At 37.3% G+C, this 144,179-nt stretch overlaps 2 protein-coding genes across 5 annotated transcripts; one reads left to right on the top strand and one right to left on the bottom strand.

The window, feature by feature from the left end:
- Positions 1 to 24,690: 24,690 nt before the first annotated feature.
- Positions 24,691 to 25,809, bottom strand: LOC123836100 (proteasome subunit alpha type-1-like). The gene has a single exon (XM_045865201.3). The coding sequence runs from the start codon at positions 25,754 to 25,756 to the stop codon at positions 24,965 to 24,967; it is 792 nt and encodes a 263-aa protein (XP_045721157.2). The 5' UTR covers positions 25,757 to 25,809; the 3' UTR covers positions 24,691 to 24,964.
- Positions 25,810 to 42,154: 16,345 nt separating this feature from the next.
- Positions 42,155 to 139,588, top strand: TRIM24 (tripartite motif containing 24). 4 transcript variants are annotated; one of them, XM_064574914.1, is made up of 19 exons: positions 42,160 to 42,834; positions 79,313 to 79,431; positions 86,770 to 86,917; positions 93,861 to 93,993; positions 99,564 to 99,680; positions 102,542 to 102,656; positions 105,536 to 105,682; positions 114,047 to 114,164; positions 116,690 to 116,856; positions 121,729 to 121,902; positions 126,565 to 126,738; positions 128,869 to 129,004; positions 130,495 to 130,567; positions 131,662 to 131,830; positions 134,280 to 134,608; positions 135,478 to 135,610; positions 136,651 to 136,725; positions 137,502 to 137,651; positions 138,444 to 139,588. In XM_064574914.1, the coding sequence occupies exons 1-19, from the start codon at positions 42,471 to 42,473 to the stop codon at positions 138,651 to 138,653; spliced, it is 3,051 nt and encodes a 1,016-aa protein (XP_064430984.1). In that variant the 5' UTR covers positions 42,160 to 42,470; the 3' UTR covers positions 138,654 to 139,588. The 4 variants fall into 4 exon arrangements, with proteins under 4 accessions (XP_064430986.1, XP_064430984.1, XP_064430983.1 ...); XM_064574913.1 differs by having other exon boundaries at positions 116,690 to 116,958; XM_064574915.1 differs by lacking the exons at positions 114,047 to 114,164; positions 116,690 to 116,856 and having other exon boundaries at positions 42,161 to 42,834.
- Positions 139,589 to 144,179: the final 4,591 nt, after the last annotated feature.

Genomic DNA, 144,179 nt, shown 5'->3' with positions numbered 1-144,179 from the left:
GTGTCTTCTTCAATCCCTTTCATCAATGTCTTGCAGTTTTCAGAGTAGAGGTCTTTCACCTCCTTAATTAAGTTTATAACTAGGTATCTTACTCTTTTTGATGTAACTGCAAATTGGACCATTTTCTTAATTTCTCTTTCTGCCACTTTGTTACCAGTGTAAAGAAATGAAGAAAAAATTTCCCAAAGTTGATCCAGGCTCCAGGTCAGACTTTCTTTCTACTCCATAAATCTCCTTTTGGGAAGAAATTAGGTTTAAATAAGTCTAATAAACCCAATGGAATTAAAGACATCTTCTGAGAAACTATGTGTTCATCTAATCAGTTGACTATCAATTAATATTCTAATGATCTTTAAGCATTCTTTTTCTCTCTTATCTAATCTAAGGATCATTAGGCATTTATTTAACCATTCTCTTTTCTTGTAGAATATCATTACCAAGAGTAAAACTTTGGTATATTTAGGTTTTCTTTTATGACAAATATAAATAAAAGTTTCAGAGTTACACATAACTAAATTATCAGAAAAAATTAACAAAAGCAAACCTAAAGAAGGTCAAAAGAAGCAAATAAAAATAAACAGATTTAATTTGTCAAAAATTTTAAAAATTAAGGTAACAATAAGATTGACGAATCTGGAGGGGGGGCGGAGCAAGATGGCGGAGGAGTAGGAGACCTGGATTTCGTCTCCTCTCAGGAATTCAGCTGGATGGGGATCAAACCATTCTGAACACCTACAAACTCAACAGGAGATTGAAGAAAAGAAGAGCAACAACTCTCTCATCAGAAAAGCAACCACTTTCTGGAAGGTAGGACGTATGGAGAAGTGAATTCGAGGCGATATTCGGGAGGATAGACGGCGGGGGAGGGGCCTCCGTCGGCCGCTTCTGGCAAGTGATAGAACCACGGAGCACAAAATCGGAACTTTTAAAAGTCCGCTCCGCCGAGGGACGTCACTCTGGTGGCTAAGCGGGGGGTGGAACCCTCCGGGACAGTGTGGTCTCAGGACCCTCGGGGTCACAGAAAGACCGGGGGTGCCTGAGGGCGGCAGAGCTCCCAGGTATCGGAGCAGGGAAGCCAGCTGCAGAGGTGGAGCCCAGGCGCGGGCTCTCAGCTCGGGGTGGCCATTGACCGTGATCCGCGGCACAGTCGGGCCCCTGCTCCTCCAGCGGGGACCCGACAAGCGGCAGATCCGGGGAGACTCACCTTCCTCCCCCGGGAGGAGCCGCGCGGGAGGGCACCGCAGGGATCTGCTGGGTTTGGAGACTCCACCCGGGCTCGGGTGCCAGAGAAAGAAGCGCGGTCACAGGCCGGGGGAGCACGGAGGGCGGCTGGAGACCGGGGAGACGGGAGTGACTGGCGGCTTTTCTCTGGGGGCTCACTGAGGAGCGGGGCCCGAGTTCTCGGCTCCTCCGGGGCGGAGATTGGGAGGCCGCCATTTTCACTCTCCGCCTCCAAAGCTGTAGGGAAAGCTCGCAGGGAACAAAAGCCCCGGAGAGCAAACCCGAGCAGATGACTTAGCCGGGAGGGGGCAAGGGCGGGGCAGTTCCGCCTCCGGCAGAGACATTTGGAAACCACGGCAACAGGCCCCTCCCCAGAAGATCAGCGAGAACAGCCGGCCAAGACCAAGTTTACTGATCAATGAGAACGGCAGAACTCCAGCGCTAGGGGACTACTGCACATAGAATTCATGGCTTTTTTACCATGATCCTTTAGTCTTTCAAAGTTAATTTTTTTTTAACTGTCTTTTTTTCTTTTTTCTTTTTTTTTGAATTTTTCTTTTTCCCTTTTTCAACCAACATCTTATCAGTCCCTTTTTTTTAAAAAAAAAAACATTTTTATTTTTCATTTTTAGAGTCATATTCTATCCCTTCATAGTAGTTACCCGTATTTTTGGCTTATATATATAAGTTATTCTCTCTTTAAAATTTTGAGGTAGTTTCTTCTAACAGATTAAAATATACCCTAAATCTCTAGTATATGGTGTTTTCTATTCCCCTGCCCGATCACATCCTCTCCCCTTTTTTTTTCTTTTTCTTTTTTCTTTTTTTAAATCCTCTTCTTTCTTTTTTCAAACAACTTCTTATCAATTCCTTTTATAAAATTTTTTATAATTTCCATTTTTACAGTCATTCCATCCCTTCATCATATCAACCCTTATTTTTGTACATATATGTTTTTCTTTCTTTAAAATTTTGGGAGGCACTTTCTTCTAAAAGACCAAAATACACCCCAAATCTAGTGTGTGGCTCTGATCTATATACCACATAGATCATATTTGATCACATTCTGGTTTTTCTTTTGTTGTTGTTGTTTTGTTTTGTTTGTTTTTGTTTTTATCTTTATCTTTATCTTTTTCTTTTTCTTTTTCTTTTTTTTTCTTTTTCTTTTTTCTCTCTTTCCCTTTCTTATCCCACTGCTTCAGGTCTTTTCTGATTTGTTTAGAGTATATTTTCTGGGGACGTGGTTACTCTGCTAGCATTTTGTTCTCTCATTAATCTGTTCTCCTATGCACAAAATGATGAGACGGAAAAAATCACCTCAACAAAAAGAACAAGAGGTAGTACTGACTGCCAGGGACCTACTCAATACGGACATTAGTACGATGTCAGATCTAGAGTTCAGAATCATCACTTTAAAGATACTAGCTGGGCTTGAAAAAAATATGGAAGTTATTAGAGAAACCCTTTCTGGAGAAGTAAAAGAGCTAAAATCCAACCAAGTAGAAATCAAAAAGGCTATTAATGAGGTGCAATAAAAAATGGGGGCGCTACGTGCTAGAATAATTGAGGCAGAAGAGAGAATCAGTAATATAGAAGATGAAATGATGGAAAATAAAGAAGCTGAGAAAAAGAGAGATAAACAACTACTGGATCACGAGGGCAGAATTCGAGAGATAAGCGATACCATAAGACGAAACAACATTAGAATAATTGGGATCCCAGAAGAAGAAGAAAGAGAGAGAGGGCCAGAAGGTATAATGGAGCAAATTATAGCAGAGAACTTCCCTCATTTGGGGAAGGAAACAGGCATCAAAATGCAGGAGGCACAGAGAACCCCTCTCAAAATCAATAAAAATAGGTCAACTCCCCGACATCTAATAGTAAAACTTACGTGTCTCATGGACAAAGAGAAAATTCTGAAAGCAGCTCGGGAGAAGAGATATGTAACCTACAAGGGTAGAAACATTAGATTGGCAACAGACCTATCCACAGAGACCTGGCAGGCCAGAAAGGACTGGCAGGATATATTCAGAACACTAAATGAGAAAAATATGCAGCCAAGAATACTCTATCCAGCTAGGCTGTCATTGAAAATTGAAGGAGAGATAAAAAGCTTCCAGGACAAACAAAAACTAAAGGAATTTGCAAACACAAAACCAGCCCTACAGGAAATCTTGAAAGGGGTCCTCTAAGCAAAGAGAGAGCCTAAAAGCAACATAGACCAGAAAGGAACACAGACAATATACAGTAACAGTCACCTTACAGGCAATACAATGGCACTAAATTCCTATCTTTCAATAGTTACCCTGAATGTAAATGGGCTAAATGCCCCAATCAAAAGACACAGGCTAACAGACTGGATTAAAAAACAAGACCCATCGATATGCTGTCTGCAAGAGACTCATTTTAGAACCAAAGACACCCCCAGATTGAAAGTGAGGGGGTGGAAAACCATTTACCATGCTAATGGACACCAAAAGAAAGCTGGGGTGGCAATCCTTATGTCAGACAAGTTAGATTTTAAACCAAAGACTGTGATAAGAGATGAGGAAGGACACTATATCATACTTAAAGGATCTATCCAACAAGAAGATCTAACAATTGTAAATATCTATGCCCCTAACATGGGAGCAGCCAATTATATAAGGCAATTAATAACAAAAGCAAAGAAACACATTGACAACAATACAATAATAGTGGGGGACTTTAACATCCCCCTCACTGAAATGGACAGATCGTCTAAGCAAAAGATCAACAAGGAAATAAAGACTTTAAATGACACACTGGACCAAATGGACTTCACAGACATATTCAGAACATTCCACCCCAAAGCAAAGGAATACACATTCTTCTCTAGTGCCCATGGAACATTCTCCAGAATAGATCACATCCTAGGTCATAAATCAGGTTTCAACCGGTACCAAAAGATTGGGATCATTCCCTGCGTATTTTCAGACCACAATGCTTTGAAACTAGAACTCAATCACAAGAGGAAAGTCGGAAAGAACTCAAATACATGGAGGCTAAAGAGCATCCTACTGAAGAATGAATGGGTCAACCAGGAAATTAAAGAAGAATTAAAAAAATACATGGAAACCAATGAAAATGAAAACACAACTATTCAAAATCTTTGGGATGCAGCAAAGGCGGTCCTAAGAGGAAAGTATATAGCAATACAAGCCTTTCTCAAGAAACAAGAAAGGTCTCAAGTACACAACCTAACCCTACACCTAAAGGAGCTGGAGAAAGAACAGCAAATAAAGCCTAAACCCAGCAGGAGAAGAGAAATAATAAAGATCAGAGCAGAAATCAATGAAATAGAAACTAAAAGAACAGTAGAACAGATCAACGAAACTAGGAGCTGGTTCTTTGAAAGAATTAACAAGATTGATAAACCCCTGGCCAGACTTATCAAAAAGAGAAGAGAAATGACCCAAATCAACAAAATCATGAATGAAAGAGGAGAGATCACAAGCAACACCAAAGAAATACAAACAATTATAAGAACATATTATGAGCAACTCTATGCCAGCAAATTAGATAACCTGGAAGAGATGGATGCATTCCTAGAGATGTATCAACTACCAAAACTGAACCAGGATGAAATAGAAAACCTGAACAGACCTATAACCACTAAGGAAATTGAAGCAGTCATCAAAAATCTCCCAAAAAACAAAAGCCCAGGGCCAGATGCCTTCCCAGGGGAATTCTACCAAACATTTCAAGAAGAATTAATACTTATTCTTCTGAAACTGGTCCAAAAAATAGAAATGGAAGGAAAACTTCCAAACTCATTTTATGAGGCCAGCATTACCTTGATCCCAAAACCAGACAAAGACCCCATCAAAAAGGAGAATTACAGACCAATATCCCTGAGGAACATGGAGCAAAAATTCTCACCAAAATACTAGCCAATAGGATACAACAGTACATTAAAAGGATTATTCACCACGACCAAGTGGGATTTATCCCTGGGCTGCAAGGTTGGTTCAACATCCACAAATCAATCAATGTGATACAATACATTAACAAAAGAAAGAACAAGAATCATATGATCCTCTCAATAGATGCAGAAAAAGCTTTTGACAAAGTACAGCATCCTTTCTTGATCAAAACTCTTCAGAGTGTAGGGATAGAGAGTACATACCTCAATATCATAACAGCCATCTATGAAAAACCTACAGCAAATATTATTCTCAATGGGGAAAAACTGAGAGCTTTCCCCCTAAGGTCAGGAACGAGGCAGGGATGTCCACTATCACCACTGCTATTCAACATAGTATTGGAAGTCCTAGCCACAGCAATCAGACAACAAAAAGAAATCAAACGCATCCAAATTGGCAAAGAAGAAGTCAAACTCTCACTCTTTGCAGATGATATGATACTTTATGTGGAAAACCCCAAAGACTCCACCCCAAAACTGCTAGAACTCATACAGGAATTCAGTAAAGTGGCAGGATAGAAAATCAATGCACAGAAGTCAGTGGCATTCCTATACACCAACAACAAGACAGAAGAAAGAGAAATTAAGGACTCGATCCCATTTACAATTGCACCCAAAACCATAAGATACCTAGGAATAAATCTAACCAAAGTGACAAAGGATCTGTACTCAGAAAACTATAAAATACTCATGAAAGAAATTGAGGAAGACACAAAGAAATGGAAAAACGTTCCATGCTCATGGATTGGAAGAACAAATATTGTGAAGATGTCAATGCTACCTAGAGCAATCTACACATTCAATGCAATCCCCATCAAAATACCATCCACTTTTTTCAAAGAAATGGAACAAATAATCCTAAAATTTGTATGGAACCAGAAAAGACCCTGCATAGCCAGAGGAAAATTGAAAAAGAAAAGCAAAGCCGGCGGCATCACAATTCCGGACTTCAAGCTCTATTACAAAGCTGTTATCATCAAGACAGCATGGTACTGGCACAAAAACAGACACATAGATCAATGGAAGAGAATAGAGAGCCCAGAAATGGACCCTCAACTCTATGGTCAACTAATCTTCGACAAAGCAGGAAAGAATGTCCAATGGAACAAAGACAGTCTCTTCAACAAATGGTGTTGGGAAAATTGGATAGCCACATGCAGAAGAATGAAACTGGACCATTTCCTTACACCACACACAAAAATAGACTCCAAATGGTTGAAAGACCTCAATGTGAGACAGGAGTCCATCCAAATCCTAAAGGAGAACACAGGCAGCAACCTCTTTGACTTCAGCCGAAGCAACTTCTTCCTAGAAACATCGCCAAAGGCAAGGGAAGCAAGGGCAAAAATGAACTATTGGGACTTCATCAAGATAAAAAGCTTTTGCAAAGCAAAGGAAACAGTCAACAAAACCAAAAGACAACCGACAGAATGGGAGAAGATATTTGCAAATGACTTATCAGATAAAGGGCTAGTATCCAAAATCTATAAAGAACTCATCAAACTCAACACCCAAAGAACAAAGAATCCAATCAAGAAATGGGCAGAAGACATGAACAGACATTTTTCCAAAGAAGACATCCAAATGGCCAACAGACACATGAAAAAGTGCTCAATATCGCTCAGCATCAGGGAAATCCAAATCAAAACCTCAATGAGATACCACCTCACACTAGTCAGAATGGCTAAAATGAACAAGTCAGGAAACGACAGATGTTGGCGGGGATGCAGAGAAAGGGGAACCCTCCTCCACTGTTGGTGGGAATGCAAGCTGGTGCAGCCACTCTGGAAAACTGTATGGAGGTTCCTCAAAAAGTTGAAAATAGAGCTACCATATGATCCAGCAATTGCACTACTGGGTATTTACCCCAAAGATACAAAAGTAGGGATCCGAAGGGGTATGTGCACCCCGATGTTTATAGCAGCAATGTCCACAATAGCCAAACTGTGGAAAGAGCCGAGCTGTCCATCGACAGATGAATGGATAAAGAAGAAGTGGTATATATATACAATGGAATATTATGCAGCCATCAAAAGGAATGAGATCTTGCCATTTGCAACGACGTGGATGGAACTGGAGGGTATTATGTTGAGTGAAATAAGTCAAACAGAGAAAGACATGTATCATATGATCTCACTGATATGAGGAATTCTTAAACGCAGGAAACAAACTGAGTGCTGTTGGAGTGGGGGGTGGGGTGGGAGGGATGGGGTGACTGGGTGATAGACACTGGGAGGGCATGTGCTCTGGTAAGCGCTGTGAACTGTGCAAGACTGTTGAGTCTCAGATCTGTACCTCTGAAACAAATAATGCAATATATGTTAAGGAAAAAAAAAGAAAAAGAAGAAGAAGGTAGCGGGAGGGGAAGAATGAAGCGGGGGAAATCGGAGGGGTAGACAAACCATGAGAGACGATAGACTCTGAAAAACAAACTGAGGGTTCTAGAGGGGAGCGGGGTGGGAGGATGGGTTAGCCTGGTGGTGGGTATTGAGGAGGGCACATTCTGCATGGAGCACTGGGTGTTGTGCACAAACAATGAATCATGGAACACTTCATCTAAAACTAATGATGTAATGTATGGGGATTAACATAAGAATAAAAAAAAAAAGATTGACGAATCTGAAAGTTAATAATTCGAAGGAAAAAGGAAGAATACTAAACCTGATTTCTCCAAAATTCTTTAGTTAAAATAGAACTCACTCAGAAAGGAGTACACAGGAAGAGATTCATGTGCACTTTTATAAAAAACTCCAGTGCTAGGAATATATCCTTAAAAAAAATGAGAGATGTTGAAAAGATTATGAATAGAGAAGGCACATGCATTTCAATACTATTTATAAAAATAGTGAAAAAAATTGGAAGCAACTAAATTGTTCCACAGGAGTGCAATTCATTTTTTCATTAATAAATATTTCTTTAGTATTTATTGTATATTGGGAAATGCTAGGTATGGAAATTATCAAGAAAATGCATTATGGGGCACCTGGGTGGCTCAGTCGTTAAGCGTCTGCTTTCGGCTCAGGTCATGATCCCAGGGTCCTGGGTTCGAGTCCCACATCGGGCTCCCTGCTCGGCAGGAAGCCTGCTTCTCACTCTCCCACTCCCCCTGCTTGTGTTCCTGCTCTCGCTGTCTCTCTCTCTGTCAAATAAATAAATAAAATCTTTAAAAAAAAAGAAAAATAAAGAAAATGCATTATGGTAAATGATTGAGACTATTATGCAATAATTGAAATTGGTTTACCAATTGATCCATATATATTAAAAATGAATAAATTGCTTCAGCCAACAATCCTTTTTTTTTTTTAAGTTTTAATTATTTAAGTAATCTCTACACCCAATGTGGGGCTGGAACTCACTACCCTGAGATCAAGAGTTGCATGCTCTTCCAACTGAGCCAGCCAGGCAGCCCCCCGCCCAGCAATTCTATTTTGAGAAATATACCTCAAAGATGGGGCGCCTGGGTGGTTCAGTTGTTAAGCATCTGCCTTCGGCTCAGGTCATGATCCCAGGGTCCTGGGATCGAGCCCCGCATTGGGCTCCCTGCTCAGCGGGAAGCCTGCTTCTCCCTCTCCCTCTCTCCCTCCTTGTGTTCCCTCTCTTGCTGTGTCTCTCTCTGTCAAATAAATAAATAAAATCTTTAAAAAAAAAAAAAAAAGAAATATACCTCAAAGAAATAATCAGAAATGAATGCAAAGGTTTATATAAAAAGATCTTTATAGTAGTGAAAACTTGTACTTTTTACTCATTGTTGTAAGAATGTGTCTATGATAAGGGATTGTATGACACCTCCATATACAAAAATAGAAGATTTTTTAATGGTGCATAATTCATTTTGTGTTAATTTTTTATATGGTATAAGGAAAAAGTTCAAATTCATTCTATTGTATCTAAATGTCCAGTTGTCCCAGCACCATTTATTGAAAAATCTATGTTTTCTACAATGGATTATTTTGGTATCCTTTTGAAAATTAATTGATCATAACTGTTTATTTCTAGACTCTCAGTTCTAGTCCATTTATCTACATGTCCATCCTTAGGGCAGTACCAGTACCGTCTTGATCGTGAGCCTAAATATAAGAGCTAAAACTATAAAACTGTTGGGGTACCTGGGTGGCTCAGTCTGTTAAGCGTCTGCCCAGGGTCCTGGGAATGAGCTCCTCATCAGGCTCCCTGCTCAGCCGGAAGCCTGCTTTTCCCTCTCCTCCCTATTCATGCTCTCTCTTGCTCTCTCTGTTGCTATCTCTCTCTCTTAAATAAATAAATAAATAAATAAATAAATAAATAAATAAATAAATAAATAAATAAAATCTTTTTTAAAAAAAGAAGAAAACTATAAAACTGTTAGAATAAAACCTAGGGGTAAATTTTTGTGATCTTAGATTAGGCAAATCCTTTTCAGAATGACACCAAAATTATCAGCAACAAGAAAAAAGAGGTAAACTCATCAAAACTGAAAACATTTGTGCTACTATGGACACATCAAGAAAAGGAAAAGATAACTCACAGAATGGGAGAAAATCATACATCAGATAAAGCCTTGTATCCAGAATATATAAAAAACATTTATGGCCCAATAATAAAAAGACAAATAATCCAATTAAAAATGGGCAAAGTATCTGAGAGACATTTTTTCCAAAGGACATATACAAATGGCCAATAAGTACCTGAAAAGATGTTTGGCATTATCATTTATCAGGGAAATGCAAATCAAAACCATACACACCCACTAGGATGGCTATAACAAAAATGAAAGATAGTAAGAAGTTTTGGCCAGGATGTGGAGAAAGTGAATCCCTCACACATTATTGGTGTAAATGTAAAATGGCCTAATTCCTTTGGACAACAGTCTGGCAGTTCCTCAAAATGTTAAACCCAGAGTTACTATATGACCCAGCAATTTCACTCTTAGATATCTATCAAGATAAATGAAAATATATGTCCACACAAAAACTTATCCAAAGTATTCATGGCAGTCAAAAAATGGAAATCTCCCAAATGTGTGTCAGTCAATGAATGGATAAATAAAATATGGTATATACATACAATGGAATATTGTTCATCAATAAGAAGAAATGAAGTACAGCTACAATGTGGATAAACTTCAAAAACATCATCCTAGGTAAAAGAAGCCAGTCACAAGAGACCATGTAATGTATAATTTCATTTATATGAAAGGTCCAGAATAGGCAAACCCATAGAGACAGAAAGTAGATTAGTTCCTGCGTAGGTCTGGTGGGGCAAATGGCCAGTGGCTATTCAAAGGTAAGGGTTTCTTTTTTGCTTGGTAAAAGTGCTCTATACTTACAGTATGGTGATGGCTGCACAACTCTAGAAATACACTAAAAACCACTGAATTGATATATTTTAAGTGGGTTAATTGTATAGTATGTGAATTACATGTAAATAAAGCTGTTTAAAATGTAATCGAGAAGTTTCCAAAAAGGAGTAGAAGAAATTGCCATTCTCCTCTCAGCAATCATCCAAAACAGGGACTTGACAATAAATTTTATGCATTTTTTTGTCATGAAGGAGCAAAGACTGGACTGAGCTTTAGTACCTTCTCCATTCCGTACTCCAGTATCTACTAATTTGACTTGGCGTATAAAAGGAATTTTCTGCTGTCCCAGGTACATGTTGTTAAATATACCAAAAAAAAAAAGGTTAGAAAGCAACATGAAAAATGTTCACAGTGATGGTATCTCTGGTTGATAGAGTTGATAGAGTTTAGAAATCTTTCTAAATTTTCTTGAGTTTCCATTTTAAGCAGCATGTCTTATTTCATAATCGGTAAAAAAACATATAAAGGTATTTCAAAATTTCGTAATAGGAGATAGCAAAATTTGTCATCGCTTCCTGAGGAAGTTTTCTGCATCTGTGAAGCCCATAGAGCAACCTTCCCTCTCAATATTCCTATCACAAATATTAAACCTCGCCATCTGCGTTGGCTGTCTTGACCTGAAGGAGTCACCTCAAAATAAAAGCCACTTTGCCGTGAGGATTATTTTGAACTGAGGGCAAATGAGAATCAACAGGTCCAGGAAGAGTTCTCCTTATCTGCCTGAAAGCAATACATAAATTTCCCTTTGAGGAAGGTGGCCCCAACATTCACCAAGGAGACTCTTATTATTGAAGACAGGAAGTCAACACCACTATGAGTTTACATAAACAGACTTTACTAAAATAGCCCTTATATTCCTTTAGATCCACCATATATTTCCTAGTCATTTTCCCACCATTTCTTACTGCTTAAAGCCCAAAACCTCTTTCCTTTGTAAAAAGAGTATATGAGTTGATGAGTAACCACTTCTTTGAGTTTCATTTCTTTCCTAGGAACTCCTGTGCGTGTAAGTATTAGTAAAAATTGTGCACCTTTACACCTATTAATCTTTTGTTAGTTTAATTTGAAAGGTTCCAGAAATAAATTTAGAAGGGTAGAGGAAAAGTTTTTCCTTTCAGAAAGTCCCTTGTGTTTTTAAAATTTTGTTTATATTTAGTTTTATTTGCATAAAATGTTTTAAGAACTAAAATTTCATCAATACTGGTTTTTATGACTTATATGTCTGGTATTGCATAAGATTCATTACACTTTTATGTGTGCTTTTTCTCCCTCAACTATATTCCAAGCTTGAGGGAAAGACTATGTCATAACATAATATGGATGGTCTAATTCCTCTAAAATAGTCCTCGACACAGTGTAGGTAATCAATAAGCAATTTTTAGACCCTTCTATTAAAAACCATTTTTTTTAGTAACAAAAAAGCATGCACTGAAGGTTGCTTTACATAAATATCTTTACCAATCATTTTGTTCTAGATATTTATAGCTCATTTTATCCTATGGCATATCACTGTTAGTAAATCACCATTTGGATTCTATAGCTTATTTTTAAATTGCCTTTGAATATTTGATTTTTTATAAAAGTCATCCTATACTCTAAAAAAAAAACAAAAACAACAAACTTAAGTTGCAAATGTGTTTTCATTTATGGTACATCTTCCTTGTATCCTGTCTTTTCATATCTCATTTACCCAAGCTTGGATTTTAGTAGATTTTTCTGATTTCTTTAGCAGAATTTTACAGCTATTAAAATAAAAAGGAAACTTTCTTTTTTAACTTAAACAATGATTTTATGGAATGTATTTAATAGTAATCAAATATCTTTAAGCAAACATTCCTCATAATTAAAATGTGCTATTCTAGCTCTTAACTGTCCTTGGGCAAACCCACCACATATGAAAAAGATTCTTTCATTCTGTCTTCACACTCATCCTTTGATGAGATGAGGGTCTGTGAGAGGTAATCCTTATGCTCTAACACTTGGCTGAGTAGTAAGACTAGCTCTTAAGAGATTTCTTGTGAACTGCCAGACCCAGATATAATGGAATGTTTCTGATCATCCCTGTCCCACTTCCCCCTCCTTACTTTCCTTGCTCGCTCCACTCCACCAGTCTGTCTCCATTCATCCCTTCTTTCAAACTATCACCAGATTGAGAGTCAATCAGAACTTCCCTGTATTAGTGTTTTTAATGGATTAACAGTGCCTGGATAAAGTCCATTGTGAAAACCAAAAAAAGGTATGTGGTGAAGAGGAGGATATGGACCACTAGCTGGTTTGTCAAGATGCTATTTGCCTTGAGGCAGTCATCACTTTCATGATGGGTCTTCATATGAACTAATCTTGTCAATTTGCCCAAAGTCTAGGCTCACTAGAAAAGAAATGTAAACATTTTTTACCAATGTATCTAACTACAGTGAGAAATTAAACTGGGAGGAGGACTGGCTATTCTGACCAGCTCAATGCTGAATTCTTAGAGAGAAACATGTGAGAAACTATTATAATTGAAATTATGGCACTTAGAATCAGGGCAAGAAGTGGTATGTTTTTGATACCTGTTGGCAGTAAGTTCAAGCTGCAGTATGCAAATTCATACTGAACATTGAAATCTTATATTGCCTAATGGATCATTAAATAGCCATTCTTCAAATAGACCAATCCTTTCTTTATACATGTCAATATTATTGATAAGAGACATATTCTTACTTTACTTGCTTCTGCACTGAGAAACATCTTATCTCTGAGACACCTCTGGCACACATCTGATATCTTACATCTGACCTCATCTCATCATTTTACATTCCCAATCTCAGATTTATTTGTTTTGGTTCAGGCTACAGTGACCTGAGAGCAAAAAGATCGTGTATAACCGGTACCAGCTACATAGTCTTTGGGTTCACTGCGAAATGAAAATGTGGAGACCCTTGTTTAAAAATTATTAACAATTTTAAGACAGTGACAGCAGAACATCAAACCAAGTGCAGGGCCCTTCTGAGCTCAGGGTCCTGAGGCACTGCTGAAGTCACACACTAATGAAATCAGCCTATATATATAGCAGTCTTCCAGGGCAAGAGTCATTAAACTAGGGGTGCCTGGGTGGCTCAGTCGGTTGGGCGTCTGCCTTCAGCTCGGGTCATGATCTCAGGGTCCTGGGATGGAGCCCCATGTCGGAATCCCTGCTCAGCGGGGAGCCTGCTTCTCCCTCTGCCTACTTGTGCTCTCTATCTCTCTGTCAAATAAATAAAATCTTAAAAAAAAAAAAAAGTCATTAAACTACCACCCACAGCCCAAATCCAGCTGCTCCCTATTTCTGTAAGTGAAGTTGTGTTAGAATATAGCCACGCCCATTGGTATTGTCTATAGCTGCTTTTGCTCTATAATAGCAGAGTTGATTGATTGATTGATTGATTGATTGATTTGAATAGCAGAGTTCTATACTTGCTACAGAGATTGCATGGCCCACAAAGACTAAAATATAGTCTAATAGAAAAAGTTTGCCAATTCCCACTCTAGTGTCTGATGATAAGCCCCTGTTTCACATTTGCTATGCAAAATGAACACTCACCAATCTACGATTTGATCCACTCTCCTCCTAAGAAACCATGGAGGGCCCATGTAGATCCTTCTGGTGTAAATCAGAAGGATCCACAGACTGAAGTGCCAAGAATTTCTATGGTGCTGTAGGACAGCAACACCCCTAATTCTCTACGGGGAAGCCTACAAAGCTACCTGATCTCGTCTACCCAGATTTCTTGGGTACATAGGATTTTTAAACATAGTTGCCACAAGACCACATACAACTGCCAAATCCCAGTTAGAAAACTGGTACTTGCCTAGTCTTGTGGTTCCATTGCATGAGGGATTGGACTTAAAAACTGCTCTTCTTTGGCTTGAAATGAAAACTGTGAAATCCTCTGGCTCCATATCCAGCATTTCCATCCCACACCTCAATTCTCCAGGACCAGGTGCCCACATAATCTTAATACTTGAGTTTGGGTCCCTATCAAGAACTTTTGAGGATCTGAGATTTTACCATACATGGTATCTAGTTAGCCTGCCACGTTTTCATGGATGCCGGTAGAAGATATGAGACACCTGAGTAGGAAACGGAAGACAGTCTAGTACTCACAGCTAGTTCAGTAGCCAGAATAATAGCATTTTTGCACCATTTCCCCATGTCCCTATTCCGATAGGGTGACACAAAGTTCAGTTTACACCTACACGTGCAGGGGGTTGTTTTACAGGAAAGGTACCTTGAGTCTAGGAAATAAGATTTTTTTTTTTTTTTACAATGCGCTATAGGATTGTAAACACACATGTCCCTTGCTGTAGTAGCAAACATTATTTTTCCTACACTAAACAGTAAGCCAACTTGTCTTTTGCTCTGAAGGGACACTATCTCTATCTTCCAAGGTAATTTGATATACAAACATCCCTGAAAACACAGTTCAGAACATAAGGCAATCAGTGCCCTGGTTGCAAGTTGTGCCAAAATGCAGAAACTCTGGGAGAATGGTCTCTCAACTTCCCCTATTTGGACTTGATCTTTTATGGTGATTTCTCCCATCCATCCCCATAGCTGGAAATGAGTGCCCCTTTTCCGGTGAGTGAGTTGGATTTTTGCTAACGATTTCCCCTAGCTTTGATTCCTTCTCTTCTAGTTCACAGCTGTAGACCGGGCAGTTCAGAGAAATACATCCTACCCACCCTACTGCCCCCACACCAACACAGAACTACCTGCTCTCTCCTGTTTTGTTAACTTTTCAATTTTATCAGTTGTTGTCTGTACATAACTGCAACCTTGAGTACCTTACTATGTTTAAAGCACTTAGCCACTCCCCCAGTGTTCTTCTTAATTTCCTGAAGTTTGTGTGTGTAATAGTCCAAAAAAAAAAATAAAATGATGATATTAAAGTCAAGTGCCAGAGTATTTCAGCCATCATACCAAAATGTCGAGTTGGTTATTGGAATCATGCTTAGCATGTTCTGTGTAAGTAGTCTACAGCGCAACTGAGAGGCCAAACAAGAGCGGATAAGAGGGAACAGGAAGGAGGCACGTGGGTGGCTCAGATGGTTAGGCGTCTGCCTTCGGCTCATGTCATGATCCCAGAGTCCTGGGATCGAGTCCCGCATCAGGCTTTCTGCTCAGTGGAGAGCCTGCTTCTTCCTCTCCCTCTACTGCTTCCCCCTGCTTGTGCTCTCTCACTCTCTATGTCAAATAAATAAATAAAATCCTTTAAAAAAACATTTTTTTTAAAAAAGAGGGAACAGGAAGAAGAATCAGGAACTGACTCCAAACAAAAACACCATCCGGAGGAAACAGGATAAGCCTGCCCAGACACTGGAAACTACAATGAGGAAGGAAAAGCAATTACCAGAACAGATGGGCGGAAACAGAGCAACTAACAGAGGTGGAGCCATGTTTATTTGTGTCCTGAGATTCAGGGTGCTGAACAGAATTTGCGCTCATTCTCCGTAGCCCCTGGATCTATGATGATACTATACGTAGATACCTCACGGGCATGGATGAGCTCCTGTAAACAATCAAGGTGTTTCTTAAGCCTGTATTTCTCTATCTCTTGTGACTTCCTGCCTTTTCTTGGTGGTGGTGTATGTATGTTTTTATTTTAATGGATGCTAACTTGATTTATTCACTTCCCACTTGCCAAAATATTCAAAATATTTGAATTCCTAGAGAACTGTACAAATTTATGGAGATGATTGGAAAGGATATTAAAACCAGGTCTGTCCTAGAAAATAAGGGACAGATGGTTGTGGGGCATTAAAAAAGAGAACTGGTAAGCCGACAACGCGGTATCTTATTGTCTGCTGTATTTTTTAAAAGCTTGCAGAGGGAGGCATATGTTATTGTTTCATCTCTTTTGATATAACTAAATTCCTTCAAACACATACAATTAAAAAATAATCCACTCTTGAGTAAATTGCATGTACGGGAATAAAAATGCAATCCCTTTTAGAGGAGTTTTGTGTTTCCCAGCTGTCCATGAGATTATTATGTATAATAAATTATATACTCTGTACTCCACATTCCATCAGAACTACAAATGAAAAGATTTAGCCACTCTTTTTATTCCTTATTGAAGTAAAGCCCTCACTAATTATTCATTGGCTATAAAAACTTTATAACTGCTCAATATTTTGAGGTGTTTGGGCACATAAACTTACTCTAATTTTAATAGTTTATTCATCTAATTGCTTGGACAAAGAGCACCTCTTTCTTTGATATCCTAAATATCAAATGCAATATTTTAAAAACAACGAGAATCATTGAAATTTAGAGTGGGAAAATATTTAATTTTCTCAAGGTAAATAAGAAAACTGAGACTCTGTGACTGCCCAAGCATTATATTCCCAGAAGATCCACTCAGCTAGAAGTGCATTAAAACCACATTTTCAGGCACTTAAGGATGCATGCTCTTTCTATAACATGCAGACTTTTCTGTTTGTGGTTCTCATAGGGAGTTGATTCTAAATGTATTCAAGTAAGTCATACCTGGACCTATTTTTGTGTATCTCTTGTCATATGACCAGTGGACATTTCTTTTTTAGTCAATTCTTTTTTTTAATCAACTTTTTATTCAATATTTGTATGTATTGCAAAATGATCACCACAATAAGTCTAGTTAACAACCATCACCATAGAGTTTTGTTTTTTCTTGTTATGAGAACTTCTAAGATCTAAGCTATTAACATCTTTCATATATGTAATACATTATCAACTATAGTCACCATGCAGTACATTACAGCCCTATGACTTATTTTTTTAATAACTAGAAGTTTGTACCTTTTGACCCCCTTCACCCATTTCACCTACCCCTCACTCCCCAACCCCCCACCTCTGGCAGCCATGAATCTATTCTCTGTATCTATGACCTCGGTTTTGTTTTTTGGCCTGTTTGTTGTTTGTTTGTTTAAATACTAAATATAAGTGAGATCATATGGTAATTGTCTTTCTCTGACTTACTCACTTAGGATAATGCCCTCAAAGTCCATCCATTTTTGCCACAGATGGCAAGATTTCCTTCTTTTCTTATGGTTGAATAATATCCCATTGTATATATATACTACATTTAGTTATTCTAGGATTCTATTCTGTATTACTATTTCAGATGAATATTTTAAATTTTTCGATCATTCTTATAATAAGTGATAGGTTTTTTCCTTGGGGTTAAGTTTATTTTTCAAATCGAAATTTAGGAAGCTGAAGAGCCAAACTGAACATAAGTTAAAACTTAAATTTTACCATGTTATGTGGCCAACAACTCCTGATGGTTTTTCAAAGTCTTCATAAAGATTGGTGAAAGAAATTCCACAACAAATGAATTTTATTATTTATCATTATAATGTCTTCACTTAGGGTGTTTCTGGAATGTTCATGAGCCTGAAATACTTAGAAATGTCCATTAGGTTATGTTTTAACCTTTTCATTATTCTTGTTAAATTAAGTATGGTTTTGTTGCTGTTGTTTTTAGGATCCCAAATCCTTCTGTGGAATCTTTTGCAAATAAAATTTCCTCTTTACATAGAAGGAATTCTAATGGAGGAAAGTCTCTGCTCCTTTATACTGACAGCTTTCTTTGTTGCCAAACCAGGCTTTGCTGCCACTTTAGTGTGCGAGCTTTTCCCTAAGGAGTCTGCCATACGTATTTTCAAGCACTACCCTGTGTTCATATAGCCATTATAAAGTGTGATTTTGTCTGTCTTCCATTAGCGGTTTTTTGTTTTTGTTTTTGTTTTGAGGAACCTCCATACTCTTTTCCATAGGGGCTGCACCAGTTTACATTCCTACCAACAGTGTAAAGGGTTCCCTTTTCCCCACATTCTCAAAAGAATTTTATGATCTTTTTTCTTTCTTTCTTTTTTTTTTTTTTTGATAACAGCCATCCCAACATATAAGGTGATATTTCTTTGCAGTTTTGATTTGAGTTTCCCTGATAATTAGTGATGTGAGAACGTTTTCATATACCTGTTGGCCATCTGTATCTCTTCTTTGACGAAATATCTATTCAATTCCTTCGTCCATTTTTAAAATCATTTGTTTCGTTTTGGTTTTGCTGCATTTTGGATATTAATCCTTTACCAGATATATGATTTGCAAGTATTTTCTCCTGTTCTGTAGGTTTCCTTTTCTTTGTGTTGTTTCCTTTGCCATGCAGAATCTTTTTAGTTTGATGTCATCCCACTTAATCTGTTTTTGCTTTTGTTGTCTGTACTTTTCTTTTTTTTTCTTTTTTTTTTATTAATTTTATTTATTTATTCATGAGAGACAGAGAGAGAGAGAGAGAGAGAGGCAGAGGGAGAAGCAGGCTCCCAAGGAGCAGGGAGCCCGATGCGGGACTCGATCCCAGGACCCTGAGATCATGACCTGAGCCGAAGGCAGACGCTGAACCATCTGAGCCACCCAGGCGCCCCTGTCTGTACTTTTCATAGCATATCCAGAAAGCATGGCCACAAATGTTGTCAAGAAGCTTTTTCTCTGTGTATTCTCCTAGGAGTTTTATGTTTAAGTCTTTAATTCATTTTGAGTTGATTTTTTGTGTATGGTGTAAGATAAGGGCCCAGTTGTCTTCCATTAGCATTTTCTCTATGGTCCTTAGACTAAAAACTCTTGTTATAATGGCCCTAAAGTAAGCTATAGGATTTTATATTGATATTATTTATAAATGATCTTTTCCTCCAAAACCATTTACTATCCACAAGATTTTTTTTTTGTTTTAGTTAGTATCAGTCAGTTCATATTAAATATTTACACATTTTTCCCTCCCTTTCTCTTTCCAGATATTTCTTTATTATCATAGGCTAAGATCGGATGTTATTTTTTTCTTTATAAATCATGCAATTTTCTTTTTAAAAGTCAAACATTCACAAAGTCTTTGATAAAACTTTGAGTTAATTTTGGTCAATTACCAAAAAAAATCATAGTAAAACACAAGATTTACCACTTCATTCGTTTTTTTTTAAAGATTTATTTATTTATTTTAGAGAGGTGGGGGGGCAGAGGGAGAGGGAGAGAGAGTCTTAAGCAGACTCTGCGCTGAGCGCAGAGCCCGATGTGGGGCTCAATCTCGCCACCCTGAGACCACCACCTGAGCTGAAACCCAGAGTCAGAAGCCTATCCGACTGTGTCACCCAGACACCCCACCATTTCATTCATTTTTAAGACAATTCAGGGACAACAGGTACATTCACAATGTTGTACAACCATCACTGATTAACTTTTAAAAAGATAATAGTGATACCATTTATTGAACTCCTTCCATATGTATTTATTTCATTCATTTTTCAAAATCCCTATGAAGTTCCCAGGTCATGTGACTGGAAAGTGGCAGAATGGGTTCTAGCCCACGTCTTTCTGACTAGTTCAAAATCCGATTTTTTTTTTATTTGTAGGTGTATAAGTTTAAAATTTGTATTAATGTGGGTGATGGACATGAAGGAGGGCACTTCATGTAATGAGCACTGGCTGTTATATGCAACTGATGAATCACTAAATTCCACCCTGAAATTAATAATACACTGTATGTTAACTAATTTGAATTTAAGTAAAACCAATAAATAAATAAATAAATAAATAAATAAATAAATAAATAAATAAATAAAATTTGTATTAATGTAATGCAGGCACACAGTTGAAAAATCAAATAAAAAACAAAACGATAAAAGTAATGGAGGAGGGGCACCTGGGTGGCTCAGTCGTTAAGCATCTGCCTTCGGCTCAGGTCATGATCCCAGGGTCCTGGGATCGAGCCCCGCATCTGGCTCCCTGCTTGGCGGGAAGCCTGCTTCTCCCTCTCCCACTCCCGCTGCTTGTGTTCCTGTTCTCACTATCTCCCGGTCTGTCAAATAAATAAAATCTTAAAAAATAATAATAATAATAATGGAGGAAATATACAGAATAATTTGTTGATAGCCTTAAAGTAAGAAAGATGTTCCTCTTAAATAAGATAAAAAGCAGGGGCACCTGAGTGGCTCAGTCGTTAAGTGTCTGCCTTCGGCTCAGGTCATGGTCCCGGGGTCCTGGGATCGAGCCCCGCATCGGGCTCCCTGCTCCGTGGGAAGCCTGCTTCTCCTCTCCCGCTCCCCCTGCTTGTGTTCCTGCTCTCGCTATCTCTCTCTGTCAAATAAATAAAATCTTAAAAAAAAAAAAAAAAAAAAAAAAAGATAAAAAGCAAAGGACAATAAAAAGGTGATATATTGATTGGGCACCTGGGTGGCTCAGTTGGTTAAGCGACTGCCTTCGGCTCAGCTCATCATCCTGGAGTCCTAGGATCGAGCCCCACATCGGGCTCCCTGCTGGGCAGGGAGTCTGCTTCTCCCTCTCCCACTCCCCGTTTGTGTTCCCTCTCTCGCTGTGTCTTTCTCTGTCAAATAAATAAATAAAATCTTTAAAAAAAAAAAAGGTGATATATTGATGAATTTGACTACACTAAAAATTTTAAATTTCTGTCTGATAAAAAAAATACCAGAGTTAAAGAAATGGATAGACAGAAAATATTTGCAATGTATATAACCAGCAAAGGTTTATAAGCCAGAATATGTATATATTCATATATGTGTGTATGTATGAATATATATATATTCCTTTACATCAATAAGAAAAAGACAAACAACTTAATAGAAAGTAAGCAAATGATATGAACAAACAATTCATAGGAGACAAAATACAAACAGTCAATAAACATATGAGAAGATGTTAAACCTCACTGGTAATCAGGGAAATAAGTGAAATTTATTCTGGAAACAAGAATGAAATGTCACTCTTCAACCAGCATATTGGTAAACATTACAAAGTTGACCATATTAGGTTTGGTGAGGTTATAGGAAAATAGGTGTTCTCCTACATTGATGGTGAAGGTGAAATTGGTCAGTCAACTTTGAGGGTAATTTGAAAATTCATATACCATATGACCCAGCAGTTCCACCTCTATGCGTCTATGCTAGAGAAGCACTAACACACATATGCAGGAAAACTCATAAAAAGGCAATCATTGTGGCTGGTGGCTGGTGGCTGGTGGCTGGGTGGCTCATTCTGTTTGGCATCCAGCTCTTGATTTCTGCTCAGGTCATGATCTCAGGGTTGTAAGATTGAGCTCCACAGTGGGCTCTGCACTAGGTATGGAGCCTGCTTAAGATTCTCATAAAAAGGCAATCATTGGGGCGCCTGGGTGGCTCAGTTGGTTAAGCAACTGCCTTTGGCTCAGGTCATGATCCTGGAGTCCCTGGATCGAGTCCCGCATCGGGCTCCCTGCTCGGCAAGGAGTCTGCTTCTCCCTCTGACCCTCCCCCCTCTCATGTACACTCTCTCATTCTCGCTCTCTCAAATAAATAAATAAATCTTTAAAAAAAAAAAGGCAATCATTGTGGCTGGTGGCTCAGATGGTTAAGCGTCTGCCTTCGGCTCAGGTCATGATCTCAGGGTCCTGGGATTGAGTCCCGCATCAGGCTCCCTGCTCCTTGGGAGCCTGCTTCTCCCTCTGCCTTTCTCTCTAGCTCTGTCTCTCATGAATAAAAAAAAATAAAAAATAAAAAAGATTCTCTCTTCTCCTTCTGCCCCTCCCCCCTATTTACCTCCTCTTAAAAAAGAAGCAATCATTGTATCATTTTTACAATGAAACATGAGAAGCAAGTAACATGTCCTTTGGAAGAGGAATGACTAAATAAACTGTAGCTATATTATGCAATGTTACGCAGCATTTTAAAAGGAGGTAGTTTTGGAGCACCTGGGTGGCTCAGTCGGTTGGGCATCGGACTCTTGATTTTTGGCTCAGGTCATGATCTTGGGGTCGTGGGATCAGTCCCACATCAGGCTCCATGCTCAGCACAGAGTCTGCTCGTCCCTATCCCTTTGCTCCTCCTCCCCACCCCCCACCCTCACTCATGCTCTTGCTCTCTAAAACAAATAAATAAAATCTTTAAAATAAAATAAAAAATAAAAATATAGAAAAAGGATTTACATATACTAGGTGACATTCATCCCAGTTTACCCAGGATAGCCCCAATTTATACTGGATCTCCAATTCACACTCTAAAGTGACCCATTGGATAGATCTCCAACCTATTTTTGGGTGGGGAAAAAAGCAGGAAACCTAAAGACACAGAATAATGGATTGGTTTCACAACAAACTGGGTGGCTTAAAATAACAGAAATTTATTGTCTCATAGTTCTGGGGCTAGAAGTTCAAAAGCAAGGTGTCAGCAGAGCCAAGCTCCTTTTGAAAGCTATAAGGAAATCCTTCTTCCTCCTAGGAGAATACTCTTCCTAGCTTTTGGTGGCCCCAGGTGTTCTTTCACCTAGGGCAGCATAATTCCTGTCCTCCATCTTCACATGGCATTCTCCCTGTGTCTTCACACGGTCTTCCCTCTGTATGTGTCTGTCTCCATGTCCAAATTTCCCTCTTCATAAGGACACCAGTCGTACTTCAATAAAAAAATAAATATTTCTACCTCTTAGTTCCATTTTCAGAGGGAACCACTTTTTAATTGTTAGCTCTTTTTCTTACTACTTACCTTTGATGATTTAAATAACATGCTTAAGAAGATAATTTCTACCTCAGAGCATCATTGAGAGGAGCAAATGAATTATTACATGTCAAGAACTTAGAACTATGCTTGGCATATTAATACTTAATATAGGTTGGCTATTAGTATTTTCATTATACCATTGTTTTGTCATTTATCAATTTTAGACATTACTTATTGACTTCAGCAGTGATAAATGAGGATGTAGGGCTCTTATACCACCCCTCTCCCCTCTCTTATCATCTCAATTGCTTAATCTTGTCAAACACTGATTAACTCAGTTTGAAGTTCTTCCAAGTTGTTCTAATTTCCCCATTGCTTCAGCTTCAAACTCACCAGTATCTAACAGGCTCTTGTCAGAATAACTGCCCTAAAATTTGGAAGAGAATCTGGTTGCCTTGATTGTGGAGAAATGGTTTTTAATTTCTTGCTGAATCCCTCTCTTTCTTGGCCTTTCCTTTTGTAAATTGAACTAGACTAGTACTGTGCTTCTATTCTGTTTTCCCTCAGCTTCTAGAGATCTAGTTTCAGAGTACCGACCTAAATGATACTCTCAGCAATACGTATTTGTTACACAGGGAAGGTAGTCAGTAATACTGTAATAACTTTGTATATCACCATACACATCCCTGTGTGGTAACTAGGCTTATTGTGGGGATCGTGTCAAAATGTATAAAAATTTCGAATCACTATGATGTACACCTGAAACTAATAAGATATTGTGTGTCAATTATCCTTTAATAAAAAAATAAATATTTGGGGCGCCTGGGTGGCTCAGTTGGTTAAGCGACTGCCGTCGGCTCAGGTCATGATCCTGGAGTCCCGGGATCGAGTCCCGCATCAGGCTCCCTGCTCAGCGGGGAGTCTGCTTCTCCCTCTGACCCTCCCCCCTCTCATGCTCTCTCTCTCTATCTCATTCTCTCTCTCAGATAAATAAATAAAATCTTTAAAAAAAAAATAAATAAATAAATATTTGTTGATGGACTGAAGGCTCTTTTATTATTGCTTTTACTATAATGATACATTTTAGTCTTACCAAGTTAGAATTGAACTCACTGTGAAAACCTACTCACAACCCACACAGGAAGTGTAATAACTACTTCCCGTGTGCAAGTTACTCTTCACAACAGTGTCTAATATTCATAAGAACTCTTTATTTTAAAACATTTTATTGTGGTTTAAATATATACAAAATAAGAGAGAGTAGTATAATGACCTGGTACCTATAACCTTAATTCAAAAGGTATCAACATATAACCAATCTTATTTATATATACTCCTGTATACTCCCCCTCCCAAACTGGTTTATTTATTTATTTATTTAATTTATTATTATTTTTTCAAACTGGATCATTTTAAAGTAAATTCCAGACTTCATCTATGGATATGTAGGAGATCAGAATATGCCTCCCCAAATAAGCCACTAGTGGCATAAGGATTATTTTGAGCTGGAGGCAATGGAGAAAAAGACACAGGATGAAATTTCTGCCATCCCTCTGTCTTCCTGAAACCACCATAAATCCTCTTTTCAAAGATGTGTGCCCCTTTCCCATACAAGGGAGAGAATAACAACCTTATGACCTGAGAGGAAAGGGCACCAAGAAAGAGTTTACACAAACAAACTTTGCTACAGCTTGCCACCTCTTTTTTTTTTTTTTCAGGTGAAACAATTTTATTTCACAGTTGTCTTTAAAACCACAAAGACACTATGTTCTTCATATAAAAACATCAGTACAGATACCTATACTTTCTAGAAAATGATTATATAGACCCTCTCAAAGAAAAATGCACACCATTATATGGTTTCAGACAAGTTGCTAGGGAAAAACACATCTGGACTGATTCCTACGTACAGATTATTGTCATCAGTACATGTTCCTGCATTCTTACAGATTTGATAATAAACTTACAGACTGGCTTGTAACTTAATGTTCCATCGGTTCATCAGCCTTTTCTGCAGGTTCATCAGCAGGCTGAGCAGGCTGTGCCTTTCTCTGTGGTCTTTCTTCAAGACCTTCCAGGAATGGAGATACATCATCATCATCATAAATCGTAAACTCCAAGTCTTTACCAACAATTCCAATGGAAACATTCTTTGTTGTTAGGTCCTGTTCTGCAGGAAGCGTCTCTCGTAAGGCACGCAGACCATGTTTAACCAGTTCATTCAAATTGCACTCCATAAACCCAGACATATGTCTCTCCAAGTAAGTACGAGCTGATTGAGAACGGGCTCCAATGGACATGGCTCTACAGTCAAAATAGTTGGCAGATGGACAGGTTTGGAAAATGTGAGGGCCCATATCATCATAACCAGCAATAAGCAGCCCAACACCATATGGTCTCCGGCCATATCGTTGTGTTGGTATCTGGGTCTTGCTTCCAATCAGAGATACAAGACGAGACACAGGAAGAGGTCTGTCAAATACAAATCTGGAATCCAAACACTCTTGGCGCATAAAATTACATAACAGTCCAGCATCAGCAGTAAGTCCCGCAATTGAGATACCAATATGGTTGTCAACATGGAGAATTTTTTTCTGATGAGCTGCAAGCTCTGACTGTGCTCTCTTCAAGGCAACCAACACTGCATGGGTTTTTGATTTCAGACCAACTGTGGCTGAACCTTGCTTGACAGCTTCCATTGCATGCTCAATTTGATGAATCCTGCCCTGAGGGCTCCAAACAGTGACATCATTGTCATACTGGTTGCGAAACATGGTTCCGGCGCGGGTCTGACTGCGGCCTCCTGCAGAGGTGCGGGTTCGGGAAAGTTGCCCAGCTTGCCACCTCTTGAAGCTCAAAGCCTCTTTCCTTCATCTTGTCACTTCTAATTTATCCTCTTTTGGCAGATTGGTATCAATGCCTCCAAGCATACCCATTTCTTTGGGGGCTTTTCTCTTCACTCTATGAAGTCCCCTCATGCTCTGCAAAACTTTTAACATCAGATAAATGTGTCTGCCTTTTGTTCTGTTACTCTGTCTGTTGTCAGTGTCTTTTGCAGATCCAGCTGGAGAATCTAAGAGGATAGAGGGAAATTTTCCACTCCTACAGAGTTTGAGTTTGTATTTTTAAGATCTCTTCTCTCTTTCTCTCTCTCTCTCTCTCTCTCTCCCCTTTAACATCACTAAGAAACATTTACAATACTTCCTTAATATCATTAAATAATATAACATCCAGCCAGTGTTCCAACTTCCTCTATCATCTCATATATGTTTGTTTTTTACAATTGTTTTATTCTACAGGATACAAACAATGTCTTCTTCCCATTGCACAATGGTTGATATATTTCTTAGGTCTCTTTTAACCTATAGTCTCCCTTTCTCCTTCTCTCTCTGTCACTTTGTTGTTGATGTTGAAGAACCTAGGTTATCTGTATTTATATAAAATTTCCCATTTTCTGAATTTTGCCAGTTGCATCTCCTTCCCACCCCCTTACCCCCATCCCACAATGTTCTTCAATTCTCTGAATTTCCTGTAAACTGGTAGTTAGATATAGGGCCTTGATCATACTCAAGTCTGAATTTTTTTTCCAAAAATAGTTTATTGGTGGTAATACACTTTCTATTACATCAGGAGGCATGTAATGTACTTAATGCTCTCTCTTTTTGTGATGTTAGGATTGATCTTTGTTTTCTGGTGCCATTGGCCTAATCCTTTCATTATAAAGTTTCCCACCAACTTTTCACCTAATGATTTTCACAGCCATTGATGATCATTTTCTAGATCTATTATTTTGTTAAGGGATGTATGGTGATGTTGTAATTGTATTACTTCTTCTATATTTCCAATCTAGAATTCTTCTATAAGAAAGAATTTTCCTACATGATTTCCCCAAGGTACAGTTCTTATGGAGAGGTGGGAAAACTTTCGTTAGTGGGCAAATGAGTTGGTTCTCTGGCATCCTCTAAAGATGTTCAGTGTGATTTAATGTTAACATATATGAATGCTTAAACTTTCACACCTGCTGATACGTTTAATTCATTATGGTTATCATTCTTCATTTTAATGTTCAAATTATCACTTTGGTCAATGGGAGCCTCTTCAAGTTGGTTCCTGTATCCTTTTGATGTGACCACAGTAGGCTTTCATAGTTTCTTTGCTTTCTCTTTAGGACAAGATGTTCCGGGATCATTTTATACATTTCCTGCTCCAAATCTGAGATCAGTCATTTTTCCAAGGAGTCCTGGATTAAAGAGCCTGACCAAAGTCTATCAGAAAATTGCTTAAGACATTTTCTTAGAGATGCTAGATACTTCCCAGAAGGTGGTTTAATTATTACATCACTACAAAGTTCTACTCTAAATCACTTTTTCTCAAATTTGAGACATCTTTATTTCTCTTAAATAGTAAAATGTTTCATAAACTACTTAAAGAGCTATATAAAATATAAACTTATAATTATGCATGGTTCCATTGTTTTAAAGAAGATGTGATTTAGAGAGTAAGAAGCAATAAGCAGGATAGAGGTGATTAACAAAATCAGTTAGTTACTGATTAGTTACTGAAGCTACTACTTTACCCAACAGCAGTCCAAATGCTTTGACTTCCTCCCCTTTTATTTCCTATTTACTTATTTATACTTACTTTAATAAACTTTCATTTTTAGAGCAGTCTTAGGGTCACAGCAAAATTGAGTGTAAGGTACAGAGATACCCCATATACTCCCTACTTTCACACATGTATAGCTTCCCCCGCTATCAACATTCCCTAGCAGAGTGATACATTTTTAACAAGTGGTGAACCTACAATGACACAGCATTATCACCCAAAGTCCATAGTTTACATTATGGTATGCTCTGGGTTGTTTAGAACTTTTATTTATTAAAATCTGTTGTCGGATTAAAAAAAAAACTATTATTGTTTAAAATCTTGGAAAAGCAGAAAAACACCTAGAAGAAAATAAAAGTCACCTGCACTCTCACTCAGGAAAGACCACTGAAATATAGACCTCTGGTATATAGGTTTCCAGGTCTTTCCTTCTTTCCTTCTTTCCTTCTTCCTCTTTTTCTTTCTGTCATTTGAAACTTAGTTTTTCACCTATTGAAAAGAGAATATTTAAAAGCTACATAGCATTTCATTAGGTGGTTACAACACAATTTCTCTACACAAACTTAGTACTGGTTTATGGGTTATTTCTTCTTATTTGACTATTAAAATTACTGCTATGATTTTTTAAACCTGTGCATATGCAATTATTTAAATTTGTGCATGCTTTTTCATAAAATAAAGTGTTAAGAGTAGAAATCGGGGGTCAAATGTATACATGAAATTAAGATTTTTGCTATAGGGGCACCTGGCTGGCTCAGTCAGAAAAGCATGGGACTCTTGATCTTGGGTAATGTGTTGGAGCCCCACGCTGGGTGTAGAGATAACGTAAACGAATAAATAAATAAAAACTTTAAAAAAAGATTTTTTTTCTACATATTTCAAGTTGAACTGATTTATACTCCCACTAGTACATTCATACTTTTATAGTATTATGCTTTTATAAAAAGAAATGGCAGATAGTACCTCCCGGTCATGCAGTCTAGAGAAGCTCAATGGATATACTTTTCCAGTTCCAAGGAATGAATGTTCACCAGTGTGAGGGTCAAACTGGATTCATTCATTGTACAATTCAGAAAAAGAGTACACTTGAAGCTCTAAAAAGTTGTGAAATCGACTATTCTGATAGAAAGCAAGACTTCAAATTGTGTATTTTATTACCAAATCTCATTTGGAGTGATTCAATTCAAATATTTATGAGCAACGATTAATGAACTGAGTGTAATAAATAGTTATTTCTCTTGATGATTGATACTTAAATGAAAGAAGGAAAATATTATCAGGGGATGAAGTGTGATCGGACCTCAGGATTTCAATATTAATTTTTTTTTTCCTATGCAACAAATTGTAGGAAATCATGGTTTTGAGAGAACTTTCTCTCTTTTTACTTTGAGGGAGGAGTGGTGTTGGGGAGGAAGTCTGAAATAATGGAAAAGTTTTCCAACAGATTTCCAAAGATAAAAAATGACTCCAGGTGTAGGAGCATTCAACTCACAGCTATTGAGCACCTACCATGTTCAAAGTCCTATGCTAGGCATCAGGTGTAGTAAGAAGATTAAGCTGAGCTTCTGACCCTTACAATCTAATGATGAGACAATTAATCATAATACAAAATAAGTGACATTGGAGTTCTGAAAAGGAGAATGAATTCTCCTTGAGAGGCAGGTATGAGAGGGGGGCAGGGCTACTCAAGGAAGACCTCACAACTTTCTAGGGCATCCTGTTATAAAATCTGTCACAGGCAACACTTTACAATGATTATAATGTTAAAAATAGGCCTGAGACAGTGTTCCCAGGAGATTACTTTTTAGGCTTGTGAGGGGTTAAGAATACATATAATCACAGAGCTGTGGACTGATGTTATCTTTTTAAAAATCAAGTGAATAATCTAGAAACAATTTCAGGATTGGTAGTATTTTTTCCTTACAGTTCTAAAGGCTTTTTCCCCATTGTCTTCTAGCTTTCCATGTGGCTGTTGAGAAGTTTGATTCCATCTGACTCTTAGTCCTTTATATTGGACCTGTTCATCTTCTCTTTAGAAGCTTTGAGGATGTCTAGTTCCCTCGTGTTCTAAGTTGCCCCCCCTTCTACCCTGTTGCTCCATTTCAAGTGTGGACATGCACACTTCCTTCCGTTCCCAATGGTGACAGCTAAAACTTGGCTCAAACATCTGATAAGACTTAAATGCTTAAAGATTTTGGAATGGAATTTCAACACATCAGGCTAAATTTTTTGTATTTATCATTGTTGACCCATAGTGACTATTCAGTATACAACTTTTCACCACGATAGCCATAATGCCACTTTTCTGACAAGTCATTTTTCCAGCACAGCATATTTTCACTCAAAAACATTAAACAAATATTCTATAAGCAGCAGTATTTCGACATTATTGGGTTTTTTTTTTTAAGATTTTATTTATTTATTTGACAGAGAGAGACACAGCGAGAGAGGGAACACAAGCAGGGGGAGTGGGAGAGGGAGAAGCAGGCTTCCCGCGGAGCAGGGAGCCCGACGCGGGGCTCAATCCAGGACCCTGGGATCATGACCTGAGCCGAAGGCAGATGCTTAACGACTGAGCCACCCAGGCGCCCCTCGACATTATCATTTTAAACAAAGACTCACTCACCAATTCACTTGACACAACAATTTCTAGTTAAAGAGTATCATGTGGAACAGATCTGAATGGTGTGCTATGTTTGACTTGTATTGTGTATGTTTTTTTATGTGCATTAAGTGAGAGGGATTCTTCAGTGTGCTTTGAAGTGCTTGTCTGTTTAGCCTTCATTTTGTCCTAAAGGGTTTTTTGTATTATAACTTCATTTTTAAGAGCGTCACGAGTACAAAGCAGTATGAGCCTCCAAAAGGTTCAAATATTGGTGGAAAGGAAATGGTACAGAAAGAAGAGAAGAATGAGAAACCTGGCCATTCAAAAAAGATGGGTATGAGAAGCAGAATAAAAAGGGAGAAAGAAGGCAGCTCTTTATCCTCACAGGTCCTGTCCCCATGCTTTAATAAAACCACCTTTCTGGAGGGAAAAAAGGAGAAAGAATAAAATACTTTGAATGTTTTTAAGGGGAGTTCATCATATTGTGTATAGAATTTTTGTAAATTATGAGAAGATAGAGAAAAATTCTGAATCAGTCATATATTCAGGGAAATTGATCATGTCTACAAAAGAAGCTGCTTTTCATTGTAGTCTGAAAGAAGTGAAAATTATTATCGAGTGTGTCTCGCTCTGATCTTGAAGGTCTGGCTGAAGGTCCCTTAGATTCCCCTGCTTCCTTCTCCTCCACCCACCACAAAGTCCTTAATTCATCTTTTGGAAAGTAAAATAAACCTTCATTACATTATACTTTATATACAAATCATGTTTGTTTATTTTCAAACTGTTGTTTGTTACTTATATAAATTTGAATTATTCAGTTGTTATATTTTTCCACAAAAATTATATAGGATCTTGGGCTGGGATTTAAGGCATCATAATTCTTCCCATTAAAATTAGTGAATATCATTTTTTTGAAAATGGATTTTTAATTAGCATCAGTGTTTAGGGGAATGAATTAAAAATGTTAAGCAAGAGGATAGTTGTATCTGGTGTTTCTCAAACTCTGTAGGTCCAAGTCCCAACTGCGGTCTTACACTAGGAGTCCCTGAGCCTGGCCACAAGCCAGACTGCAGGGCTAGTTTACTGCTCCGTAAAAGGAGTGACCCTGAGCTAGAATAACCAAATATTTATTATGTAAACTAGACACTTTTCAGCAGTGAAAGGGGAGCTATTAATACTTACATCAGGAAAATGGAGGTATAATGAGACTGTCCCAGGCAAATGAGGGATGTGTTTGAGTCCATCTCTTTTACCTGGAGTCAGTAATGTGTCTATAGATGTTTAACAGCTAGCTCTCGAGGGGGAGAGAAGCCCATTTCAGTGTTTGCTTCTACCTGCTAGAAAAAGCCCATTTCAATGCGTGCTTCTATCTGATAGATTTCCAGGGCCAATTTTAAGCTACTAATAGTCTAACAACCAGCTTGCAAAATTCTTGAGAACTTGGCAATCAGTTTTTGCCAGCCGAGAACCAGCACAACACAACAAGCCAGATCCAGTACATCAATGCCTGGAGTGTAGACATTAAATTATTTGCAGTTCAGAGTAGAATTCAGCTTCCCTTCATCTCTATCCTATATTCCTCTTTCCTCTCCGTGGATAGAATTCTTCCTAGAAAACCAGAATTCTATTATCTTTAGAGGAATCCCCATCCTTAGCCATAGATGTGGTCTTGCTTTTTCATCCCTCCAAACATAGTTTATTTAATCTATTCAAGAAATGTTCCATGTGTTTTCTGTATGCTAGGTATTGTGATATATAAGAACACAACAACTCAATATCAGTCATGTAATCAGTGTCCAGGATATTCCGTCTTGAATAAAACCATGTGCTATCAACAGTCCAGTCGGTGTCAAACAGCCCCAAGATCAGCATAGTTTCTTGAACAATTTCTCCTGCACCATGAAGGGATGACCAGGCTTGCATATTATTTCAGCAGTCTTCAGGGTTTTTTGATTTCCCGTGGGCAACTAATAGCATAAATGGTATAACGACAGATACAGCCCAGGAGTATGCAGAAGTAATTACATGGGACAATTGGAATCTAGGAAGCAAATATTTCTCTAAACGAGAATCTAAAGGAAACACAATATTCAGATACACAGTTCTTTCCAGCATGAAGACAAATGTTACAGAATTATGAAGAACACTTTAACTCCTAAGACCATAGCTCCATTCGAAAAAGCTCTTTACTTTGCCTTTGCACAACTAAAGCAAAATTAGGTTTACCTGGAACTCGGGGATGGTTCACCTCCAAGTGTACCAAGTCCCTCCTTCTAGGAGGCAGATGCTTGTTTATATATTTAAGTGATGATTTTTTTTCAGTTTTCAGTGTCTACTCCTGCCGGATCCCAGTTTTCAGTGTCTACTCCTGCCGGATCCCAGTCTTCTTACATATCAAAATCAACTTTTTCTCTTTCCTTAATGATATCCCAAGACTTTGGGCTGTATTCTTGGCACTAAACTGCAAAGAGAAGTGAACACAAATACTGTCCCCAGGAAGTTCACGCTTGTGAGAGAGAGACAATTATATGTATCATTAACTATAATAAAAATAAGAGAAAAATAGAGGTACAAACCAAAGACAGAATTAATGGTCATGACATAAACTAAGAACATAGGGATCATAAATTCATTCTCTACTACCCATTAGCATCTACGTGCTGTCTGCTTTGACTGCTTTCCAGCGTGCACACATTCACTTTTGCATCAGACCCATGTATTTCCTGTTCATAAATACTTAATTTCATTTTTAAAAATCACAATTAGATTTTTTATAGAACTTGACAAACTGATTACAAAATGTATGTGGGTATTGATGTGATATTTCCCTGACTGTTTACAAAGTTTACATTATCGATCCTGACTAGAATATATATGATTGTGCCAAAAAAAAATTTGTATTCCTATTCAAATTGCTTCTCAGAAGCAAAACTCTAAATACATTATGGGAGGTAATAAAGATACTTTGTTTCCTTGCACAAAAAAAATGTACATGGATGAGATGGTGTAGGCTTGTAGGCCCCTTGCAGGCCCAGATCATTTGAGGACTGCACTGAGGTTAAGGACGGCCAGGCAGGCCTAGGCCAGGAGGAGAAAATGTTCTCTTCCCCTTATCTCATGTTGCAAGTTCTAAATGACTGGATCAGCAGGAAGTGGCTCTTGCCTCGCTTAAAGTGTGTCTTTCTAATCAGAAGTGTTCTTTCTAAAGACAAAGAACATGTTGTCTCCAAAGGAAGGATGGCTAAGAGAATTCTTTATTCTGCAAGCATAAACAGGATGTATTTTGTTCTTATTGAATTTCGTGTATCTTACTTCACGGATGTTGGGTTGATACTTTAAGTACACATTGTTATGTTTATCTGATCACTGCGAGTATATAGCTATGTGAGTAATAAACGGCAGTATGCAGTTGCAAGTGCTGCCTTTGCTCTGCATCCCCTGTGTCCTGGTGATTTCGTAGACCCTTACCCAGGGACCCCAACGCACTAGACGTTGACACATGGAGTAGTAAACATGTAAGAATAGTTTGAACAATTTGAAAAGAGAAATAAAAGGGAGGGTGGACTTACTCTTCGCAATACATATTATAAAGATATAGAAATCAAGGTAGTATTCGGGAAGAGACAAATCAATCAATGAAATAGTATCTGAAGCAGATCCATGCATATATGGAAATCTGGTATCAGCTACAGGTAGCATTTCAAATTAGGAAGAAATAGATGAACCATTTAATGATTGTAGTTGGTACCACTGGTCATCCATATGGAAACAAGAATGAATTCACTTTTCCTTTCCTTCCTCCCCCAAATAACAAATGTTCATGTCACAGACCTGTTACTATATTATGTGGTTGTTAAAAAGAATGAAGTACATTTATGTGTAAAAATATGAAATGATCGGGCGCCTGGGTGGCTCAGTTGGTTAAGCGACTGCCTTCGGCTCAGGTCATGATCCTGGAGTCCCGGGATCGAGTCCCGCATCGGGCTCCCTGCTCGGCAGGGAGTCTGCTTCTCCCTCTGACCCTCCCCCTCTCATGCTCTCTCTATCTCATTCTCTCTCTCAAATAAATAAATAAAATCTTTAAAAATATATATATAAAATGATCTTCAGACTGTAAAATAAAAACAGCAAGCTATAGAACAATCTATACAGCCCAATCTTATTCATGTGTGTTTGTGTGTGGGGTGGTTGACAAACCTGAAACCCCCAATACACACGTATATATGAACACACATGTACAGCAAAAGGGTCGGGAAGTATATACAACCAACTGCTACCATGGTGACCTGGAGGAGGAGTGATAGAGCAGGGTGGGGGTATATGCGGGAGTATATTAGTCTTCATTCCAAACTTCCATAATTGCTTAATCCAGAAAGAAATAGTACTATGAAACAGTCACATGGAAAGGGCTGTCAAAATTATAAATCACTAAATAAGTATGTAATTATTTAATAAATGAATCTGTTCAGCTAGCTTTCATGAGGTCTTCCCCCTGCTAGTAATGGGCTGGCTCAGTGGTTTTCCGAATGTGGTCTGGAACTCCTGAAGGTTTCTGATGCTGTCTCAGGAGGTCTATGAGGTCAAAACTATTTTAAAAATAATAACTGCTTTGTTTTGTTTTGTTTTTCCCTTTTCTGCTCTCACGAGTTTACAGTGGATTTTCCAGAGGAGGAGGAGGGTCATGAGGTTAATGAGATCGAAGAGGCCAGGGGTAGCAGGACGATTTTTCACTATGTAGTTTTATATTTTTATTTTTATACCATACAAATGTGTTATCCATTAAAATATATATCTTAGAAGATAATACTTGTATAATCTTTGGATGGAAGGCATTTCTGAATATGCCACAAAATCGAAACCCAGAAAGCCAAAGAACGATAAATTTAATTACATAAAAAGTTAACAATTTTTCCTAGCAGTATAAGAAAACTACAAGATGAAAAGACCAATGACACAGAGGGAAAGTCTTTTTTGCAAGACATGGTGTGTGAAAAACAACAATCTCTTTCAAATCCATAAGAAAAAAGATGAGCACCCAATGGAAAAATAGGCCAAGGGCCATGATCAGGTAATCACAAATGAAAAAGATACAAATGTCCCCATATATATGAAAATATGTTCTGTCTCAGCAGTAATCAAAGAAATGAAAATAAAATCAATTACTGGGTTACATTTTTTTAGACGTTCAGATTAGCAAAAATTAACTAGAATAATGGCAAAGAGGTAGGGAAATTGGTATTCACGTACAACATTGGTGGGAGTGTAGTATAAATTATTCCTGAAGGGCAGTGTGGCAATAAATATAAAAGTATTAATTGTGCAACCATTGTTCTAAGAATTTCACTTCTAGGAATTCAGGGTAAGGTCACAGAGATAAGTGAAATGCTGAAAATAGTCATATGTCAGATTACTAATTTCTGCCCTATCTACCCGATCCAATTTTCCCTTATCCCTTTACTAATAAAATGTCTACTTCTGCCAAGTTTTAGGATGTATAACTACTCTACTGGAAAGGACATTTCCCAGCTTACCTTGAAGCTACGTGTGGCCCTGTGACAACATAGTGTGAGTGGAAGCAAACGCCCAACTTTCGTGTTACTTGATGGAAATCACCAGTTCCTCTCTCTTCTCAGGTGAAAACATAGCACTCTGGGCCCAATCTGGCTGTGTTGACAAAGACAACATTTTAAGAGATGACAGAATACCAAGCAAGAAGGAACTGTTGCCTTGAATGATTGAGAAGCAGAGCTGTGGACCCACACTGGGACATATTATATAAAGAAAAATAAACTAGATATTGTTCGAACTGCTGGACTTGTCATACCAGTTTAGCCCATAACTTAATTAATACAGGTTTAAATGTCAGTCAATATAGTCTTTTAAACATAAATTTTGTTATAATGGAATCATAATCAATCATTAAAAGTGATTTCATAAATCTATAGATGTCTACTTGCATTGTTGGATTTTTAAGACTTCTTGAGCTGCTGTAATAAAATACTACAGACTGGAGAAATCGATTTAAACAGAAACTTACTTCTCACAGTTCAGGAGGCTAGGAAGTCTAAGATCAAGGTTCTAGCCAATTCAGTTTCTGATGAGAGCTCTCTTCCTGGCTTGCAGATGGCCATCTTGCTAGGTCTTCACATGGCCTTTCCTTGTTGCATGTGCTTGGGGGGCCAGGGTGGAGAATGCACTCTGGTCTCTTCCTATTCTTATAAGGACACCAATCCTGTAGGACTAGGTCTCTACTCTGATGACCTCATTTAATCTTGCTTAACTCCTAAGGACCCTATCTCCAAAAACACTCACATATGGGATTCGGTTTTCAACATGTGAATTTAAAGGAGGACACAATTCAGTTCATAGCATTGATTAAAAAAAATTACTAAAATCATGTATATTATGACCCCGGTTATGTCAAATTATATATGTGTCGGTGTGTATATATAGAATATGTTTACACAGATTCTGAAAACATGCTCCCCGTGAGCAATAAATTCGGTATGTGGGGTTTAGGGAGGCTATGTCAGGCATCTTTGGGCTGAATTAAGAACAAGTTGTAGAACAGAAGAGCAGGCATAACTAAAAGTAATCCTTGATGTATATCACCATCATAAAAGCAAACAAGAAGTTACATAACATAAACAAATGAAGATTTGTTTCATATAGGGTAAATGTTAGGGAAAAAAACCTCAAAAGAATGATACTTTCCAAAAGTACAAAAGTGTACCAGGAATTCTACTATCAAGTGAAATATTTCTTGGAAAGTAGAAATGGCTTCTGCTCTGGTTGTGTGTGTGGTTTTTTTAAGATTTTATTTATTTATTTGACAGAGAGAGACACACCGAGAGAGGGAATATGAGCATGGGGAGTGGAAGAGGGAGAAACAGATTCCCCGCCGAGCAGGGAGCCCGATGCAGGGCTTGATCCCAGGATCCCAGGATCATGATCTGAGCCTAAGGCAGATGCTTAATGACTGAGCCACCCATGCGTCCCTCTGGTTGTGTTTTATGTTGTGTTGTGCTAGGATAAATTTTTTATAAGTTATTTCTTGGAATAAACTATGTCATCATTTTCAGAGTTCTTTCAAAACCCCCCTTTGGCCCACCCACTCATTTCTCACCTATTTGCCCTTTCTCCACAGAGGGTCATGAATCTCCTCGTTCTCCTTCCAGCTGCTAGTTACGCCACTTTTTCTTCTTGTTATCTGCAAGTGTTACTCCTTTTTCCTTTTATTCCATTTGTTTTCTTTCATTTTTTCCCTTATTATCTTCCTTGTTCTCACCCTCTTTTTTTTTCTTGGTCATCTGATTGACTTGCGCTTGATCTATGAGTTTTCCATTGCTTCTTTCTTCTTTTTCCCCTTTGCAATTCCTAATCTCATAATAAAACCCAATAAAAGTGCTTCCACAGAACTGGCAGAATATTAAAATGTGAGGCTTCTCTCTGCCCTTAGATATTCCCAGAATGGTCTGCAGAGGTATTGCTCCCAGCACGTAAGTTGACTTCTCCAACTGTCTGTAACATCTCTGTCCATAAAGCCTCATGATTCAATATTCAGTTTACAGGTCACTTCATTACTCTTGTCCTTCAGACAAGGGAAGAAATATGCCCCTTCTCCTGTCACTCCCCAGACCTTTGGTGACTTCTTTTCCTCCATACTTCATGTTCTAAAATCAATGTTTACCTAGAAGAAAAAAATGACTACAGAGGGGAGGTAATTAGGGAAAAGGGAAATAACTGCAATTATCTCTCCTGGACCTTCCTCTTCAGCGAATGGCTCACAAGAAGCAAAAAACAAACAAACAAGCAAACAAAACCATTGAGCAAAGGAGCTATAATTGAGGCAAATACTTGGAATGAAGCAAAGGGTGAAAGGAAAAAAGCAGGAGGAACCAAGCTCTAGATTTTTTTTGCTTCCATGCGATTTGTGAGATATTAAAGGAATACAAAAGAGGAGAGATGGTTCTTAGCCCAAGGAATTACAATCTAGTAGGGGAAATGACATGCCCTTGTGTTGGCTGTCCCCAAGACCACCCTCAGTTTCAATGATTTGCTAGAAGGATTCATAAGATTCAGAAAAATAGATTCATCTATATCCCAGTTACCAATCATTACAGCAAAAGGATACAGATTAAAATTAGTAAAGGAAAAAGGCACATAGGCAAAGCCCAGGAGAAACCAGGAGGGAGCTTCCAGGTGTCTTCTGCCAGTGGTCTCATGAGCAGGCTTAACTCCCTAGCAACTTTGTGTAATGACATGGGTAAAGTGTTGCCAGCAAGGGAAATTCACCAAGCCTTGGTACCCAGGATTTTAACTGGGGGTCAGTCACACCGGCATGGAGTACCCAGGTGACTGACCTTAGCTACTCAGTCTCCTGCCTTCCAGAGGTCAAACACACTGTGGCCCAGAGCCTCAAGTATATAAAAAACCAGTGTGAGCAGAAGTCATATTGTTAGTATAAACTATGATCAAACTGATAAGAGTATAAGGCCAAAGCCTCAGGCATACAGCAACCCCCTTATCAGGTAGGATAAAGGTTCAAAGGGAATCTCCCAAGAGCCCATCAAGGACCAGTTCTTTTTTTGGAATGTGTAGGGTTTGAGTAACCCAAGCTCACTGAGTTAACCCTTTATCCTGACGGCAGAAAATTTAATCTAGTCATATTCTCAGTTACTTTAGGTTTTGTTTCCATTTTGGTTTTGGTCATCATTTGGGGTTTTAAATCCATCAATACAATATTCATTCTCCTTTCTGTCTAGGGCCAATTTGAAGATCTAAGGGTTTAATAGGGCCATGGCGTACGTGGGAGAGACACTGGATCCTAGTATATTGGTTCACAATGGCATACACAGAACATGCCTTGCTTGCATTGGTTCTTGACTGCTGCCACCTCTGTGGAAACCACTGAAATAATGAGACAGTCTTTGGTCCATGCACAAGGCATCTTGTGTTAACAATGAGGTCGCAAGTTATCCGAACCTCTCAGCTACTACCGAAGGTGCAGAAATCTTTTCCTTATTCCTCTATAGCTGTAGAAGATTGGGTTAAGGGGGTTAGCTCACACCTTCCTTGCCTAGACATGTATTGTAACCTCGAAGAATTCTACTCAAAAATGATTTTGTTAAACTTTCCTGGAAGATCTGGAATTTCTATTCATCCCTGCCATGTAAGGGGTGGGCATGAGAAATCCTCACTAGCCTCAAATGCTCTTGCTCTCCTTGCAGAGTCCCTTCTCTTCCAGCAGAGACAAATATTACCCCTTCTCTCAGAGAGATGGTAGAGTTGGTGTTAGTACAGTTTAGAAAATGGCAAGCCATGCAATTAAGCTGGAGCTTAGAGTGGATATGGGCAAACAGTATGAGCAGGCAGGGAGATCAGATAGGGCTGAAATTGTGGAGAGCCTTGGATGAAGTAGGGAGCCAGAGACATTACAGAACAAAAGGGGGAGATAGATGAGAGCTACAATTAAGGAAGAATCATCTATCATAGTGTGGATCCCTGTGAAATATTTTTGCAATGCACTTGGGAAGACAGTATCTAGATAAGAAAATCAAATGATAGGGGCGCCTGGGTGGCTCAGTTGGTTAAGCGACTGCCTTCGGCTCAGGTCATGATCCTGGAGTCCCAGGATCGAGTCCCGCATCGAGTCCCGCATCGAGTCCCGCATCGGGCTCCCTGCTCGGCAGGGGGTCTGCTTCTCTCTCTGCCCTCTTCCCTCTCGTGCTCTCTGTCTCTCATTCTCTCTCTCTCTCAAATAAATAAATAAAATCTTTAAAAAAAAAGAAAATCAAATGATAAAAACACTTAAAACAATAAATTCCTTTTCTGGAATTAAAAGGACCAGAAGCCATATATATTTGAGCAAAGTAAAACACATGATTGTTTTAACTACATGAGACTAGAAGCCTAAGAATATGGAAGATAATTTTCCCTAAAACTGATTATCCATGATGATGTGAGAAACTAGTGGGTTGTTACCAAACTGCATGGAATTCTCCAAAAACAAGCTTCCACAATTTACCCCTTATTTTTTCCTTCTCCACCACCATCATCAAAGGGAATAAAAGACACTTGTCTTTAGTCTGCTTGAATCCTGTATACCATTTCTGTAATGAATTTTTAGCATATTAAATCATTAATTTATAATGCAGAATTTGCTTTACTAGGATATAAAGATTTGCAAGGTGCAGCTACAAAAAGATGGGGCACAGAATGAATATTGGGGAAAGAGTGATGAACTTCATCTGGAGTAGTTTAGGGAGACAATTGGTAAATCTGAATTTTGAGGGAAAAGCATTCCAATATAAAGGGAACAGCATGGGCAAAGCAGGGATTCATTAAATTTGCTGGTGCATAAAGTATGAGAGTAGAGGGAGCTTCAGCTTGAGGGGTATAGGATGAGAGAGGGATGAACTCATAGAGGGATGGTAAGTGGGTTAAGAAATTTGAGATAGCCCCTGTTTTTCTAAGGGTGGTCCTAGACCACTCAGATCACAATCACCAGATGCTTCTAAAATTGAATAGGGGGATGAGCCCAAGAACCTGCTTTTAAGTAAGCTTGCCAGGTGATTCTTATGCAAACTAAGGTTTAAGAAACTACCCCTATACAAAACAAATAGCTAGCCCTTGACTGCCCTTAAGAAGGAGAACTTCACTCCTGGAGGCCTACAGTGATTGGATTTAGGACCTGTTTCGGGAAAGAGGCCAGTAGGAGAGGAATAATTTGGAAAAGGTAAGGAGGATCAGGTTACCTAGAGTTTGCCCTCCCTCTGGTCATTTTTTCTTCCAGTATCATTCCAACTTTAACAAGGCCTTTTCTGACCCCATCCCTCTTTCCTCATTGATCCAGCACTACTTCATTTGTACTTAAAAATGGCATTTCCATACAATTTTTTTACGTGTGTACAAAAGTTTTGTTTCCCCCACCCCGTTTCTATACTTCGAGCTCCTTAAAATTTGGTGTGTTTTTTTTTTAAGTAGTCTCCGTGCTCAATATGGGGCTTGAACTCACAACCCCAAGATCAAGAGTCACATGCTCTACTGAGCCCACTTGGCACCCCAAAGTTTGGCCATTTTTTGAGTGAAAATGTGAGTACCTTCTGATATAAGTCTGTGTGTTTTGGGCGGCAGGATGAAAAAATTTTTGAAGGAATTACTTGGACATCAGTACTGAGATTTTTATTTCTCGAATTGATGTCGTATTTATGCAATAAAGACATTTTCAAACAATCTTTATATATTTGTTTCTTGAAGAAAAAAACATTTTTATTTATTTGAAAAGCAACTCACTGACTTTAAAAATTAATCACCTTTTCCACTGGGGAAATCCTTTAGAAATTTCCGACTTTGCAAGAGAACCTCCACCTTTATTCTTCATGTTCCGTCATTCATCATGGAGAAGAGTAAATTCAGGTGGCGAATCCATGCTGCCACAATATCTTTTTCACACATTTCTCCATTTATAAAATTCTTCCCTTGTTTGCTCTTCACAGTCTCTACTTCGTTATCCTTTGACCCTCCCACCATATTTACTCTTCCTACAGGACCCCCGTCTTCAGCAGCAAAACGAGTTTTCGAAGCAGTTACTTAATTAACCGCATTGAGCCCACACGGTGGAGCTCCGCCCCGTAGGAGGAGCTAACACAGGCGGACCGAATTAGTCGGTCTGTCATTAACAAATAATCCCTTAATCTTTTCAGAGGAGCGAAACACACACAAAGGCCCAATCAGAAGCCGCGGCTCTAGGAGTTCGGTGGGAGGCGGGGCTGGGCAAGCGCCTTCCCACCTCCCAGCCTCCCGCCGCGGCCGTCGGAGCCTCGCGGGCTTGGGCAGGCCCCGCCCCCTGGCGAGGCGCTGCGGCTATTGGGCGGCGCGTTCCTTGCCGTCGCCTCAGTCGCTGGGAGAGGGAGGGTGGGGCGGGGCCTGAGGTGGGCCGGGGGCCCAGGGAGAAAGGCGGGGAGACGAGGGCGGGCTGGGCGGATTCGACGAGCGCCGCGGCGGTTGGCGAAGCGGACGGGGCGCAGCCTTCCCGGTGCGAGGAACGGTTCCCGCTGACAGATCCCCTTCTTCCGGCCGCGCCACCCGGGAGGCGGATCCCCGGGGCCTGAGGAGGCTTCCTCGGCCCGGCCCGCCCGCCCTCCCTCCCTCTCCCGCGGGTCACCCAAGCGGCCTGTGAGGAGGAGGAGGAGGAGGTCGTCGGGGGCGGCGGCAGGCGGAGATCGCGCTCCCCCTTTCCCGGCGGCGGCGGCGGCGGCGGCGGCGGGGGCAGGACAATGGAGGTGGCTGTGGAGAAGGCGGCGACGGCGGCCGCGGCGGCTTCGGCGGCGGCCGCCGGGGGGCCCTCGGCGGCGCCAAGCGGGGAGAACGAGGCTGAGAGTCGGCAGGGCCCCGACTCGGAGCGCGGAGGCGAGGCGGCCCGGCTCAACCTGTTGGACACTTGCGCCGTGTGCCACCAGAACATCCAGAGCCGGGCGCCCAAGCTGCTGCCCTGCCTGCACTCCTTCTGCCAGCGCTGCCTGCCCGCGCCCCAGCGCTACCTCATGCTGCCCGCGCCCATGCTGGGTTCGGCCGAGACCCCGCCGCCCGTCCCCGCCCCCGGCTCGCCGGTCAGCGGCTCCTCGCCGTTCGCCACCCAAGGTGAGAGCCGGCCGTGGGCGCGGGGGAGCCCGGGGAGGGGCTCGGGGAGGCGGGCGCCCTTGTGCGGCGCGACCCGCTGTCATGTCGCCGCCGCCGGGGTGCGCGGCGGGGGAGGGGCGAGGAGGAGGGTCTGTGTTGGCGGCGGTGACATGGAGGGCCCGCGCGCTCTGCGGCGTGCCGCGCGCCCCGCGAGCAACTTCCACGGGCGCTGGGGACTTGGCGGCGCCGCCGCCGCCGCCGCCGCCCAGCATTCTCCTCCGGGGTTGGGTGGCCCGTGCGACCCGCACTCCGGAAAACCGCTGTTGAGTGGGCTGTAGTGTGTAGCTCGGCTTCTTGGCCGGCTGCGTCTAGTTCACGGCTACCCTCTGCCTCCCCACAGCTTTGTCCGGCTCCATATGATCCTAATCATCTCGTGTATAACCAGGTTATTTGAGCTGGAGGGGGGAGGGGAGGGATGAAGATGAAGTGATGGTGACTTTCTTTGGTGATTGATTACAGATCAGATGCCGTCTGTTTTCTGTCTTGCATGTTTCAGGTTCTTTACCTTAACGAGTCCCCGATTTCTCTCCCTTCCGCTAGGGACAAAGGAACCAAAAGAGACGGTATTTTGTTGTCTTTTCTCCTTCGAAGATTTTATTTTGAAACGGTAAAGGGTAAAGAGAAATAGAGCAAAGTGCTTTGGGGTGCAGGCTTTTCTTGTATTTTGTGAATGACAGCTGGAAATGCTGAAGTTACTGTTCTCTTTGTGGTGTTTGTTACTGTATAATGAGACTTTTGACAGGTAGTTCCCATTGCTAACGTTAACAGGTTTGAAACATTTGAAGTTAGTTAAAGTAAGCACAGTAATTATTCTAGTAGAATGCTTGAGGATTTTAAATTGTAATACTGCAAATATTGGAGCACATCATTTTTAAAAATAGAAAGTAACTGGGAAAAGGGGGATAATTAATTTTTAATACACACTTCCTTTTAGAGGGTCTAGTTGATTTGAGATAAAATGCTAATTAAATAATTGAGGCTAGGTCAAGGGGTATATGAAATTGATGCTATAAATAGTAGTGTTAGACTTCATTTGATTATATGTTACCAACAGTATCTCGTTGAGGGAGCCAATTTTCCATGGGTCTCTTAAGTTTCTGCGGGTCGTGCCAGGGAGGTACTGACTGCCCTTTGTTTCTATTTTTAAATGATGTTTGTATAAAGATCAGCCTTGGAAGATAGAGATAGTGTCTTCCATCAGAGCAAAGAGCAGGCGTGCATAGGGTCCAGTATAATGTCTCTACTGGAGTAAAAGGCAGGCATGCTTACTGCCCATGACAAAAGATTGGGGTTCTCTAAGTTTAGGTTTCCTCTTGTGTAACACAACCCACTGCCTGTACAGGTGTCAGCCGGCCCTCTTCACCTTGCCTGGTGGGAACTGGGGTTCTGGGAACCAGTGCAAAAATGTTGATGCTTGGGCGCCTGGGTGGCTCAGTTGGTTAAGCGACTGACTGCCTTCGGCTCAGGTCATGATCCTGGAGTCCCGGGATGGAGTCCCGCATCGGGCTCCCTGCTCGGCAGGGGGTCTGCTTCTCTCTCCGACCCTCCTCTCTCATGCTCTCTCTCTGTCTCTCTCAATAAAATTTAAAAAAAAAAAATGTTGATGCTTTGGCTCATGTTATTGTAACTAATAAACTGCCCCTTGTCTCTCATCCCTGAGTCTTTGTATCTTCTACCATGGTAGGCTAGCTTGCAATTAGGCTGAAGTCTCAGATCTTTTACACTGTTTTCTCTGATGTGGCCCACCTGTTGGAAATTTAGTACAGGTGAAACAAATCTTAGTTCTTAATTTTTAGACACATTTTAAGGTTTCTTTTATTTATGTTTTAATTGGTTAAGCAGGCTAGTGGCCGATTAGGATCTGAATTTTGCATAATCCTAGAATTAAGATTTATCGTGTGCCTGGCCATGACATTTAGACCTGAATGAATGAGAACATGGGTAATAAAAGCTCTGAAACTAGACTCTGAGACAAGTTTTCAATTTCAGATTTCTCAAAATGTTCTGTGCAATTCTAGTCTCTCAATGTATTTTATCTTGGTGTTTGTATCAGCGAGAGTTCCAAGGAAGCATTTAAATTGGAAGGTAATGTTTTTTGCTTTTATACTAAGACAAAGTCTCTACTAAATGATACTTTAAATACAGTACAAAAAAAGAGTTAGGGTTATTTTCAATAAATTAAAATACTGTCTATCCTGAGTCTTATTGACTTGGAAATATTCTCTCCCTTCCTCTCGCCTTGCAAACTTATTTAAATACTAGCTGAAGTAAAACTTGATCCAGTACATTTCATAAATATATAGGGTTCATTTGATCATCTGTACTTCATTCTCCTAATGAACTTGTGGGTATAGTCATCATGGGTTAAACTATAATACCTACAGGAGCTAAGCTAGAAATCTCAGTTAGAGAACTATGAACTTGGGGGTAAAATAATAGGGAAGGGAGAGGGAGGGAATGGGAGGGGAAGTAAACTCAGCTCCAGCAGGTTGTCATGCAAGAGGGGAGGGCCAGTATTGAAGGATATATATATATATAATTTCTTTTAATGAGAAGTCTGAAGCCCAGATTTTTGTGAGAGCTTTCTTAGTATTAGATATTGGCAAGTAAATAAAAAAATACACATGCATACAGGCCCATTCTATAGGCCAAACGAAACAAGTTTTGTTGAGGCCACAACCATGTTGCAGTTATGCTCTTCCCTTTTAGATTTAGTTAGTGGTTTTCAAATTTTAGCTCTACTAGAGTCACTGGTATACTTATTAAAAATTTAGATTTCTAGGGGCACCTGGGTGGCTAGGTTGGTTAAGGGTCTCCCTTCAGCTCAGGTCATGATCTCAGGATCCTGGGATCCTAGCCCCCATGGGGTGGGCTCCCTGCTCAGTCGTGAGCCTGCATCTGCTTCTTCCTCTACCCCTCCCTGCTTTTGTGTGCGCGTGCTCTCGCTCTCAAATAAATAAATAAAATCTTTATTTTTTAATTTGTTTTTAGGATTTTATTTATTTGAGGTAGAGCGAGAGCAAGCAAGCGAGAGAGGAGCTCCTCCCCCCCCATGCAGGGCACCATCCCCGGACTCTGGGATCATGATCTGAGCCAAAGGCAGATGCTTAACTGACTGAGCCACCTAGGTGCCCCTAAATAAAATATTAAAAAAAAAAAAAAAGATTTCTAGGCCTGTCCCTCCAGAGAGCCCAACCTGGCATAGTTATAGAATTCTAGAGTATATTAAGCTCTAGTGTTTCTTTAGTTCAAGCAGTATTATATTCCAAAATAAAATTGATCATAAGAGGATCCCTTAGGAAATTAAGACCAAAATTCAAGGTATAGAATAACAGTTTTCAACATTATCAGACCTAATTTTTCTGTTAAATAATTTTCGGTGCTCCATGTTATCCTAAATGAAATTCATAGAAAATAAATCCTTCTAAAATGTTTTTTTATGAAAAAGAAATAAAGCTAATTTATAACAACAAAAAGGTATGTATTATGATTTATAAATGCCCGGACACAATTACATTAGCTCTCAAGACCTCATTGAGAACATGGGTCAAAACTGTCCTTTTGTAAGGCTGCCAGTTGGAAGGAATGAGGATGAGTGACCACACGCTAAAGTTGGATGACTACCTTGGATGTGATTGTCATTTTCTTAGTGTGCAGTTATATCCAGGAAAGAAGGAAAAGCTTAGAAAACAGATTTTCTTTAGGTACATTATAGGTACCTGAAGTCAGAAGACAAACTGATCTTGGACAAATGTTACAACATTGTGCAATATTTTGTGGTGTTGATGTAGTGTTCAGCAAAAGAGTAGCAAACTCTATTTTTTTCTCTTTAATTTTTTATTTAAATTGAATTAGCCAACATATAGTACATCTGTAGTTTCAGATGTAGTGTTCAATAATTTATCTGTTGCGTATAACTCCAGTGCTTATCACATCACGTGCCCTCCTTAATGCCCATCACCCAATTACCCCATCCCCCAACCCTAAGCTATTTTTAAAAGAATACTGAGCATACTCTTGAAAAGGGTCACATTATTTGTCCAGGGAGAGTAAAAAATAAGAAACCATCAGTTTTCTTAGACTTCTATACTAACTGACAGTCTATAAGATGTAACTGTCAATTCTGGGATCTGATTTCTTTGGGTTCTTGGTAAGAAGTATAAATCACCTTGTGAGTACAAGATATAATGTCAGAGAATTAATAGTATTTAAGATTGATCCATATTGCCTACCAGTTTTGTACACAGTTATATAGACAGTATTCACCTGTTAATGGAAATTATACTATTGTTTTCAATTTGGGGCTATTATTGAATAAAACTGTTACAAATATTTGTAGACAAGTCTTTATGTGGATATGTTTTCATTTCCTTGGGTAAATACTTGGAATTTCTTGTTTGCATCATAAATGTGTATTTACACTGGTTGTACTGTTTTGCATTCCCTCCAGCAACGTATGAGAGTTCCAGTTGGTTCACATCCTCGCCAATTTGGGTGTTAGTATTTAATTTTAGTCATTCTGGTATGTGCAAAGGGGAGTCTCATGGTTTTAATTTTCATTTCCCCGATGAATAATGATGAGCATCTTTTCCTGTGCTTATTAGCTATTACAGCTTTTTGGTAAAATTTCAGTTTATCTTTTGTAGATTTTTAAAATTAGGTAATGGATTACATTACTGAAAAGTAAATATTCTTTATATGCATTCTGTATCCTGGTCCTCTGTTAAATACGTGTATGCACATATTTACTCCTGTACCTTGCCTGTTCATTTTCTTGATGGTGTCTTTTGAAGAGCTGAAGTTTTAAATTTTGATTAAGTCTGATTTGTCAATTTTTTTCTTTTTTCTTAATTTTTTAGAAGATTTTTATTTATTTGATAGAGAGAGATACAGCAAGAGAGGGAACATAAGCAGGGGAGTGGGAGAGGGAGAAGCAGGCTTCCCGCTGAGCAGGGAGCCCTATACGGGGGGGGGGGGGGGGGGGGGGGGCGGGGCTCGATTCCAGGATGCTGGGATCATGACCTGAGCCAAAGGCAGGTGCTTAACGACTGAGCCACCAGGTGCCTTTTTTCTTTTTATAGTTAGTAATTTTTGTGTTCTATTTAACAATTCTTTGCCTACCGTGAGTTTACTAAGATTTTGTACTTTCAGTATTTTTATAGTTTTGGTTTTTATATTTAGATGTGTCATCTATTTTGAGCAATTTTTGTATTAGGTATAAGGGTTGAGATTCATGTTTTTAACCATATGTTAAAGTATCATTTATTTGAAAAGGGTACTTTTCCCATTACATCACTTTGGCATTTTTGTAAAAAATCGGTTGAACATATATGTATGATTCTGTTGCTATACACTTTTCTGTTCTTTTGAGCTATCCATTCAGGAATAAGTGTTTGGGTTTTTTGTTTTGTTTTGTTTTTTTATTGCTGTAGCTTTTTTTTTTTTTTTTTAAGATTTTATTTACTTATGTGAGAGTGCCAGAGAATGTGGGAGCATGCGCAGGGGGAGAGTCAGAGGGAGAGGGAGAAGCCCAAGCAGACTCCCTGCTGGGTAGGGAGCCTGATGTGGGACTCCATCCCAGGACCCTGGGATCATGACCTGAGCCGAAGTCAGACGCTTAACCGACTGAGCCACCCAGGTGCCCCTATTGCTATAGCTTTTAAAGCAAATTTTCAATTGGACAGTTTTGTTCTTTTTCAAAATTGTTTTGCTCTTTGAAGTAATTTACATTTCTTCATAAATTTTAGAATCCACTTGTTAATTTCTACACAAAAGCCTGCTATGATTTTGATTAGAATTGCATTAAATCCAGATACCACTTTGGGGAGAATGATCTAACAATATTGACTATCCCTATCTATAAACATGTTTTATCTCCTATTTAGATCTTTAATTTCTCTCAGCACTATTTTATCATAGTAGTCTTGCACAATATTTGTGAAGTTTATTCCAAAATATCTTATGATAATGTTTAATGATATTGGTGTTTTTAAAAAATACCATTTCCAATTGTTGCTAGCTAAAATACAATTGACTTTTGTATATTGGTTGTATCACATTATCTTGCTAAATTCAATGATTAAATCTTAATAGTTTTTTTGTCTCTTAAGATTTTCTTTGTAGACTATCCTGTTGCTCACAGGTAGATAGTTTTACTTCTTTCTTTCAAGTCCTAATTTCTGTCATTTTCTTCCCTTACTGCACTAGGTAGGACCTCCAGTACAGTATTGAATAGAAGTTTAATTTCACTATTAAATGAGAGATGACATCCTTGCCTTATTCCTGATCTTAGGAGGATAACGTTAGTTGTTCACCATTAATATGTTAGATCTATTAGCTTTTTACAGATGCCCGTTATCACAATTAAGATCTCTTCTATTCGTAGTGTGCTGAGGATTTTAATTGTGTTGGATGATGAATTTTGTCAAATGCATTTTCTGTATCTGTTAAAATGATCATCTGGGTTTTCTCTTTTTTTCTGTTGATGTTGTGAATTATGTTGATTTTCAGATGTTAAACGTATCTTGCATTCTTGGGATATACTCTACTTGGTCACCATGTATTATCCTGTTTGTGTACTTGTGGATTTGATTTGCTAATATTTTAGCGACTTTTTTATGTTCATGAGGAATATTGGTGATAGAGTTTTCTTGTATCTTTATCTGATTTTGGCATCAGGATAATAACTGTCCTCAAAATGAGTAAAGTGTTCCATCTCTAATTTTCTGAAAGAGGTTTTTTTAAGTTAGTATTAATTTTTTAAATATTTGACAATTCAATTAATCCATCTGGGTTTGGAGTTTTCATTATGAGACGGTTTTTGATTAGGAATTCAGTGTCTTTACTTGATACAGGGCTCTTCAGATTTTATATTCATGAATCCATTTTGATAAGTTGAAAATTTTCTGTTTCGTATAATTGGTGCATTTTTAACATATATTCTACATACTCCCTTTCCCTGTTAATGTTTTCAAGGCCTGAACAATGTCCCGGACCTCTTTTGTTTCTACTTGTAGTGTTTGCTCTTTTTTCTTGTTTGCTCTTCTTAAGGGCTTATCTACTAACTTTTAGCTTTGTTAATTTTATTTATTGTTTGTCTCTGCTTTAAAGGTATAATTTTCTCTCTAAGCATGTGTTGGCCACCTCAAACAAATTTTATGTTTTTATTAACATTCTATTAAAATATTTTAAAATTTTTCCTGTGATTTCTTCTGTGACTGGTGGGTTGCTTAGAAGTGTGTTAATTTAAAGGTATATGGGGATTTTCTGGATAGTTTATTCCATTGTAGTAAGAAAAAAAATACTCTGTAAGACTTAAATCTCTTTAGAAGTTATTGAGACATTTGATGTCCTAACGTATTGTTTATCTTGGTGAATGTTCTATGTATATTTGAAAAGAATTTAAATTCTATCCACAGTTGTTTGGTGTAGTGTTCTATAAATGTCAGTTAGGGGCGCCTGGGTGGCTCAGTTGGTTAAGCGACTTCCTTCAGCTCAGGTCATGATCCTGGAGTCCCGGGATCAAGTCCCGCATCGGGCTCCCTGCTCGGCAGGGAGTCTGCTTCTCCCTCTGACCCTCCTCCCTCTCCTGCTCTCTGTCTCTCATTCTCTCTCTCTCAAATCAATAAATAAAATCTTTAAAAAAATAAATAAATGTCAGGTCAAGTTGGTTGATAGTGTTGTAAAAATCTTTGTTTTGGTTTGGTTTTCTTCTTTTTTTTTTTTTTTGGTCTACTTATATCAGTTACAGAGAGAAGAATGTTAAAATCTCATGATTGTTGACCTTTTTATTCCTTTAATCCTGGTTAGTTTTTGCTGCAGATATTTTAACACTTTATCTTATTGATTAATTGCCTGCCCTTTTTAACACCATGAAATGTTCTTTATCTCTCATACTACTTTTTCATGAAGTCTACATTGTCTTAGGTTAATACAACTACACCAGTTTTCTTACGTCTGTTTGAATGGTATATTTTTCCATTCTTCTACTTTTAACCTTTCTGTTTAAAGTAGATCTCTTGTTGATAGTGAATAGTTGTGTCTTGCTTTGTTATCCAACCTGTAAATTTTGCTTTTATTCTTTAATCCATTTACATTTTAAGTAATTATTAGTATGGTCAAGTTTAAGTCTACTTTTTAAAAATTTGTTTTCTTTTTGTTCCTGCTGGGCCTCTAGTATCTTTGTTTTTCTCAATCCCTTAGCTACTGTTCTCTGGTAAGCGTCCCAAAGTCTTGCTGTGCATATGCATGGTAGCCTTCACCAAGGACTTTGAGAAACCCTAGAGAGACTACTGGCACCCTCACTCTTTGCAGCTCTCTTCTCTCTAGTGTTTAATCTCTTTCAAGCCCCAAATTTTCCTCTGGCCTTTTAAGCTATGTTCTGCTTAGGCTCTAGCTCCCTGCATTGTGGTTGCGAAATAGTCCCCAGGCAGAGAATCAAGATATGTTAGGGGTTCACCTCCTGAATTTCCCTTTCCAGGGATCACAATCCTCATTGCCTGTTTTCCAATGCCTGAAGACAGTTGCCTCGTATATTCTTCCCAGTTACATACAGTTGTTCATGGCAGGCAAACTTGTCTTGGTACTGGTTACTCTGTCCTGGTGGAAAGTTGATGTCAAAATACCACTTTTAAATTGCATTGAACCTTTTAAATACACTCACATGTGGGTAACTTGATTCTTAGATCTCTAGATTTTTATCTTTTTAATTTTTCTTAGAGATCTCACCAAGTTAAACTATCATCCTAGATGCACGAGCCCTACGTTTCTTCCTATAACCTTGACCCCTTTCTCAAATTTACTTCTGCATTTTCAAGTACATACTAGACCAGTAGTCTCCAGAATGGGATGTGTGTCACACATTATGAGGTAACATAATTCATTGAGTTGAGGGAAAACATTAGAACTTCTTTAAGTTAAGCGTTAAAGTACTTGATAACTAGTATGTCATGGTCACATGAAAAAGCATGTCAAAGTGGCTACATCTCACATATGGCATACAAAGTATTCTGAGGAGGAGGAAGGAGGGCTGCTGCAAATCCTAAAGGTAACTTTGTATGAGTTAGGAATACATGTCCTCTTGACATATGTAGCATCAAGGACTACATGGCATAGGAAGTGGAATGCATATTAATCTCCATTTGCCCTCTTAAATTAAGTAGTCCCTTGTGCTGTACAGCCAATCAAACTGTACACAGCTGCCCTGGAGGTAATAGGATTTCTATACTGCAGACCCTAATGTGACCCTCACTCCACCCCTAGTGCGCGTGCGCACGCGCGCACACACACACACACACACACACACACACTGTAATACAATTTATATGTTCTTTGATAAGTTGGCTTATGGATTGTAGCCTCTGTTTTTAACTAAAATGACTGTCAAAAATTGAAGATCATGGTAGACCATTACCAGGACCCTGACACAAAACCCTGTAATCTCAGTTCCTAGGGAATTCCCATATGGAGGCCACTCACAAAAGCCCCTCAGTTTCAGCAGCCTGGAGAGTCCCTAAGTTGTAGGATGTAGGGCACATGTGTAATGGCCATAAAAAGTGATCCCCAACTCCAATTAATAGCATAGAGGGGTATATTTAAGTCTGTCATCAAGGTTGGATGCTGATACTTGGCTCCTCCCCAGTTTAGGAAAATACAGAAGGCTCCTTGGGGCTTCCCATATTTGGTGACTTCTTTAGTGTTACATAGAGGGATAGATACTTGTCATTTCCTGGAACCTGAATATGCAGTCAGTGATGGATTAGCCAGCAAGGAGATCTGTATTCTATAGAAAGCTGTTTTTGTTGCTGCTCCATTTTGTTTTTCATTTTATCAGGTGTATGGAGTTGATGGGAGTCGTGATTTTCCACCAGCCCTAAATTATTTGAATATTTGAAATCTCATTTTCAGCTATGATAAAGATAATACTAATTTGTAAGCGTAACAGCATTAGAGTGGCAGAATTGATATTTTATAGGCTCTTTATCAGTCTTGTGAGGTTAATTAACATAAGTGATTTTCTAACTAAATCTAGTAATTGGGCCTAAAAGTTTCAGAATTACTGAGAAGACTCTTTGAAATTGATTGACATCCTCTGTATTAATGATGAACTATGCCTTAAATGTATATTACATCTTGGACTGTTAGAGAATAGTGGTATGAAGCTATCATGATTAGCAAGCCATTTAAAAATATTTTACCCTGATTTTATTCTTTCAAAATGTCTTGTTTGTGTGATTTATTATATACAGGATATACTAGTTCCATAGTATATATACATAATAAATATATATGTAGGTGCATGTTCAAATACTTGTGTTTAAAACAACATGTGAACATAACTATCAGCTGAATTGCCTCAGTGTTTTTCTGTGTTTATCTCATCTTTAGAAATGGTTTTCAAATCCTCTTCTAAGTTGTAAAAATACAGGATTCCTCAAAGAACTTTGTTCTGATTTCCTCTAAAATACATAGTCCATAGGTACTCTTGTCATGATGCAATAAATTTAAAAGAAAACTGTCATATATAGTAACTGGGAATCATAACTACCAGACCTTTATTTTACCTTGATCATGAGAATAGTCTTTCTGGGATCTCTTGACTGTATATTCAGCATTAAGGATGACCAGGAGGAGAGCCTTTCGCACATGACATTCTTAGTATCTGTCTCTTTGTACTGGTGCATGTTGATTTATGTTCCTTCTGGTCCTCATCAATCTTCTATACTTGACTTGTGTGTCATGTGCCTTAACTTGCTTTTACTAATTTTCTCAGCTCACTTTCCCACCTATCTTTTGGTATTAAGGTTTCCTCCCACTTCTCTGATCCTTCATTTTTGGCCTCCTGTTGTCCTCTGTTCCTTTCCCTTCTCTGGAGATTAGAGTGAGGAGATCACCTAGGACAAGACTTTAGGAATTCAGATATGTAATGGATATGTAGGATGGAAACCCAGAAAGGAGATTGAGAAGAGGTATGAGAAAACCAGGAAAATGTAGAGTCGTGGAAGCCAAGGAAGGAAAGTATTAACAAAGGCAGTGGTGTTTCACAGTGTGGTGTTACTGCAGGGTCAAATAAGAGAGGCCCAAAACATTTTAAGTGTTAGAAGCATGGCAGTTGTGCAAAAGCATATTTTGGTGGAGACGTAGAAGGGGAAACCCTACTGGGGTAGGTTTTGCAATGGGTGGGAAGTTAAGACAACTCTGTGGAGAAGTTTAAAGGGATAAGGCAATACTTGGGGAGAAAAATGGAATTAAGGAGGGTTTCTTGTTTATTGCCTTTTTGTAAATAGGAAAAGCTTAAGCATGTTTATATGAAAGTGGAAGAGTTCAGTCAAGTGAGCTATCGCATATACCACAGAAGGGATTTGTAAGTGAGTGTGTGAGGGTTCTGAGAAGGCAGGATAGGATTGATCCAAGGCATAGGTGGAGAGATTGGTGACTTTGGATAAGAGAGACATTTTGTTATGAAAAGGAGAGAAGGCAAGAACAGGTGTATGGATAGAAGATTTGTCTGTGTGTATTCAGAGTCGATTGCATTTTCCAGTAAAATGTAGCATGATTGCAGATCTTGTTGAGGCCCACTTGCTGCTAGAGATCATACATTTGTAGTGATACCTGTCTGCCTTATAATGCTACCCAGCACTTCTCTGAAGAAGCAGAGTATTTTAGGCAGTGCTATTCAAAGTGTGGTCCACAAACTGCTAATAGGGTCTGAAATGAGACCGTTTGCCGCTGGAAAGTATGAGGGAGCTGGGACAGCCTAGCTCCTGAGATTCTTAGAAATACTCAGTGAAAGAAAAGAGCCCCACACTGAGAAGAAACTGCTGCAAATAAACAAGATTTGGTGAGAGTAGGAATTTAGGGGCAAAGAAGAGAAAATGATACATGTGGCAGGAGGGCACTGGAGGAGGCAGATCTCAGAAAGTCTTAGGGAAGTGGTTATACTAAAGTACCATAGGTTTGAATACTTCGTGATAACAACATAAGAGGAAACCTTAGAACTCTGAATCTAGGAAAGCTATCTTAGTCTGTTCACATATCCTACATAGAAAACTTAAAAGTATAGGAAAACCCATTCTATAATATGATTTATAGAAAGTACTGTAATTTTATACTACTGAAAGATAGTATAAGAAAAAAGATGACAACAGTCCTCTGAGTAACAGATCTAAAGAAATGAAGATAGCAGTATACTTTGGTCTTAAAGCAGAGACATAATGAAACCTATTACTACAAAATGAGCTGAGAAAATTAAATAATATGTTATGAAAAAACAGTATAAATTAGAAATGTTTAGAAATGAGCTCCTACGCTGTAGGAGATCATGAAAAGAAAAACTGACAGACTTGAGGAATGAATTAGAAATTTTTCAGAAATGAAGATGAACCAGAAAGTTCTTGAATGAGTAGACACTCTAGAAAGTACCATAAAAGAAATGATGGAAAAGAACAAGTGAAAACAAATCAAGTAAAGAGGGAAAAGAAATTCATAAAGTGACAAGAAGATGTTATATGCATAGGCACATAAATATATGGACATTAATAATAGTACCTGGAGACTTTGAAAAAAGAAACAGGAAAAAAACAAAAACAAGAAAATGTTGTTAAAACAAAGATGAACATCTGTATTATAAGGGTTCACCGTGTGCCTAGGAAAATTGAAACAGCCACCACTGAAACATGTTTCAGGGCTTTAAAAGAAAAAAAATAATACTTTGGGCATCTACACACAAAGACTATATCAGTTAGATGGAAAGAATGCCAGATTATCATTAGACTCTCCAACATTAGTACTTGAATCTGGAAGACTGTGGAGTAAAGATTTTTAAGATTTTAATAGAAAAAAATGTGAATTGAGACACATACCCAGCCAACTGATGTTTAAGCATAAAGACCACGTGTAAGAACTTTGAAAGTACTGTTCCTATGAGCCCTTCCTAAGGATTCTAGATTTTGCTGCATTTTCTTTATTTCTCACATCAGTATACTTAGTGTCATTTTTTCTGATTTGGGAGTAGGTTGTAGACATGACACTTGAGCCCCAAATATGTCAATGTGTCTCTGAAGTATAGATTCTCTTTTTTAGAAGGTTGTTTCTTTTAGATTTACTGAGATAAGGTTAACATACAGTAAGCTGCACATATTTAAAATGTACAAGTTGATGAGTTTTGATATATGCAAGGATAATTCTCTATAACCACGGTATAATTACCAAATTCTGGATATTTGACATTAATGCAATGCTATTATCTAATACATAGCCTATATTCAAATTTTGCCAGTTGTCACAGTAATGTCCTTCACCTCAGCTTTTTTCCCCCTTTGGTGGTGGGGGAAATCAGGACACAGATTGCTAGCATGTACCATAGAATAGATTTGTGGATAAGCTCCAGAGGGTGAATTTCCAGCAGATCCCACGGATACAGAACCAAAGTGTGAGTGATGGGTGTTATCTTTTCTAACAGGGTCTGATATCAGGTCTGAAGGGAAAATTCTTCCTTGGGCATTCTGTCTTAGCCTTAGAGGTAGTGGCTATTATGTATCATAATTATCATATCTCCTGTTGTACTTATATTCTTGAGCATTGTCTCAACTTCTTACTAGCCAATCCTTGTTAATCCCAGTTCCTTGATGTTGTTAATAATTATTTATGTCAAACGTTGTTTTTTCAAACTTAATGTTTGATTTCTCTCCTTATTGTACCTAGCCTGATGCATCATTTTTGGCAAATGTAATGTGTCCTCTTAGGTGCTTTACTTTAGGAAACCATGATGTCATTCTGTCCCATTGTTGTTGGGTGTTTGGCTTTGATCACTGGTTTGAACAGCCAGATTTCTCCACGTTACAGATATCTTTTTTCCCCCTTTATAATTAATAAGTAACCTCCTGTGAGATACTTTGGGGTCTGTGTGAGTGTTCTTTTTTTTTTTTTTTAAAGATTTTATTTATTTATTTGAGCCAGAGAGAATGAGAGAGAGAGAGCACATGAGAGGGGATAGGGTCAGAGGGAGAAGCAGGCTCCCTGCCGAGCAGGGAGCCCGATGCGGGACTCGATCCCGGGACTCCAGGATCATGACCTGACCCGAAGGCAGTCGCCTAACCAACTGAGCCACCCAGGCGCCCTGTGTGAGTGTTCTATTCCCAAAAACCGTAGATAGCATCCACTGTTGATTCTTGCCCTCATCATTTATTATTGTGATGTTGCAAAATGGTGATTTTTCTGTCTCTCTCTGCTTATTGATATTCTACTGTATGGATGAGATTTTCCTTTTCCATTTATTTATTGTGGGCTTGTTAAATTTTTTTATATGTTATAAACCATTCCTTTCTTTCTTTCTTTCTTTCTTTCTTTCTTTCTTTCTTTCTTTCTTTCTTTCTTTCCTTTCTTTCTTTTCTTTCTTTCTTTCTTTCTTTCTTTCTTTCTTTCTTTCTTTCTTTCTTTTCTTTCTTTTCTTTCTTTTCTTTCTTTTCTTTCTGATTTTATTTATTTATTCATGAGAGACAGAGAGAGAGGCAGAGGGAGAAGCAGGCTCCCAAGGAGCAGGGAGCCCGATGCGGGACTCGATCCCAGGACCCTGAGATCATGACCTGAGCCGTAGGCAGACGCTTAACCATCTGAGCCACCCAGGAGCCCTCATTATTTATTTTGATAACCACATTGTTCCAGTTTGGGCAGTAGAAACCCCTTCAAGTTGAAATCTTGTCCTTTGACATGCCCCTATTGACTTTTGAGTACGTCTTATCTTGCTGGCAAACCAAAGAGTTTCTAGGTTCATCTTGTACTTTTCTGCACCAGCCTTGGTTGTTTCTCTAGGGAGCCCCAATTCCTTAGTGAAGTCCAATTTATCTTTATGAATTTTTCTTTTGTTTGGTATCTAAGAAATCATTACCTAACATAAATGTTTTCCCCTTGAAGTTTCATAGTTTTAAGTTTTATGTTTAGATCTATGATCCATTTTGAGTTAATTTTATATGAGATATGAAGTATGGATCCAAGTTCATTTTACATGTAGATATTTAATTTTTTCACCACTGCTGTTGAAAAAACCATCCTTTCTCCTACTGCATTGCCTTTGTCAATTATCATTTGTCCATGTACATCTGGGTTTATTTTTAGGCTTTCTGTTCTGTGGATCAGTTTGTTTTTACCACCAATACCATGCTGTTGAGTTTTTATACTAATGCCAAGAGATCTTTTAGCAGGAAAACAATAGGCAAGATGTTCTGCAGGGAATTCTTTTTTTTTTTTCTTTTCATTTTTTATATTAAGTTTTTAATTTTAATTCCAGTATAGTTAACATACCATGTTATATTAGTTTCAAGTGTACAGTATAGTGATTCAACATTTCTGTACATTACTCATTGTTCATCATGATAAGTATACTCTTTAATCTCTGTCACCTGTTTCACCCATTCCCCAACCACCTCCCTTCTGGTAACCATCAGTTTGTTTTCTATAGTTAAGAGTCTGTTTTTTGGTTTGTCTTTTTTTTCTTTGTTCATTTGTTTTTTTAAATTTCACATACGAGTGAAATCATGGTATTTGTCTTCCTCTGACTAACTTCTTTCACTTAGAATTATGCCCTCCAGATTCATCCATGTTATTGCAAATGGCAAAAATTTCATTCTTTTTTATGGCTGAGTAATTTCCCATTGTGTGTGTGTGTGTGTGTGTACCTTTTCTTTATCCATTCATCCATTGGTGGACACTTGGGCTGCTTCTGTAATTTGGCTATTGTAAATAATGCTGCAGTAAACATATGGTTCCATATATCTTTTTGAATTAGTGTTTTTGTATTGTTTGGTTAAAAATCCAGTAGTAGAATTATCGGATCATAGGGTAATTCTGTTTTTAAATTTTCAAAGAAACTCCATACTGTGTTCCACAGTGGCTGTACCAATTTGCATTCCCACCAACAGATGTTCCTTTTTCTCTACATCTTTGCCAACACTTGTGTTTTCGATTGTAACCATTCTGACAGGTGTGAAGTGATACCTTATTGTGGTTTTGATTTGCATTTCCCCGATGATGAGTGTGATATTGGGCACCTTTTCATGTGTCTTTTGGTAATCTGCATGTCTTCTGTAGAGAAATGTCTGTTCATCTCTTCTGCCTATTTTTTAATTTTATTTTTATTTTTTTGAGTATTGAGTTTTAGAAGTTCTTTTATTTTGGATACTAACCCTCTATCAGGTATGTTGTTTACAAATACCTTCTCCCATTCTGTATATTGCCTTTCAGTTTTGCTGATTGTTTGCTGTGCAGAAGCTTTTTATTTTGATGTAGCCCCAATAATTTATTTTTGCTTTTGTTTTCATTGCCTCAGGAGACATAGCTACGAAAAATGTTGCTATGATTGATGTCAGAGAAATTACTGCCTGTGCTCTCTTCTAGGATTTTTATGGTTTCAGTCTCACGTTTAGGTCTTTAATCCATTTTGAGTTTATTTTTGTGTATGGTGTAAAAAGTGGGCCAGTTTCATTCTTTTGCATGTAGCTGTCTTTTCCCAACACCGTTTGTTGAAGAGACAGTCTTTTTGCCACTGAATATTCTTTCCTGCTTTGTTGAAGATTAATTAACCATATAGTTGTGGGATTGTTTCTGGGTTTTCTATCCTGTTCCATTGATCTATGTGTCTATTTTTGTGCCAGTACCATACTTTTATGATTACTACATTTTGTAATATAACTTAAAGTCTGGAATTGTGATACCTCCAGTTTTGCTTTTCATTTTCAAGATTGCTTTGGCTGTCTGGGGTCTTTTTGGTTCCATGCAGATTTTAGAATTTCTTGTTCTAGCTCTGTGAAAAATACTGGTATTTTTGGTATTTTAATAGGGATTGCATTAAATCTGTAGATTGCTTTTGGTAGTATAGACATATAACAGTATTTGTTCTTCCAACCCATGAGCAGAGAATGACTTTCCATTTCTTTGTGTCATCTTTGATTTCTTTCATCAGTGTTTTGTGGTTTTTAGAGTTCAAGTGTTTCACCTCTTCGGTAAAGTTTATTCCTAGTTATTGTTTTTGGTGCATTTGTAAATGGGGTTGTTTCTTAATTTCACTTTCTATAAAAATGCAACAAATTTCTGTACATTGATTTTGTATCCTGTGACCTTACAGAATTCAATTCTGGTAGTTTTTTGGTAGAATCTTTAGGGTTTTCTATATTTAGTATCATGTCATCTGCAAATAGTGAAAGTTTGACTTCTTCCTCACCAATTTGGATGCCTTTTATTTCTTTTTATTGTCTGCCTGCTGTGGCTAGGACTTCCAGTACTTTGTTGAATAAAAATGGTAAGAGTGGACATCACTGTCTTGTTCCTGACCTTAGGGGAAAAACTGAAAGTTTTTCCCCATTGAGTATGATGTTGCCAATGGGTTTTTCATTTAAGGCCTTTTATTATGTTGAGGTTATGTTCCCTCTAGACCTAGTTCATTCAGGGTTTTTTATGGAGAATGGATGTTATACTTTGTCACGTGCTTTTTCTGAATCTCTTGAAATGATCATATGGTTTTTATCCTTTCTCTTAGTGATGTGATGTATCACATTGATTGATTTGTGAATATTGAACCATGCTTGCATCCTGGGAATAAGTCCCACTTGATTGAGGTGAATGATTTAAGTATTGTTGGATTCAGTGTGCTCATATTTTGTTGAGCATTTTTGCATCTAGTTCATCAAGAGATACTGGCCTGTAGTTCTCTTTTATTTTGTGGTATCTTTTTTTAAAGATTTTATTTATTTATTTGAGAGAGAGAGATCATGAGAGGGGGGAGGGTCAGAGGGAGAAGCAGAAGCAGACTCCCTGCCGAGCAGGGAGCCCAATGTGGGACACCATCCTGGGACTCCAGGATCATGACCTGAGCCGAAGGCAGTCGCTTAACCAACTGAGTCACCCAGGTGCGCTATTTTGTGGTATCTTTATCTGGTTTTACTTTCAGGATAATGTTGGCCTTATAGAATGAATTTGAAAGCCTTCCTTCCTCTTCTATTTTTTGGAATAGTTTGAGAAGAATAGGTGTTAACTCCTTAAATGATTGGTAGAATTCACCTGTGAAGCCACTTGCTCCTGGACTTTTGTTTGTTGAGAGTTTTTTTGATTACTGAGTCAATTTCATTGCCAGTTATTAGTCTGTTCACTTTCTTTTTTTCTTATTTCATTTTTGGTAATTTCTGTATCTAGGAATTGATCCATTCCTTCCAGGTTGTCCAATTTGTTGGCATATAATTTCTCGTAATATTCCCTTATAATTGTATTTATGTGATGTTGGTTATTTCTCCTCTATCATTTGTGATTTTATTTATTTGGTCCTTTCTCTTTTTGATAAGTCTGGCTGGAGGTTGATTGATTTTACTAATTTTTTCAAAGAACCAGCTCCTGGTTTCATTGATTGTTTATTTTCTGTTTAGATGTCCTGTCCATTGATGTAAGTGGGATGTTAAAATCCCCTACTATTAGTGTATTATTATCAATGAGTTCCTTTATGTTTGTTATTGTTTTATATATTTGGGTGCTTCCGTGTTGGATGCATACATATTTGTGATTGTTATATCTTTTTGTTGGAATAGTTCCTTTATTATTACATAGTGCTCTTCTTTGTCTCTTGTTACAGTCTTTGTTTTAAAGTCTAGTTTGTCCAATATAAGTATTGCTGCTTTGGCCTTCTTTTGATATCTGTTTGCATGATAAATGTTTCTACATCTCCTCACTTTTCAATCTGCAGGTGTCTTTACGTCTAAAATGAGTCTCTTGTAGGCAGCATGTAGATGGGTTTTTTTTTATCCATTCTGTCACCCTCTGTCTTTTTTTAAAGATTTATTTCTTGATTTTTGGGGGGAAGGTTGTGGGGGGATGGAGCAGAGGAAGAGGGAGAGAGGAGCTCAAGGAGACTCTGCATGCTAAGCATGGAGCCCGACACGGGGCTCGATCTCACGGCCCATGAGATCATGAACTGAGCCAAGACCAAGATTCAAACACTTAACCAGCCAACTGCGCCACCAAGGCGCCCCACCCTATGTCTTTTGATTGGAGTGTTTACTCCATTTACATTCAAAGTCATTATTGATAGTATGCATTTAGTGCCATTTTATTACTTGTTTTGTGGCTGTTTCTGGAGATTTTCTCGGATTCTTTCTTGTGTTGCTGATTTTCTTTAGTGATATATTTGGAGTTCTTTCTCTTTACTCTTTGCATGTTTATTAGTGGTTTTTAATATACGGGTGCCATTAGGTTTGTGTACATAGCATCTTCTGCACACAGCAGTCTGTATTAAGTTGATGATCGTTCAAGTTTGAACCCATTCTTCTCTCCTCCCCAGCGTTTTAGGTATATGTTATTATGTTTTATGTCCTTTTTTTGGGTGAGTTCCTTGACTGATTTTTACAGAAATATTCATTGTTACTGGTTTTGTGTTTCCCCCCTTTATGCTGTCACTTTTGGTCTTTACTTTCCACTGGAAGTGTCCCCTTCAATTATTTCTTGCAGTGCTGGTTTAGTGGTCACGAACTCCTTTAATTTTTGTTTGTCCGGGAAACTCTTTATCTCTCCTTCTATTCTGAATGATAGCCTTGCTGGATAGAGAGTATTCTTGGCTGCAGATTTTTCCCACTCAGCACTTTGAATATATCATGCCACGCCCTTCAGGCTTGCCAAGTTTCTGTTGAGAAATCTCCAGCTAGCCTTATGGGTTTTCCCTTATAAGTTAAGGGCTTCTTTTGTCTTGCTGCTTTTGAGAATTTTTTCTTTGTCACTGTATTTTAGCAATTTCAGTTACAGTATGTCTTGGTGTTGGCCTGCTGTTGTTGATTTCGATGGGAATTCTCTGTGCCTCCTGAATCTGGATGTCTGTTTCCTTCCCCAGGTTATGAAGTTTTTAGCTATTATTTCTTCAGATTAATTTTCTGCCCCCTTTTCTCTCTCTTCCTCTTCTGGGATTCCTATAATATGAACATTGTTACGTTTGATGGAGTCACTGAGTTCCCTCACTTTGTTCTCATGTTCCATTATTCTTTCTCTCTCTTGTTCAGCTTGATTAATTTCTATTACTTTGTCTTCTAGGTCATTCATTCATTCTTCTGCTTCTTACAGCCTGCTGTTCATTGCATTAAGCATGTTTCTAACCTCGCTTATTGCACGCTTTGTCTCTGATTGATTCTTTAACTCTTTTATCTCTGTGGTAAGGTTCTCACTGATGTCTTCCATTCTTTTCTCAGGCCCAGTAAGTATCTTTATGATCATTAGTTTAAATTCTCCATCAGGCATGTTACTTATATCTATTTCATTTAGATCTCAGTCCCTGGCCTTATCTTGTTCTCTTATTTGAATAAATTTCTCTGTTCTCTGCATCCTTCTCTGTGTTAGAAAACCAGGTATGTCTCCTGCTTCTGAAAGTAATGGACTTATGAGGAAGAGATCATGTAATGCCCAGGGCCTGGTGCTGCAGAAAGTGTCTCTGGTGTGTGCTGCATCTGCTCTGCTGTTGTGTTCTGGCTGCTCTGTCCTTCAGGCGCGTTGTCTGTAGAGGCTCTCTTTGCCCGCTCTGGGCAGTGTTTGGTCCCTGGCCTGAGTGTGGCAAGGTTTAACTAGGTGTGCTTTGGTTTGCTTGTGAAATGAGTCCTGTTACCACCTCCACCAGAACAGAAGCCCTGCAAAACTCTCTGGTCAGGAGAGGTGGCAAGGGCTGGGGTTTGTGCTGGTCTTCTGAGGGAGGGACCAGCCATGCTGGGCCTGAGGCAGTTGTGACTGAGAATGGCAGTTCCACCAGGGGTTTGTGCTTGGTGTAAGCAAATTAGGCAGCCATTGTTGGTACTGTGTTGCTTTCCCACATGTGGCTCTGTGCTTATTTGGGGGGAGTGGGAGGAGGGAAATGGCACCAGCCAGCTGCTTTGTTATTTGAGAGGTGCCACTGTGAACTCTACCTCTCAGGGACCCTCTCTGAGAGGAGCAAAAAAATTTCCCCAATGTGTGCCCCAGGCACTCTTAAGATCACTTTTTCCACACTGTGTGCTCCTGGGTGGTTTGCCTGCCTTCTCTCTGGGAGCAGCAAAGTGCCCTTGGGGCTCTATGAGAGTCAAGCCCACTGACCTTTAAAACTCCAGGCTTTAAGCCCCACTGATTGCAAAAACTCGTGAGATCCAGCCCTTCTTGTTTTCTAAGCCAGTGGGTTGGTGGAAATGTTCTCCTTGTGTGTTCCCCTTTGTGTGCTCCTCTCTCTCTCCCTCTGCTGCTCCCTCTTCCTCTCTAATTCTCTCACCCTTCTCTGTGACCATGGCTCCCTCCCCTCTGCAGCAGCCATAATCTGTTTCTCCTCTAAATCACATCTCCACCTTTCCTGCCTTCTTCAGTGTGGCTTCTTCTCTCCCTTTAGTTGTGGAGTTTGTTCTGTCAGTCTTCAGGTCATATTCTGGGGTATTTAGGATAATTTGGTAGTTAACAAGTTGTGTTCATGGGATGAGGTGAGCCTAGGGTCCTCCTACTCCATTGCCATCTTCCTGCTCTTCTCCTGTGATTTTCCTTTTATATACTACTCTTACGAGCTTTCCTGTAGAGTTATATGAGCTTCATAAAAATGAATTGGGGAGTGCTACCTTTTCAATTCTGTGAGAGTTTGTGTAAGATTGGAATTATTTCTTTCTTGAATATATAATAGTAGTCAGGGCTTGTGCTTTGCTTTGTGGGAAGACTTTTTACTCTGGATTCAGTTTTATCCATAAGACTCTTCAGGTTTTGTTTCGCTTGAGAAACTATGGTAGTTAACTGATTTTCTTGTAATTTATTTGGGTTTACTCTACTATGCCTTACCAGCTCTTTGAGTATTTTCTTACTGTGGTAAAATATACATAATGTAAAATTCACCATTTTAGCTTTTTTTTTTTGAGAGAAAGAGTTGGGGGTGGGGGGCAGAGAGAGAGGGAGAATCTTAAGCAGGCTCCATGCCCAGCGCGGAGCCCAACTCAGGGCTCAGTCTCACAACCCTGAGATCATGACCTAAGCTGAAATCGAGTTGGACATATAAACTAGTGAGCCATCCAGATGCCCTCCATTTTAATCATTTTCAAGCCTACAGTTTCATGTCATTAGGTACAGTTATTATGTTGTGTAACCATCACCACCATTCCCAGAATGTTTTTCATCATCCTAAATAGAAATTCTGTACTCATTAAGCAATAACTCATTTCCCCCTCCCTGTCCCTGGTAACCTCTGTTTCACTTTCTTTCTGAATTTGCCTATTGTAGATACCTCATATAAGTAGAATTATATATCATTTTCCCTTTTTTGTCTGGTTTACTTAGTATTGTAAAGGATTATCAGTGTTGTAGCATGTATCAGAATTTCATTTCTTTTAATGGTCAGATAATACTCTATTTTACCAATACAACCATTTTATTTATTCCTTCATCTGTGATGGAGGCAGCCACCATTCCACTATTGTGAATAATGCTTCTATGGACAGCGGTGTACAAACATATTTTTGAGTCCTGTTTTCAGTATTAGGGGGCATATACCTAGGACTGGAATTTCTAGATCATATAATTATTCTACGTTTAACTCTTTGAGGAACTACCAAACTCTTCTTTGCATTGGCAGAATTTTATCTGCTGTATGCCACCTGCAGTGTATGAGTGTCAGGTTTCTCCACATCCTCCATCCTCTGCAACACTTTTATTCCTTTTTTGAATAATAGCCATTCTTGTGGTGTGAAGTAGTATCTTACTGTGGTTTTGATTTACATTTCCCTGATGACTAATGATGAGAATCCTTTCATATGCCTACTTGTTTGTGTATCTTTTTTAGAGATATGTCTATTCAAGTCCTTTGCCTGGTACTGAATTTTTGTTGTTGAGTTGTGGGGTTTCTTTATATATTCTAGATATTAAAGCCTTATTAAATATGTGATATGGAAATATTTTTCTCCCTTTCTGTGTGTTGTGTTTTCACCCTCTTGATAGTGCTGTTTGATGTACAATAGTTTTAAATTCTTATCCAGTCAAAGTGACATCATGCATAATGACACAGTAGGACTTCGTAGGGGTCAGTGTCTTCAGTGAAACAACCAATAATAAGCTGGAGAAAATGACTAGAATCAACTATTTTAGACTCTGGATCTTGGTCAGACTCTTAAAAGAACCAGCAGAGTGTTTGATTGAAGGGAGGGGCTGTTGCTCTTTGGTGGAGGGCTCCAGAAATTTGGGGTTGTGTGTTTTGATTGATCTAACAGATTCCTGAGGACGGGACATTGATGTTTGCTGAAATTTAAAATGATCGTACCTCCTTCACCTTTTGGAGCTAGATATTTAAGGAAATCTTCATCAGGTTACCAGCTGGCCACCAGACAGCATGGAACAGAAACTTCAGTGACTACACTCAATAAGGAATATATACATACTTTGCAATATAGTTTGGAAAAGTCACAAATGAACTGTTTCCTCCGTCAACAAGGAAAAATCAGCGATCCATGAGCAGTGGAACTGTCAAGAGTTCTAGAGTTACCATAATAACCAGATATCTTTGTGTTTAACTTGCTTGGAGTTCCCTCCACCCACCCCCACCCCCCACCCCCCCGCCAGACCCCCTACTTCTTAGATAGGTAGATTCATGTCTTTCATCATATTTAGGAGGTTTTCAACCATTATTTTTTTGGATTATCCTGCAGGTCCCTCAGGTTCTGTTCAACTTTCTTCATCATTATTTTCATTCTTCTCTTCATATTGGATTGCTGATTATTTCTTCTAACTGTTCAGATCTGCCATTTCTGTTTCTTGTTTCCTATGAATGAATTTTATTTCCTGGTTTCTTTGAATGCTTTGTAATTTTTTGTTGTTGAAAACAACATTTCGAGCAGCATGTTGTAACTCTGGAAATCAGGTTCTCTTCAGGAATTGATTTTGTTGCTTGTTGAGGTCTTCAGTTGTCTATTTGTATAGTGACTTTTCTAAACTGTTTTCTCAAAGCCTTCCTTTTGCCTATTACTGACCTGTTATCTTGGCACTCAGCCTGTGACATCTCAGAGGGTTTTTTTTGTTTTGTCTTTTTTTTTATTTTAGTGTGTGGATTTTTTTTTAAGTGTATATGCCTCTTTAGATGTTCTGATAGATGCCACCAAAGAAGCTGTTGTTTCCTGGGGGTGCTAATTAAGCCAGGCATCCTAGCTGACCCTCAGGGAGCCTCATACTACCCAAATCACACAACTCCAAAATTTTAGAGTACAAGGTCTTTACTCTCCACCTTGGAACCAGCCAGCCACTTGAGGAATGCAGGCTGCTGTCCCCACATTACAACAGGATTAAGGAAGGAGGCATGGTAATTGGTTTACCCAAGCAGCTCTTTTACCAAAGTTCAGCAGCATCTGTCTCTATTAAGCATTTCTCTGGTTGCTATAAATGTCTGAGTGAGCTCCAGAGTTCTGAAATAGTGCAGATAGTGTTTTTCCAGCTTAATGTTTGTTTTGGTGGAGAGAGCAACCCCAGAAGCTGCTGGTTTGTTTTTGTTTTTGTTTTTGTTTTGACATCCTTTGCTGCCATTTTTATTGCTATTTTTTATTTTATTTTATTTTTAATTATTATTATTATTTAAGTTTTAAGTTTATTAGAGAGAGAGCAAGTGCACAAGCAGGGGGAGTGGGAGAGAGAGAAGCAGGCTCCCCACTAAGCAGGGAGCCTGATGTGGGGCTGGATCCCAGGACCCTGACATCATGACCTGAGCCGAAGGCAGACACTTCACTGACTGAGCCACTCAGGCGCCCAATTTTTACTGCTATTTTAAAGTAAATCACAGGGGCTCCTGGGTGGCTCAGATGGTTAATCATCCGCCTTCGGCTCAGGTCGGGATCCCAGGGTCCTGGGATCGGGCCCCACATTGGGCTCCTGGCTGAGTGAGGAGCCTGCTTCTCCCCCTCCCTCTGCCTCTCTCCCTGCTCATGCTTTCTCTCTCTCTCTCTGTATCTTTGTGTCTCAAATGAATAAATAAAATCTAAAAAAAAAACTTAAAGTAAATCACAGATTTGATTTGGCATTTCATCCTTAAATACCTTAACATGAAATAAGAACAATCCACCTGGATAATCTCACATCATTATCATGGGTAACTAAATAGCTATTATTTTCCAATATTCTAAGTCAAGTGCAATTTCACATTTACCATATTGTCCTCAAAATGTCGTTTATGGCTGTTTTGTTCAAACCGGAATCCAGTCAAGGATTAACCACATTTAGTTATTATGTTTCTTAAGTCTTTCTTAATCTAGAATAGTTCCCTCTGCTATCCCTGTTTCTATTATTTGGACTTGGTGGAAAGAACCAATCAGTTGGATTGGTAAAATACTTTGCATTCTGGATTTCTGTGGTGTTTCCTTATAGGCTCTTTAAGTCATTCCTCTCAACTAGAAGTTTAGGTGATTAAATTCAGGTTGAACCTTGTTAGATAATAATATCATTATATTCTTCATATCGCATCCTATCAGGAAGCAAAGAATGTCTAGTAAAGATTTGCTGGTAGAATAGTATTGAGGTTGATTGGCCAGATCATATATTATAAAGTTGTTTATCTCTCCAGTAGTGCATCTTAATTGATCTTTAAAGATACTTCTACTGGGTTTAGAGGTCTGGCGAGGCAATTATTATTGTATTTAACACTTGGAAAATGTCTTTCTACTGTCTTCTGATTTCCATTGTTGATGAGAAGTAGGTAATAAGTCTTACTTTCGTCCTGTTTGATAATCTTTTTTCCTTTGCTTTTAAGATTATTTCTCGGTAGGATTTATCATTTTTATAAAATTCTTAGTTGTATTTGCTCTCAATCCTTTTTGAGACAATGATTAAATACTTGTATTATAGTCTATATGTATATGTCTATTTTTGGAGTCCCTTCTGTTCCATTGTTTGTATTTCTGTCCTTAACATAAATACCATCCTGTCTTGATTACTGTAGCTCTATAGTAAGTCTTAAAATCAGATCACGTAAGTCCTCCAAATTTGTTATTTTTCAAATTGTTTTTGCTATTCTTTGTCCTTTTGCATTTTCATATAAATTTTAGCATCAGTTTGTCAGTTTCTACAAAAAGCCTGCTGGGATTTTAATTGGGATTCCACTGAATCTTTAGCTCAGTTTGAGGAGAAGGAACATCCTAGCCATATTGAATGTTCCAATCCAGGAACATGTTTACTGTCTCTTTTAAGGGTAATCATTAATTTTGTTTCTTAATTTTCATTATACAGGTCTTACATATAGTTTGTTAAAAGTATTCCTAAGTATTTCATGTGTTGTGTTTGTTTTGTTTTTATGTGTGTATGCTTTACAATTTTTTACATAGGTGATTATGTTTCCTGTGACTTGAAACAGTTTTACTTCTCCCTTTCCAACCTGTTTACCCTTTATTTCTTTATCTTGACTTTTTTGCACTAACTAAAACAGCTTGGAATAGAAGTTGTGAGTGGAAGTCGTTGGTTTCTTCCAAGTCACACCAGAAAGCATTTACTATTTCATCATTAAATATGTTTGGTATAAGATTTTCATATATGACTTTTATCAGGTTGAGGAAGTTTCCTTCTATTCCTAGGGTGCTGGAAGTTTCTTTATCTTATATGGGTGCTGAATTTTTCAAGGATGATCCTATGCTATTTTGTTAATATAGTGAATTACTTTAATTGACTTGAATGCTCAGCCAGCCTTGCATTTCTGTAATAAACTTAACCATGATGGGTTATCCTTTTTATATGTTTCTGAAATTGATATTCTGATATTTTGTTAATGATTTTTGTTCATCTTTGTTCATGAGACATACTGATCTGTACTTTTCTGTCCTGGTAATGACTGCATCTGATTTTAGTATCAGGGCATTACTGGCCTTATAAAATAAGATGAGAAGTGTGTTCCTTCTCTGTTTTCTAAGAGTTGTTTAGAGTTAAAATTATTTTCTTTAAATGTTTGCAGAATTCACCAGTCACCTCCTTCTAGAGGTAGACTTTTCTCTTTGGGAAAGTTGTAAAATACAAAATCACTTTCTTTAATTGATACAGGGCTATTCAGGTTTTCTTTCAAAAAATTAATACATTTAATCAAGTTGATCACAATATTCCCATACTATTTAAGGTCCACAAAATCTGTGCAATGGCCTCTATTTTTATTTCTGATTTTTTTTTGATCAGTCTAGCTAGATTATTAATTTTAACAACCCCCCCAAAACTGACTTCAGTTTCATTGCCTTGTTTTCCTTTATTCCCATTTTCTTTTCTTCTTCTTTTTTTTTTTTCCCAGTAGTTTCTACTCATTTCCTTCATTCTACTTTCTTTAGGATTAATTTGCAATTCTTTTTCTAGATTCTTGACATGGAAGCTTCATAGATCATTGATTTTTTTTTTTTATGCCTTTCTTCATTAACATGGAAATCATTTGTTCAATTTCCACAGAGTTGGGGATTTTCCAGTTCTTTCTGTTTCTAATTCCCAAGTTTATCTCACTGTGGTCATGGAACATATTTTGTATGTTTTTAGTTCTTTTAATTTATTCATACTTGTTGCCCAGCATATGGTATATCTTGGTAAATATTCTAATCACACTTAAAGAATATATATTCTACTAACATTGGGTATTCTTTAAACATCCATTGCATCAAGTTATTTGATTCTTTTCAAATCTTTTATATCCTTTTTAAGTCTACTATTCTTACTGATTTCTGAGAGGAAAGTTAAAATCTCTATCATGTGGATTTGTCTGTTTCTTTTTTCAGCTGTGTCAGTTTTTGCATTGTGTGATGAAGCTCTGTTAATTAAATGTGCATTTAGGATTATATGTCCTTGTAGGGAATTGACCCCTTTATCATTATGCATTGTCCCCACATTATATCTGGTAATAGTTCTTGTTCTTTTGTGTACTCTGATATTATTACAAAGTCCTCCAGGTTTTATGGGCTTATTGTTGAATGTGTATCTGTTTCTATCCTTTTCCTTTTTAAAACTGTGTGTGTACTAATTGGGTTTCTTGTAGATAGTATTTAATTAGGTCTTTTGTTATATACATGTGTATGTATGCTTAAGTAGGAAGCCATCAATGGTATTGATAGGACCATGGACAGAGCATTATTTTGCGCTGTATATATCCTCTACTTTTTAAAACTCCAGTGGATGTTGGACTGTAGTTTCTTGATTGGTGGTGATCCATCTCATGATACTATCATTCAACTCACTTGTGTCTCTGATCCACAGTGTTTAATAAAGAGGCTTTAGGGGAGCCTGGTGGCTCAGTCATTAAGCATCTGCCTTCGGCTCAGGTCATGATCCCAGGGTCCTGGGATTGAGCCCCGCATCGGGCTCCCTGCTCCGCGGGAAGCCTGCTTCTCCCTCTCCCACTCCCCCTGCTTGTGTTCCCTCTCTGGCTGTCTTTCTCTCTGTCAAATAAATAAAACCTTTAAAAAAAAAAAAAAAGGCTTTAAATCCATATATGTCTCTCTTGTGGAGATGAGTAGTCAGAGTTGCCAGTCATTCCTGGTACTTAATGTCAAAGCATAAGTTCTGCATTATGCTTAGGTTTAGAAACAAAAACTTCACAAAAAAAGAGCAGATAATATTCCTGTCTCAGAACCCAAAAGCTGTAAACATTTAATTTGTAGAAAAAAGAGTAATACCAAATCTTAATAAGTTCATTTTAGGTCCACGTGCTTTTATAAGTGTATAATTTATGCTGTCATTAATTTCCTATGATTCATGTTTTATAACCTTATAATTATCCAAACATGTTTCATGACTTCATTTAGTAAACATAGAAACTTACATTTAGATGGATAATGAACATATAACTTCAGTCCTTTTCCTTTAAAATGCAGAAAAATATACTGAAGTGTTAATTGTTTCAGTAAATAGGTGATTTCCTTGTTTAGCTTCTTCCCAGGACATACTCCATATTCTTACTTTTGGTATTAGCTAAGAGAAGCAATTTATAGCATTTGTGAGATCCATTTGCTTTACTCTTTCTTTTTAATTATAAAGTTGACTCCCTGCTTGTCTTTTGGATTTCAACTTTTCCCTTTCCAGAAATGGGGGTTGAATTGTTTTCACAGTATTCCCACTTTTCCCAGGATAGTGTGTCAAAAGAATCACTTTCTTCATATAGGTGTTCACCTGTTTACAGTATGATATACAATGTCTGGTTTTTCTTGTACTAATAAATTGTGAGCTTGGAATGAAGTTTGGGTAGAGACACAAATTTAAGATACACCCAACATTTAGTCTCATTGTTACTTTTATTTATGTATTTGTTTGTTTTCCTGTTGTTATTTTTAGGTAGACGTGCATTTATGACTCTGAAATCATTTATAGCATTAGTAGATAATACTTTGAGGGAATCAGATAGATGAGGTCATGCTGATCCTTTCAGAAGGAGTCACTTATTACCTGATTTTAATTGGAAGGCACAAAGATTATAATACACAGGTTTGCCAGGTACCAGCCTGACATCATTAGGCCCTTTTTATACATTTATTCGTATAATCCTTACAACAGTCCTGCCTCAAATTTGTTCTAATGAGTGTGAAACATTTAGCACAATAACTGGAACACAGCAGACTCTCAATATGGTAACCATTATCATGATTATCATCTACTGTTGTTTTACAGAAGAGGAAATAGAGGCTCAAAAGGATTTAAGAGTTATAGGGCAATCAATAAAGAGGAATAAGCTAGGTCTATATGGTTTTAAACTCCATATTCTATCTCTTTTATTTAAATATGTTCCATGTGGAATGTGTAGAAGATGTGTCATGAGGCAGGATTGAAATCCCAGATTTGCCACTTAATAGTTTTATGACCCTGGGCAAGTGATGGTGGTCAGTTTTCTGATCTGTAAGGTGGGGATTATATTTAATTAATTTGCTAGAGCTGGTTTGCTCTGAGGGTTACTAGTCATCTAGTAACTAGTCTAGAGTTAGAGCTCTGACAAAAGCCAGCAGGTGTTATCACTGGGCCTGAGGTCTCATTTGCACCCATTCGTCTCCCCTTGCTTTTAGGCCTTGGAAGCAGTTTAGTTCAGGAACAATAGATGGGTTGAAGTTAGTACTGAGAGGAGCTGCTGCTGCTTTCCCTTTTCCTAGGCCTAGCCACTGTTCAGACTTGTGTGCTAATCATTCCCTTGGCTTTTCTTTATAGTTGATCATCTATGTATGCTTTCCTATATAATATTTTATTTGGATTGTATTTGGATTTTTGAACTTAAATGGTGAATGTATTCTTTTAGGACTTCCTTTCTTCACTCAACATAATATTTTTTGGAATTCAGTCATGTTGATATCTGTAGTTTAATTGCATTGATTTCATTGCTGTATTTTATTATTTGAATATATCACAGTATTTTCTTTCTACTGTTGATGGACATTTGGATTGTTTCCAGTTGTGTGCTTTTATGAAAAATGCTGTGATGAACGTTCTTGAACATATCTCCTGATGCTGAAGTATAAGAGTTTCTCAGTATTGAAATTGTGAATCATAGGGTATGTGTATTATTAAAGGAGTTTATTTATCATTCACCAAATACTTACTGAGCACTATGGCAGGTACATTTTTAGGTGCTTTGGAATATTGGTGAGCTAAAGAGAGAAAAATCTCTGCTCTCATGGGATTTACATTCTGTTTGAGATCTCCAGACAATAAATAATAAACATAAATAAACAGAAGGATAAATGCCAGGAGGGAAAAGAGAACAAGGTAGGAAGGTGGGTGGGGGTGCAGGTGTCATCAAAGGTTAACATTTGAAAACAGACTTAAAGGAAGTTATGTACCACTTAAAAATTTTTCAACCTAATTAACAAAAAGAAGCAACTGTGGCCATTAAATACACAGTGATGGATGATTAAAGTAAAAATCTCCACAATTCTTAGGGAATTATTTTTTCTTTAGTTAATCAGATCTTAATCTTTCCAGTTTCTGAAAGGATATATTCTAGATGCTAATGTCTTCCAATTTGTGCAGAAGAACTATAAATGTACTCAGACTTGGTTGAATAAAAGTTACATTTTCCGGGGCACCTGGCTTGCTCAGTCAGTAGAACATGGAACTCTTGATCGGGGTTGTGAGTTCGAGCCCCACTTTGGGTGTAGAGATCTCTTTAAAAAAAAATTGAAATCTTTAAAAAAAAAATTACATTTTCCTCTTCACTTTATGGTTAAAAAGGTATTGTTAAGTTAGCATTTATTTGGATTTAAACTCATTTAGGTCAAATTCAGCACCTTACACAACTGGGATTCTTTTTTCTTTTTTTTTTTTTTTTAAGTTCTTAATTTATTAATCCTCTCATGAAGAATCTGCAGAATCACCACAGGTAAAGTCACTGCAGAATTTTTACTCCTTCTTTTTGCCAGCACCAACACTGGCTTTTGCAGTCCACCTGACTTTCTTCATTCTGTCCTTGGGTTCCTTGTGAGGTTTTCTTGACGTTTTTTTCATCTCATATAGGCCATGTCTTGCAAGTCTATGTTTGGGTTCCGTTTTCCTTGCATAATTCAAAGAATCATAAATCATGCCAAAGCCAGTTGTCCTGCCACCACCAAAATGGGTTCTGAATCCAAAGATGACATCTGGTGTGGCCTTGTACATTCTGGCTAGTTTTTCCAGAATTTCTGTCTTTTCCAGGTGAAGAACATCAATGACCATCTGTTTCTGCTGAAGTAGTCGGTTGGTCATGAACTTCCCAGTCCACGTGGTTATTTTGTCATTCATGATGGCAGCTGAGCTTAAAGCAGCCAGGAAGGAAAAGAGAGCCACAAATGGGATTCTTGATTCGTGGACTAATATCTTATCTATTAAAATGACATGACCTATTAACCCATGGTTTTCTAAACATTTTTGTAAAGTGTAGTAGTACAGAGCCTGCACTTGGGTCCGTCAGCCAAGGGTTCAAATCATAATTCCAGTGCTGTGTGACCTTGATCAGGTTAACCAGAGTTTCTGATCTGTTTCCTCTTCTTAATGAGGATAATGCAGTGCATTTAAGGAGAACGCTAAATAAATGTTAGTTCATTTTAGGGTGTTTTTGTTTTGTTTTGTTTTTTACTTTATATTTTGATAATAGATTGATGGGAATTTACAGAGAGATCTAAGGTACACAGTTTTTCCCAATGATTACATCTTCTGTAACTAGTACAAATCAAAACAAGAAAATTAACATTGGTAAAATAGTGCCTATAGTTCTTTGCCACTTTATCACATGTGTAGATTCATATATCCATCATCACAATCAAGATAGTTGTGTTCTTGTTTTATTCCATCACTACCAAAGCTCTCTTTGTAGTCATATCTACCCTTTCCTTTCCACATACTCCATCATCCTTAACTTCAGGCAAAGCACTAATCTCTATAATCCTGTTATTTTGAGATATTATGTAAATGGAATCATTCATAAGTGACCTTTTGAAATTAGCTTTTTTCACTCAGAATGATACTCTTAAGATCCATTCAATTTGTTGCATGTATTAATAGTTATTTCCCTTTTATTGCTGACTAGCATTCCATGGTATGGATATACCACAGTTTGGTTAATCATTAACTTCTTTAAGGAGATTTGGGTCTTTTCAAGTTTGAGGCTATTTTGAATAACACTGAATTAAGCCAGTGTTCAGATTTTTTGTGGATTTAAGTTTATTCCATTGGAATGCCCAGGAGTGAGATTGTTAATTCATATGATAAATGTTATGTTTAATTTTTAAGAAACTGCCAAACTATTTTATATTCCCACTGAGAATGTATGAGAGATCCAAAATAAAACATAGTGACAATAGCTTTGTACTCGTATCTCATCTTGATCTTAATTTGCATTTACCTGATGGCTAGTGATGTGGAACTTCTTATTGCGTGCTTATTTGCCATGTGTATATCCTCATTGGTGAAATGTCTCTTCATGTGTTTTGCCCATTTTCTAATTGGGATGTTTGTTATTTCATTGTTGAGTTTTGAGAGTTCTTTATATATTGTAGATATGAATCCTTTGTCAGATCTGTGCTCTGCAATATTTTCTCCCAGTGTGTAGTGGTGTTTTGTTTTTTTTTTTTTTTCATCTTCACAATTCATCTTTGTCTGTCCCTTGATCAGTAACAGATATTTTTCGTTATAGTAGCTATATAGTATCTTGATATTAAATAGAACAGTTCCTGTTTCTTTTCAGTACTGATTTAGCTACTATTGTACATTTGCCTTTCTATATAAATTTTGAAATCTTGTCTATATCTACAAAAAAATGTTGCTGGGATATTAGGAATTGTGTTAAACCCACAGCTCACATTAAGGAGAATTGACATCTTTACTACAGTGATTATCCCTATCCATGAACACTCTGTGTCTCTTCATTTATTTAGATGATTTTTGATGCTCTCATCAGCATTTTGTAGTTTTCAGCATAAAAGTCCAATACATGTTTTGCTAGGTTTACACCTAAGTATTTCAGTTTGTTTGGAGCCAATTTCCAAATAGCTATAGGGCTATTCAAATTATTTCATACTGGATAAGTCCTAGTCGTTTGCACTTTTTGAGTAATTTGTTTCACTTGTTAAATTTCTGTGACTAGTGTTAGTATTCCTCTACTATCCTTTTGATGTCCACATCATCTGTAGTGCTCTTCCCTTTTTCATTCTTTGTTTGGTAAATTGTGTCTTCTCCTTTACCATCTTCAGTCTTGTTGAAGGTTTGTTAATTTTATTGGCCTTTTCAAATAACCAGCTTTTTGTTTGTTTGACTTTTCAGTTTTCAATTCCATTGTCTCTGCTCTTATATTTCTTATTTTCTGTCTCCTGTGAGGTTGAAATTGAAGACCGTGTTCCTTATGCTGCCTCCTTTAACATCTGGAAGGGGAGAGCCTCCTCCTTACTACTGGTGGATGGTGTGGAAGTCTCTTGATACCTCCCTGGGTAATAGGGGCGTGGGTGTCTGTTTACTGCTTCCCATTGTTCTTCATTCACCCATTTAAGGAGTGAGGACAGAGGAGGTTACTGGTAGGCAGTAGTAAAAGTTCTGAGTGTCCAATAATCCTTTTTAACGCCTCCCCAGCATAGAGGTAGAGGAGTACCTCATTACTGTCATGGAGGGGCAAGATTCATGCTTTTCCCGTGGTCCCTGCTAATACTGCAGGGGGCCTCATTAGTGCCCAGTAAGGATAAAAGCCCCAGCTCCCCACCAGTCTTCTCTGACAGACACAGCAGTGTGTGGTTGGAGTACTGGTTTCTGCTTGGCCAGGGTGGAAGTCTAGACTTCCCACTGGGCCTTTGCTGGTGGGAAGAGGAGCACAGTTTTATCTGTGGTGTTTTCCTGGAGTAGAGCAGTTATTGTCTAAAAGTTTTGTCTCTGTAGGCTGCCCATTTCCTGGTCCTTAGGATAAAGAGAGCAGGTTTCTGTGGGATTTTTTTGTTTATTTGTTTACACCTGTTGATATTCATAGGATGGTGACGTCATGACTGCCGACTTTGGAATATATGAGGCTAAAAGAAAATCCAGTGAACTCACCACTGTATCGTTCCTTGGGTCCTGAGGACTCTAGCTAGTCTGCTGCCTTCTCTCTACCTTTCAGTCTTCTTATGATTGTTTCATATAGAACACCTAGAGTTTTTAGCTGTATTTATATAGAGGAATAAGGAAAAATATGTTTACTCAATCTTACTCTTTTGTGAAATGCATTGTCACATAATTTGCAGATTTTTATTATTAATTCTTTGTTAGTAGCACATACTAGGTATATCATTCCCAGTTTGAACCTTGTCTTGTCACTTTCTTCATGGTAATCTTTTGGCTAGCTATAGTTCTGAATGTAAATGAAATCAAATTCATTAATCTTTCCCTTAATCTCTTGCTTTTTGTTTCTTGCTTTAGAAATTTATTCCTGCTCTAAGTTTACACAGATGTTCTCTTATATTTCTTTGTGAAAGTTTTAAGGTTCTTAATCTTTTAAAAGAACTCTCATTTTTAATTGAGTAGTGATCTAATTCATCCCCCTCCCACTTTGGAGAACTGTAGCACCATGAAAAGTTCATCCCTTTTCCCATTGATCTCTAGTGCCACATCTACCATGTATAAAATGTACTTATATGTGAGCCTGTTTCTGGTATGTGTATTCTGTTCCACTTTTTTTTTAATCCTTACATAAATTTCACACCATTTTAATTACCATAGCTTTAGAATAAGTCCTTTACTTGGTAGGCATATCCCCCCAGCTTGTCAAAATTCTATTGAAATTCCTGTTGGGATTATTAAAATTGCACTGAATCTATAAATATGTTTGGGGAGAATTGGTATCTTTACCATCATGAACATGGTTTTTCTTTACTTAGATATATTTTAATATTTCTAAATATAGCTTAACATTTTTCTCCAGAATGGCCTTATATATTTAAAACAATTACTTTTGAGTACTCAGTATATTTTTGTTGCTACTGTAAAATGGGTTCTTTAATTTAAAAAATTTGTTTATTGCTAATATATATAAATGAAATTGACCTCTGGATTACTTTATATTCATTCTTATGCATTTGATTTTAGAAAAAAAATGTACTTGGGAACCGTATCAGTCTCCTTGGTACAAATTATAGCATCAAATGAATATTAAATTTTTAAAATTTTAATCAAAAATTTAGATTTTAATTCATTCATAGTTACTACTTACTGTTTTACCAAGCACTATGAAAGATTATTCCCCCCCACCCCCGCCAAAAGAACATATTTGCACTTGTTAAAGGAAGCACAATAGTGTTTCTTAATCTCCCATGGAGATTTCAAGCAAAACAAGTATGTTTGTACTCCCCTTTCAGAAATCCTGGTCTGTACGTCCAGAGAAAACCTGAAGTCTCTATTTTTTAAAAAATCTCCACATGAGATTTTGAAAACCACTGCCGGGGAAGTTGCTAAACAATAAAAAGAGCAGCCTATGGGGTTATTGGAGGAGCATCTCATTTAAAATAAACTTTTATTCATTATTAAATAAACTAGGTGTGGGATATATCTATATGTGTACATAAACAATTGCTTTGTGTTAAGTAACAGCAGATATGACTTTGAAGAGAGTGGGCGTTGTAAAAGAACCCAGTTACAGTTTGAATGAGATGTGCTCATTTGTGTTTAGTATATTTATATTAAAACTTAGAATGAGAGCTCAGTTGGTGGTTGCCTCAGGTGTAAAGGGTCATGGGTGGGTGAAAGAATGAAGAGGGTCAAAAGGTACAAATTTCTAGTTATAAAATGAATAAGTCATTGGGTTGTAATGTACAGCCTGGTGACTGTAGTTAATGCCATATTACATATTTGAAAGTAGCTAGAAGAGTGGATCTTGAAAATTCTTATCACAAGAAGAAAACTTTTGTAACTATGTATGGTGACAGATGTTAACTGAACTTATTGCGGTGATCATTTTGCAGTTATATACAATCAAATCATTATGCTGTGCAAACCAAAAAAACTTAGAACACAATTTTGTTTTCCCCAGTTGGAGTCATTCGATGTCCAGTTTGCAGCCAAGAATGTGCAGAGAGACACATCATAGATAATTTTTTTGTGAAGGACACTACTGAGGTTCCCAGCAGTACAGTAGAAAAGTCTAATCAGGTAAGTGTACTAATTAATTCTTAAATGTTTTGCCTCCTCTTAATGAGGCAGCCTGAATTGTTGAAGGACTCTAAAAAGGTGTCTGACATTGACCATTATGTCTATCAAATTATGTAATATTTTAAAAGGTAATAAAGAATAATAAATAATTCATCTTATTGAATAAAACAGTGCCAATTCAGAAGCCTCGATTGTACCCCCCACCTTCCCTATCCCTTCAGAGAAAACCATTATTCTATATTTGACAGTATTTCATTTTTTTGTAACTTTACTGTGTATTGACAATTAGATTTTTTTATTTCAAGTCCCACCTTTTTCATTTTTTTCTGTTTTAATGATGAACTCTATAATGATATGACAGATTCCATGTCTTTGATCAGTATGGTTTCTGCATTTTAAGAACATCTTCTTCTCTGCATGGTATTTCTTTGAAAGCCTCATTTAGTAACATTGTCCAGGGTGTTGGATTTAGAGACCCAATGGTGTTTTTCTTTTTTCCCCACTTCCGTAACCCACATGTAGAACATTTCTATTGGCCCTTTCAATCTAAATGTCTGGTCGCTGGTGGGTGAATTGTAGTACTCTGGTGGTGGTGAGCTATGATTAATTCTGTACTGAAGTGTAGTGTATTAATCTACTTTTGAATCATGATTCATTGATGATTTCTCTAGGCATTTCCTTAAATTTGGAGCATAAGATCTGTGAAGGAACAGAATCTGACAATGGAAAAAATGATTATTAATCTAAAATGTAAAAATCAAAAAAGTAATGTTTAGGACACTTCAGGAATCACATAGCTAAGTTTCTGTACTTTTCATTTTCAGTTTTTTGTTTCTTGGGGGAACTGTGGGAATTTAGGGTTCATTTAAAATGAATATAGCCATTACTAACTAAAATATCCCTTTTGGGGGTGCATGGGTAGCTCAGTTGGTTAGGCAGCCATCTCTTTATTTCAGCTCAGGTCATGATCTCAGGGTTGTGTGACTGAGCCCCATATGGGCATGGAGCCTGCTTGGAATTCTCTCTCTCCCTCTCCATCTGCCCTTTCCCCCTTCCATTGTGCACACTTGAACTCTCTCTCTCTCAAAATTTTTTTTAAATATCCCTTTTGTTTCAAAAGTATCCACAGTTCATCAAAGGCCAGAACAGGGCTTGGTGCAGGGAATAAACTTTCTAATTGTGAAACCAGCTTTAAAGCATGAAAATGCAGTTATTTATGTGAGGACAGTGTCAAGTACTTAACACCTCTGAAAGTTCCACTGTGAATACCAATGATTTTTTTTTTTTGTCTACTAGAGTGTCATGTCACTTTGCTTCATATGTGATTATATGTATACTAGATATACTTTGTTAGTCATATCACTCACCAGTTATGCTTCATCAGATGAACTAAGTAGTGCATGTGAATGCTCAATCCAGAAAACTCAAAAGCAAAGCAGCATAAAAAATCAACAGGGTGGAGTTATGATCCTATAGGAATTGATGGTGATAAGAGATGAGTATTGAAGGGATTCTAATCTAAAGGACAAATTTAAGAGGCTGCTTTATGCCTCTGTATAATCAATTAGTTTTACTAAGTTTATCTACTCTGTTTTGTCACAAAATAATCGGAAGAAGTTATAATCAGTTAAACTAAAGATAGTCCAAATTGACATCTTCATTTTAGGTAAGTGAGGCTAGGGAGGTTGTTAAACCTGGTTCAGGAGTAGGGTACTTGAAGGGATATTTTGGGAATGAAGACAGGAGAGGTGATAATGTGGGATGAAGGAAGCACTAGGCAAGAGGTAATGAGAGCTGAACTAGCCTAGTACCAATAAGGAAGGGAAGGGGAGAAGTTACAGTCCACATAGGACTTGATATACCTGATTGGATGTGGAGGTGAAAGGGACCCCACTACCAGGATGGTAGGTACTTTTCACAGAGAGAAAGAGGGCAGGGAAGTAGATAGAGAATTGGTTTTGAATGTGATTGAATTTGCCTATAAGACTAAGGTAATGTCATCTGTGATCAAACTGGAGCTCTGAGGATAGTTTATAGCCGAAGATAAAGTTTTAAAAACTTTTTGTTACAGATAATTTTAAGCATTACCAAGAGAAGGGACAGTTTCACATAACAGACTCCCATGTACACATTACCTAGCCTAGTAGTCACGAACTCATTTTATGTTTAACCTGACACTCCCCCACATACACACACTGTATTATGTTGAAGTTATTCCCAGGCATTATATCATCTAATCCATAAACCTTTCAGTATTTCTATGGAAAAATAATTTTTTTATAAATGTAACCACCATATTAATTTAACATATAAAAGAAATTTACAGCAATTCCTTAATATCATCAAACATTCAGTGATAATGTCGCTAATTGTTGTGGTTCTTTTTTAAAACAGTGGTTTGTTTCTGTAAGGATCCAGTAAGGCCTACACAGTGCATTTGGTTGGTTTGTCTCAACCCTATCTTTTAATTAATCTCAAATTACCCCTTCACTTCAGTGGCTTTCTTTTTCCGCCCTTTTTAACATATTTGTTAGATAAACTGGGTGTTAGTCCTATATAGTAAGCCTTATTCTGCCTTTTGCTGACCATCTTCATAAAGTCATTTAACATACTTTTCTGTCTCCTGTATTTTGTGTACACTGGCAGTAAAAATGTAGAGGCTGATTTAATTTCAGGTTCCACTGGGTGAGGGGGTATGAGAATACTTTCATCCATATGTCTGTGTGTACTTCAGTCAAGAGACACAGGAGTTTGGTTGTCTTTCTTTTTCCTGATGTCAGTGGCCATTAATGATTGCTGCCATGATCCCGTATTATATTACGGCCTTGGAAAACTATGACCTTCTCATTCTGTCATGCCCCTGTATTTCTTAGCTGGAAGAGAAACTGAAGGCTTCCTTCATTTATTCTTTGGTTATAAAGGAAAGGTAGGTTAAACACTGGATTCTTTTCCTTTAGTTGCTAATTTTTAGAGAGTAACTTAGTTTCTTAGCATTCTTCAGAGGTTGACTAATGAGTGGTGTGTTTGTATGTCATTATGAATTCATGGGTTTTTAACATAAAATATGTTCTAGTAGTTGTTAGTGATGCTCCACTTGTGCCATCTTGGCAACAGGAGCCTCACATTGATTCCTGAGTCATGCCGATAAAATCACAGTAGTCAGTGCTGTCTCCCCTGCTTTCGGTTTTGACATATTGTTAGAGGCTTTGGTTCCTTTTAGTCGGAAATGGTGTCTGGAGACCAGTATGGGTGCTGGGGATACTAATCACCATTGGGTTGGTCATTTGTCTAGGCCTTGCAGGAGAATGATTTAGCAAACACTTTTTATTGAAAAAAGAAAGTGACTACACTTATCATGTTGAACACTGCGTGATGTATAGAATTTTTGAATCATAAAATTGTACACCTAAGACTAATATAACACTATGTTAATTACACTTGAATAAAAAAGAATAAACAAGTCTATCTGGCTTGGTCTTGAATTTAGGCCACATAGTGTCTCAGACAAGGATCCTCTCTAAGGCATCTTTTTATTAAGAAGCTCATCAACCTCAAACACATGGAATTTTAAGGAACTACAGTAGAGTCTCTGAAATCTTTATTAAGGGAAAGGGATAAACAGAATACAAAGTAAGTATTAGGTGATAGAAAACTGTCAACCTTAGTAAGGAAACTAGTGTTTTTAAGAAGTCTAAGATTTTAGAAAAGTAATGTGTGCAAATTTTTAACAGAAAAGCAACCAACTTCAGTATTGGTGGTCAAAGCGTATTTACCAAGTGAACAAATTTCTGTAGCAAAAATGTGAGAAATGACCCCAGGAGCTCAGACAGCAAGTGGCTATTCTCTACACCAAAAAAACCTGAAACTGCATCCCCCTAGTGCCAAAACCACCAGCTGCTAGCATAAAAATACAGTGTATAGATATTTGTTCTATATGATACCAAATGTCCAACTGTCATGTTTTTGTTGCTGTTATATTTCCACGGAACAGATTAATAGTTTGACCTGGTGTCCTACAGAGTATGTGAGAAATTAGGGTTGTAGCCATGCCTTCTGGGCTGTCCCATAAGATGACCAGGATCATCTCCAGTGCAACCAGTCTTTGAGGTTCTACCTTGACCCTGCTGAGGATCACAGAACGCTCCCCATTTCCTTCCCTGCCCTGACTGTCATTTGAACAGCACCGAGAAGACTGCTCAATTATCAGGAGAGTGGTGGATCTGCTGAAAATTCAAATTCAGCAGAGGGAATAAAGTCTGTGATTACTAAATGTGAATGTATTCCACCCCTAAGCAAACTGACAGCCTGATTTGACGCTCATGAGAAGTTACTGAGGGAGGATATAACATCTAAGATTCCTGTAACTAGAAGACTTTAAGAAGAGAAATAGATTTCATTTGGCTCAATAGTGCGCTCTCCAAAGATAAAATGTGCTTCCATGTGAGGTAATGGGTGCCTAATTGTTGAAAATACACAAGCAGCAACTGCCTAGGAAGGAAAAAGCAAATATACCACAAGTATATATTGATATTTATAAGTCCAATTTAGATTTGTAGGTTTTACTTTTTTGATTTTAGGTTTATCTCACTTATCTGACATTGGAAATCTTGGTACTCAATTACATTGACATAATTATTTATTTTCTCCAAATATATCTACATTATAGGGTATATTGTATCGGTTTTGGTTCAGTCAGGAGCCATCTTAATTCTTAAAATTAAGAGTTGTTAACTAGATACAAACTTGTTTACTGAAAGGATAAGTAAAAAATATTTAAAGTATCATAGAGATACCAAGTATAAAGAAGCAGCTCAGAGAACAAAGAGAAAAGGTTGGAATTAGTCAAAATTAGAGGAAGGGTCTTGTGGAACATCAGTTCAGACATCTGAAGAGGCAGTGCTGCTTGTCCCATGTTGGTGTCTGAGCGTTTGGCCTTGGGATTGCAGACCTCAGGAGCAGGAGTAGGCCTGTGGTGTCAATATCTCCAAAGCTGGTTCCATGAGGATTGGAAAAACTGCAAACTAGAGCTCAGTGCTGCTCTGGAAATGAAGTGCCTCTGCTGGAGTGAAGTAGCATTGATTGGCATGATGTTCACAGAAAATGCAAGCAAATAGCAAGACAGCTAAGATGATGAAGTACCTTCTTCCTCTGGCATTGCAGTCTCCCTCCAGCACCATCTGTTGTTAGAATCTAATGTGGAACCAGCTTATAAAGCATAAATACAGTTTTCAGAGTAAGAGTATGGAAGAACAGAGTTGGGCCTGAAAGTAGAAATTATAGAGCTGTTTCTGTCAAAATAGAAAGCAAGGAAGACAGCAATTACTGCATGTATGCACTGGAGATAGTCAAATCATAATTTTTTTCAAGTTTTTATTTAAATTCCTGTTAGTTAACATACACTGTAATATTTTAAAGTTACTTGAAATAAATAATTCTCTGAACAGTCAAGCCACCCACTTGATAGGCAGATGCATTTGTTTCATTTGCTTTTGTTTTTTAGGGATTTAATTTTTGTAATTTTTAGGACTACATATAAAACATTCATAAAGTAAAATCTATAAAACACAGTGTATTGAGAGAACTCAAACTATGGCTGTTTAATCTACCCATGTACCTTATTTCTTCTCTACCCTATAGGTAACCATTTAATTTCCTTTATTCTTCCATTTAAAATATTTTATATATAATTTTAAGTAATTTTATGTTATTTTTAAAATATTAGCAAATGTTATTTCACCCATCCCCATCTTTCTTAGAAGAGCAGTAGCATGATTTGCTTTTCCACTTTGCTTTTTTTGTTTTACTTCATATACTGTAGATCCCTCATTCTTTCTTATAGTGTGGAGATTAAATTTTGGGTGACATCCTTAAAGAGAGGATAGCTGAAGCTAAGGGAGTGTAGATGAGACAGTCCCCAGATCTAACAAAAATGTACAGAATTGGAGGAGGAAGGGGGAGGTGGGATCCAGAGGGCAATCAGGGAGATAAGAGGATCTGGAGGTATCAAGGAATCCAAATGATTTCTAGGAAGTAGGAGTCAATAATGTTAGAAAGGTTAAAGATGATAAGAGCTGAGAAAAGGCAGATTTGAATTAATGAAAATGTTATCCAGGTATTTGGAATTTGGCTAACGTAAAGCACTAACTGAGGGGAATTTTTTTTTCCCCCAGCCACAAAAGATAACATGAGGACTGCTTACATGTAACTTTAATATCTTTTCTCAGAGAATAGTGCCACCCTCTACACAGTTACAGAAGCTGGAAACAAAGGAGCTGTCCCTTCTTTATCTCCCATATCCAGTGCATCCTCTGAACCAGTTTTGCCATCAGTCTTCCTCATTCATTCCCACTTCCACCTAAACCACTGAAAAAGCCTCTTACTTGTCTCTGCAGAAAGCACTTGCCCCTTTTATAATCTGTTCTCTATATCACAGTGGCAGTGATTTTTAAAATTGCAAGTCTAGCCATGTCACTTACTTAAAAGCTTTTAGAAGACTTCTTCAGACAAGGACCAAAATTGCCATGTGATCATGCTTGATCTGGCCCCTCTGCCTACCTTGCCCCTAGCTTCTTCTCTTGCCAGTCTTCCCTTGATCTCTACACTTCAGTCATACTTTCTGTCAGTTCTTTGAGCCTGCTGTACTCTTCTTGCCAGAGGCTTTTGTACATGCTGTTCTGTCTGCCTAGAAGTCTTTTCATCAGTAATTGATGACTCAACTTTCATATCTTAGTGTTAATATGATCTCCTTAGAGAAAGCCTTGCCTGGGTAATCTCTCGCTTTCTCCAACACTCCAACCCCACTAAAATGAGATCAGTTTCCCCTATCATATGCTTTTATAGCTTCTCATACTTTTCCTTTATGGCACTTCTCAGTTTGTAATTACATATTGGTGTGATTCTTTCAGTAATGTTTGTGTGCCTCACATTTAATCTCAGCACTACTCAATAAAATCTGTTACCAACCTCACTTTAAAGATGAGCGTTCTAAGTAACCTGCCCAAGAACTACCTAGCTAATAAGTGGGGAATGGGGATATGAACGCACACTCCCATCTATGAGACTCGGTATCATAAGGGCAGGAACCATGTTTGCTTTTCCACATTGTTATATCCTCAGCACTTAGCATAGTGCCTGGAGTATTTGATATATTGAATGAAGGACAATGCCATATTTCCATTTCATATGTTTATAATTTAAAACATGTCAGTTTAAATTTACAAACACTGTTAAGATAACTGATAGAGGCAAGTATGATTGGTATATCAATTTTATATGACTAGTTGTTTGACCACCTTTGCATTTTTCTTAAAACTTGCTGTGACATGTTTCTCTTATTAGGTGTGTACAAGCTGTGAGGACAATGCAGAAGCTAATGGGTTTTGTGTAGAATGTGTTGAGTGGCTCTGTAAGACATGCATCAGAGCTCATCAAAGAGTGAAGTTCACAAAAGACCACACTGTGAGACAGAAAGAGGAAGTGTCTCCAGGTAATAAATCGGTTTTAATCTCTCTTTGTCTCTATCCTTCCCACTCTTTTCTCTCTTCCCGTACTAACTTTGTTTTAATACACTTGTAAGCATTAAATACACTCTTGTTTTTTAATATAAGGAGGTCTGTATTGTAATTGAAATTTGAGTACTTAAAAATGTTAAATATGAATAGATACAGAATATTTCTGCCTTATATTCATACTCCCAACCCCTGCCCCCCCACTTCCTGTAAATGCTTTAATTTGGTGTAAATGTATAGCAAATGAAAAAAAAAAGTTGCTTTTTAAACTTATGTTCTCTCATCAGGTCTCTTATTTCTAAGGTGTTGACAAGAGGTGGGCTTAACAAAAGTCTTATAACTCTTTCCCCTCTGATATTGTTGTGATAAACCTGGTTCATGATATTTGATAGGTAGATAACTAAAGAAGCTCTGTTTTTTATGTAATTTACGGCTTCTCAGTTTTTATTGTATTGCTTATAATGTAAAGTTTACTAATGTATTCTTTTATTGTAGTAAAATATATGTAACTTACAACTTGCCATTTAAACCATTTTTAAGCGTACAGTTCATTAAGGTGGTTCATTCAGTTCATTAGTGTATGGTGCATTAATGGCATTCACAGTGTTATGCAGCCATCACCACTGTTTCCAAAGCTTTTTCATCATCCCAGAAAGAAACAATACCCAATAAATAATAATGCTTATTCCCCCCTTTTCTCTGCCCCTGTGAACTTCTAATCTACTGTCTCTACAAATTTGCTTATTTCTGCAAGTGGAATCCTATACCTTTGTCCTTTGGTATCTGGCTTATTTCACTTATCACTATTTTCAGGGTTTATCCATGTTGTAGCATTTATCAAACTTCATTTGTTTTTATGGCTCATTAATATATTTTTGTTTGAAAATAATTTTTTGCTTTTAATCCAAGTCAACCAGTGTTTGTCTATTCAATATTCCAGGAACTTTGCTAAGCATTGGAGATGTAAATGAATCAAACAGATACTTTTGCCCCACAGAAGTTATAAGTGTGATGAAGACTACAAACAAATTAGCAATCATAGTTTGTCCTCCTAAGTTCTATGAGAACACATGAAAGAAGCACCAAACTCAGATTTGGGGATTTAGGTTGGAGGCCAAATCTGGGGCTTGAAGGGGGAATAGAAGTTCATCACAGGAAGGAGAGGGGTAGGGAAAACTGAAGTACACACCCAGATTTCCAGAGGGAGACAGTTGAATGTAGCTGGAGAGTAAGATTCAGGAGAAGGAATCAGAGATGAGGCTAGGAGTCTGGTGACACGGGAAAAGGAGAAATAATTTCTGAGGACACTAATGAGGAAAAGACAAAAGAGAAGAGGCCAGGTACAGATTCAGATAAATTGAATAGATAGTGCCTGAAAGAGTTCTCTTTTTTGGTGGTTCAGTCATCTATTGAAAAATTGAGCAGAGAAAATAAGATGAAAAGATCAGGAATGTGTGGGATACCTGAAATAACCCCGGTAAAAGAGAGCTCCAGCTTCAGAAACAGATTGTTTGGTAGCATCCAGGTTACATTTGATGTATAGGCCTTAAAACTTCCTCCATTGGGCAGCGCCTGGGTGGCTTAGTCTGTTAATCATCTGCCTTCCGCTCAGGTCGTGATCCTGGGGCCCTGGGATCGTGTCCCACATCCGGCTCCCTGCTACGAGGGGAGCCTGCTTCTCTCTCTGCCTCTGCCTGTCTCTGTCTCTCATGAATAAATAAACAAAATCTTTAAAAAAAAATAAATAAATAAATAAAACTTCCTCCTTTGGACCTCAGCAGTATGCATATGGGTATAGAGAAGAATTGAACTTATTTAGGGTTGGAGTTTAGTGGCATAGGTGTTGCAGAAGTTCAGTAGAATGAGGTACAAATCATGGCATTTACTAAATGAAGGATTTTTTTTTTTTTAACTGTATAAAGGAAATGAAGTTGATAGTGTCAGTTGATAGAGTGAAAGAAATTGTTAGGAACCTAGAGATCTTTGAGGCACAGTAAGAGTAGTTAACTAAGAATTAGAAGGTTAGAAAGTAGAAATTATTAGAGTGGATATTTGAATTTATGATTGTAGAAGTGGAACAGTTATGGACAATCAAAAGTCTAGGGTGGGACCATGATGTGAGGAGCTAAAATGGAGTATAGGTCTCTGGAGATAGAAAGTCTGAGAGCCTTGTTTTTATGTGGTAATCTATGTGGATTTCTAAATCATCCAGAGTGATGGTGACACTGAAGACTAGGAGGATGACCAAGTCAGGATCTAAATTCTTCAGTAAGTAAAGGAAGTCTATAAATGGGTGATATGATGTTCTAATTACCTAAATCAGAAGCTCTATAGTTATTGTTGAAGAGCAGGCACAAACCCAGAAGCCAATTAAAGATGTATGGTCACTCTGTCTACTGTGATGCCTACATGGCATGCACATCAAGGAGAAGGGTACAGGGAAGCTGTGAAGATATTCACATTAGTAATACTAAGCCATTGTTGCATTGCTAGAATTAATTGCATTTGGTCTTGATGTGTTGTGCTTTTAATAGTCTTTTACTATATTGCTAATTTTCTCTAGTTATTTTCCTTCTTCCATATGAGTTTTATGCATTTTTGCCTGCTTTTTTTTTTTTCTTAACATATATTGCATTATTTGTTTCAGAGGTACAGATCTGTGATTCAACAGTCTTGCACAATTCACAGCATTCACCATAGCACATACCCTCCCCAATGTCTACACCCAGCCACCCCATCCCTCCCTTTTGCCTGCTTTTTGATCTGACTAGATAGTAGGTTATCTTTTTGTTTTTATCCACAGAAACGGCTCTGAAATTTATTTATCTAATTATCCTTTATATATTTTAGTTCATTATTTTTATCTTTAATTTCTCCAGCTTACCCTGATTTTAAAGTTCTATTACTAACTTATTTGACATAAATACTTGATACTTATTTTTATCTTTTGTAGAATTAATAAGTGTTTAAAGCTTGATATAATCTGCCACTTAGATTTCTACTATTTTTTAAATATTCTGCATATATGGGGGCACCTGGCTGGTTCAGTGAGTAGAGCATGCAGCTCTTGATCTCAGGATCATGAGTTCAAGCCCCACGTTGGAACCTACTTAATTAGAAAAAAAAAAAAAATCTATTCTGCATTTATGACCATGCAGTTGAAGATACACAAATTTTTGCATTTGTTATTTTCTGGTTCGGTAGATTATAAATAATGATATGGAAAGAAGGCCATGATGTATATTAAATGCAAAAAGCAAGTTGCTTAACAGTGTGATTATTATGAACCCAAGAATTCATTAAAAGGAAAAAGGAAAATGTTCCCATTACTTGGATTTTTTTGTTTCCTGTTTCAACTTCATAGTTTTATTATGATCAGAAAATGTGAGTCTGTGAACTCATTCTGTGTGCTGGCATACATGTAAGATTTTGTAAATATTGATAGTACAACTGAGCCTTGAATAACATGAGGCTTGAGGGGTGCTGACCCCTGCGCAGTCGAAAATCCATGTAAACCTTTGACTCCCCAATACTTAACAACTTTACTACTACTAATAGCCTACTATTGACCAGAAACCTTACTGGTAACAGTCAATTACACACTTTAAAAAAAAAAAATTTATTTGGTTGGGAGAGAGCATGCGAGTACGCATACACGCGCACGCGTGCATAAGTGGGGAGAAGGGCAGAGGGACAAGCAGACTCTACGCTGAGCAGGGAGCTCAACTCAGGGCTGGATCCCAGGCCTCTGAGATCATGATCTGATTTGAAGTCAGATGCTTAATCAGCTGAGCCATTCAGGTGCCCCAGAACACATTTACACATTTTGTAGGAAGTGTGTGTGGGAGTGTGTGTGTGTGTATTGTATACTGTGTTCTTACAAAGTAAGCTAGAGAAAAGAAAATGTTAAGAAAGCCATAAGGAAAAAAAATACGTTTACAGTAACTGTACTGTATTTATCAAGAAAAATCATGTGTAAGTGGACCCGTACACTTAAAACCCATGGTGTTCAAGGGTCAACTGTATATGAAATGTCAGATAAATACAAAATTTATATTTAAAAGAGAAACCATAAAATTTCACTTATAAGAAAAAAAGTAAACATTTTTATAATTAGGAAAAAGCCTTTCTAGAAGAGGTTCTCTAAAACTAAAGCCACAAAAAATAAAAACAGATTAATTTTTCTATAAAATGTGTTAAGGATCTACTTAGAAAAATACCATAAACCAAGTCAGACTGGAGGAAATATTTCTAAAATCTTTGGCAAGCAGTATTATCAAATGTGTCTACAAATTGGTAAGAAAGACAATTGGATGGAAAAATGGCAGAGGTTATGAACAGACAGTTCTTAAGAGAAATACAAATGGTTGATGAATGTGAAAAGTTGTTCTATCTCAGTTATTAAAGAAATATGTCCAAATGTAGTGAAATCTTTTTTTTTTTGTAAGATTGGCAAAGATTAAAAATACTGACAAAATGCTGTTAGTAATGTAGGTAATAGCCACTCTACACTGGTAAGAGTACAAATTGGTACAATTTTTTTTTGGAGGATCATGTACTTATATTTGTATAAATCACCCTTTGACCCAACAATTCTGCTACTAGGAATTTATCTGTGGAAACATTCAATGACTTATACATTTCATATGTTTATTTCAGCATTATTATACAATATTGAAAAATGAGAAACATTCAAACGTCCACTGCAAGGGTTATATTCATTTGATGAAATACTGTGCAGTTAATAAATAAATTGATATATTTACTAACCCAGAAAGGTATCTAAGAGGGGCACCTGGCTGGCTCAGTCGGTGAAGCATCCAACTCTTGATTTTGGGTCTCAGGTCATGATCTGAGGGTTGTGAGCCCCACATCTGGCTCCACACTCAGCGTGGAGTGGGCTTGAGATTCTCTCATTCCCTCTGCCCCTCCCCCCTGCTCCAATGTGTGAGCACGCACATGCGTGTGCGTGCGCGCTCTCTCTCTCTCTCTCTCAAACTAAAACAAAATAAGAAAGGTATCTAAGAATTCTTAAGTAAAGAAATCTTACAAGGTAGTGTGTGTAATGCCGTTTTTTTAAATTTTATAAAAGAAAGTACCTACTAATGTATGTAGTTACATACATAGAAAAACAACCAGATGAACACATAACAGGTTATTAATAGTGGGTATTGCTGGAAGTGGAATTATTTCTGAAATGTTTGGATTTTTACCTTTGATTATTAGTGACGTAACTGATGTTTACTGTTTAATCAATAATTATATTTATTTGTTTTTTTTTTTTATTTATTTAACATTATAACATAAGCATTGCTCAGTTTTATTGTCACTCTGGATAACTATTCAGAAGTTATATGGCTGGACCCTAGTGTTTATAGCAGCAATGTCCACAATAGCCAAACTACGGAAAAAGCCCAGATGTCCATCGACAGATGAATGGATAAAGTAGATGTGGTATAGATATACAATGGAATATTATGCAGCCATCAAAAAATTGAAATCTTACCATTTGCAATAACATGGATGGAATTAGAGGGTATTATGCTAAGCGAAATAAGTCAATCAGAGAAAGACAATTATCATATGATCTCACTGATATGTGGAATTTGAGAAACAAGGCAGAGGATCACAGGGGAAGAGAGGAAAAAATAAACAAGAAACCAGAGAGGGAGACAAACCATAAGAGACTCTTTTTTCTTTCTTTCTTTTTTTTTTTTAAGAATTTTATTTATTTGACAGAGAGAGACGCAGCGAGAGAGGGAACACAAGCAGGAGGAGTGGGAGAGGGAGAAGCAGGCTTCCCACCGAGCAGGGAGCCTGATGCGTGGCTTGATCCCAGGACCCCGGGATCATGACCTGAGCCGAAATCAGACACTTAACGACTGAGCCACCCAGGCACCCCCATAAGAGACTCTTAATCTCAGGAAACAAACTGAGGGTTGCTGGAGTGGAGAGGGGTGAGGGGACGGGGTGGCTGGGTGATGGACATTGGGGAGATTATGTGTTGTGGTGAGTGCTGTGTATTTGTAAGACTGATGAATCACAGACCTGTACCCCTGAAACAAATAATACATTATATTTTAATAATTAAAAAAAACGTTATAGGGTTGGGGCGCCTGGGTGGCTTAAGTTAAGCATGGACTCTTGATTTCAGCTCGGGTTGTGGTCTCAGGGTTGTGAGATCCAGACCCCTGTCCTGCTCTCTCCCTCTCCCTCTGCCCCCACCCCCACTTGTGTGCTCTCTCTTAAAAAGAAAGAAAATTAAAAAGAAGTTACATGGAGGACTATAGTATATAGTGAAAACTTTATGATTATTTCTGTGTTAATGGGTACCATACCCTCTGTAAGGATTTTTTACAGAAGTGGGAAAATAACTTTTCCATCATACTGTTTATACATTTTTAGTAGATTTTCTGAATTCCATTTAAAATTATCTCCTCCCATATTTGGAGTAGAAAACATCCAGTTGATTGACACTCACTTACCTGGGTTATTTTCTTAAGACTTTTTAATTTCATAAAGCATATTTTTAACTATATACTTTCTTTTTCTCCTGAGTTAATTTGAATTTCTGGGAAGAAAATCTTATTTATCTTTTCCTTCTAAAATGCTGAGAATACTTAATATTTTATTTCTTTTTTTTAATTGAAATATAGTTGACACACAATGTTACATAAGTTTCAGATGTACAACATAGTGATTTGACAAGTCTATATATTATGCTGTGCTGACCACAAGCATAGCTACCATCTGTCACCATACAATGCTATTTTAATATATATAAAGCCTAGTAGTAGTGATAGTGTCAGAAACTATTTATAGCTATTTTATATCTCAGTAGATTCGAATTTAAATTAATAGTAATTATGTAGTGTTCAGTTACATTGATTTTCTTCTTTTTGCCTCCCATTGTTTCTGCAGAGGCAGTTGGTGTGACCAGTCAGCGACCAGTGTTTTGTCCTTTTCATAAGAAGGAGCAGCTGAAGCTTTACTGTGAAACATGTGATAAACTGACATGCCGGGACTGCCAGTTATTAGAGCATAAAGAGCATAGGTACTGGCATCTTTAATTATATATTTATATTTATAATAAGCTTTATGAGGAATAGAGGACTGCTGGCACCCCAGCCAAATGGCAGTCAGCAAAAAAGTTTTGTTTGGCCAGCAGTATGTTGGCTTGTTCCAGGATTTTTCAACTTAGGTGCTATTAATAGTTGTTGTGGGGGCATTTCTGGTTCATTGTATGGTGTTTAGCTGCATCTTTGACCTGTATTCACTAGATTCCAGTAACATCCTCCCAGTTGTGACAAACAAAAATGTCTCCAGATGTTGCCAAATGCCCTACAGAACAAAATCACCCTGAGTTGAGAACCACTGACCTACACACTATTTGAAAATAAATGTAATTTGTTGCCAAATTGTTGTTTGTAAAATGAGGAGATTTTACAATAAGAAAAAAAATTTCGATCTTTGGATTTGGAACCTATTATGGCTTTGGGCCCCATACACTTGCATGTCAGCATTTGGGTGGAATTCATTTTAGTGTTCTGTAGAACGAGGCATGCCTTTCCCAATTCATTATAGTTCCTACCAAAGCTTATTTTTAAATCTGACCTCCCATAGGCATTTGAGTCAGCAACCACTGATTTATTTAAAATAGTAAGATTCTGGGGGCACCTGGGTGGCTCAGTCGTTAAGCATCTGCCTTCGGCTCAGGTCATGGTCCCCGGGTCCTGGGATCGAGCCCCTCATTGGGCTACCTGCTCGGCAGGAAGCCTGCTTCTCCCTCTCCCACTCCCCCTGCTTGTGTTCCCTCTCTCACTGTGTCTGTCAAATAAATAAATAAAATCTTTAAAAAAATAAATAAATAGTAAGATTCTGATTGATACAAATAAAATTGCTTAAAATGGTCTAGGCTCACAAACTGCTGGTTATCAGAGGAGAGGTGGGTGGGGGGATGGATTAAATAGGTGATGGGGATTAAGGTGTGCACTTTTTGTGATGAGCACTGGATGTTGTATGTAAGTGTTGAATCACTAAATTTTACACCTGAAACTAATATTATTTACTGTATGTTAACTGCAATTTAAATAAAAACTAAAAAAAAAAAAGAAAGAAAAATTGGTCTAGGGTTCCAGTAATGACAGACTAGGCAATTTAGACCAAACCATACCAGTGAGAATAACTAGAAAACCTGGACAAAATATAGAAGTCATTGATGAAAAATTTTTAGAGCTTATTAGTAAAAAATTACTAGATGAGGTTGGAGTGGGAACGGAGAATGATAAGAGCTTTTTTCCCCTTTGAGGCATTGACCAGGAGATTGGGGAACACTTCTGATAGGCCACAGGGCTGGGAAGATAGGAATTGGAGTTCAGGGATTACAGGGGTGGAAGGCTTCTCCTTGCCTTGATTTGGAATCCTGAAAGTCTACACTATTACAGTAAAGATGAACTAGCTACTATACTAAATAGTTCCTGACTAGGGACTGAAGCCTCAGCATCAAATTTTTTTAGTACCCAGACAGTAAATTGATATCATACTGCTGGTGCCCTGGTAGAATCGAATGTAAATCCTTCCTGAAGAGAGGAAACATCATCTTCTGCCTTAGATTTATTCAGTAATGAATTTTGCAAAATTGTCCAACACATAATTAGAAGTAATCGAGTATTCTAGGAGATTAAACATAGTGAACAAAATCTAGCAGATACAACAAATAATATAAAAAGACCCTTAGGGCTGCATCTTTCTATACTGAAGATAAGAGACAAAATGGAAAATTTGGGTAGAGAACTGAAAACTATAAAGAAGAATGAGATGGAAAATCCAGAATTGAAAATTGCCATAACTGAAAATAACTCATTAGTGGTCGTAACAGATTTGACATAGCAGGAAGTGAGAATTAATGAACTAGAAGAAAAGTAAGAAAATATCCAGAATGAAGCATGGTAAATAGAAGGATGAAAGTAGAAGTAGTAGTAATACAGGGTGTAACTGGGGCCCAAGAAGAGAGAAGGGGGAGGGAACGGGAAGGAAGCAACATTTAAGGACAGAATATAATGGCTTAGAATGTGGTAATACTGAAGAAAGATGTCTAGCCCATGTTAAGGAAGCCCCATAAATCCCCAGCAGGATAAAAAGAAATATTTTTAAGGTACAAAAAGAAAATAATTACAAAACTAAAATTTTATACTCCATTTTTTAAAATGAAGATTAATGAAAGACATTTTCAGACAAAATAAACTAGGATAATAAATCCCCAGTAAAACCTCACTAAAGTATACCTTAGGCAAAAGAGAAATGGTTGTTAATGCATGGTGGAATGAAGAGCAATTAAAAAGGTTAAGGATGAGTAATCTGGATAAATGTTGACATAGGTAACAAAAATGTTTTATTGGTGTGTGTCGTGTGTGTGTTTTGTGTATTACACAACAGACATGTTAGGAGGATATGGAATTCGTGTTCTAAGACTCAAAAGGGTAAAAAAGTACAAATTAATATTAGATGGTGAGTCCAGATCTGTATTTTGTAATGCCTAGAGTAGTCACTAAAAGAATAGTAAAAATGTCTGTGATTATCAGAGTTAACAGAGAGGGGAAGTGGAGTAATTAATCAGTCTGAACATAGGCCAAAAAAAGACAACAGATGGAATTTAATAAGGACTTGGTAAGTTGGTAAATCTATAAGTATATTTGTAATTATAATAAGTGTAAATGGATAAAATGTTCCAAATTAAAAGATTTCATCCTGGATAAGAAAGAGAATAGAAAATCTGCTATTTACTGTTTTTATAAGAACAACAACTGAAACCTAAGTATATGGAAAGAATATTAGGAAAAGATGCACTACATAAACACTAAGCAAAGGCAAGCTGTTATATCAAAGTGACTTGTTTGAGACAAAGGACACTTTATACAATAGAAGGCTCTCCATTTAAAAGATATAACAGTTCTAAATATATATATGCCCATAGGCTTAAAATATATAACAAAAAATGACAGAACTTAGAACAAATAGACAAATCCATGGAGTGGGAAATTTTAACATACTTTTTCAATAATTGACAAAACAAGCAGATTAAAAATCAGGATATTTCGGTAAGATTCAAATAACCTAATTAGCAAAGACTGTGTGGACATTAAGGAACACTGCACCTAATAATACACATTCTTTTCAAACATCAAAAGAAAAAATTTAATTGGCAGTCTTAAATTTCACAGGGTTAAAATCATACAAAGTCTAACATAAACTCAATGCAATTAAATCTAGAAGATAATAATAGATGAGAAAATTCTCCAAAAATTTGAAAGTGAAGAAATGAAATTCATACAAAAGCTAAATGCAGCAATGCATGATCCCATACTGCAGCCTGGACTAGAAGGGGAAAAGTGATTTAGAGGACATGACTGAAACAAATGATGTAACTAGAATATGATGTGTAGAGTAGGTAAGAGTATTATCTTGGTGTCCATTTTCTTACATTTAATTATTATACTGTAGTTGCATAACAATACCCTGTGTTTAGGAAATGCGTACTGATTATTAAGGTGTTAAAGAGTTATGATGAGTCAATTTTGAAAAACTAAGCTGTGTAAAGGTATAGATCTCTGTACCATTGCAGATTTAACTCAGAAATTATTTCAAAATAAGCAGTTAGAAATAAATGTAAATAAAGCATCAAAGAAGAAATCCCAATGGATATCAGAAAATATTTTTATCTGAATGATAATGGAAATAATATCCTAAATATATTGTTAAAGCCATGATGAGAGGAAAATAGATATCATGAAGTGTATATAGTAGATAGTAAGGATAAAAAGTAAATGCACTAAACAGTTACCTCAAATTAGAAAAATGAGTATATTAAACCTAAAGTAAATGGGGGGAAAGGACATAATAAGGATAAGTACAGACATTAATGAAGTGAAGTCAAAATTCAAATCATTCAAAAGACTAGTAAATTGACAAATTCCTTTAAGAGTGACTGAGAGCAGGCCCACCCAACCGATGCTAGGAGCAAAAAGGGGCATGAACACATCTCTAAAGGCATTTAAAATTATGAAAAGGTTATCTGTCAATAGATTTGAAAATTTTTACTTGAAAGAGGATAATTCTTAGAAAATAAAACTTAACCAAATTAACACAAGATAAGCTAGAAAACCAGAATAGCCCTTTAATGTAAATCTATAATTTGTAACTTTCTCACAAAGAAAACTACAGACCCAAATGACTTAATTGATGAATCAACAACATAGGTGCAGTAAAAAGAACACCTTTAAATACATACAGCCTTGTCCAGAGAATGATAAAAGAATGAATTCTCTCCAACTTGTTTTTTGGGGAATAAAAATAGAAAATGACAGAGTAGTCTCACCCATGAAATGAATGTGAAAATTCTAAGAAATAAAGTAGGAAACCAAATCCAGTAGTATTGTGATTTTTGGACAATATAATTGCAACCAAGTTGGCTTTGTTTTAGGTATACAGAGTTCATTTAACATTTGAAAATCATTCATGTAATTCATATTAAAAGAATAAAGGGAAGATACATGATGATTTCAATAGAGACAGAAGAAACATTCTGTAAAAAAAAGTGTGTATGCACCCATTAGGAAGATCTTAGCAAATGAGGAATAAAGGAAATTTCCTAAACCTGATAAAGATTGTCTATAAAAAAGACTAGATAACATCGTAACTGGAATATTGAAAGTTTTTAGACAAGCTTAGGAACAAAACAACAATGACTATTTTAAGCATTTCATTTAACGTTACACTATATCGGGGTCCCAAAGAGTACATTATATACAAAGGAAATCCAACAGAATTATTAACTGTGTTCCCCTTTTTTCTAATGCTGGCAACCCTATTTATAATACTTACTGATTTAAGTGCACTTGCACTTTTAAATCATATTATGTAAAATACTGTATTTTATGCATTTTATGAAAAAGTAATAAAACTAGTTATCTTCTACATTACTATTTCCCTGGAGCTACTCTTGAGTTATCTACATAGTTTGTCAGAGGTTATCATGTTGACTTCCAAATTAAATTTTTTAAAGTGCTGTATGTTACATTGCTTGAAGCCTTATTGCATGCAAGGCATAACATCAAGAGTTTTTCTTACTCTTTCCATTTTTCCCAAAGGCATATATTTGTGACCTCTGTGGCACAACCACCTAATGTTTAAAAGTGATCTTTAAAATGTGTGTTTACAGCATCAAACTCTCATAATTATGAAATTGCAAAATAGTAAATAAATCTACTTAAATATCTGTGACTACTTTTTGCCAGGTCAGCCAAGTGAGCTCTCTAAGACTCTAAAACTATAAATGATAAATGTGTATCTTCCCCAAATTTCCAAAATAATTTAGAGTATCCATGAATAATATCTGTAAAGACTCCCTCTTTCTAAAAAAAAAAAAAAAAGACTCCCTCATTCTTAGGGATAATTTTGAGAGCATGAAAAACCTGCCTTCTAGAGATATATTAAAATGTTTTTTTAAAGATTATTATTATTTACATCTTTTATAATTTGTTATCTTAAATTGTTTCTATCTGGGGGCTTTTCCTCATTTTAGATATATTAGCTTGAAATAATTGGCTTGTTTACTTATCTTTCCAGATACCAATTTATAGAAGAAGCTTTTCAGAATCAGAAAGTGATCATAGATACACTAATCACCAAACTGATGGAAAAAACAAAATACATAAAATTCACAGGAAATCAGATCCAAAACAGGTAAATTTACATTTGTGGTGTTATAAAAAAATCATCTTTATATAATGTATTAAGTATATTTACTTTTAGAACAGACATTTTACTTAGCTCATGGTAAAATAGGTCCAAGTAAGCTGTTAGATGGCTCTAATAACATGTAGTTCATAAGACTTCTCCAAAAACTGGGTTTCTGGAAATTGGGCTGGAAAACATTCTTTTCAGCCATGAAATTTCAAAACTGTTGGTAATAAACTACATTGAGTAATGGCTCATTTATCTGGTAGGTATTGATAATTTATAATTATCTGGGGTTTCGAATTTTAAAGAAATGCCAGGATTTAAAAACAAAATCAACTGTTTTTACCAGTATGGTAAAATACTTTACTTGATTATATATATAAAATTGCTTTTTTAAGTGTTGGCCAACTTTGAGATGCCTTCTGTGTGCTTTCATCTTCTAACTGCAATAAAGTGGAGATCGTAGGACACCATTAAACAGTTTCACACACGTTTTATTCCTTATCAGATACAATACTTACATAGTTTCTACATGTTACCTGTTATACTTTTTGTTTTCCACAGGAGTCCTCCTCTTCAACTGTACAAAGGCTCATATCTCACAATTCAGTGATTAGGGGAGTAAACCACTAACCTCCACATGGAAGAGGGAGTTTGTCTGTCTTCCCCATTTTTTTATCCCATTTGGAACCCACACTGACATATTTACAACCTTTACAACACCTATGAAATCCCATATCTCCCTTCTTTTGTTGTTTTGCATACAAAAGAAACCTATCACTACCTAAATAAATCAAGAAATGCTTTTTAGAAAGAGCCTGAATAAGAGAGTCCTCACAGGGGATTTGAATCACTCATAGAGAAAAAATCTTTCGTGGTTCATCTTCCTTAAGACCAATCATCATAATCTGTTATACTTGTCATTTTGGAGCATGGCTATGGTGGGAATTTTTTCCAAGTAATTCCCTGGTTTAACTGAATTCTTTTAAAGATATTCTTAAGCATAATTTACCCTCTTCTTGATGCTTCAGTATTATTATTATACCCATTTTTATTCATTGTGATAATACAGTTCTATTGTGTCTTTTGTTTTTATTGTTCTTATCAGCTCTCATTTTACCTTTCTCTTTCACATAACAAGTGTATTAACCAAATACTGTTTCATTTACCATGTTCTAATCACAATACTATTTTTGCCAAATAGAGTTAAGTGGTGGGTTTAAAAGTTTTTTATCTGAGTAGTTGAAAATGTGTAAAGGATATTTACAGAATGATAGAGATAGTTCTGGGTGCTTCTACCTTATAAATGACAAATGGTAGCAATTGTAAAATAACTAATTTTGTGTAAAAGATCCACCCTTGACAAAATATATTCTTGACTTTTATCTTATTCTATCATGTATACGGTGTGACCTATAAGCCAAAGTTCACTTTTTTGTAACATACAGATGTCCATTTGTTCCTACACCTTTTGTTTAAAAGACTATTGTTGCTATTGAATTGCCTTGGTTCCTTTGTAGAAAATCAGTTGACAACATAAGTATAAGGTTACTTCTGAACTCTATTCTTTCTGTTCTCTTGTGTTTTTCTTTTTTGCCAGTACCCCCACTTTCTTCATGACTGTAGGTTTTTATAGTAAGTCTTCAAATCAGATAGTGTGAATTCTCCAAATTTGTTTTTTTACCTTTCTATTAGTGGTTTATGCTGTTTCTACAAAGTCATACATTTTGAATGGAAGGATTTGGGTTTTTGAATTGTGGTAAGACTTAAAGAATCCTTGGATTAAATGCTAATTGCTCATATCTGTATAGACTACCTGATTATAAAAGGATTACATTTACTGGGTTGGCTTACTTGGTATTAATTCATTTTTATGCATGTGCAAACATAGCATTGCTTGTCCTTTTTTCATCATGTTCAACCATCATGAGGATTTAAATTAGTTTTGGGGGGTTTCGTTTTGTTTCAGGGAGTTATTTGCTTCCCAGATCTGTCTGGGTTTCTTGATCTCATAGCCAATATTGGTGCCAATTAAATACCTTAAAGAATTTACAACAGAGAATAAAATCCATGACCTATTGGTTTTAAGTTTCAGTGGGTAACTTTCGGAGAAACAGACTGGAGAAATGAAACTTTTTATTTATCTCAAAATGTTTAGTGTGGGTGTCCCATTATTCTCTTCTGTTTCTATAAGATGGTCTGGTGTGATGCTGTGTATTTTCTTTCTGTCTATCTCAATCTCCATAAAAACAGCATTCCATTTTCTCTAATCAAAGGAGAAACGGTACATGGTAGTTGATGAAACATAAAGTAGTATTTAGCTGCTTATTTCAAGACAAATGTATTATTAAAAGTAGCAAACTACTATTGTTCTCTTTGCCTCTGTGCAGGTATAATGAATGCTGTACCAGTTCAGATGACTAAGGGTGACACATTTATACTTTCCTACTTCTTAGTTACAGTGGATACAATCAAACACTTTCAGAGTCATGGTTTTCTTGTTTATAAATCTTTTTTTTTTTTTTTTGTCCACCTTTTAGGCCAAGTATTGATTTTCTTGGGTGATTTTCATCATGATCTTTCCAAACCATATTTTCTTAAAATGTGTTCATTCTCTTGCAATTTTATACATTTTGACTTTAAGATTGAATTAAGTGACTGTGTCTTTCAGAAGAATTACATTTCTGCTATGTCATCTTCAAGAAAGTCGATTCAAACTGAAGGACCCTTAGAAACAGCTGAGCTTTTAAGAGTTTAAAACAAAACTTGGCCTAAGTTACATTAAAAAATCAATTTTAAATATTAGAAAACAATATTCTACCTTAGATTTTAGATTTTTTCCCCCTCTTTCATTTAATTTTCAGGATAATTGAAGTAAATCAAAATCAAAAGCAGGTGGAACAGGATATTAAAGTTGCTATATTTACATTGATGGTAGAAATAAATAAAAAAGGAAAAGCTCTACTGCATCAGCTTGAGGTAAGTTACTGTTAATGGGACAGTATGTTGTAGCAATTTAATATAGTATTTTTTCATGTATTTGTGAATTTGGAATCCCTTTTTCATATAATTGTTTCCATTTATGATTCAATAATACTTTTCCATTCCCAAGTTTTCTTTTTTTTTTTTTTTAAAGATTTTTTAATTTATTTATTGGACAGAGAGAGACACAGCGAGAGAGGGAACACAAGCAGGGGGAGTGGGAGAGGGAGAAGCAGGCTCCCCGCAGAGCAGGGAGCCCGATGCGGGACTCGATCCCAGGACCATGGGATCATGACCTGAGCTGAAGGCAGTCGTTTAACCAACTGAGCCACCCAGGCGCCCCATTCCCAAGTTTTCTTTTGCCCAGTTCTACATTGTAGCTGACAGTTTATGGCTTAGTGTGTACTTTGTAGCACAAAGCACAATGCCTTGCTTGAAGAAGGAGCTCTGTAAATGTTGAAGAGATTAATCATTTTAGATTCATTGAAGTAACAACTTTGGGTCCCCGAAGTGGTGCAATTGAGCAAAAATTCTTAGAATGATAACAAAGCCGTATTTCATTTTCAGACATACACATTTAATTAACCTTTTGAGAAATTAGGTAAAAGGATATGCCTTCTGCTTTCAACATTTTATAGTCTTAACTGTGAAAGCAGTATGTAGTGGGGGTTGTTCAAGGCACTTAGGATAGTTGTTTCTCACAATGGTAAGAAAGATATGGTCTTCAGGGGCTTTATTACACTCATGAAGGTCAGGATCCAAAGTCAGTGTTTGAGGTTACAACTTCTTCATGGTATATTAAAGTAATATTAATTGCATGGTATTTTAGTATTCTTTTAGTACATTGGTGCAGAAAGAATTCACAGTAAAGCAGCAATTTACAATGAGAAGAGAATAAGAATTCTGATGTTTAAAGATGCAAAAAAGAAAAAAACACTCCTAGAAATAATTTAGTTCAAACTCTTTATTTTGTAGTTGACAAAATTATAAGGTCTTTGTCAGAGAGTCCTATCCTTCCTGGGAAAGCATGGTCATTCCCATGGTTTATCAGACATACAAGAAACAAAGACTAAAATAATTCTTTGTTCTTCTGGAAACAGATACTTATTTAGTGAAGAAGTGTTCTGTCCAGGCAACCTCATTTACGGGAACTATTTTTTCAAGGTTCTTTGATTCTTTTTTTTTTTTTAAATAGAAGCATTTAAACAATTTAAAAAGTTTTCCAAGCTCTGCTTAAAATCAAACATCACTTAGATTTGCTTTCTCAGAGATTAGCAGTGCACACATTGCTGTGGCTCTTTCCAGACTTCTCTATAAATCGGAATCACTTGAAGATAACAAAAGATGACCAGATCCCAAATCTCTGGGAATGAACCTAGTCATCAGTATTATTTGTAATCAACTTTATTGACTTACAGTTCTATACAGTTTTACTCTGGTCCTCGTATCCATTCTCCTGGTTTACAGAATCCTCCTAAAGCAAATGTAGCCACTTTTATCTAAGAATCCAGAAATCGGCCCAAATAGTTGTTACCATGGAAGACCCAAGTAACTAGGGCTTCTCGTTGTCAATATGCAATCTCTCCCAAAGTCAACAGAACTTATATTCTTTCTAGCATGTCTCCAAAGAAACATTTAGGATATTTCTGACCTCTGTAAAAAATAAGTAATCTCTAAACTTAAATTAGACGTGACAAAGCCATTGACCATCATTGCAGTTTTTCCCTTAATTCACTTCACCTGTGTATTTTCCAAATTTGAAACTGACTAGGGTCAGGAACCAGGTTCCTTTTTTTTAATGAGAATGTAAATCCATATTAGAGTGTAGCAATTTTACTGTTAAACTTCAGGATCAGTAGAAAACCCTACTGTCTTCCCCTTTCCTTGCAGACAAAGACTTTTGGATAAAGAACTTTAAAACAACCCAAGTTCAGTGCGTGCTCTCTCTCTGTCTCTCTTTTTTTAAGATACATTTATTTATTTTAGAAAGAACGTACACACGCAAATGGGGAGGGGCAATGGGAGAGAGAAAATCCTAGGCAGACTCCCCGCTGAGCACAGAGTCTGACGCAGGGCTGTATCCCAGGACCCTGAGATCATGACCTTAGCTGAAACCAAGAGTCTGATGCTTAACTGACTGAGCCACCCAGGCACCCCCAATGCTCTCTACTTTTGATTAATCTGTGTTCTTGCTTATGTACTTCGCTTAGAGGTATTCTGTATTCTGCTTCTATGTAGTTTTTCTGAGAATGCATTGGCTCCTCTAGTCATCTTATCAATTGGCTCCCAAGGTAGTTCTCAATAGACAAAAATCATATCCCTTTCTAACCACATACAAAGTATAAGTGTTGTCTACCATATGGCATGACTGGGCACAAAGTGGTTGCAGTCAAGACTGGAATGCCTGAAAAGTGAAATCCTGTGATTGCACAAATTGTGTGATCTGGTAATTTTATGAAGATTGCTGGATGATACTTCTATTTTATTTGTGAATATTGAATTTAACAGGCATTTACTCTGTCATAGTTAATCCATGGCTTTTGTCCCTTTTTGGATATTGGAAGTTGCATGAACAGAGACCTAAATTCCCAGAACCTGTCAAACTAGACCAAGGGCCTGGGGTGGAAGTGGGGATGCAGAGGCAGGAATGGCAGTGGTGATGGTGGTGGCAGCAGCAGCAGCTCTGCAGTATCGGGGCACAGTTTTTTGTGGCAGTGCGAGTGATCCTTTATACTAAGGGAGAAAAACACTAAGCATATTTTAAGTTTCTGTTATTTGGGTTCTCAGAGGTGGCAGTTATTCTAATTTGGTAATCTGGAAATGACCGTTAAAGTATGTCATACGCAGGACGAATGTTGACATTTTCTTCTTTTCAGAGCCTTGCAAAGGACCATCGCATGAAACTTATGCAACAACAACAGGAAGTGGCTGGACTTTCTAAACAATTGGAGCATGTCATGCATTTTTCTAAGTGGGCAGTTTCCAGTGGCAGCAGTACAGCGTTGCTTTATAGCAAGCGACTGGTAAGATAGACTAAGTAATGCATTTAACGCACCATCAAACCGCAGAGAAACAGTGGAGGTATTGGAACACTCGAAATTCAGAAGTGTTCATTATTAGTCTGTTTGTACTGCATTGCCCTTTACCTATTTCTCATTTTAATTGGTCAAAATATTTTGGTTTTTAAAAATATATTTAACTGTCATGGTTTAGGTATAACTTCAGTTTTAATCTACCATTGTCATTCCTGTTTTATTCTTTTCTGGGTTTCCTCTGAGTGGCTACTGAACTTAATACTAAAAATAATGATAATAGTAAATATTTCCTGATCACCTATAGTGTGCCAGACACTAATTCTGAACATTGTCCACGTAATATTTCACTTAAACTTATGTATCATTTTGAGGGGTGGGGGGTATTGTTTGTTTGAAGTTTTTATTTAAATTCTAGTTAGTTAACATACAGCGTAATATTGGTTTCAGGAGTAGATTTTAGTGATTCCTCACTTACATATAACACCCAGTGCTCATCAGAACAAGTACCCTCCTTAATCCCCATCACCCATTTATGCCTGTCCCCTGCCCACCTCCCTCCCATCCACCCTCAGTTTGTTCTCTATAATTAAGAGTCTCTTAAGGGTTGCCTCCCCCTTCCCCTATGTTCATTTATTTTGTTTCTTAAATTCTTAAATTCTACATATGAGTGAAATCATATGGTATTTGTCTTTCTCTGACTGACTTGTTTCACTTAGCATACTACTCTCTAACTCTATCCATGTCATTGCAAATGGCAAGATTGCATTCTTTTTGATGTCTGGGTAATATTCCATTATGTAATATATGCACCACATCTTTATCCATTCATCAGTCAATGGGCATTTGGGCTCTTTCCATAATTTGGCTGTTGTTGATAATGCTGCTATAAACATGTGCCCCTTTGAGTCCGCATTTTTGTATCCTTTGCACTACCTAGTAGTGCAATTGCTGGCTCATTTTTTATAGCTAGGGGCACCTGGGTGGCACATTCAGTTAAACTTCTGACTCTTGGTTTCGGCTTAGGTTGTGGTCTCAGGGTCGTGAGGTCAAGGCTGCAAATAAATCTTTAAAAAAAAAAAAGGCTAGGTATACCGCCCATCCTTATTGTATGGATGATGAAACCAAGGCACAGAGTTAAGTCACATGCCTAAGGTTACAAAGTTAAGAGGTATATAACCAGAATTCTATCTTGGACACCTGAGCTTAGAGGCTGTGTTTCTCTTGTCGACAGTACATTATTTACTCTGGCATCCATCTATGGTACTGTATATTTCAACCCCATTTGCTACAGAAGAGTGGCTGTGTTATTAGATGAACAATTTTGATAGTAATCTATAACCTTGCTACTGAAAATATTCAGTCACTGCATACTACTAATCACCCAAGGATTCTGGTTTAGTAGTGTGGAGTGGAGCCAGATTCTGTATTTCTTACAAGCTCCTGGGAGATGCTAATGCCACGGATCTGTCAACTATGCCTTTAGTAGCAAGGATCTTGAAGATATGTAGCCACTGGAAGTCGAACCATATAAACATTCTGAAAAAGTCCCGCCTTACCTTCATTTTATTAAGGATCCCACAGAGAATTAGCCTTTGAAATCAAATTAGGACATCCAAATCAGCTTTCTGTTCACCTATTCCATTTCTGGAATCAGGTGGCAGAATTTTTCTGTAACCATTTTGAAATAAGGAAATGTACTCCTGGATAAACTTCTATAAACTAGGTTCAAACACTGAGTTTAAGACTTATTAAAAAACTGATTTGTAACTCTTTCTAAAACTATTCCTAATCATGCATTGTATTTATTCTTAGAATTTTTTTCTTTCATAATATTCAATGATACACTCTTTCTTGAGTCGTCTTTTTTAAACTGCTTTATTGATGTATGAAAAACAATTTCTATATAGTACTTATTTTCTCTGTTTTCCTGAATGTTTTTCTGAAAGTGAAACCGAAAAAGAAGAAAAGTAGAAAATTAGAGAATTGTCTTTTTTCAATTATGAATGAAAAGTTAGGAATATTGAATATTGTTATTACATACGTGTAAGAAGACATTCATACAGATAGTCTCTTCTGTTTAAAAATTTCTCTGATTTTATTCTATGATTTTGTTTACAATTATAATAAGAGAAAACAGTAAAAATAGAAGATGGTTACTTAATTTGCACAATGATTTCTTGACATAGGAGAGAGGGAGATTGTTTTATTTTACATGTAGGAGAAAATGGGTTCAGCAAATTATAAGGAATCAATTATAAGGAACCAATACCCAATTGACTAAATCATTTTTTTCTAATTTTTAAAAGCCTATGGAACCCAAGTGGGCCTTAAGGCATTACCAGTAGCCAATGTAGTTAATAAAATAATTTGCCTATAATGCATATAGAGCTGAGGCTCATGATTATTTGTAAACACTTATAAGGGTTTCCAACCTTGAAAAATTTGAAATTTGCTGTATCCTACAGCTCTGTTCTTCATAGTTCTTATGCTTGGTAGATTTAGCCATGTTTACTCAGGTTATCCTTTAAATGATGGCTTTTATGTGCTTAAAAAAAAAAGAAGAAATGCCTTGCAGGTCTGAAATTTCAAGCTCGGCTTGGAATTCTCAGTTCATCTTTTTGCTATAGGAATTATGGTCAATAAAAAACAAAACCCAATGCAACAGTGGAATCTTTTCGGAAGTCCAATTTTAAATATATTTTGAAACATTTTCACAGTATTTCCTCAGGATTCTTCTGTCAACCTGTTAACATTGAGTTTATCCTTATATAACTTAGAAGGAAGGCAAGAAATATTGACAGAAGAAAGACAAGGAGAGTAAAGCATTATCATTTTTTTTACTAGCGGTAAATATTTCTATAATAATAGCAATTAGGAAACTATTAAGTTATAAGTAGTAAAAAGGAGCTCTACAATCTTTTTTCTCCTTTTTCCTCTCCTCCCATCTAATGATTCTTTGAAGACCTTCTTTATGTTTTCCTGAATGTCTCAATGCCAACACCTTGCTTCTAATCCTTGGGGCTCACAGTATATGATGCTCTCTTGCCTGGGTACTGGTAGATTTCTTAGAATGCCTCTTCTTTCTCCTGAATAACTAATGTTCATCTTTTTAGAGACTACCAGCTTCAGTTTAGGTTTGTCTTCCTTTCTTCTTGGCAGCCTTTCATGACCAAGACTGGATTGAATTTCTCTTCTCTGTTTGCAAATCCTTTGTGCATATGTCCATCATACTATTACTGATTTTTATCTACTATTATATTTGCGTATGTTTCTGTGACTCTCATTAGATCTTATACTTCTTAAAGGTAGGAATTTTGTGTTAATGACTGCTTGATGTATAGGAATGAAACAAAAGATTGATGGTGAAAAAATGGCAGATATGACATCTTCTGTCAGAAACTCTCTGCATGTTAATTTTTACAGGATTGGAAATTCAGATACTTAATTTCTTCTTTATTTTAACTTCAGTAGAAAGGAGATAATATACAGCAGTGCTATTTGGAAAGCTGTTTTGGTGTCTTTTATATTTTAAAAAAGTTTTTTCATGTTTTGCTTTTTGAACAGTAGCTAAGTTTTCAGTGTGAAACCTGAGTACATTTAAGTTCAGATATATCTGAAAGGATTAACAGGTATATTTTAGGAACCATTGGGGTGCCTGGGTGGCTCAGTCAGTTAAATGTCTGCCTTTGGCTCAGGTCATGATCCCAGAGTCCAGGGACCAAGCCCCGCTTCGGGCTCCTTGCTCAGCGGGGAGCCTACTTCTCCCTCTCCCTCTGCCTGCCACTCCCCCTGCTTGTGCTCTTTCTCACTGTCTCAAATAAATAAATAAAATCTTTAAAAAAAAAAAAAAAGTATATTTAATGAAGCATTATCTTCTACACCAGCCAGGCTTTATGACTTTTCAGAATTATCTAAAACATGTATCAGGAGATTTGACAAGGTTTACATTTTAGATGGGTAATAAAATAATTTGACAGTAAGAGAGGTCTTCTATCTTGACAGCAAAATACATCAGGAAAAAAAAATGTTACTTAATGAATAGTTTTGCCCAAGTTTGATATTACTTTTAGACCTTGGCACAACTTAATTTGCAGATAGTAGCTATCTGAGTTGTGAATAAATGTGTCTTTTATTTTCTCAATAGCAAAAGAAGGGATTTATAGTCTCGTTAGTGTCGGAAGGAGGGAAAGGTATGTCCCAAGGGGTTTACCTCATAGTTCCCTTTATTTAGAGCTGTTTTTCTTTTAAGAAAGTGCTCACATTTCTGATTTTAGCCATTTTTTCTGCATTAATGATAAAGAAGGGAAAAGTTTATGTCACAGTGTAAATCAATAACTGTAGAATAGTAGATATGAAGAAGCATATTTGGTCACAATCGTAGAGGTAATTAAGGAGTGATCAAAGTATACTAATCTAATGAGTAGAGAATTGATGGAACAGGATTTCAGTGTAATCCTAGAATACCTCTTTGCAAAATACTAATCAGTTACTAAGGGGGAAATCTAGTGAATTTAAGGTGGAGAAACTGGGCAGCAAAATTGCCAGGTGATAAGGATCTGTATCAGCAGTTGTGGGACAGATTGACATCCTGAGCTTCCTGATCTGATGCGCTAAGAAATGCACATTATCATTTATGTGGGATTCCTGACAAGAATGCCTTACTAAGTCTGATCAGGAGGAACTACACTCAGACCCATGTTGAAGGTTATCTTGCAGAATATAAGACCCGAACTCTTCAAAGCCATCAAGGACATAAATGATAGGGAAAGACTAACGAACTGCAGAGAAGTGACAACTAAGTGCACCCTGTATTCCTTGATAGCATGCTGGGAAGTGACCCTGTTGGGAGAGTTGCCATTTGAATGAGGCCTTTGGATTAGAATGTAGTGTTGTAACAAACCTGCTTTTAGAATTTGGAACTTGCTGCTTATGTTAAGAGGATCTATGTTTTAAGATACACTCACTGGAGTGTTTGGGGTAGACAGAACCTCATGTCTGCAACTTGCTGTCAAAAGGTTCAGAAAAAGACAAGTAATAATAGTGCAGAAGCAGTTGGGCGGGCGCTCGAAGAAATGTGCTAATACATTAACAGTTGGGAAATCTGGGTGAAGAGTTCAGTTTTCAACAATTTTAAAATTATTTCAAAATGATTAAATTTTGGGAAATGGTAAAACACGCGTGTATTTATGAAGGAAAATTCTTGGAATAATTATTTTGGTTAGCATTTTTACAGTGAGAACTGTTAGAGGATGTAAAAAATTAAAGGGAGGAAAAACTTAGGGAGAAGAGCATTGTGTTGCGTGCTGTTGGCTAAACACTGTGCCATGTATTCCACACAGTCCCAAAATAAATTCGTGGTTTCTTATTCAGGATTTAGTATAGCTGTTGGACATAATTTAGCAACTGAAACAAATGTATTCAACACTTACTTATTGAATACCTGCTACATATCAGGCAGCATTCTAAGCACTGGGAGAACAGAAAACAAAATAAAATCTTTGCCCTCAAGGAGTTGCATTTTAGTGGAGAGAGACAGTGCTGAAATAAATAAAATATGTATACTGCTCCATGGTGTTAAGTGCTCTAGAGAAAGGTAAATTAAGGAAAGGAGTCTGGGAACATTGAGGTGGGGATTGTAGTTTTAGTTATGTAAGTCTATCTGAAGAGGGTGATATTTGAGCAAATACTGATGGAAATGAGGAAGCAAGCCCTGTAGGAAGTAAATACTCAAGGGAAGTAAATTCTGGCAGAGCACACAGCAAGTGCAAATATAGAGGTGGAAGTTTTTGTGATACAGATACAAGGAGGCCTGAGGGGCCGGAACAGAGTGAAGGAGCAGAAAGTAGTACGAGTAAGGTCAGAGAAGTAATGCAAAGTCAAATAGCACAAGCGTTGTGATTCATTACGAGGACGTTAGTTTTTAATCTAAGATGGGGAACCATTGGAGAGACGGACTTGAGGAGAAGAAGGACAGAATATGATTTATATTTTAACAGTCACTGGCTACTGAGAATAGATTAGAGGTAGTTGAGGGCAAGAGAGAAATAAGGGAGACCAGTTGAATCTTACTGCAGCAAGGTGGCTTTTCCAAGGTGGTAGCAGGAGAATTAATAGAGTTGATGGGAAAACTGGTAGGGTTATCCATGTCTTTTAAGGAGAGAACCAGTAGGATTTGCTGAAAGGTTGAATGTAGGGCTTGAGAAGTAGAAAGGAACCACGGACTAACTCAGCAGTCGGAAAAGTAGTGCTACCAGTAATGGAGATGGAGAAGATTATAGGACAAAAAGACTTGAAGAGAAAGATCAGAAGTTCCCTTTTAGACATACTAAATTTGAGGTGCCTGTCAGACAGCCAGGTGGAGATGTTGACTAAGAAGTTTGAAATGCAAGTTCAAAAGAGAGATCCAGACTTGGGATACAAATTAAGGAGTCATTTAAACTATGAGACTATATGAGATCACTAAAACTATGTGGGACTAGGAGAAAAGAGGGCAGTTGCAAGATAACCAACACTGGAGGCTGTGATGGTGCATTGGAACCCAAACCTATTCTCAGTGGCCCCAAAAAGTAGCAGCTGCTAAAATAAAGGCAAAACCATGAGAGTATAGTATGCTGAAAGCCAAGTGAAGGAAATGGTTTCAGAAAAGAATGGGAGGAGGGGAACAGGGGGCAGTAAAAATAGATGAGTTTTTTTTAAGAGTTTGCTGTAAAAAAGCAGAAAAATGGGGCAATGGATGGTAGGAGGAAAGGAGCCAAGAGTTTTGTTTTTAGCTGGGAAAAGTTAAAGCATGTTTATATGTTGATAAGAGTGATCCAGTAAAATGGAAGCCTAGGTGATACAGGAGAGGGAAGAAAATTGCTGAGCAGTGTCCGTAAGTAGGCAAGAAGGGTTGGATACTGTTGCACAAGTGGAAGGATTGACTTTAGAAGCATGGCCATTTAGGGGCACCTGGTGGCTCAGTCAGTTAAGCTTATGGCTTGATTTCAGCTCAGGTCATGATCTCAGGGTCCTGGGATCAAGCCCCACATCAGGCTCTGAGCTCCTTGGGGGAGTTTGCTTGAGATTCTCTACACCCCACCCCATCCCCCAGCACCAGCTCCGTGTGTGCACTCTCTCACGCTCGCTCTCTGTCTTTCTCAAATAAATAAAATCTAAAAAAAAAAAGAAAGAAACATGGCCATTTAATCCATTGTAATAGGAGGGAACAGTAATACAAGTGGTGAGAATTTGTAGAAGGCCCCTGATTGTTCCTGCTTTCTCAGTAAAATTGTAAGCAAAATCATCAGCTGAGATTGAGAATGGGAGAGGAAGGAGAGCTAGAGATTTGAGAAGAAAATTCAAATAGTCATTTAGGAGAGTAGGGAAGTAAAGTACCAGAAAAATGTCATGATAGCCAGTCAATCTTAGGGGCCTACTTGAAGTAAATTGTCATGTGTTTATTAGTCCAGTTATATCTGCAGAGGCAAAAGTTGGGTTTAACCAGGGTTGTTTTATTTTGTTTGGGGAAAGGTTGAGAGGGAAGGGAGTATGTGAGAGAAAGAGGTATCAAGGGTATATGCAACGTGATTATGGTGATTGACCCTGGGATTTCAGCCAGGTAAGGTTAATAGTGAGGTGAGATCAAAGGACAGGGAAAAATTATAAGAGCACTTATAGGACCTTCAGGTTTATAGGATTATTGGTACTTGGGCACTAGAGAAAGATGGAAAGAAGGATCAGCTGGTTGGATATTAAAATCGTCAAGAATTATGACAAAAGTAATGTTAGAGATGGTGATAATGAGCCAGGAACTAAATTCTTCAAGGACTGAGGGAGAATGACCAAGTATTCACTGAGGACAACAGTGTGGAAGGAGGTGGGTGGTATGGTGTGATGACATGAGATTGAAAACATAGGAGCAAGGAGAACCATCCCTAGCAGGCCAACTTATGGGCTGAGATTAATTTGTACTTTGCATAACTCATCAGCCCCCTAATCTAAATTTTGAATCCTTCTTTAAAAGAGTAAGTAAAATAAATAAAAGAGCAAATGTGTTAAAATTTATTTTATTTTACAAATATTTAGTTGGTGCTTCTCTGAAGTTTTAGTAATTCAAAAAACTGCCTTTAACCAACCTATCACTTTAAGATACTTTTCAGTTTTGTATTCAGTAATATAGCTAATTGAATTATATCTCAAAACTTTTTAACATGTTAAAAAAAAAAACTTATCCACGTTTATAACTTAGATATGATTACTTACTTTGTGTTAGCGTACATACCAGAGACCATTTTTTGTGTATTTACTGGGAACTTAATAAATTATTTGCCTGATTAAAGACACCAATGTTTAGTTGTCTCTCCTTTCTTCTAGATTACATACCGGTTACGGCACCTTCTTCGAGCAAGGTGTGATGCTTCCCCCGTGACCAACAATACCATCCAGTTTCACTGTGATCCTAGTTTCTGGGCTCAAAATATTATCAATTTAGGTAGGCCCTTATGTCCATTTTCTCAAAGTGCCATTTGTTTCTGGAACTCTAAATGATTATGATATGTTATTGAAAATGTATTCCCTTCCACCCCCTAAGTGTTTTTATTACCTTGTTTTGAAGACATGGAATTTTTGTCAGTATTTTATTAATGTTGTGTATATGTGTGATGCATGCATGAATACAAATACACATGTAAATAAATGGATGATATGAACATCCTTTATATCGACTCACAGGGTATCTAGACTTTGGGATTTAGAAGTTCTTTTTTCCATAGAATCTTGTTTCTGTTGTTAACTATAGGTTTATCAGAATGGGGTGATAAAACTTTTGACTCATGACTGCCATCGATACAGGATTTTTGATATTTGGAATGTTTTCTGATAAAATAGTATTATTTCTCCTATTGGCTTACTTATTCTTTATACCCAGTCATGAAGCGCCTAAAGGTTCATTTGCTTGATCTTGCTAGGGAAGACTTCTCATTTTTTTATTCTGCCTTTTATGTAATAACTATATATTTTTAAACTTCCTAATTAGAGTGTAACATGCACACAGAAAAGTGCCCCAGTTTTAAGTATTAGAGCCCACTGAATTATCACAAAGGGAGACTCTCATTTTGGCAAGATTAGGAGCTCAAATATCTTTGCAGGCAGTTCAGCAGAAAGTTATTCCTTTAGCTTCCTTACAGTATTTGCTAGTAGAAAAAGTCTTCACTTTTTGCCTCTTCATTTCTCACAGGGCATCTATAGAAGTAGAAATTTAAGAATTCCCTATACATTCTTCATCAACCACTAATGCATTCCCTTTGATGACAGTTTTTGGTCTCATTGACTATGTTTCAAAACTATCAAAGATGGTTGCTTTCCTTCCCTAGGCTAGATTCTGGGTAGGAAAGGAAGAAATGGCTAGAAAGGGAGAGAGCCAGTGCTGTCATAATATACCAAGAAAGGAAGCAATAAGCTTACGCAAATCTCATCCATACAACAGAAGAACAAAAAGGATGGTGATAGGTGACCCCTGTGGCTCAGTTTCAAAGTGCATGCAGCAACGTATTTATTGAGAGGTAGCAGGCATCTGGAATCACACACAGTCTCACCTATATTACTAAAAAGAAGCATCTTAATACAAAGTGTGTTTATAAGTAACTATCTCTTACCCTTCCCCACTGAACCACCACACAGTCAGCTCTACAGAGTACCTATCCACATAATATGTCATATACGGAAATATATGTACTTAAAATCATATTGCTTATACTATAAAACCCCATGATGTAGACATAGGTAAAATTAAGAATATGTGTGTAACTATATACACATAAGTGGATATAGTTTTAGATAAATCTGTATCAGCAAAAACAAAATAAAAACAGCATCCCTATTTGTGAAGTTTGTGAAAATCCTATAATAAAATTAAACCGTATCCTTTACTGTAAGTCTTCTCAGAGCTATCATTTACAGCTGTGTAAATTGTCATTTACAATGAGATTTGCATTTTAAATATTCTAAGAAGGAGACAAGTTTCCCAAACTTGTTTATCCATGGCTTCTGAGAAATAGAAGAGTGTGAGGGAAAAATATTGATATAGATGAACATTCAATTAATGTCTTGGTGAGTTTGGGTAAGTTGTTCAATCTCTCTGAACCCTTAGATCCCTTATCTATAAAAAGGACTTACAGATATACATAGACTTAATATCATATTGCCTAACATAGAGTGAGTATTTAATGAATGATAACCATATTTTTTTTAGGATGTTTATGCTTAGTAAATCAGAAACATTTGAGTCTCTACTGTTGAAGTCAAGCTTTGCCTTGTGCTTTAATCAGACCTATTAAGACGCACCTTTAAATTCTAAAAGTGTAACTGTAAGCCAGAGTATTGTCTGTCAGAGAACTGATGTATTATGCACTGTGAAGACATAAGGAATTTGAGAGATTACGAATTGCTCATACTAAAGAATCAGAAATATACTGTGGAGTTTTAGAACCAATGTCAGGTTTGCCTGTTTTGTTTTGATAAACAACAGCAGTTACGATACAGTATGAGGCTCCTTGAGCAGACTACAAGGCCTGCCTTTTTCAACTACACGTCTGTTTGTGGCCAGTTTTCTTCAGGTATTTCAACCCAAACAATATATAATGACAGATAATGCAAAAACGGTAGATAGGAGAGTTCAACTTTTAGGCGAGACATGTTAAAGAGATTTTTAAAAATACTAAATCACTAATATTTTTGGAAAAGTTATGTTTCGTAAAAATGTGTTATTATGGGTCTGTTATTTTTAAATGAATTAATAATAAGTAAAAAATGTTTTTAATAGTTTCTAATATGGTAGAATTTGATAGCTAGAACTTACATAAGCAAAAGCTCTTTGGGGCCTTCTATTTTTAAGAGTGTAAACTGTTTCTGAGACCAAAAAATTTCTTGGCAATCTGGAGTTCAGCAAAAATAGCCTTACAAAATACGGTATTTCACTATCAGAAAAACTTGAGAACTTAACTTTTTCTCTTTGATTAGGTTCTTTAGTAATTGAAGATAAAGAGAGTCAGCCACAAATGCCTAAGCAGAATCCTGTCGTGGAACAGAATTCACAGCCACCAGGTGGTTTATCTTCAAACCAGTTATCCAAGTTTCCAACACAGATCAGCCTAGCTCAATTACGACTCCAGCATATGCAGCAACAGGTAATGGCTCAGAGGCAACAGGTGCAACGGAGGCCAGCACCTGTGGGTTTACCAAACCCTAGAATGCAGGGGCCCATCCAGCAACCTTCCATCTCTCATCAGGTAAATTTGGAAGCAGGCCTGTCCTAACTTAGATAATTATAGTACAATTGTATTCAGCATCTCTTAAAATAACCAAGACATCTGTCATCTATGATTTAAATATATGAATCTATAAAACTTTATCAAAAGCATCCCTGATTTAACTCCTAGTTTTTAGTCCTTCGCAAAAAGAAATTAATGGTTTATTGAGCTGGTACAACTATTTTCATCTACTCTTGGTTGTCTTCAAATTATAACCGAGGATAAATCATTGCATTCCTAAACAACCCATGCCTATGGCTGATGGTAAAGTTGTGTATCTGTAACCCATCATTCCTGTATTAGTGCTTCAGAATGATTCATACTTCAGTTATCTGGTATTTGTGGGGATGCAGTGTTTAGGAAAACCACCGCACATCTTAGAAATTAGGGTAAAATGAAATAGGAAAGGGTTGGGGAGTGGTTCACTAGAAATCTCCCTTCTTCAGACTCTATTTGAGCAGGTATTCCATGAACCATTCTTATTTTTACTAGATATGAAGTATTCCATTTACTTTTAATCTGATTTTTGAAGATAAGTTTATATGCTCTGTTAGGGAGTTTCACCATCCTGCTCAAGTTAGACCTGGGCATAATTACTAAAAATTTACTCAGGAATGTAAAGTCTTATTAATTCATACAAATTGTTATTTATTAATTTACACTCTTCCTATTTCTGAGAAGGATTTGAAGTGGTATACTTCAAATGGATTGACACGATCCCTTCTCGGCCTTTTGGCTAAGATCAAGTGAAATGGATTGACACAAATGAAATGGAACAGGGTTTAATAAGAATTAAAGTGTGCAGAAGTAGGCTAAGAATTCTTTTACTTGAGAACAAGACTTAGAGCAGAATTTTTTTCTCAACCAAAGAAAACAAGAAACAGATATAATATCTATATTTGGTAAAAAGGAAACATGGCAGTTAACTAGGGAAGAAACTTTTTACTAGTATTTTTCTAGCACTAAGAGGAATGTATAATGTGGTTCTTTATGAAAAAGTAATTAAATGGCATAATAGTATTTTTTGTAGCAGATTTACAAAATGTGAAATTGGTCTTCAGAGGGCTCTTACTTCAACCCTGAATAAAGTTATGGACATGTGTAGATCCTGATTTTGGCAAGTTGCTTCTGTGAAGACCTAAAGCAATTTATTTCAGGCTTACGGTTTTGTAGAATTTGATTAAGAAGGCATGTCAAATCCAGGGGAATATTAATACACCTTGTAGATTATTCCTCTAGAACTTTGTTTTAACTCACATTTTCACAGGAAGTAATTAATAAAGAATTTAAGAGGTCTTTGGTGAGTGTTCCGTGGGAAAAGACTTGTACACTTTAGATACCAGGAGCACAACTGACAGAGTTGAAATTTTAAGAAAATTGAGGAATAATTTTGTCATTACCTCTGCAGACTGATAAACTGCAGGTAGACTTCAAAGAGTACCAAAATATTTCTAAAGATAAATTTAAAAAGAAGAGAAAGTTGAGTGCCTAGTACTAAGCATTTGCATGATTAATATTTATCTTAAGTGGGAGATAGAAAAGTGATTTTTATTTAAGTTTATTAACGTGAAAAAAAAGGATAAATTCATTATTTGTGTTAATTGCCGTTTCACTAAGAAGTAAGGAACTGAGGCAGTTAGTAGATTCTGTGTGACTTGGTCCCTCTATCATTGTTATTTATAAGCAGTGACAAAGAAAATGATCTCTGAGCCTTTGGTCTACTTATTTCAGAAATTTGCTTTTGATCTAATTTTCCTCTCTAGGATTTACTGCTATATAATCTATATAATACACAATCTGTATTATGAAATCTATTTTTCCTTCTTAGAAATGAAGTAACTTTCACATCTTTTGGTCGTTCCCTCACACAGTATTGTTTTTCTACTACTTTCAGTGACTCCTGAATCTTCTTTCATACTCTCATCTCTCATTTTTATGTGTTCTCTGCCAAATACTCATACATTTTTCACTCATCAATTTGTCCTCCTCCATAAGCTTTTACACTGCTCTGCCTAGCTATATACTTAGTTTTCTACCAGTTTATTTACATATAGGTGTGGGAAGGTGTCTGTCTATAAGGAGGTTGTGTGTGCCTCTGGCTTTGTGGGTATGCTCAAATCATACTCTACATCTGTCCATAGGACACAGTTAAATTTAAAGGACTACTTCTCAGAATTGCTTACATGAGAGTTCCTTATGTCTTCTTCCTCTGAATATTAACCATGTAATCTGCATGGGTAAAGAGTTGTGTGGTGCAAAGGTAGGATACAGAACTAAGTGATACAAACCTAACAGACTGTGCATCTGTTTATTCAGAAATATGCAGTCTACTCCAGTGGACAGGTCCCAGTTTGTTAGAGAGCACGGTCACCTGTGTTGTTTTATACATAATGTATAGCAGCGGTTCTCCTGAGTCAGATTTACTGCTGTGGACATACTCTTGTTCATATGTGTACATTAATTTTCCTGAACAGTGGATGGATGTTAGAAGGACATCTGCTATCCTTCATGGTTATTACGCACAGCTGGGGACTACTGACCTAGAATACAATCAAAACCTGTAATCATAAAGGTACTTAGAGTGAGGGTGAGGATAATGATGTTTATATGTCAGTTTGCTTTAGTGCTCAATTATTTCTCTATTCTCTTTTTTCCTTCTGTATCTTCCTTGCAAATTAGTTGATTCCATTTAATTAAAGTAGCACTGGTTTTGCTTTTTCTCTTATGCTCATAACTAGTTCCGAGTCTTATTCTTCAAAGTTGCCTCCCCTGCTAACACAATCAACTATAACAGTTTAGGAGAGGGGGAAAAAAGCACCTCACGTCCTGTCAGACTCTGAGCTCCTTGATGGCAGGATTGACATCCATTCCGACACCAGTTTCTCAGAGTACGATATTCTAGCATCAAGTGTCATTTCTTGACTTTATCAGTGTATAAATCTCAGTCTAGGTGGGGCTGTGAGAGTGGGGTAGCAAAGGGCTAATGTAAGTTCCTTTATTCTCTCTTAAGGACCGTTTTGGATGATTTCCACGCTTTTTAAAAAGTTACCGCTTAGATAAATTTAGAAGTTTTTCACTATTTCCACTGTAATTCCCCAACTGTTTTCTGTTTGTTTCTCTGATACAAAACCCTTCAAGTCACAAAACTTTAAAAATCAAAGAGAATTGCTATGGCTTCAGGCTTATGCGTCCGTACAGTTATGACATTTCCTCTAATATTTTTCTCTTCTTCACCCACAGAATTTCCCTTGGTCTTGAAACAGTATCTAAATCTATTTTTCATTGGGTCCATAATTGCTGGGTCCATAATTGCTGGCCGTTCTTGAGAGTTACTGAGGGTGAACCCAGTGCCAACTAATTTGTAAGAGAGGGGAAAGAGAAGCATTTACCCAGGAAAAGAAAGTAAATTCCACAAATGAGAAAGAAGAAGCAAAGATAGAGGGCAGGGCTACCTTTTATAGCTGTCTTCCTTCAGAGGACCAAAAGTTAAGGTGCTGTTACTTCAGCCCTACAAATTTCACATGTTTGTCCCCTTGTGAATATGGAAGTTAATACTTCCCTTTCTGAGAAGTTCTAATCATATACAGTTTAGAGAGCTAAAAATAAGTACATGCTTTACAATAAGTTGCCAACCTTAGAATTGGTTCACCATGAGACTGCGACTGGCATATAAGGTTACCTTTTTCTAGAACACTGGTCTCAATTTCCAGGGCTAGCACTTAGGCACAAAGTGGGTTTGCCTTCCCAGCCCTTCCCTTATCTTGTAACCCACCAATGTTGTCCTTGAAGAGTTTCCATTTGAAATCTATTTTTCTTTAGGGAAATTCATCCTCTTAGCTCTAATGAGTACCTTAATCCACCCCCCAGCTACACCCAGCAGGTGTTTTGGTGATGACATGGCAGAGTAGATTTGGATTAAAGATCTAGTGCTGCCTTTTACTAGCTGTGTGACCTTTTTCAAGTTCTCTAAGCTTTCTAATGTTCAGTGTCCTCATTTGTAAAATGGGGGGAAGGTAATAATGAAGTAACACATGTAAAATACTAATCATAATGCCTGGTATATGGTTTGACCTCAGTAAGATCTAAAACTCATTAATTTTTAAATGTTATTAATAACAACTGTTTTCATTATTCATGATTTATCTGTAAAGAGTGCAGACCTTGGAGCCAGAGTGCTTGAGTTCAATTTCCAGCTTCATCTTTTATTATTTTCATTAATCGGAGGCAGGTTATTTAAATTCTCTATACCTCAGTTTCCTTTTCTGTAAAATGAAGAGAATCCCTACCTCCTAGTATTGTTGTGAAGATTAAATGAATTAACTCATGTAAAGCCCTTAAAGTAGTACCTGGCATGTAACAACTGCTCAGTAAATGCTAGCAATTATTATTCTACTATCACATTATTTTAGGAGATCTGAAGAGGGCAGTTCTTTGCAACATATAATCATAGGGGACTTATAAGGATACCAAACACAAATTTTCCCTACTTCCTAACATGGCCTACGTCCAGTCCTTTGGTAACCTACTTAAAGTTGGAAACCCCTCTCCCAAGGCTTTTCCTAATAAAACTTTTCACATAGTTATACACATTCTGGAAGGCTGCCTCCTTCCCCCATACCCTTGTTGTAGTATTAATAAATTATTCATCTGTGACAGAGGTGCTGTCTTTCTGTGAAAGTTACAGAGTTCTCTATAATTTGTCTTACAAGAGATGATTGTCACTAAATTGGTTTAATTTCTTTTTTCCAGCAACCTCCTCCACGTTTGATAAATTTTCAGAATCACAGTCCCAAGCCCAATGGACCAGTTCTTCCTCCACATCCTCAACAGCTAAGATATCCACCAAATCAGAACATGCCACGACAAGCAATAAAGCCCAACCCACTACAGATGGCTTTTTTGGCTCAACAAGCTATAAAACAGGTATATATATTTACTTTCTTCAGCTTCTTGTTCTGCTTCTCTATTTTCAAATCACATTAAATTTATAAATAAAGCAATGAAGAGCCAGAGAGAGCTTTTTTTTTTTTTTTTATTTTGAGAGAGAGAAAGTGCGTGAGTGGTGGGGAGGGGCAGAGGGAGAAGGAGAGAGAATGCTCAGGCAGATTCCCTGATGAGCATGGAGCCCAACATGGGGCTCAGTCCAGGACCCTGAAATCATGACAGCCAAAACCAAGGGGTTGGGTGCTTAACTGACTGAGCCACCCAGGCACCCCCCTCCTTTTTTTTTTTTTTTTAATAAATGTGAGTTACCAAGTTTATTATACACAGACTTAAAGAGACAAAGCTAAGAGAAAAGGTCTTGATTTGTAATTAACAAGAAAAATCAAGCCACTTACATTGATATTAGAGTGAAGTCCCAGAGTAATCAGCAAGTCATAGGTATGAATTTTGGCAATACTGATAGGTATAGTTTTTAGCAGAGTGCATTAAGACAGAAGTATTCTAACAAATACAGGTTATATTTCTGCAAAAGAGAACATAAATGAATCTTTAAATTGTTACAAGGAGGGGCGCCTGGGTGGCTCAGTCGTTAAGCGTTGCCTTCGGCTCAGGGAGCCCCTCATCGGGCTCCCTGCTTCGCGGGAAGCTCCCTTCTCCCTCCCCCACTCCCCCTGCTTGTGTTCCTGCTCTCTCTATCTCTCTCTCTGTCAAATAAATAAATAAAATCTTAAAAAAAAAAAAAAAAAAAAGAAAGCTGCAGGGAAGGCAACTCCCCGTGACATTCCTATAAAAAAATTTAAAAAGGGCGCCTGGGAGGCTCAGTCGTTAAGCGTCTGCCTTCGGCTCAGGTCATGATCCCAGGGTCCTGGGATCGAGCCCCGCATTGGGCTCCCTGCTTGGCGGCAAGCCTGCTTCTCCCTCTCGCACTCCCCCTGCCTGTGTTCCCTCTCTCGCTGTGTCTCTCTCTGTCAAATAAATAAATAAAATCTTTAAAAAAAAAATCAATTAAAAAAAAAATAAATTGTTACAAGGAGACTTCCTAAAAACAAACTGACAGTTTTAATATGGGGTACATATATATCTGATTAAGTTTAATATTTAATTATATATTAAATCTGATAAAGTTTAATATTTATATTCTTAATGTCTTTGGGTAAAAATATTTTTTAGATATTACTTTTTAACAAGTAAAAGTTCGGGGCGCCTGGGTGGCTCAATCCTTAAGCGTCTGCCTTCCGCTCAGGTCATGATCCCAGGGTCCTGGGATCGAACCCTGCATCAGGCTCCCTGCTCTGCGGGAAGCCTGCCTCTCCCTCTCCCACTCCCCACTGCTTGTGTTCCCTCTCTCGCTGTCTCTCTCTCTGTCAAATAAATAAACTCTTTTAAAAAAAAAGAAAAAGTTTTCTGTCTTCTCCAAGAACTTGTGTCAAGTCTTTCCAGCTTAACACTTGTAGATTGAGTTCAGTTTTCAGTTTTTTTGCCAAAGCCAAAGTAAGGAATATGATGCTATTTTCATAATTCTGTGACATTCATTTATGAGAATTCTATTCTAAAAAGTACACACACTGTGTGTGTGTGCGTGTGTATGTGTGTGGTTATAATTAGTTTGGCTTTGCTGTAATATCACCAAATTTTTTTAAATAATATTTAATAAAAATACTTTTAAATAAAAGTCATACCTTTCTCTATTTCATCCGTAGAGGGAGGGACAAGGGGCCCAAGCTACAGTTAGCCTTAAATTCTGTTTAGTTTCCAAATAATTTTGTGACCTTGTACAAGTTTAATCTTTTAAATGTCATTTGCCCCAACTGTACATTGAGTACCTTGCAGAGTTGTGCTGAAACTGAGTGCTAACATATACAGAAATATCTAGCACATTCTTTGTACATAAATGTGTACTTTCCCTCTTCCTCATTTATTATTTTTAATGGGTAGACACACGCTGTAAGAATGTTTTTTAAAATGTTTCCTGATCAAAAATGTAAACATGAATGAATAAATGAGCAAACTAGGAAAATATAGTGGGGAATTGGTTTTCAATTGGTTAATTTTTTTTTTTTAAAGATTTTATTTATTTATTTGAGACAGAGAGAATGAGAGAGAGAGAGAGCACATGAGAGGGGGGAGGGTCAGAGGCAGAAGCAGGCTCCCTGCCGAGCAGGGAGCCTGATGGGGGACTCGATCCCGGGACTCCAGGATCATGACCTGAGCCGAAGGCAGTCGCTTAACCAACTGAGCCACCCAGGCGCCCTTCAATTGGTTAATTTAATAAACTATAGCATACTTGCACAGTGAGAATACTTTCAGCTCTTGAGAAAGTGCAGTAATCTATATGTGATTATGTTATGTGGGAAAAACCATGTTCTAGAATTTTTGTGGGATATTATCTCATTTATCTGGTTGTGTATGTTTTATCATATATATGTGACATGTGATATATATATGTATATACATCATAAAAATATGACATATGTATGATATGTATATATATATGATATATATAAATCTGGAAGGATACACATTTTCTGTAACTGTGATTATTCTGTGGGAGGGAAGGAGGATTAGGGTCCAAAGAAAAAAATGGACGGATGGATGGATATGAGGGGTGGGTAGGTGGTGGAGAGGACATTCACAGGTTTCTTTACACAATTTTTTCAGTAAAGAATATAAATTAGATTTTTCAAAATTGGAATGCTTCTGACACTATCACTCTGTATAGGTTAGTCTGTATATAAACAGTGTGTTTGGAGATTTTTTTTTCCCTTGCGTAGTCTTGAGATACCTCTTAGTTGCTTTCCTTTTCCCCTATATTTTATTATGAAAAATTTCAAACACAAGTTGAAAGGTTGTATAGGAGACAAATTGTTCTATTTGCCTTCTCATTTATTATTCCATATACCTATCTATTCATCCATCTATCAAGTGTTCTTATTTTTTGATAGGTTTTTAAGGAAATTGTAGAGAGCATCATGGTTCATCTCTATACTTCTCATTCCCAATATTCTCTTAGTTAATGTATTTATCTCAACTTTTTTAACATAAATGACGAAGAGTTTCCTCAGATGTTTGTTGCGGTTTAATTATCTGTTCGTATATAAGAAGTGAGTTTAGAAAAAGTCCTGAAAGCCTGGCCTGGAGCTAATGCTTGATGATTAAGATTTCACGGTAGATTGAAGGCTACGAGGCAGATTTACTGGGAGAATTCCTAGTATTTCCATCTTTAAGTCTTCTTAGGCTGGCCCAGTTCCCAGAGGATCTTCCTGTCCTCTGCCTAAAATGTAGGGCTTGGCTGCTCCTTGTAGCCACATGGGTAAGAAGAGTGGTAGGAGCCACCTGGGTAAGAAGAGTGGTCGGAGCCACATGGGTAAGAAGAGCGGTCGGAGCCACATGGGTAAGAAGAGCGGTCGGAGCCACATGGGTAAGAAGAGCGGTAGGAGCCACATGGGTAAGAAGAGCGGTAGGAGCCACATGGGTAAGAAGAGCGGTAGGAGCCACATGGGTAAGAAGAGCGGTCGGAGCCACATGGGTAAGAAGAGCGGTCGGAGCCACATGGGTAAGAAGAGCGGTTGGAGCCACATGGGTAAGAAGAGCGGTCGGAGCCACATGGGTAAGAAGAGCGGTCGGAGCCACATGGGTAAGAAGAGCGGTAGGAGCCACAGGAGCCACATGGGTAAGAAGAGCGGTCAGAGCCACATGGGTAAGAAGAGCGGTCGGAGCCACATGGGTAAGAAGAGTGGTAGGAGGCCAGTGGCAGAGGGAGGGAAGCTCAGCATGCAGTGTGCGTATGGTTTCTTAATCTTCATTTTCAGTGCAGTACTTCTCTGCCTTCTGCTGAACCTGGTGCCTTTCAGTCAAATGCCACTGGTTTACCTGTTTTAGAGAATAAACTTCAGCCTTCATCTGTGGAGGTGGAGGAAGTCCATATTATCTGGGGGTAACTACAGGTAAAGTAGGAAAGGAACATGAGCTTCAGGGCTGCTTAAACAGACTCGCAACAGATTATCCTGTTTTCAGCCCCAGATTCACCTCTCGTGCTTCTAATTTCCAAGCCCTTCGGGGTTCTGCAGTATATGTGGACTTCTCTGTTTTCCCACTGCCAGCTTAGGTTTCAGCTTTATCAAATTGATAAGTGGTTTGCTGCTTGTCCATCTTCTTTCCAGCTTCCAAAATGGGATTTCTGTCTTCTTTCCTATGTTTTTTGAGTCAAAAGCCTTTTTAAAAAATTCCCCTTAACTGTTACTTTAGTTTCAGGTGTCTCAGGTAGGGACAGAAGAAAATATAAGTGTGTAGCCCTCCATCTTAACTCAGAGTTGCTGTCTCTGTGTGTATTTCTTTTCCAGTATATATAAGCTTTCCAAGATGGGGTAGTTTGGCTTTCTGGTGCATACTAACTGTTTTCTGGTTAAAAAATCAGTGCTTTGTATTTTAGATTTTTGGATAGGATTAATGAAAATTATATATATCTGTCCATCTCCTTCCTGCCCGCCCCCCCCCCCCCCCGCCACCTTTCAATTCAAATTATAGTTGAATTCAAATAGCAGAATGTGTCTTCTACTTTGGTTTGTAACAGAGGAGCAGGGATTAGTTGGACATTGCATGTTCTGGCTGACAGACACCCTTTCTCCTCCCTTGCTTCTGCAGTGGCAGATCAGCAGTGGGCAGGCCGCCACGTCAACCGCCAACAGCACGTCCTCAACTCCTTCTAGTCCTACCATTACTAGTGCAGCAGGATATGACGCAAAGGCTTTCAGTTCACCGATGATTGATTTGAGCTCACCAGTAGGAGGTTCTTATAATCTTCCTTCTCTCCCAGATGTGAGTATACACAAAATTTATACTAAGAATGTTTCGAAAATTTTAAGTGAACTTAGATCTGGTAAAAGGCTTGAGTTAGTCAGATTATAGGTTGTGTGTTTGGTTTTAAAAGTTATTTTTATTCTTTAGAAATACAACAGCAGAGAAAATAAAAAGACGCCAGGCATTTAAACATACTGTGGAACATCTTTCATGGCACTGCAGTTAAAGGTGTCTGTCAATGAATGATTATAGTGATGGACTAGGGAAAGCAGGGAAGTAAGGATCTGGGTAGAGGTACTGGAAAGTTGAGTTGCTGGAATGTGCTCTATTAGAATAAGGTTGGCGGGGGAGGCTAGAATTGAAGACATCAGAAGAGGTGGAGACAAGTTTAACAATGAAAATGAAAACATTTCCTCCCAGATCATACTGGCCAGTGCAGAATTACCTCTGATTTAGTTTATATTTAAATTAAATACATGTGCTTGTTATCTTTGTCAATGTGACTTTTTAAAAAATCTTTTCCAAAGGCAGAAAATACAATATTCTGCCTTATCGAGATCGACAGATCTCGAAGTATAAGTTGATACTTACTTTACCTTGTCTTACCCTGTAAGGTTAGACAGTTGTGACACAAACATTAAAAACTTGTAAGAAATATCTTGTCAGACTGTAAACTAATTTTTTAAATTTTCATTTAGTTGGTTTTTCAAGTTACTGAGATCATCTAATATTTCCTAATAGTTGCATTGTTAACCTTACCAGAGTTACTTAATTTTGTAAAATAATTGCATATACTTTAAATGGGTAAAGTATTCTTCATACATAGGTGGTACATAGGAAAACTTCTTTTGTCTCACTCCTACAATTTTATTTCAGCTTTTAGGATTACCTTGCAATGTAAATAACTCTTCTTACATTAAGAACCAATAGATCCAGTCACATTCCAGTATGTTTTGCACTCTGAAAAGTATTGGCCAAGGTATTGCCAAAAGAATATTAACATAAATGACCCTGTGTACTTACTCCCTACCCTGAAGAGGACCCACAGAAAGTAGAATTGTCCTTCTGCTCTTTTCTCTGCCGTCCTTAGATACAGGTGACCCTTTGTCTCCCAGCCTTGCTCAACTGAAATTCTGTATCTGAACCATAAAGGAGCTGATTTGAGTGACCATTTTCTCAGTCACCTCAAAGATGGTTCATAATTAGCACCATTGTAGATGGAGAGTTGAAAAGTAAATTCATCATACACAGTCTGTGCCCTAGGAAGTAGGACTTAAGTCTCTTGTAGAATCCTGATTGAGGAAAGCTGGAACTATGTTAGAGAATTAAACTTGAACTTTAATCACAAAGACATTTTGGGGGAAATAAATGGTCTATTTAAGCATGGAAAGTATTCGCATCTAAAGAATAAAATCTTATTCAGTAGAAATTTATCAGTATTTTAGCCAAGCAATCAATTAAGAAAGAAGTGTTTCCTTTATACCTGTTATATTAAAGCAAGAATCTAGAAAGGATCCATTCTTCCTACCAAATAGTTGTAACGTACTTAAGTGAGGTTAGTGTTCTAGAAATGTGTTATGTGTGGGCCTACTTGATCTATGTAGTGCATACCATAGCACCAGTTCTCAATGTGAGCCAAAGACATGGGGGTCCTTTGTAAGGCCAGATTTTCTTCATATTCTTCAACAAAAACCACACATCATAGCAGATTGTGTGCAGAAGCAGATATAAGAATCCAGTTGGCTGTTAGTAAGCCAGACACTAAAGAGGTTTGCTAAAATGTGAAACTGCTATTTTTCTCATCAACTTTTTTTTTTTGGCTACCTTTTGTTATTTTTAAATACGTTAAGAAGTATTTTTTTTGTTTCAATTTTTACGGGTGTGAATGACACATGATACTCTTTATCCTTGCTCATAATTTCTGAACTAGTATGTCTTCAGCATATTTACTAAGATGGAACATTAAGAAGAATGAAAACTTTTTTCAAGATTGTTTATGGGGAAAATATGCATCAGAACTTCTCAAATAGGATATTTACATATTTTATTATTTGACAATAATTAAACTATTAAAGTTTTCTATTAAATTTAAACTAGCTTTTAACTTGCAAAGTCAGGATGCCGTGAAATAATTTCTTTTCTTATAAGATTGACTGTTCAAGTACTATTATGCTGGACAATATTGTGAGGAAAGATACTAGTATAGATCATGGCCAGCCAAGACCACCCTCAAACAGAACCGTCCAGTCACCAAATTCATCAGTGCCATCTCCAGGCCTTGCAGGTAAAGTGGGCTTCTTTTGATTTTGTGAGTGTTTTCCCATTTTTTTACTCTACTTGTAATGACTCCCCACCCCTTTTTGTTGGATGATTAAAATGAGTCTGAGTTTTTGGCACTATTTAAAATTAGTGTACTTTCAAAGTGGGAAGCAAAGGTTAAACCTCTGTACCTTTTCAGTTTCAATAAAACATAGGCATTAGAGCATTCCCAGGAGGAAATTAGTACTATACATTCTCTTTTTGGTAAGTTTGCCTGTGTTGTGGTCTCTTTTTTGGATATAAGTTGCCTAGGGTCAAAATTTATCAGTGTCAGTCACTTCTTGGTGGTTTTGTTTGGTATTTAATTAATGTTTAAGGATTTCTAACGTACCTGCTCATTTCCTTTGAGAGAGAAGCACTCTAATACCTATTCCCAGAGACCTTGGCAAAATAGGTGCCTTAGAACAAAATAAGGAAGGAGGAGAATTTAAGTCATTCACCAGTCACACAAACGTTAATAAGGCAGTTATGCAATTTAAAAGGAGATGCTTATTTAAAACATAAACAAACTTAAAATACAAATAAACTGGAAGAACACTGTTGACAAAATATGGCAGAGAAACTGTTTAATTATAAAACAAGTTTATACAAATATATAAGGAAAGTACTCAGTATTGCCAAAGGACAAGAGTAGATAACTCCCTGAAGGGGAAATACAAATAGCCAGTAACTTGGGGGATTCAGTCTCACTCGTGGTCAATAAAAATGTCAAAACAAGATATAATTTCTAACTGTTGAATTAGCAAAGACTTAAATAGAGAAAATACTCATTGATAAGAATTTGATGAGAGAAGTACTCTGATACATGGCTGGCGGGAATATAAGTTGACAGAACATTTCTGGAAATCATTTTTACAATATTACTAAAGCTAACATTTGTCCTTTGCTGACTGTGCTAGGCATTGGACGAAGTATCTTAAATGCATTGCCTAGTAGAGTATTTGTTTCAGTATCTCCATTAATTGGTCTCTGTGTGGCTTTCTTTCTTGGACTGCTTTTATATCAGTACCTACCACTTTTTATTGTCTTCTGTAGCTTTCACTGATGCTAGTGTCCTCACTGAGATTTTACCCTGGTTAGTCTAATGTGGGACATTTGACAGTGTTTGGAAACATTTTTGATTGTCACACCCTGGGTGGGAAATATAGAGGGCTACCACTAACATCTAATAATTAGTAGAGGCCAGGGATGCTGCTAAACATCCTACAATGCACAGAGAGCCCCCCCCCCCGCCCCAACAAAGAATTATCTGGCCTAAAATGCCAGCAGTACTGAGGTTGAATACCCCTGCTAGTCTAAAGGAGTTAGACTTTGCTGCGAGTCCAACAACTGCTTATTGTATATAATTTCATTGTGTTCCAGTTTCAGTGTAGTATTAAGTGAGCACATTCAGTAGGAATTAAATACATAATTATTAATTCATTTTATGAATGTGAATGATTTCCTCTTCTTCAGGACCTGTTACTATGACTAGTGTACACCCACCAATACGTTCACCTAGTGCCTCCAGCGTTGGGAGCCGAGGAAGGTAAACTGACTTAACCTTATTCTCTCATATATCAAATCTCTGATTAGATTTCTCTTGACAGTTCTCCAGCATGCTCTTGGTAACTGAATGCATTTTGAACAACTTCCTTCATTTTTAACTTTTAAATTAAAATGTTAATTATATATTAATTTGATTAATTAATGGATCAAGTAAATAAAGTACAGTTTTGTCTTTAAAGGTACAGAAATTGGGGTGGGGGGTAATATGTTGAAAATAAGAAAAGACATTTGACTTTAGCCTAATAGCAAGGAAAATTTAAATGAAGTAGGTATCCCATACTGTACTATATAGGAATATGTACAAATACAAACTTAGTGAGGAAAGAAACAATAACTATACTAACTTCAGTGTTCTCTGACTTTTTTAATAGCCAAACATTAATTCTGCCTTAAAATAAAAAAAACTCATAGTAGTTGAAATTCTACCTTAGCTTACTGCTTTGCTGGTCTATTTCTTACACTTGCAAATTTCTCCTAGATAATGAACCTAGTTCTTAATTTGCCTAATCATAAGAAGCATTCTCTGAAGAGAAAAAGGTTGCCTTTAATCCTATGAGAACATAGTGGCTATCTGTAAAAGGTTTTTGTCCCACTACACTTTTAAATATCAGAACACCAATAACTTACGTCTCTAGTTAATTGTCTCCACACTTTGGGACAATAAATTGTTAATGTGAGCCCAGAGTCTCTTTGTCACTGACTAGAGAAGGAAATGGGAAAGCCTAAAAGGAAGATGCTAGCTCTGAGATACTGAATCTGGCTGCCCAGTTGTAGAGCCTCAGAATATTGAAGTCAATTTTCTTTTAATTCAGGTTTTATTTAAATGTATTTAAATGTCTTTCCAGAAGTGTAATGTAACTATTTAGATAGGCTAATATGTAAAACATTTTTTATACATGAAGCTGTTTTGCGTTTAGCAGTTGCATTTCAGTTATGTATCATTTATTGATAATGGAACATAGTGACCATTGGTGTGAAGTTACAGCATTATTCCTGAAAACTGTTGTTACACTTTGTCTTAAGATACTTAAGGTAGCATTCTTTGATATTTTTTTTTTCCTTTCTTTCTTATAGCTCTGGCTCTTCCAGCAAGCCAGCAGGAGCTGATTCTACACACAAAGTCCCAGTGGTGATGTTGGAGCCAATCCGAATAAAACAGGAAAACAGTGGACCACCTGAAAATTATGATTTTCCTGTTGTTATAGTGAAACAAGAATCAGATGAAGAATCTAGGCCTCAAAATGTAATTTTATTAATTTGGGGGATACTATGCCTATTTGGGGGATAGGATGAAAGAAACTTTTAAATAGCAGATAGGAGGTTATGTATTTGTTATATTTGAAAAAAACTGGGAAATAGTCAACTTCAAGGTTGAAAAATTGGAGGAAATCTCTCAGTAAATTAAAAGAAAAAGATGGATGGAAAACAGGGAGAAGGGGCACCTGGGTGGCTCAGTCGGTTAAGCATCTGCCTTCAGCTCAGGTCGTTATTCCAGCATCCTGGGATCGAACCGCGCATCTCCCTCTCCCTCTGCCTGCCTGTCTGCCTACTTGTGATCTCTCTCTCTCTCTCTCTCTCTGTCAAATAAATAGGTAAAATCTTTAAAAAAGAAAACAAGGAGAAGAGTTTGAAAAATCAGAGGCTCAAACAAGGAGGTTGGGCATTTGAGTAAAACACGTGGAAGATAATTGCCCACAAAATAATACAAGGAAATTTACTGTAGCTGAAAGCATGATCATTTGAGTTGAAGGGACCCACCAGGTACCAGAACATTAAATGAAAAAAGGACTCAAGTTATATTATCATCAGTTTCAGGATACCAGGATTCTAAAAGATTCCAATGGGAAAAAACACCTTATACAAAGGATCAGACATCATAATGGCGCCAGGTCCTCAAAATGGACACTGGAATCTGAAAGATAGTAGGGAAATATCAAAATTATGAGGGAAAAATATTTCGTAGCCAGAATTCTGTACCCAGGCAAATTATCAGTCATGTGTAAAGATTAAGCATTTTTAAACATGCATGCAGGGTCTCAGAAATTTTAATTCTCATGCACTCATTCTCAGATATTTGAGAATATGCTTCATCAAAAATGGAGTGAACCAAGAAAGAAGAAGGCATAAGATCCCAGGAATGGGATCTAACACAGAAAAGAGTAGTTCCCAGTACAACTTCTCTAGTACACCATGTAGCAGAGGACAGAAGACCCCACAAGGGTATATGAAAGGGCAAAAAAATGTTTAGCAGTATTGAGAGGCATCTTATCACCCTGCTGGGGGTTGTGAGAATGACTTAGAGATAGGGACCTAGAGAAGTAAGCAAACGAAAGGAAGAGAGGGAGGACCAATTGAATCATAGTAAAAACAATAAGACAAAAAAGGAAGTGTAGTCATGGTACATTGTGTGGTTATGTAATGAACAATATTTAGAGTCCTAATTATATAAACAAACACCTCTATTACACAAATTTGACTAAAAACTAGACATAATCAGGATATAACCTGAACACGCATTTAACCAAAAATGGAGTTTTCAGGATACTTAAGCAGTGCAGCAGTGGTACTGACTTGAAATAGATGTTGGCCATAAAGTTATACCAGTACCTAACAACTTAAAAAAAATAAATAAATCAGTATTTAATAAAGCATTAAGAGGGTGGCATGAATGGTGTGTGTGTGTGTAAGGAGGGGATGGAGAGGCAGGAAGGAAAAATCTAATCTTCCATACTAATATATATACATATATTTAAAACTGAAAATATATTTGAAGTTGAAAATCTGGGGTGCCTCAGTGGCTTAGTTGGTTAAGCGTCTGCCTTTGGCTCAGGTCATGATCTCGGGGGTCCTTGGGATCGAGCCCCATATGAGGCTCCCTGCTCAGTCTGCTTCTCCCTCTTCCTCTGATCCTCCTCCCCACTTGTGCTCTCTCTCTGTGTCTCACATAAATAAGTAAAATCTTTTAAAAATAAATAAATAAAATTTAAAAAATAAAATTGAAAATCTGAGAAATTAAAGTATAAGTGTATCATTTAAAAATGAATAGCAAAATAAAAAGTGAAATAATTTGAAAATAATTGACTCCAAGGAATGAGATTATACAATCATGCTTTTAACCAAATCTACATTTATTACTTCGAAAATTTTTTTTAAAAATTTAAAGGAGATAACAGATTTTGTTACTGATCTAAAATTTTTTCTATCCTAGGCCCCAACATAACATTTAGATTCATCTTAAAGTTATTAATGACTCCTGCAGAAGTGAAATTCTAGGATTTAAAGCACTATACTTTTCTATGAATGATGGTAATTCAACAGTAGGCATAGTTTGTGTCTGAGTATAATTTGAACTAAGAGCTCAATGTATTTACAATTCATATGGTTTACTCTACTACCCACCTATTCTCCCATTTCTATAGCTGTTAGCAAATAAAAAGAGGTTTCTTATATTATCTACACTCCCTTTCTGCTGACTGTGTATTTTGAGGATAGTTTTTAGTAGAAGTTCATGTCTTCTTTACCACTGGGGACTCTTACAACAGTTAGCAGTAAACCTGTTCTCATGCATATTCACAGACTCTTTTGAAGTAACCAGGTGCCCATGAGAGAGGAGTCTACGGTCCAAAATTGCAGTAGTACAAATAAAGAATGTTGATTTTGAGAAATAACACATACTCTTCTTTCCATTGCAGACCAACTATCCAAGAAGCATACTCACCTCCCTGCTCTTAAATAGCAGTCAGAGCTCTGCCTCTGAGGAGTCTGTGCTAAGATCAGACGCCCCTGATAGCACAGGAGATCAACCTGGACTTCACCAGGAAAGTTCCTCAAATGGAAAGTCTGACTGGCTAGATGCCACCCAGAAGTCACCCCTTCATGTTGGAGAGACCAGGAAAGAGGATGACCCCAATGAGGACTGGTGCGCAGTTTGTCAGAATGGAGGAGAACTCCTGTGCTGTGAGAAGTGTCCCAAAGTATTTCATCTTTCTTGTCATGTGCCCACTTTGGCAAATTTTCCAAGGTAAGATGGTACTTGCTTCCCTTTCCCATATTCTTGCACTATAAATAAAATCACTGGTCATTGTAATGTAATATAAAACCTTAGAAACGTAAGTAAAAGTCCACTTCGCACAAATGCGTACTCCAAAACCTTCAACATTGGGTTTTCAGTATTCTGCTTCCCATTCCCTATGCATCTCTCAAAAACCTAGTCTGTTAAAGGGGGGGGGGGGGGGGGAATAGCCAGTCCTTCAAATTATTACAAATTGTTACCCTAAAGAACAGTGATCCTTATGCATAATAATTGCCACTATTATTCCATCATATTTGCCAAGCAGTGAGCTGTATCATTTACAAATATCTCAAGTACATTTTCAAACCAACCCTGTGAGATGCTGCTGCTGCTGCTGCTGCTGCTGCTGATGCTGTTGATGATGATGCTGATGATGAACAGCAGCCACTGGGTTGATCTCTTTAGTTCTTCAAAAGCCATACTTTTTAAAATTTAATTTCACATTTGAAGTTGCAAGAATAGTACCAAGAGCATTTCTTTTTCGTGCATCATTTCAGGGAGAATGCCAGTTTTGCCTCACATCAGCCATAAATTAACGTGTGTGTTTATTTGTGCTATGAGTTTATTTCGCGTATGTGTTTCATGCCTCTTTGACTAGACTGATATTTACCACTCTGACCCTCGCACTGTCTTGCTGCTGTTAAGCTCTCCCAGAGTGGTGCTGTGTACATAGTAGCTATGCATGCAGTAAATCCGCGGTGATTAAAATTCATGGCAAACAAATCTGTATCATAGATGGTGTGGAGGAGGTGGGAAAGGGAGATGGTGAAGAGAGAAACAGTGCATTAGGAATTCAGAAATACTGTATCCCCCAACAGTGGAGAATGGATATGCACTTTCTGCAGAGACTTATCTAAACCAGAAGTTGAATATGATTGTGATGCTCCCAGTCACAACTCAGAAAAAAAGAAAACTGAAGGCCTTGTTAAGTTAACACCAATAGATAAAAGGGTAAGTTTTTTTGAAAATTTCTAACCTAGACTGTTAAACACTTTTTTTGGTTAGATGGGGATTATTGTAATACCGGTGTGCCTTTCATCAAAGAAGTGTCTATTCAATCACATTTTATACTGATCTCTTTTTCCTTTAGTTTTTCCATAAGAGTATAGGAATCTTAAATAATATAACTTGTAACTTTTTCTGGTTAAAAAAAAAATTACAGTACTGTCCATACATTTTCTAGAAGCTTAAAAGACTGTACTTGAACAAGGTAAAACATGTATCCTCTATGTGGTCTAGAATTTTAGTCTACCTTTAGTAAATTTGTTTTCTTTCTACTGTAAATAAGTTTTCTTCCTAATTTATTGAGAATTGGCACCAAAGAGATAGGTTTTTCTATTTACTCTTCCTGGAAATAATTCCATTCTTTTACCAGATGGTACTGGGTTTATACCTCAAAGCCAGCTAATATAGTTAACCCTAATTGACAGACCTATTACGTCAACACTTCTTTAGTAGTAAAGAAGTTCTTAGCTAAATTATTAAGTAAAACACTCAGTATGGACCCCAAACATACACTGCCAGTGCTACCCCATATTTACTGGGATTAACCCTCAGCAGAGAGGTAGCCAAGTGCGTGGACAGCACCATGTGCATTCCCACAGGCACCTCTGGACTGGACACACCATAGAAAGGGGTCCCTCTCTGGATCTCTTAACATACATATACTCTTCTTTATTGACTATTAATAATCAATATATAAATTGGAGAGATAATTGGAAATTTGTTTTTAAAGAGCTTCAGATAGATTTCTCGTGATACTGCTTTTTGTTCCTATAAAAACTGCTCTCATATATCACATACACCCCAAACCATTAAATAGTACAGTTCAGTAAATGACCGAAAAGATCAGAACTCTAAGTATTGATATTTTTCTGGTATTCATCTGGTTTTAATTTTTATTGTATTTTGAGACCCATGACATTGGTATTAAAAATAAGCGGTGACTTCATTATTTTATTTATTTATTTATTTATTTATTTTTTGCTTAGAAGTGTGAACGCCTACTTTTATTTCTTTACTGCCATGAAATGAGCCTGGCTTTTCAAGATCCAGTTCCTCTAACTGTAAGTATTAACATCATTTTGTGCATTTTTACATCGTGGGATGATTTTTTGTTATTATTGTCTTTTAGAGCACGCACAAGTAGGGGGATAGAGAGAATCTTAAGCAGACTTCATGTCTAGTGCAGGGCTCATTCTCATGACCCTGAGATCATGACCTGAGCCAAAATCAAGAGTTGGGGACACAACCTGCTCAGCCACCCAGGCACCCCACACAGTAGGATGGTTTTTTTAAACTTGATTTGTGAGAATGTAGTTTCTCTACCATTCTTTAGTAGTCAGTTTCCTATATCTAATCCAAATCCTAAAGCTTTATTAACACAAATGGAATACTTTGATCTTGAATACACTTGGATGTTCACAAATTGGCCCCAAACTTGTATTCATTTCTCATATATTCTTTTCATCTCATGTATTTTACCTACTATTCTCTGGAATGATTTCTATTAATTGTTTCTCTTTCAAGAGGCTTAGGCATATATCCTAAGCTATTGGGAAAAAGCTTATAATTTGAGATAAAGACTCCTGAAATTCTTTGTACATATTTTGATTTGTATAGGTCCAGACTTAAAGTACTAAGTAAACTTGTAACAATAGAGGAAGGGGTGTGGGGGGGTGTGTGTACCACAGGTTCGCTGTATAGGTTTCTTTATTAATGACAAAATAGTACATGGAAAAGCAATGAGAACAATCTGAATTTTATTCTCCTGCTTGTAGAATTTATTTAAGATGGGTAGAATTTAGTCATTTTTATTATAGCATCTCATTTATTTTGAAAGGTGCCTGATTATTACAGAATAATAAAAAATCCAATGGACTTGTCAACTATCAAGAAGAGACTACAAGAAGATTATTCCATGTACACAAAGCCTGAAGATTTTGTAGCTGATTTTAGATTGATCTTTCAAAACTGTGCCGAATTCAATGAGGTAAGAGGAAAAAGAAAAAACAGCAATGGGAAAATAATATTAAACCAGTTTATCAAAAAAAGAGATGAAGATCTATGATAGCATAAATTTCTAGAAGTTCAAGTTTGTCAGGGAATGAAAGGTAATTAGAAAGACTGTATCCACATTCCTATTCAAAGGTTTATTATATAGTAAGTGGAAATGCAAATTACAGCTAACAACTTGAAAACAATCGTAGAAAATATTTGTACCTAAAAGCATCCTTTGTCATTCCTACCTTTATTTCTTAAAATATGGCACTTCCGGACTAAAGTCTTCTTGATGTTGATCTTGAAATATTAAGGATGTGGTCTAAATTGCTCTGATTTTTAATTTTCTCAATTTTTGACCTGTCAGTTTATCTAAACATCTGTCGACTTACAGCCTTTTGTTGATGGTTTGTTCTCTGTATTGGTTACTTGTTCCAGAGATCCACATTTTATTTAATTTGCTTTAAAAAACACCTGTTCCATGATTCTGTGATTGTGGCATCTCTTCAATAATCTCAATTTCGTAATACAGTCATATGGCTATCACTACCTTATAGAATAATCCAGATGATTCCAAACCTTTTATTTACTTATCTGACCTTCTCTAGACTTTGTCTAGCCCCAGACTATTATGTACTTCATATCAGTGATGGTGCATAAACATTTTCCCAAAACTTGAGTTAAAAGAGAACAAAATGTGAGAAATTTACTTTTTTTATTAACTGTTGACTGTCTAAAATATTGGTGTTTGTTTTTAATTCATATTTTCATTTTTATCCAACAGCCTGATTCAGAAGTAGCCAATGCTGGTATAAAACTTGAAAGCTATTTTGAAGAACTCCTAAAGAACCTTTATCCAGAAAAAAGGTTTCCTAAACTAGAATTCAGGAATGAATCAGAAGATAATAAATTTAGTGATGACTCAGATGATGACTTTGTACAGCCCCGGAAGAAACGCCTCAAAAGCATAGAGGAACGCCAGTTGCTTAAATAAGCAACACCATTGGCGTGTGCTGGTTTTTAGATTTTTTGGTTTTGTTTTTAAAAAACATTTTGTCGGTAATTTTAACATCATTACAAAAAAGAGTTTGTGACCACTCTGATCTGTAAGTTTTTGATGTTTACTAGATTTTGATTTCCTTAATAAACCATTTCTTTTAATCTTATTAAGAAAGAGAGGGAAGTAAGGAAAGGAATAAAAGGGAGGGAGAAGGGAGGGAGGAAGGAGAAAGGAAGAAGTATCAACAACAAAAAGACATTCTTCCCACTTCTTGGATTTCAAAACTACAATTTGGAGTGATAGCAACCATAGAAAGGAAATAGAGTGTGTATGAACTCTTAAGTTGAAAATTTGACGTGGCTTGGATGTGTGCATTAATCCATTTTTAGAAAATACCACTACCCATTAATTATGGCCCAACCATGAGTTTAGGTGTACGGTACTTAAGAACAGTACTCCGTGAACATGAGTGGTAATAAGAGTTCTATCCTAGAATGCTGACTGGTGCAACAAAAAAGTAGATTAGATGCTATTAAGAAGGCACCTAACAGTATATCATGTAAGATGGCAACTGTATTAAAGAAAAAGCAGGAAAACAAATGTTTGATTTTTGTTTTGTTTTCTCCTTGTCTGTAGAGGTGTTTGGTATAGCAGGTATTCAAAGCCATTTTTCGTACATTTCTAAATATAACTTCTTCCACTGAGGAAGTAAGTGTACACATGTTTGGTTTGCTGTGTGTCTCTGTGTGGTTTGTTGTTTGCTTCTTAACTGTGCAGGTGATCCTTTTATAACAAGACTCATTACTTGCAGTATGGCTGTTAGTGGAACTACCTAGAACATGAAATACAGCCGTGTGCGCCATGTTTGATGTGAGGATTCTTCAACGTATACCCTATTGGGCATTAAATATAAGTTCCCCTGTAAGGGACTAGTTTTGTGGTTTTCATCTTTCTTTATAATTTGGAATAAAAATGTGTTGTGGAATTTGGGAGCAGGCAGTTGGAGGGAATTACAATGAAAATTTAATTTTTTCTGAAGCTTCTGTTTCCTGATTTTAAAAGTCAGAACCTGAAATTGAATCTTTTATCTGACTTGATTTTGAATTTCATTTTCATTCTCCCAATAGAGGTACAAAAGACCAATCTTCTGAGAGTAAGCATAGTGTTAATGAACCAGACCTCGCTAGTTAAACTGATACTCATTTATTCCTTTTGTTTGTTCAGTGTCAAAGAAGGAAACTAAATTAAGATAGAAGAAAAACTGTGCCATTTGCTGATCTAACATTTGACAAAATAGTTACACATGAAGTTTTTCAAAATAACCATTATAAAACATTAATTGAATGAGGAAATTTTTCTCTTTAGGCTGACAGAATATAAATAAGGCTGAGCTGAAAGAACTTTAATCTTCTTTGGATGGTATCACCTCCCATGAATTACACCTAGAGACTTGATTTTTTCCATAAGGCATTACTTCTTAAAATGGACAATTTGAAAATATCCTGGAGCTAATTCATTGGGTTTTCATATATTGCTAAAGATAAAATATGAGAAAATTTAGGAACAGTAGCTTCTCATTGTAGACTTAGGTCTTGTCCATAGTATGTCAGTTACTCATTAATAGTTAGAGTCCTAATCACTTTTCCAAACATGTGTTTCAGAATAGGTATTAATTTGTGAATATGCATTTGACATTTATTCTCCAAAGGCTGAACAAATTTTGATAACAGTGCATATACCATTAGTCTTTTTTTTTTTTTCTCTAGTGTTTTTTAGCACAGCAACTGTGAAGGTTTTGCTTGTAAGTTTATTGTTGATATCTCAGAATACTGTTCTTCTGGCCATTTGTTCTTCCATACTTGTCTGCTGAGTTAAAACAGCAACACAGATAAATTTTGAGGAGGATCACAAAGGGAAATAGCACTTAAAGGGAGAAAAATATATAATTTCTTAAATGCATCTGAGCCAGAATTTCTACTATCGTGCCCAAACTTTCACTGTTAAATTTAGTCATAATAATCTTTTAAAAACAGTATTTCACCTTTACCATTTTTTGCTGATTGAAAGGTAGTTAAGAACCATCTTTCTTACAATCATACGTAATACAAATTACATTAAAACTAGGTGTTTCTCTCTCCAAACAGCCTTTTCGTAATGGTCTTTAAGATTAAAGTCCTGTGACCTTATTAACAAGCACCTGTGTGCCTGGGTGGATCCCAGCTAAGTAGTTCTTAAATTCTAATAGAAGTAAGGTATGAGGTGAGCCTGACTATTCCCCATGCTCATTTAGAGAGCATCTTCCCAAAAGTTCAGTGTGACTCAGCAACTTTGACCTGAACTTAAAACACTCCAGTGTTTACCTCTGATCAGAAACTCCAGATTTCCTTCTGGATTTGGAACCACAGCCCAGTGTCATAGATGCAAGAAGACCCTGTAATGCTAAACGTGATCACATGGTGACACCTTTGGCCAGGGCTTGTGAATTGAACAGACCATGTGGGAGCTAGGATTTACCTAATTCCGGCTCATCAGAAGCTTTCCCATGCTTTCCCATGTATCAAGCATCTGATCTTTCTGGCATAAGGCAATAATAGTATATTCAGAATAAATTTGTATATGAGCATCTGGCAATGCAATTATTTTCTCCTTTCAACTAACAGGCCTTGCTTATCTTTTCTGAATGGAGGGGTAAGAAGTTGGATGTGCTAAAAGGAAAATGTCCTTTTCCCTTGGTAATTTTACTTGCTTTTTCAAGCTAAAGAACAGGCTCCATGTTTTACCCCTACACCGTAGTATAAATGCAATATAACTTAGGAATACTTTCACAAAGATTCACTCCACAATCAGAAGGGTGAGTATACAGTTGATTGCTCCATTTATGAATTTGCATTTCAAATTCCTATGTTGTTACGGTGCTTAAACTTTTAAATTTGGGTTTCATGGACAGGCTAGACAATGAAAGGAGAACTCCTTTTGCTGAGGCCTGATCCATAAATTAATGTGAATCCCTTAAAATTGCTATATGTGAGCAAAAGGTTTTTAGTTGTAAATAGAAGATGTGTTTATTTTATGTTATGAATGAGAGAAATTGAGTGATCTGATTGGTTATTATAGACATGACCATGAGTTCAACCATCTAATTTCTAATGGAAGCCCTCCTTTTAAGTAACATGTACATATTTTCTAAAGTATTTTATAACCTCATGTAAATTAATGGTTGATATCTTTTTATATATATTGCCCTTTCATCTTGGGTGTGAATTTAGTAAGTCATAATTCACACGGTGGTAGCTCATGTTCCTTAGAATAATGCTGGCCAGTCAGACCACCGATTACTTTCCCCCACAAAGATTTGCTTATTGTGAAAGACATCATAGGCAGTAGTCTTTGCTGTTGTTTGGTCTTTGTTTTTTAATTGGGGGGGGGGGTTGGGTAGGGGTAACTGGTGCTTTGATTTTTAATAAAAATTAGCTTTGATGGATTTTTACTGTGAATGTTTTACCACAAGCAATTTTAATGGAAAAATTACTGTATGTCATTCAATAGAATCTTACCTAGTTCAAGTCTCTCTTCATTACCAGCTTTGTATGTTCCTCTAAAAAAGTGATACATAATAGGGATGAGCTACTACTCTGTAAATGATAGGAAAACTTTCTTAAAAATTCTAACATACGCATTTCACCAGCCTTATAAGCAAAAAATAATTTTACAAACAGGAAGGAAGGGGGTGATAACTTTAGTTGCTGATTCCCATCCCCCTCAAAGTAGGAAAACCAAAGATGTCATGAAAAATTCTCCTTGTCTAAAACATGTTGGAAGAGGAGGGGAAGACAGTTGAGACTTTTACGGGTCACTTTGAAAGTTTACTGATGTTAATTTCACCTGTAAACTTTCTAAAGTTTTGATTCTCAGAAATTACAACTGTTTTTAAAACTCACTATTGGAGGTGGCACCTGGGTGGCTCAGTAGGTTGCAGCTGGCTCTTGGCTCTTGATTTCAGCTCAAGTCATGATCTCAGGGTCCTGGGATCAGGCTGTGCTTAGCAGGAAGTCGGCTTGAGGAACACACACACACCGCCCGCCCTCCTCCCCTCCCCGCCCCCCCCGCTCACACATGCTCCCTCTTTCTCAAATCTTTAAAACTCACTATTGGATATTAAATAGCTCTTACTTCGATAGGGCTGGGTATAACCTTCTGTTTGATTCTTGAGTTTTTACGTAGAATAATGAAGTCCTACAACTTAAACTTTAGCAAAATTCTCTTTCCCATATCTTCAAATGTAGATGTGGAAGAAAGTCTAGTGTCCTCTGCCATGTATCAGGATACTTGTGTGAATTCCTTACCTGTGTTCTCTACTGCCTTTAAATCTAACACAAATGCACTAGAAAATTCAGTCTGGAATCTTTTCATTACTAATGATTAAAGCCAAGTTATTGTTTTGCGGGGAGGGGATAGAATACATAGATCAACCAGGGTTAAGCACTTCTCACCCTTGGAATGGGATTGTATGGACCTGAGAGGTGGCATTTCTCCAAAGAAAATCAGGGTGTTACGAGGAAAGAGGAGGAATGGCAACAAGACAGGAATGAGGCACCATGGTTTAACAATAATGCTGGTTCTCTAATTGATTTTAGGGATTTATTGATGAGGGTATATGCTAAGAAAGCCCAAAATACAGAAAGTCTAAAATAAAGGTTTCAGCATTCATATTACAGGATGAGTTTTTGCCATTGTAGACTATGCTTTAAAGAGACTTAAATCTGGGGCAACCTCGGTGGCTCGGACGGTTAAGCATCTGCCTTCGGCTCAGGTCATGATCCCAGGGTCCTGGATCAAGCCCCGAGTCAGGCTCCCTGCTCAGCAGGAAGTCTACTTCTCCCTCTACCTTCCCCCAACTCATGATCTCGCTCTCTCTCTCGAACTTTTTTTTTTTAAGAGACTTAAATCAGTTTCTATATATAGAACTATTAGGTTTGGGGTGACTTGAAATTTGTTGACTTCCATTTCTACTAATGACTAATACTACTAAGGAGGGTAAACAATACACGTAAGTTTATAAAGGATTTCTTGAATTTAGTATTCAATTAAAATCACATTAATAAAATTTGCTGTTGACTAATTCATTGTCTTCCAGGGAGCCTGGATACTAGACTGGTGGACAACATTGTAAAGTTCCTTAAGCCTGGATACTTCCACAGGTACTGGGAGTTCCTAAAATTCTTGAGAAGATGCTTGAGCATCAGCTTTGTCATTGTTGGCTGTGATTGTCCATCACTACTACCCTTTGGTTTTATTATATTATCCTTTGGTTTAATTATAAATTGCTGCTAACATCAGCATCAGGATTGTCAGTTATGATTGGGGGTGGGTTGTTTGGCTAACCCTCCCATGTGTAGCCAAGACATCTTTGCATCAGAAATATTTGGGCCTAAAGTTTTTAATAGCTATACCCAGGTAGGTTTGTAAACTTTTAAAAATGACTGAAGAAAACAAATTAGGTGATTGCCTACTTCAAAAAGT

The sequence above is a fragment of the Mirounga angustirostris genome, unplaced genomic scaffold, assembly GCF_029215605.1.
Source record: "Mirounga angustirostris isolate CCGP_5_RB_7025 unplaced genomic scaffold, mMirAng1.0.hap1 SCAF_12, whole genome shotgun sequence".
NCBI classification, from domain to species: Eukaryota; Metazoa; Chordata; class Mammalia; order Carnivora; family Phocidae; genus Mirounga; species Mirounga angustirostris.
The sequence above is the reverse complement of the archived record's forward strand: the minus strand, read 5'-3'. Positions and strand labels throughout refer to the sequence as shown.

What these genes read in the sequence shown, in the direction of transcription:
- LOC123836100 (XM_045865201.3), bottom strand. Translation starts at nt 25,756, where the DNA reads ATGTTTCGCAACCAGTATGACAATGATGTCACTGTTTGGAGCCCTCAG.
- TRIM24 (XM_064574913.1), top strand. Translation starts at nt 42,471, where the DNA reads ATGGAGGTGGCTGTGGAGAAGGCGGCGACGGCGGCCGCGGCGGCTTCG. An exon ending in CAGTAGAAAAGTCTAATCAG is followed by an intron (nt 79,432 to 86,769) that starts GTAAGTGTACTA and finishes TTCTCTTATTAG; the next exon opens with GTGTGTACAAGCTGTGAGGA. An exon ending in GCCATCTCCAGGCCTTGCAG is followed by an intron (nt 129,005 to 130,494) that starts GTAAAGTGGGCT and finishes CCTCTTCTTCAG; the next exon opens with GACCTGTTACTATGACTAGT.